General features: G+C 38.9%; 2 protein-coding genes and 1 pseudogene across 3 annotated transcripts; 1 reads left to right on the top strand and 2 right to left on the bottom strand.

The window, feature by feature from the left end:
- Positions 1 to 56,588: 56,588 nt before the first annotated feature.
- DLGAP5 (DLG associated protein 5) lies at positions 56,589 to 99,478 on the top strand. 2 transcript variants are annotated; one of them, XM_010588649.3, is made up of 19 exons: positions 56,592 to 56,879; positions 63,533 to 63,771; positions 66,346 to 66,545; positions 68,918 to 68,983; positions 70,258 to 70,339; positions 70,446 to 70,553; positions 71,363 to 71,433; positions 74,811 to 75,085; positions 75,812 to 75,939; positions 76,329 to 76,455; positions 79,076 to 79,161; positions 80,103 to 80,263; positions 85,052 to 85,144; positions 89,353 to 89,572; positions 91,987 to 92,179; positions 94,699 to 94,759; positions 95,354 to 95,600; positions 96,777 to 96,826; positions 99,018 to 99,478. In XM_010588649.3, the coding sequence occupies exons 2-19, from the start codon at positions 63,534 to 63,536 to the stop codon at positions 99,156 to 99,158; spliced, it is 2,547 nt and encodes an 848-aa protein (XP_010586951.2). In that variant the 5' UTR covers positions 56,592 to 56,879; position 63,533; the 3' UTR covers positions 99,159 to 99,478. The 2 variants fall into 2 exon arrangements, with proteins under 2 accessions (XP_064148577.1, XP_010586951.2); XM_064292507.1 differs by lacking the exon at positions 99,018 to 99,478 and having other exon boundaries at positions 56,589 to 56,879; positions 96,777 to 97,356.
- On the bottom strand, positions 57,296 to 61,888 carry LOC100653638 (rRNA N6-adenosine-methyltransferase METTL5-like; annotated as a pseudogene).
- Positions 99,479 to 100,390: 912 nt separating the features above from the next.
- On the bottom strand, positions 100,391 to 121,406 carry LGALS3 (galectin 3). Its single transcript, XM_003408661.4, has 6 exons — positions 121,305 to 121,406; positions 114,599 to 114,620; positions 113,484 to 113,807; positions 111,592 to 111,680; positions 109,338 to 109,503; positions 100,391 to 102,842 (listed from the first exon to the last, which is right to left on the bottom strand). Exons 2-6 carry the CDS (start codon positions 114,614 to 114,616, stop codon positions 102,687 to 102,689), a joined length of 753 nt encoding a protein of 250 aa, XP_003408709.2. The 5' UTR covers positions 114,617 to 114,620; positions 121,305 to 121,406; the 3' UTR covers positions 100,391 to 102,686.
- Between the last annotated feature and the right edge of the window lie 22,773 nt (positions 121,407 to 144,179).

Below are 144,179 nucleotides of genomic sequence, written 5' to 3'. Positions count from 1 at the left end.
GAGAAAAGATTGAAGTTGTCAGGGATTTCATTGTACTTGGATTGGCAATCAACACCCATGGAAGCAGCAGTTAAGAAATCAAAAGACGCATTGCATTGGGCAAATCTGCAGCAGAAGACCTCTTTAAAGTGTTGAAAAGCGAAAATGCCATATTGAAGGCTAAGGTGCACACCTGACCCAAGCCATGGTGTTTTCAGTTGCTTCATATACATGCAAAAGCTGGACAATGAATAAGGAAGAGGGAAGAATTGATGCCTTTGAATTGTGGTGTTGGTGAAGAATATTGAATATACCATGGACTGCCTGAAGAACGAACAAACCTGTCTTGGAAGAAGTAAAACCAGAATGCTCCTTAGAAGCAAGGATAGCAAGACCACGTCTTACATACTTGGGACATGTTATCAGGAGGGACCAGTCCTTGGAGAGGGACATAATGCTTGGTAAGGTAGAGGGCCATCAAAAAATAGGAAGACCCTCAACAAGATGATTGACACCATGGCTGCAACAGTGGGCTCCAGCATGACAATGATTGTGAGGATAGCACAAGACTGGGCAGTGTTTCATTCCATTGTACATGGGGTCGCCATGAGTTGACAATGACTCAACAGCACCTAACAACAACAAGCCAGCCTATCCTCATTTTACTTAAGCCCTATACGCCTTATTAACTGGCACCTGCTACATAGCCTGGCTGAAACAACCAAGGTACATCAGCTTACTAAAATGGTCCGTGGGATAGATTTTGCTCAGAATTGAGTTCTTTGAAAAAGCCACCAAATTATTCTGCAGTTTCATGGCTTGCTGACATTTTCTACCATGTATAACTATGCTTTTAATGCCAAGTCTTGCTTTAAAATATCAGAGATACTTTTCAAAAAGTACTGAACTCTGTCATCAGCCATTTCTTTGCAAAAATCATTTATTTTGTTGGTTAACACTGAAGTAGAGTTGCTTTCAGATATTTTCCTTGAAAAAGGTTATGATGGTTTGTTTGGCTTCTCTTGAATGCACGACCAAATAGACTCTATCATGCCATGGTATTATAGTTCAATGTGTTACTTTAACACAGAATCCCACTGATCTTTCATCATACCTTATTTCTTCTTGCCCCTTCCTAAGACTTATGAGCTGTATGAACTTTTTTTGTGTGCCTTCAGCAATCCATCATATGAATAGAAATACAGGAAAAAAAAGTTGCTATCAAGTCAATTCCAACTCATGATGACCCCATGTGTGTCAGAGGAGAACTGTGCTCCATAGCGTTTTCAATGGCTGATCTTCTGCAAGCAGATTGCCAGGCCTTTCTTCTGGGGAGCCTCAGGGTACAGGAGAACCACCAGCCTTTCGGTTAGCAGCCAGACACTTAACCATTTGCACCACCCAGGAACTTTCAAATGGCAATACATATGCGTATTATTAAAGTAAATAGAGCCTGTTTGGTCCTTTCTCTAGATGCTTCTTCCCTCAAAAAAGCCGAGGTGTGCCTTTAGAAACACTATGAAGCATCATGGAGACCTTATAAAATTACTGAGGGTGTTGGCATCTGATTGTTCCCCCTTCTTCAGGGATGTTATGGTTTCTCATCTCAGAGCTGGCGTTTTCACACTCAGATTATATGCTTCTTAACATCCCACTGCTCCTGTGGCTTCTGCCATCTGTTACTTTTACAGTTGCTGCACTTTCCTAGCTTTCTGTATGTTTTTCTTCTCTTCTGCCTCCATGCCTGCTGTATCTCCCATATTTCTTGGCTTTCTCACCAATAGCCAAGGAAAAAATTCCCATTGGTCCTTCTATGATATCATTGCGGTCAGCATATTGCATGTAGGCGTTGAACCCTCCCCCTCTCTCAGTTACTTCCTTCATTGCCTGTTACTCAGGGGCTGCTTTTGCATGGCTGCACACAGTTTTTTTCTTTACATTTCCAGTATTGGCAAAGCTCTGGAGTCCTGCCCTCTGAATAAAACCAATGTGTGATTAACGCATGTGTTGACGGTCCCATTCTTAAGTTCATTAAATACTTCACAACAAAGCCTTAAATATGTTTTCACATACATTATTCTGTACATTGGCATGCCTGATTCTCAATTTCTTGCTTTGAGGAGAGCTTGTACTCTGATAACACAAGCCCTGTTGAAAACATCACAGAAAAAAAGGAAGGTTTTTTTCAAGATCTAAAATTACTGGCTAAGCCACCCTTCCCTCAAGAGGCAATAAAAACTATAAAATGAATAAAATTGGTATTCTTTATCTTTTCAGTTTTAGCCATTGCTCTTACATTTGGGTGTCCGCCATGATAGCTCATACAAACATGTTTTTATCTACCTGCTAGGCTATCTCCTCCCCTATGATGCCTTCCCTGACTTCCCTAAACAAAATTAGTCATTCCCAACATCAACAGCCTCCTGGTGCTTTGTTTCCACTTTTGCTATTTCACTTAAAACGTTTTGATGTAATTTAAATGGTATAGAACCACCACTCCCGTTCTATGAGCCCTTGAAGGACATAAACTACTGATTTGTTGAATCAGTGATTAGAGGAATGACCAATGAGTACAATTTCACTGATACATCAAAATATTCAGAGATAGAAATATCTTTTCATTAAGTGCAATGATATATAAATTGCCCAATTTATCAATTTTATATGAACAAGGCCCAAATTAAAGAGTAGCCTATCTCTGAGGGCCATAGCTTTGTGATTCTTCCCCAAATAGTCAATTATTCATTTACCTGAATGTTGCTGGCAGTGAATATTGTTGGCTTTTCCAAAGGCTCATGTTTTCCTCAGTGCCTTTTGTAAGGTAAGATGGCTTACAGGTTCTCTCTAGAGAGTTTAATGCCATATGTTAACAGACTGGGTCTCTTATCCTGGATGGGATTGTAATTTGTACCTACATACTCTTGTCAAAGATAAATTATGTGGCTCTTTTTAAAAATTATTGAATTACATTTTAGTGAGTTTGTGACAAGGCCTGTTTTCTTATTTGTTTTAAACCACAGTTTAATTTTTATTTAGATGGTAATTTAACCTGTCAGTTTTAATTTTTCCCCCCAGCCTGAGTGTCACCCCAGCATTTTTTTTTCTTCTGTCATTCTCATAAAACTGTCAGTCAAGTCTGACTCCAGAACAGGAATAACAAGTACCTGAATAAAAAAAGAAAACAAAAATAAAATTGTTTGCAAATACTAAAAGAAACAAAAACAAAAACTATTTTCCCTCTCTATAATATTCTTTTTTTTTTTTTTTAATAATATTACTTGCCCTTACTTATTTTAGTCAGAAAAAAAAAAAAAAAGGAATCTGGACCAATAGGGGCTAGATGACTACATGGGGTTATAGTCATACAATGGAATAAGAAACATCAGTAAAAATAAATGTCAACCCACATGTATCAACATGGATAATGCTCAAAAACATTCGGTTCAGTGATAAAGGCAAATTGCAGAAGGATACACACTATATGTTACCATTTATACAAACCTTAAAAACACAAGCTGATAGACAGCACAATTGCAATAAAAGTATAAAGACATGGGTGAGAATGACTCAAAACAACTTTAGAATAACGGATACCTCTGGGAAGAAAGGGAAGGGAAAGGATTGGAAAGGGATGCAAAGGGGACGGCCATTGCATCTACAACATTTTTTTTTTAATTTTTATTGTGCTTTAAGTGAAAGTTTACAAATCAAGTCAGTCTCTCACACAAAAACTTATGCACACCCTGCTACATACTCACAATTGCTCTCCCCCTAATGAGATAGCCCGCTCCCTCCCTCCGCTCTCTCTTGTCCATTCTGCCAGCTTCTAACCCCCTCCACCCTCTCATCTCCCCTCCAGGCAGGAGATGCCAACATAGCCTCAAGTGTCCACCTGATCCAAGAAGCTCACTCCTCACCAGCATCCCTCTCCAACCCATTGTCTAGTCCAATCCCTGTCTGAAGAGCTGGGCCAACAGAAGGTCTCCTGGGGGCCGTGGCCACTGGGGTCTTTCTAGTCTCAGTCAGACCATTAAGTCTGGTCTTTTTATGAGAATTTGGGGTCTGCATTCCACTGCTTTCCTGCTCCCTCAGGGCTTCTCTGTTGTGTTCCCTGTCAGGGCAGTAATTGGTTGTAGCCAGGCACCATCTAGTTCTTCTGGTCTCAGGCTGATGTAGTCTCTGGTTTATGTGGCCCTTTCTGTCTCTTGGGCTGGTAATTACCCTGTGTCTTTGGTGTTTGTCATTCTCCTTTGGTCCAGGTGGGTTGAGACCAATTGATGCATCTTAGATGGCCACTTGCTAGTGTTTAAGACCCCAGACGCCACTCTCCAAAGTGAGTGCATCTCTAACGTTTTAAGAAAGAAAATTTCTGAAGCAAATATGGCTGGTTAACTGTTAACACACTTAAAACTTTAAGTGGTGAGTACTTGCGTACTTGTAAAATTATTCTCTGAATTTTTTTTTTTTTTTGCATATTAGATATACAGGTAGTTCTCCACTTATCTTTTCAAGTTGCCATGAACCACACTTTCACCCTCCTTTTTTTTTTTTGTACAGCTTATCCTTAGTAATATGTACTACATACAGTGTTGCAGTGCGTGATTTGCCGTTATCATTCTCATACCAATTCCCAAAGACAAAGATCAGATTTTTAAAGATACTGATAATAAAGGACAGAAAAAAAAAAATGACTTATCTCTTATCAACTTATCTCTGAACCGACTTATGAGGAATTCATTAGAATGGAACCCTGTGGTAAGTTGGGGACTACCTGTACTGTGTTTTATAAATGCAACAAAAGTAAATGTAAAATTTTCACTTCAAAATTTTAGAAGAGGTTGTGATGTGAAGAATACCTTCAGGAAGAAAACCAATCAACTTCTTATTGCCTGTAGGTAATTTTCCACAGAGCAAAAAGTCTTAGGTTCATTCCTATTTTATCCTCTTATCCCAAAGCATTTATGAAACATAGAAATTATTAGCTCAACATGTAAAAATCTTGCTTACAAAATCGAGAACCTTTTTTCAAGTAGGGAACTGAAGCTAAGATTTTTGTCTTCTTACCCTGGCATTCCCGCTCTATTTTTACCCTGTCATTCCTGCTATATTTTTCCAGTAATAGTACAATACCAAATCCCAGGCTTTTATAAGCCACCTGGATTTTTAACTCTGGAGGCAAATGCTTTAGCAATGCTGCTAAAAGCTGTCTCCAAACTGGTAGTGAGACAGAATATCAAAGTTCTCTTCTCACCCCTAAATCATCCTCTTATCAACATCCTTTCTGGTTGATTCCATAGCCTCATATCTGCACACAAATAAAGAGCAGAAATATGTAGCTGATCTTTTACAAAGACAGTAGCTACCATGCAAGAAATAAGCATGATGGAGGACCCAGGGAGCCAAGAAATATGTAAGAAATTTACGTAAGGAGAAACCACATCTTTTACGGAGCTATGGCAGAGGCATTGTCTCTGATCACTCCACCAAGTGTCCAAATCCTTGACCCTTACATTTCATGCAAAGTAAATTTCACATGTATCTTTAGGGCTAACGAAATATCAGCAAGCTCTAAACAAAATAGTAAATAATCCTTAAATCATTTTACTTCTGCCAAAAAGTTTTAAAATTCATATGAAACAAAAGAAAAGGCATCACTTATTTGAAAACAGTTGGTGCCAGAGACCTATGCCAAAAGCAGCATCAAAAATAAAGAAACCGTTCTGTGATAATATTAGATACCTGATGGGAAAGAGAGCTAGTAACACGCAAGTATACTCAGGAGGGATTTCCAGCTAAGAAATGCCTGTGGCTCTGTACCAGGCATTTTTTCACAGGTTGTTCTTTACTTGCCCCTGGGGAGAAAGGGCCCAGTGAATGGGCACTCAGAACTCGATAAGGTAGATTTGTTTTTCCTTCAGGAAATGTCCAAAGGTCTTTTCACAATAAAGAGATCAAAGTCTTGTTGAAAGTATTTATAGGTAGTGCTTCTCAGCCTTGGCAGTACTTTAGAATCACCTAGAGAGCTTTGAAAAGTAGAATGCCTGGGCACTATCCCTGACCAGTTGGGACAGAATCTGTGGGAGGAGGAGCCCAGGCATCTGTGATTTGATGCACAAAGAAGATTAGAACTACTGCACAGGGGCAGGGGTGTGCTGGTAAACTGGCTCTCAGGTGGGCAGTGGAGCAGCTCTGATTTATAGCATTTCCTGATTTCATGGTGTATATGCTCTGCAGTATGGCCAATTTCAAGCTGCTAACGGGAAGACACTGAACATGGAGTTGGGAAGAGATGTGAATCATTGGTTCTTTCTTGTCCCTGGGAACTAACTCCAGCACACCGTTGTTAAGAGCTTTTGATGATGAAGTTATAATAAGGGGCTAGAAAGCAATATATGGGTCCTTGAGAGGGGCTTTTCTACATACCACAGATTTCAAGTCTTCTCATTTAAACAGTAAAGAAAAAACTAACATTAAACTGTTATTGTTGTGTGCTGTCTAGTCAATTCCGATTGATAGCAACCCTATGAACGTTAAATTAGGCAATGATTAATCCACTGATAGGAGTACTTGAGTGGTGAAATGGTTAAGTGCTCAACTGCTAGACGAATGGTTGGTGGTTCAAACCCACCTAAAGGCACCTCAGAAGACAGGCCTGGTGGTCTGTTTCTGAAAGGTCACAGCCCTGAAAACTCAATAGAGCAGTTCTACTCTGCACGCATGTGGTCACCATGAGTCAGAATCGACTCAATGGCAACTAACAACAACCACAGTCAACTGTTTCATTGGATCGTTTTTGCTTACTCTACTTTATTAGTAATTAGCATTTGAAAATAGCTAATTTTTACAACCCAAATTTATTTAAACGTATCAGTCCCATAACTACAGTAAATTCAGCCTTTGGAATATAGACATAAACTTTGGGCTTCAAATGTCTCTAAATCTGAGTCTTCTCACGTAAAACTGGTACAGCAGTTGGCAGACTTCTTAAACAGAAATATTATCCCTGCACCATCTCAAAGAACAAAAGGAATCAATTCACTCGTGAAAGCCCCTTTTAAATAAACTACACTTGAAAAACATTATCCTGTGAATTATAATTCCATCAAATTTGGGTGTGAGTGATTGTATAATCACTTGACTACAGCAGCAAAACCAAATGAGAGAAAATACAAAATTTATAAGAGACAGAAAATGTTGTTTCTGGATCAATAGGAGAGACTCGTTAAATAGCAATACAAAAATATGATACTCACACTATCTAGAAATCAAATAAGATGGAGAAATTTACTAAAAAGATTCACATTTGTATGGTATACATTTATAAAACCTATCCTAAGAATTACAATACTATTAAGTTTCCATTTGAGCTATTGTATAATCACTTAAACAAAAGCCATAATGCCAAAAGAGAAAAAAAAATCAAAATTATTTTGGGAGACAAAAAAATTCTCCATGAGTTTCTGAATTATTTTAATGAACTTATTAGCAATAAAAAAATTCTACCAGCTACAAATAAGAAAAGGGGAAGCAATTAGCTTATAAGATTCAGATGTAAATAACATAGTTATAAAACACTATACTAAGAATTTATAATCCTATCAAGCTTCCATTTGAGCCATTTTATAGTCACTTGAGAGCAATAAAACTAAAAGATTTTAAAATTACTTCTACAGAGAGAAAAAAGAGCATCTTGCGTGGTTTTGGATCTTCAGAAGTAGACTCACTGAAAAGCAGGAACAACTTGGAATGTGTTAACTTTTTTTTCCAGCTACGTGGACAAAAGATGAAATCCAGGTAGGGACAGAGGAACCAATGCGCTTACTTGTGCTTACTTATCAATCTGTAGTGCACTATTTCACCTGTTTTTCACATCGCTGATGTGGTGAAACCCATGTGAAATTGTGTACTACAGATTACTAAGTAAATACAAGTAAGCCCATGCATACCTTGCTTACTGGTTAACGAACCCCTGAAGCCAGGTCTTGGTGTAAAAACAATTCTTGTTGTCATTGGAGGATGTGCTTGGTCAGAATACGCTTAAATGGAGGGTGGAAAGAGTTCCAGGGGAGCTTCACTCTCATTTCTCAGAACAAGGGGAAGAACTGAGGGACATTTTCTCAGGAACTGCCCCCAGGCTCGTCTGTAATATCTGACGCCTGACAGGTGGATGAGACAGAGAAACAAACTGGGCCAGCACGAGGTTGACTAAAAGGGCCCAACCATGTCAGTGTGAGGAACATCAGGACAAGTTCTGTCTGCTTTTGTGGAGGACCTTTTGCATCAGGTTAAAGTTGGCTTGATAGAAGTATGATTTTTGAGGAGTCCTAATTCCATGGGGATCCATCTGGTCCACACAGGTCACTGGAACCTGCATTCTCAAGCCATCACTTAGATGTTCCTTCTTCTTTGAGGACCTGGTCATCCAGAGGATTACCTGGTGGTCTCCTCACTCCTCTGTTCTGGATCGGGAACCTAAGGAGCCTTTTTGGAACATTTAAACATATGCACTTTCTCTTCTTAAGTTATGGAGGTTTCTCTGGGTCAACAGAGTTCTTAACCCATTATCAGGAGCTTTTCTCTCGGCAATAAACTAGCTTTTATACTAGCTAATGATTTCTTTTGAAGTTTTCTGAAAGAAATTTGGCTTCTATTTTATAGGTGTACAGCTCTTCACACGCATAAAGGATCTTTTTTTTTCTTTTTAAATTTTGTCATGCTCTTTTTTAGGTGGAAGTATCCAACTCAAGTTATTCTCTCATTCAAAATTTATACACATATTATTAAGTGACACCGGTTGCAATTCCTACAATGTGACAGCACTCTTTGCCTTTCCACCTTAAGTTCCCCACGTCCATTAGTCCAGTTTTCCTGTCCCTTCTTGCCTTCTCATTTTGCTTTTGGGCAGGAGTTGCCCATTTGGTCTTCTATATTTGATTGAACTAAGAAGCACGTTCCTCCTGTGTATCATTGTGTTATAGACCCGTCTAATCTTCGTCTGAAAAGTGGGCTTCAAGAAGGGCTTCAGTTCTGAGTTAGCAGAGTGCCTGGGGGCCACAGTTTCAGCGGTTCCTCCAGTCTCTGTCAGACCAGTGAGTCTGGTCTTTTTTGGGGGAATTTGAATTTTGTTCTACATTTTTCCCCTGTTCTGTCTCGGACTCTCTATTGTGGTCCCTGTCAGAGTGGTGCATAAATGATCTTGATAACTAACCGCTTTAGAGTCTTCTCCGTCTTCACATGGTACATTTCTCTAAATTGGTTATCTGGTGAAAATTCTTTCCTTTTTCTTGATGCAATTCAGAAAGAACTTGAAGTTCCCACCAGAGCTTTGGTCTTTCCATTTCTGTGTCTTTTCCCCAACTGCAATGACATTTACTCAGTTGTAGATTTTTAATACGATCTTTAAGTGTATTAACTATCTTCTTCAGTTAATTTAGTGTACTTTTTTAAAAGAGATTTTAAATAAATAATTCAGTTGCTTCAATCTATGTCTTCAACACTCCTTTTGATTCACCTTCTAGGAGGTCACCATTGTCTGCTGCGTTTATTATTCAAGTTCCAAGTTCTCACCATCTATGTTGTCTTCTCCAAGAACAGTAGTCTAATCTCATCTTTAGCACATGTTGGCCCAGGGTCTTGCTCTGACTTTATCAGTTAGAGCTTGTTCCATGTGCACTTTAGAGTTTTCTAACCTTTTTTTTTTTTTTTGTCAGATAAGTTCATTCACTCCTCTATTCTTTGGCTTCTTGTGAAAACAGTTTTATGTTTCCATGAAAATCAGAATTTTCATCCAAAACATCTTTCAGTGCTTCTGAAGTTGTTTTTCATTCTTCTCATGTATTTTGAAGGCTGTGTTGGTTGCAGCTTGAAATTGGATGTGTTTTGATGCATCTTCTAAAGACTAAATTTTTCATATGTCAACTATCAGTTCAACTTTCCTAAAGGTTAGGATTTCTCTTCTTTCAGTACTTTAAGGAAATGCTTTATTTTAATCCCAAGTAAAGAGCTGAAACTTTCCAATTCCTTATTAATGACCTCAAGTTTTTATATTTGTGATTATTTGTCCTTGAATCTGGCTTCCATTAAAGTTGACTCAAGGTCTCCAAATTCTTTTTGAATGAGGCTAAGCTCGTCAGAAGGGCACAAACTCCAGTGGCCAGTTCTTTGTCTCTATTTGCATAAAGTAGGCTTTTAATAATTAAAAATACAACTATAAATATGAATAAATATGACCATCTCCCATAGCAATCCGTGAGGATTTAGGCCCGCTACCACCTGGCAGGTCTCCAGGATCAGCAGGATGCAGACCATAACAGCCATCCCTCTGAACCCCTCAGGTTGCCAGCACCCTGACAGCCCCATTATCCTGCAGAGAACACTGGTGAGCATTCTGATCAGAATGGAACCAGTACCTGCAAAGCAGTGCAGATGTCAGTGGGGGAGGGAGAGCTCAGTAAAACACGAGAAAACAGGTCTCCTTCTCTTGAAGAAACATTTTATTCTGAGGGCCTGGAGACCTCATCCTGCCCACAAAGGTCACAGAAAACTCCCTAATTTCAGTTTCCTTCCTTGGTTTGTGTCTGGCCTGCCTTTGAATGTGAGTGCGGAGGAGTATAAGAGAGGTTATGGAGGGACCCACAAAGGATTTCAACTTACTTCCGTAATCTAAAAACTTACTTTAAAAACTAAGGAATAAATAAGTGGTATTTTCCAAAGTTTCCACATTTCAAGAATGTGCAGTCCAATGGTGAGCAAGGAAAACATGATTTTCAAGCTATTCTGAATGTGTTGGTGAAATGTTGGATGACACAGGAGCCCTTCAGGGTTCTGTTTTCAGAATAATAATCTTAGGAGAAATCAGGTGCTAGATAGGGCTCTCCTTACAATGGCAGGAGTATTGAACCACTTGAGCTCCTCAGTCAATGTGGAGCCTGGGCCCTGGGCCATGGGTCACCCAGGCCTTGTCCATTTCAATGAGCAGCTGGATCTCATTGAAAATGAGACTGTGGCTCAGCTAGGAATTGGCTGACTTTGTTAAGCTGTGCTGAGTAGATCTGCTGGCCTCAGCTGGCCTCACTCATATGTCTCAGGAGTGGCTGGTGGTTAGCTGATCTGAGCTGGGCTGGGCTGCTCTACTGAGCTTGGCTAGACTCACTCATGTGTCTTAGAGTCAGCTGGGTATCAGCTGATACCCCATTGGCTGGACCCGACTGTGCACATGGCTCTGCCCTGCCTGTCTCTCATCTTCTTCCTCTAAAGGCAGGAAAACCTAGTCATGTCTCCCCACAGCAATGGTGGAGGCACACGAGAGCCTTTGGAGGAAATCATCTAATTTGCCTTTTGACAAGTTTCCCCTGGCTGCCAGATGTCAACAACTGTTTTGATGGCCTTTCCTTTTCTCTTCATGAAGTCATCATCCTCAGGGAAACTAAAAGATTTCTGCATCTGGGATATAGAGTAAGAGTGGAGATGGAAGCCCACTTTTTCTTTTGTTGCCATGGTTCACTTCACCAATGAATTTTTTGACCTATCGTAGTGTTTTCCTGGGAGGGTAAATTAACGTCTATGTCAAAGTTGTAAGTATTGATGTACCAAGTTATTTCATTTCTCCTACTCTCTTGTCAGAATCCACTTGACAGCAATGGGTTTGGTTTTGGTTTTACTCTCTTGTCAGGCCAAAGGTGGAAAGAGGAAGGGAGGGGGGAGGCCTTTTTCGTGGTCTGCCCTCAGGTTGTAGCTATCTGTAAAATAATCAGACCTTTCACAAGTAAGATAAAAAATGGAAAGAGAAGGAGAAAAAAAAATCTTCTTAGCGGGCTGCCCTCAGGTTGTGGTTATCTATAAAATTATCAAACCTTTCATAAGCAAGGTTAAAAATCCTATAAGTGTTTCCTATATTGTATCTTTGCTAACAGGATGGGTGTATTCTACAAAGGCTGGCCTGATGTGTATCTGACTCTAGGAGAAAGGGAGAAAGTAGAGAAGGGACCCCATCCTTCACCTTAGAAACTACTTTGAGGAAGGGGGACTTGAGCTCAATTTTGAAGGAGAGATAACATTAAACAATGGCTAAAAAGGAAGAAAATTTTGGGCATGCACAGACTGGGAGAAAATATCGCAAAATCCATGTCTGGTAAAGGACTTGGAATCGAAATATACAAAGAACTCTTAATACTGAACAGTAAGAAAACGAAGAGTCCATTTACAAAATGGGCAAAAGATCTAAGCGGGCACCTCACCATAGAAGATGTACAGTTGACAAATAAACATATTTTAAAAAATGTTCAACATCATACGTCATTGTTTTTGTGTGCCATCAAGTCAGTTCTGACTCATAGCAACCCTATAGGACAGAGTAGAGCTGCCCGATAGGGTTTCCTAGGCTGTAAATTTTTTTAGGAGCAGATTGCTAGGTCTTTTCTCCCACAGAGCAGCTGGTGGGTTCAAATCACCAACCTTTCAGTTAGCAGCTTAGTGCTTAACTATTGTCCACCAGGGCTCCTTCATACATCATTACAGAATTGTAAATTAAAACTACACTGAGATGCCATTACACACACATTTGAATGCCTAAATTCCAAAACGCTGGCCACAACAGATGCTGAAGAGGATGTGGAGCAATGGGAACTCTCACTCATTACTGGTGGGAACACAAAATGGTATATACATAGTCACTTTGGAAGATAGTCTGGCATTTTCTCACAAAGCTAGACATAGTCTTACCATACAATCCAGCAATCTCACTACTAGGTATTTATCTAAATGAGTTGAAAACATGTACACAAAAAAAACTTGCAAATGAATGTTCATAGCAACTTTACTCATAATTGCCAAATATTGGAAGGAAGGAAGATATCCTTCCATAAGGTGAGTGATAAACAACTTGTGGTACATTCACACAATTTTATATAGATAAATGAATACCACTTTATTCAGTGATAAAAAGAAATGAGCTATTAAGCTACTAAAAGATACATATTGTTAAATGAAAGAAGTTAGTCTGAAAAAGCTACTTACTTTATGATCCCAACTATATGACGTTCTGGAAAAGGCAAAACTGTAGAGTCAGTAAAAAGATCAGTGGTTGCCGGGGGCTAAGGGGAGTGGGGGAGGGATGAATATGTGAGGCTCAGGGCATTTTTAAGGCAGTCAAACAGTCCTGTATGACACTATAATGGTGAACATATGACTTTATGCATCTGTCAAAACCCACAGGATTGTACCAAACAAACAGTGAAACCTAATGTAAATTATGGTCTTAGTTAATAATAATGTATCAATATTTCTGAGATAATCTTTAAACCTTAAACCAGAAATATTCCCTGAAGTCTCCTTAAAACCAAATACTAATTTAGCTTAACTAGTAAAAAAAATTTTTTTTTTTTAGTAAAAAATGTCTGTCTTGAGCATTATGCTCTTTTAAGAACTACCTGTATGGGGTCACACTGACAAGAGCAACTCTAAAGTTTAGATAAGAACTTTAGGGGGCAGGGAGTTTATGTTAATGAGGGGCAAACAACTCAGAAAAGGAAGGTGAGAATGATTGCACAACTCAGAGAATATAATCAATGCCACTGAACTGTACATTTGGAAACTGTTCAATTGGGGTATGTTTTGCTGTGTGTATTTTCAACAACAACAAAATAAAGGTGTTTTTAAATGCGTCAATATTAATTCACCAGTTGTAACAAATACAGCACAAGAGTGCAAGGAGTTATTAATAGAAGAAACCGTGTGCAGGGGATGGGGTATATGGGCAACCCCTGTGCTTTCTGCACAATTTTTCTCTAAACCTAAAACTGCTCTAAAAAAATGAAGTCTATTAAAGAAAAAATTTGGTAAGTGAATGAATGAATGAATTCTCAACATAGAAAGCAGATATGGTTAAAGAACTTTTGGTAGAAAATCAAAATCAATTAGTTTGTAGATTTTGTAGAAAATCCAACAGTAAAGGCCTCATTAACAGAGAGCCAAGTCTATAAAACCGTTCCAGTTGTCACGAATGGGGCCTCATCTGTATCTTTCCTATTATGGTGCTCCCACCAATAAAACTGTGGGGATGATTATACTTAAAAACCTGTACTGGCCAAGTGCTAAATCCTATTACCTTTTTAGTAATTTAGTTAAATTCTATTTTTTTAAAAAGCAAATTCTACTCCTTTATCAGTATCATATAAATTAATGCTTCTAGAACTTTGCCTAAGCTGTCATTTTACTGTCTAAAAATTTGCATTTTGCATCTTACATATCTAACCGAAAAAAAAAAACCCCGTTGCCATCCAGCCGATTCTGACTCATAGCAACCCTATAGGACAGAATAGAACTGTCCCATAGAATTTCCAAGGACCACCTGATGGATTCAAACTGCCAACCTCTTGGTTAGCAGCCACAGCACTTAACCACTGTGTCACCAGTGTTTCCTTTACATATCTAGGGAGGCAGTAAACATCATGGCTAATTAAGATCACAGACTTGGGAGTTAGGCAGGGACACCAATTCTACTTATTTCCTTCTATTCTTACAGAGGAAATGTTGATACCACAGCATACTGTGATATCACACTGGAAAAGGAACCAGAGATTGTCAGTTGAATTAACACTCATAGGCAGACTTTGACACAGCCACTGTCCCACTCTTCTGTGTATTTCAATTGGCATTTTGACAAAAAAATGATCTCACCCCTACAGCCTTGGACTAAAATTAGAGTACTACATTTCATTTCCAGTGCTACCTCTGATAAGTCCTATGCCATGGGAAAAATGATTTAATCTTAGGGCATTTATTTCTTCATCTACAGCAATGACAAAATCCTGATCTTTAGGGAAGCAGATGAGAAAAAATAGCATTTAATATGCTATTTTTTATCTCACCATATTATTGAAGCAGTAGGGTGTGGTGGAAAGTGCAGTGGGCTGAGAGAAATTTGGAGTCTAGTTCTGATACGTGACTAGATGGCTGGGTAACCTTGGACCCATTACTTAACCTTGGTGGCCCTTAGTGGGTTGGGTTAGAATCTAGCTGCTAGATGATCTCTAGTGACATTCCACTCTTAAAAAAAAACTAAGATTCTAATCATTACTCTGGGCGTTATTATTGTGCATGTTCAAAACTTTTCTGTAAATAGCTCTTTCTATTGCTTCATTCTGGAGTCTCTGAGAGGGGTCCAATAACTACTACCTCATCCTTAACAAAATCCTGAATCAATTGAGAAATAAGATGAAGTAATGAGGCATTAGGGATTGGGAAGAGGCAAAACATAACCTTTTTACTAATAAAGACTTAAGCAAATTATATGGTATATACCTGTGAGCAAATGAACTTCTTAAAACTGAACCCCACACTTAGAAGACAGTCTTTCTCATCCTGGCACAGGCATTTCTGAACTACCCAGGCCTCTCCACATGAAGTCAACCAAAAAAAACGAAGCCTGTTGCCGTGGAGTTGATTCTGACTCACAGTGACCCTATAAGACAGAGTAGGACTACCCCATAGGGTTTCCAAGGCTGCAAATTTTTACAGACTGCCACATTTCTCTCCTGTGGAGCTGATGGTAGTTTCGAACCACCAGCCTTCTGATTAGCGGCCAAAGAATTAACCACTACACCACCAGGGCTCCAAACATGGAGTCAAGCAAATATAAAATTTATGGAAGATCGAAGGAAACTGTGAACTCCCTGGTGAATGCTCAGTTCTCAGAAAAAGAAAGAGGATGTGTTCAGGCTATGCATGCCCACTTTCTCCTTCAAACTTACTAATCAATTAAGTTGTTTGTGAGCAATGGGTGAGGACATAGATATAGACCAAGAGTGTTTAGCTTAATGGATGCTTCTCCACATCAGGTCGGGGAATAAATGCACCATCCTCCAATATTTCCCAAGTTTTTTTTTTTACCCATTGGGCTTAAAAATTAAGTCCTTGGTCAAGAAAAGAGAGAGTATGCTTCTGTGTGGAGGAGGAAATCATCAGTATGGTTTGTTCCTTCACGAAGCTGCTCTTCCAAACTCAACCACTGCTGTACCCTGCTGACCAAAGCCTAGCCAACCATCATTCCAAAAGCAAGCAGTGTTGAATTGATATTTGGCAGATCTAGAATCCCATATGGGCAAAATATTGAACAATACAGGAAGCATCAAAAGAAGATGGAAAGAATACACGAGTAACTGTACCAAAAAGAATTGGTCCATGTTCAACCATTTCAGGAGGTACCATATGATGAAGCACTAGTAACACCAAAGGAAGAAGTCCGAGCTGCACTGGAGGCATTGGCGAAAAATGAGGCTCCAGGAATTGACGAAATACCAATTGGGATGTTTCAACAAATGGATGCGGTCCTAGAGGTGCTCACTCATCTATGCCAAGAAATTTGGAAGACACTACCTGGCCAACTGACTGGAAGAGATCCATATTTGTGTCCATTCCAAAGAAAGGTGATACAACAGAATGTGGAAATTATCGAACAATATCATTATTGTCATATGCAAGTAAAATTTTGCTGAACATCATTCAAAAGTGATTGCAGCAGTACATCAATAGGAAACTGTCAGAAATTCAAGCCAGATTCAGAAAAGGACGCGGAACCAGAGATATCATTGCTGATGTCAGATGGATCTTGGCTGAAAGCAAAGGATACCAGAAAGATGTTTACCTGTGTTTTATTGACTATGCAAAGGCATTCGATTGTGTGGATCATAACAAATTATGAATAGCATTGCCAAGAATGGGAATTCCAGAACGCTTAACTGTGCTTATGAGGAACCTGTACATAGACCAAGAGGCAGTCATTAGAACACAACCGGGGGATACTGCATGGTTTCAAATCAAGGAAGGTATGAATTGGAGTTGTATCCTTTCTCCATACTTATTCAATCTGTGTGTTAAGCAAGTAATCTGAAAAACTGGACTATATGAAGAACAATGCAGCACCAGGGTTGGTGGAAGATTCATTAACAACCTGTGATATGCAGATGACACAACCTTACTTACTGGAAGCCAAGAGGATTTGAAGCATTACTGATGAGCATCAAAGACTACAGGCTTCAGTATGGATTGCACATGAACATAAAGAAAAAAGAATCCTCACAACCGGATCAATAAGCAATATCATGATAAATGGAGAAAAGGTTGAAGTTGTCAATGGTTTCATTTTACTTGGATCCACAATCAACGTCTATGGAAGCAGCAGTCAAGAGATCAAATGACATACTGTATCGGGCAAATCTGCTGCAAAAGACCTCTTTGAAGTATTAAAAAGCAAAGATGTCACTTTGAGGACTAAGGTGTTCCTGACCCAAGCCATGATATTTTCAATTGCCTCATAGGCATGTGAAAACTGCACGATGAATAAGGAAGACCAAAGAAGAATTGTTGTCTTTGAATTCGTTGTGGTGTTGATGAAGAATATTGAATATACCATGGACTGCCAGAAGAACAAACAAACCTGTTTTAGAAGAAATACAGCCAGGGTGCTCCTTGGAAGCAAGGGTGGTGAGGCTTCAAGTCACATACTTTGGATGTGTTTTGGGGGCTGGGGAGACCTGGCCCTGGAGAAGGACACCATGCTTCAACGGTTGCTAAGGTAGTGAGTCAGCAAAAAAGAGGAAGTCCCTCAATGAGACAGATTGATAGAGTAGCTGCAAGAATGGGCTCAATCATAGCAACAATTGTGAGGATGGCACAGGACCTGGCGGTGTTGTATTCTGTTGTACATAGGGTCACTATGAGTTGGAACAAACTTGAAGGCACATAACAACAAAAGAGTCCCTTAATCCTCAACTAGTTACATACTCCAAATTTTTGAGATAAATATTTAGATGAAACCTTTTGGCCACTGATTTCTTTAACAGTCAGGTTTCAAACAGAGAAGCAGAGCTGGTTAGTTAGTTGGCTAGTTAATTTATTACTAATTGATACAATTATGGGGACTAGTTAAACAAACCCGAAGTCCATAGATCAGGCAGCTCAGAAAGGGAAGATTACAAGCAAGCTGGAACCACACAGGCACAAGGTAAAGCTTATTGTCCACAAGCAGACAGGAATAAAGATCCAGGAGGAAAGGAGAGCAATAGTAAACCCAGCTGCGCTTCTGAGCTCAGAGAAGACATAAACCCTCCATTTAAAAAAAAAAAAAATGAACAGCTTTATTGATATAAAATTCACATACCATACAATTCATCAATTTGATATGTACAATTCAATAGCTTTTAATATGTTAACAGAGTTGTACAACCATCACAATCAATTTTAGAACATTTTCATCACTCCAAAAAGAAACCCAGTACCCATTAGCAGTCACTCCCCACTTCTTCTCAACTTCCCTTTGACACTCCCTTCCCCAGCCTTAAATAACCTCTTTGATCTACTTTGTGTCTCTATATATTTGCCTACTTTGGGCATTTCATATAAATGGAATTATACAGTACGTGGTCTTTTGTGAAAAGTACTTTTGTGAAAGCATTTTGCATAAGTTTCATCCATGTTGTAGCATGTATCAGTACTGCATTCCTTTTTATCATCAAATAATATTCCATTGTATGTACATCCATATTTTTTTAAATCCATTTATCAGTTGATGGACATTTGTGTTGTTTCCACTTTTGGGTTATTAAGAATAGTGCTGCTATGAACATTTGTGTACAGGTTTTGTGGTAGATGTATGTTTTTATTTCTCTTGGGTATATACCTTTTTTTTTTATACCTAGATGTGCGATAAAGATGTGGCAGTCTGCTTCCCAATGGCTAATAATGTTGAGCATCTTTTACTGGCCATTTGTCCATCTTCTTTGGGGAAATGTCTATTTAGATCTTTTACCCATTTTTTAATTGGGTTATTTTTCTTTTTATTAATGAGTTGTAAATGTTCCTTACATATTGTAAATACATATATATTTTCAGGTAAATCAGTTGCAAATATTTTCTCCCACCCCATGGGGTGCCTTTTTACTTTCTTGATGGTGCAAATATAAGCACAAAAGTTTTTAATTTTGATGTTCAATTTATCTATTTTTTTCTTTTGTTTCTTGTGCTTTGGTGTCATATCTAAGAAGCTGCTGCTTAATCCAAGGTCATGAACATTTACACCTGGGTTTTCTTCTAAGAGTTGTAGCTTTTACATTTAGATGTTTGATGCATTTTGAGTTAGTTTTTATATATGACTTGAGGTAGAAGTTCAACTTCATTCTTTTCTATTTGGCTATCCAGTTGTCTCAGCCCCATTTGTTTAAGGGACAGCAGAATCCCCACCCCCCACCCCAACACACACACACACTGAACTGTCTTGGCACCCTTGTCAAAACCCATTGACTATAAATGTGAAGATTTATTTCTCACATTTCTTTTCCATTGATCTATATGAGTATGCTTATACCAGTACCACACTGTCTTGATTAGTATAGTTTTGTAGTAAGTTTTTAAATCAGGAAGTGTGAGACCTTAACGTTATTCTTTTTCAAGATTATTTTGGCTATTCTGGGTCCCTTGAATTTCCGTATGAATTTAGGATTAGCTTGTCGTTTTCTGCAAAGAAGCTAGCTGGAATTTTGATAGGGATTGCAATTTGGAAAGTATTGTCATGTTAACAGTTTAAATTTTCCAATCCATGAACATCATATCTTTCCATTCATATATGTCTTTTTTAATTTGTTTCAACAATGTTTTACAGTTTTCAGGGCATTTTTTTGAGCACTTATTTTGTTAAACTTATTCCTAAGTGTTTTATTATTTTTCAGGCAATTGTAGATGGAATTGTTTTCTTAATTCCTCTGTTGGATTGTTCATTGAAACTACATAGGAAATCAATTGAATTTGGATATGATCTTATATCCTGCAACCTTGCTGAACTCATTTATTAGTTCTAATAGCTTTTTAGTGGATTCCTTAGGACTTTTTACACACAAGATCATGCCATCTTCAGATAGCTATAGTTTTACCAATCTAGATGCCTTTTATTTCTCTTTCTTGCCTAATTTCCCTGTCTAGAACATCCAGTACAATGTTGAATAGAAGTGGCTAGAGTGGACATCCTTGTCTTGTTCCTTAGGGGCAAAGCATCAGTCTTTACCACTAACTGTGAAGTTAGCTGTGGATTTTTCATAGACACCCTTTATCAGATTGAGAAAGTTTTTCCTGTTCCTAGTTTGTTGAGTGCTGTTCCTGTATCTATTGAATTATAGTGTAATTTTTGTTTTTTAGTCTATGGATATAGTGTATTGCATTAATTGATTTCAGATGTTAAACAAATCTTGCTCATAGGATAAATCCCACTTGGTCATGGTGTATAATCCTTTTTATATGTAATTGTATTCAGTTTACTAGTATTTTGTTGAGAATTTTTGTGTCTACATTAGTAAGAGATATTGGCCTTTATTTTTTTTGTGATGTCTTTGTCTAACTTTGGTATCAGGGTAATAATAGTCTCATAGAACGAGCTGGGGAATGTTTATTCCTCTTCTACTTTTTGGCAGAGTTTGTGAAAAATCAGTATCAATTCTTGTTTAAATATTTCGTAGCATTCCTCATTTAAATCATTGAGACTGGGGCTAAGTCCTCTTTTAAAGACATTCCAATTGATTAACCCAGGGCCATCCAGGATAATTTCTCTTGAAGTTAACTGATTAGGGACTTCAAGGACAATTGCAAAATCCCTACACAACAGCATCTAGATTATTTTTTGACTGAATAACTGGGAGAAGGTGTTTGTATGTTAAAAATGGCTTCTGACTCCCTCTGTCCTTCAGCTCTGTGAGAGAAAATCTCTTTTCACGCACCCTAGCAGAAAACATGCTAGAAAGGAAATTCTGGAGACTATAGTTCAGCCTAGTCAAACTGACACATTACAAAACCATCGCAGTTTCCAAACTTACATATGCATCAGAATAATTTAAAAACATTACAAATACAGATTTTTGAACCATATTATAACCTACTGAATTAGAATCTCCATAGTTTTTTTTTTTAAGTCCCAGAGGATTTTGATGCAGCCAATCCACGGACTGGAATTTGAGAATTGCTCCCTAATGACAACTGTAATGATGCAAATCATAACTTATATTTACTGGATCCATACTATATGCCATGCGTTATGTTAAGCACTTTAAATCAATTATCTCATATACTCCTCACAACAGTCCTATGGTATAAAAATAGGTACTGATATTATTCAATCTGCATTCTGAGCAAAAAATCTGAGAAGCTGGACTATATGAAGAAGAACGTGGCATCAGGATTGGAGGAAGACTCATTAACAACCTGTGATATGCAGATGACACAACCTTGCTTGCTGAAAGTGAAGAGGACTTAAAGCACTTACTGTTGAAGATCAAAGACCACAGCCTTCAGTATGGATTGCGGATTGCACCTCAACATAAAGAAAACAAAAATCCTCACAACTGGACCAATAAGCAACATCACGATAAACAGAGAAAAGATTGAAGTTGTCAAGGATTTCATTTTACTTGGATCCACAATCAACATTTATGGAAGCAGTGGTCAAGAAATCAAACAATGAATTGCATTAGGTAAATCTGCTGCTTTAAAAGACCTCTTTCAAATATTCAAAAGCAAAGATGTCACTATGAGGATAAAGGTGCACCTGATCCAAGCCATGGTATTTTCAATTACCCCCATGCATATGAAAGCTGGACAATGAATAAGGAAGACCAAAGAAAAATTAATAACTTTGAATTATGGTGTGGGCAAAGAATATTGAATATACCATGAACTGCCAAAAGAACAAATCTGTCTTCAAAGAAGTACAACCAGAATGCTCATTAGAAGTGAGGATGGTGAGACTTGGTCTCATGTACTTTGGACATGTTATCAGGAGGGACCATTCCCTACAGAAGGACATTGTCATGGATTGAATTGTGTCCCCCCAAAATATGTGTCAACTTGGTTAGGCCATGATTCCCAGTATTGTGTGGCTGTCCTCCATTTTGTGACTGATATAATTTTCCTATATGTTGTAAATCCTAATTTCTGCCTGTAGTTAATGAGGCAAGATTGGATTATGTTGAAGAGGATTAGGGTGGGATGTAACACACTTACTAAGGTCTCATCCCTGATCCAATGTAAAGGGAATTTCCTTGTGGTGTGGCCTGCACCACCTTTTGTCTTACAAGATATAAAAGGGAAGTGAGCAGAGAGTAGGGAACCTCTTACCACCAAGAAAGCAGCGCTGGGAGCAGAGCGCGTCGTTTGGACCCAGGGTTCCTGCTTAGAGAAGCTCCTAGTCCAGGGGAAGATTGGTGAGAAGCAGAAGGACCTTCCTTCAGAGCTGACAGAGAGAGAAAGCCTTGTCCTAGAGCTGATGCCGTGAATTTGGACTTGTAGCCTACTAAACTGTGAGAAAATAAATTTCTGTTTGTTAAAGCCATCCACTTGTGGTATTTCTGTTATAGCAGTACTAGATAACTAAGATAGACATCATGCTTGGTAAAGTAGAGGGTCAGAGAAACAGAGGAAGACCCTCAATGAGATGGATTAACATAGTGGTTGCAACAATGGGCTCAAGCATAACAACGATTGTGAGGATGGCACAGGCCTGGGCAGTGTTTCATTTTGTTGTATGTAGGGTTACTATGAGTCAGAACTGACTCAACAGCACCTAACAACAGCAACATATATGAGGGAACTGATAGATAGTTCAATTACTTGCTCAAAGTCACATAGTGGAACTTCAGCTCACAAAAAGAGTGAATCACTTTCCAGCTTCTAGTTATAACCACCATTTTAAATATAGGGGACGGAGGAACATGTTAAGTTATACCATGGGGATTCAATAAGAAAGATCCTGAATGTGGGAAATTCTATGAGACAAATGACCTAGTTTCTTCAACAATTAAATTATAAGAAATAAAATAGAGACGGAAGAAAAACTTGTACATCAACACTGCCCCATAGAACCTTCTGCAATGATGGAAATGTTCTATAGCTGCACTATTCATGTGACTATTTGGCACTTGAAATATGCCTATTGCAATTGAGGAACTGAATTATTTTTAATTTTATTTAATTTCCACTTAGATTTTAATAGTCACATGTGGCTAGTGGCTACCATATTAGACAGTACAGTTGTAGATTAAATTAAAGAGATAAATCGGCCCAATACTACATATAGACCTTATTTAGATCCTGAGTCAAACAAAATAACTGAAAAGAAATTACAAGACAATGGGGAAATGAAAACTGGATATTTGTTAAATTTTAAATTATGTTAATAGTTTTTTAAGGAGCTCTGATGGCGCAATGGTTAAGTGCTTGGCTGCTAACTGAAAGGTTGGTGGTTTGAATCCACCAGTGGTTCTGCAGGAGAAAAGACCTGGCCATCTGCTCCCTTAAAGATCACAGCCCAGGAAACACTATGAAGTGTTCTACTCTGTCCTATAGGGCTGTAGTGAGTTGAAATCGACTCGATGATTTTACAACAACAACAATGGTTTTATATGTTATGCTTAAAAAAAAAAATCTTACCAAATTTGGGGTTGGCTATGGGTGAGAGCTGCACAACATGATCTATGTAACTGATATCACTAAATCGTATACCTGAAAAACATTGAATTGGAAAATGTGTTACATACATTTTTATAATAATTTTCAAAAATGTTACCTTTTAGAGACATATGCTAAAATATTTAAGTATGGAAATGACATGATATCTGGAATTTGTTTTATAATATTCCTTTTATGGGAGGAGGAGGAAGTGAATGAAGTATAGATACAACGTCATTGGTCATGAGCGGATGTTTGCTGAAGTTGGGTAACGGGCTCAGGGGTTTCAACATGCTCTGCTCTTAATTTTAGAATATTTTTTAAATTTTCAATTATTAAAAGTTTCTAAAGGGTATTTGTGTGGTGCTTTTCCCATGTATGATCTCATGTAATCATCACAACCATCCTGTGAGGAAACTGGAATGACTGTTTGCAGATGAAGAATCTGTGGCTCAGAGAGATTAAATTACATGCCCAACAACACAGCTAATAAGAGGCCTGGATTCAAATCCAGACACTCTGACACCAAAGCCTATGTTCTTCTACCAAGACAGCAGTGTAATCATTATGGGGCACTTAATGGGGAAACAAGTGAAAAGGATCAGAGAAACAGAGTAAACATCATTTGCTCTCGTTTATATTGATGAATTTGTACCATGTGTTTCTCTAATCGGGAAAAGATTAATACCAAGCACCAGCTGCTATAAGTTTATTAATGAATACAGAGAGACACATGCTACTAAACAGGATTGCTTTATAAATACCAGATGTGAGAGAAAGAATCGATTAACTTTTTTTTAATATACCACAAAAGACAATAAAAGCAATTTAAGACATTAAATTCATAGACTAAATTTGCTCTTTTCAGGACTCAAAGGTTATATTATACTCCTTTTTTGTCAAAATATAGTCAATATATGCTGAGGACAAAAATTCTTAGGGTAGTATCTGAAACAAGGATGAGTAGTTAACTCATATTTGGATCTCGTTAATATTGCATCATCAATCGATTTTTATCTTTGATATCCTGACTTCCTAAGAGGGCTATAGCACTGTAGCTTTTATGTTTACACTTCATACGTAAGAGAGTTCATAGCAGGAACACAACTCAGCCAGTACTTTCACTATCTGGTAATTATAACACAAAGCCTCTTTCTTATGCTAATAAATTAAGCACTTACTAAAGCAAAAAAAAAAAAAACAACTAAACCGGTTGCTGTTGAGCTGATTCTAACTCATAGCAACCCAACAGGACGGAGTAGAACTGCTCCATAGGGTTTCCAAGGGGGTGGCTGGTAGATTCAAACTGCCGACTTTTTGGTTAGCAGCTGGGCTCTTTACCCACTGCTCCATAAGGGCCTATCTAGCAGGAAATAGAAACAAGAGATATTAATATACTAATTATTCCTTTTTATATCTAGCTTCTTGGCCTGCTGCTCAGCAACTAAATGAATAATTACATGCAGCTTCATGACCTCTAAAAAGATCTGAAAATCTTTGGTTAATTCTATATCAAAATGTAAAAAAAAAGGGACAAAAAACAATGGGCTAGTAGTAATAGGATTTATACACTAAGAAAAAAGGGTTGTACATCGAATGCAGTTGAAGTGCACAGAGCTTAACCAAGGTAAATGATGTCACTAAGAAATGCACAAGAGAAAAGGACACTTTTGGCAAAGGTATGTGTATGGTTACACAAATATGCATATAGGCATATGGAATGACTATATTGGTATATATGCATGCACAGATAGATGTATCCATAGGCATATATACATACAGGTGTATGTGCATGCATGTATATCCACATATCTAATAAACCACACAGGAGACCCAGTTACGGATACTTGTTAGACACAACCAAACATCTTGCAAGACTGGCTTTCTGGGTTTGAAGGCTTTGGACTGTAGTCTCATGGGGCAACTCAGTTAATTGGCATAACATAGTTCATAAAGTGAATGTTCTACAATCCAATGTGGTAAGCAGTACCTGGGGTCTTAAAATCTTGTGAGCAGCAGTCTAAGATACAGCTATTGGTCCCTACTTGCCCCGAATGAAAGAGAAAAAAGAAAACCAAAGACTCAGAGAACAAAGTAGTCTACACAAACCATCCGTAAGAACTAAAAAAAAAAAAAAAAAAAGAACTAGAGTACTAGAAATGGTACAACTGAAAAAAAAAAAAAAATGAGAATGATGACCCATTGTGAAAAATGTAACCAATAACACTGAATAATTTGTGTAGAAATTATTAAATGGGAACCGAATTTGCTGTGTAAACTTTGACCTTAAACACAATAAAATATTATTTAAAAAAAGAAAAGAATAAAGAATTGTGAAGTCAGTCTTTTCACAATTAAACTACATACTTGTTATGGATTAAATTGTTTCCCCCCAGAATGTGTTAGAATCCTAACCGCTATACCTATGGATGTAATCTGTTTGGAAATAGGGTTTTCTTTGTTATGTTAATTAGGTCATACTGAGAGAATGATCTAATCCCTAATCACTTCTTGGTTATAAACAAAAACAGATTAGACATAGGCATGCGTACACCCACAGGGGAAGGCAGACACTATGTGATGGTCATCTATAAGCCAAGGAGCCCCAAGGAATGAAGGAACCCCTGGGGCTACCAACAAGGCAGAAATCTACATGGTCTAGACCTTGATTTGAACTTTTAGCCTCCAGAATTGTTCTGTTCTTTAAAGCCACCCACTTGTGGTATTTGTGTTACAGCAGCACTAGGTGACTAAGACAGCATCCTATAGAATTTATTTCTAGACTGAGGTAATACTGACCTTGACAAACTTTAGCCTACTTTCCCAGAACAAATGCTTGTTTTCCAAGCAGCTGCTCTAAATTTAACATCTCCATCACTGAAATCAGTAGTTATTTTCCGCTTCAGAGCTGAGTTTACCTACTCAGATAAAAGCTGAAGTGGAAAGAAGGGAGGAGTCAGAGATCAGGAAGCCAGACAGAGAGGAACTGACAGGCAAAGATTTATAAAACAGAGAGTTCCAAAAACTAAGTAATCAAAGGATAGTACGTAAATGAGACATGTTGCCACACAAATTGTAACCCAGAGTGCCTTGGGGTTTGCTTTGGGGAGAATAGGATCGTGGATTCTTCGTAAAGGTTGAGGAGGTTTTGTAAAGTAGGGGCACCTTTCCACGTGTCTTGAGTGAAGACTTACTTGTTTTCTTCAAGTTCATCTTATTAAAAACTCAGGGGAAGTATCTGGCGAAATGGGTTAAAAGCCTTTGCCATCTTCTAAAAAGCATGAAATACTGAGAAACAAAATGGCTATTTCTGTGCGGATTTAAAGTCTTCTAAAGCGGATGGGCTCTATTCAAAGGAAATTTCACATACAACCAACAAATTTGTGGGAATTCTTATCTCTAGGCAAAATTTCTTCTTTTAAGTTTCCTGAATACGACCAAATGCTTTGAAGGCCAGAGTAGCAGGGAAGGGGGCCTGGGGACCATGGTTTCAGGGGACATCTAGGTCAATTGTCATAACAAAATGTATTAAGAAAACACTCTGCATCCCACTTTGGTGAGTGGCATCTGGGGTCTTAAATACTAGCAAGCAGCTATCTGAGATGCATCAATTGGTCTCAGCCTACCTGGAGCAAAGGAGAATGAAGAACACCAAAGACACAAGGTAAATATGAGCCCAAGAGCCAGAAAGGGCCACATAAATCAGAGACTACATCAGCCTGAGACCAGAAGAACCAGATGGTGCCTGGCTACAACTGATGACTCTCCTGACAGAGAACACAACAGAGAATTCCTGATGGAGCAGGAGAAGAGTGGGTTGCAGACTTCAAATTCTTGTAAAAGGACCAGATTTAATGGTCTGACTGAGACTGGAGGGACACCAGAGGTCATGGTCCCTGGGCCCTCTGTTAGCCCAAGACTGGAGCCATTCCTAAAGCCAATTCTTCAGATAGGGATTGGACTACAAGGCAGAAAATGATACTGGTGAGGAATGAGCTTCTAGGCTCAAGTAGACACACGAGACTATGTGGGCAGCTCCTGCCTGGAGGCGAGATGAGAAGGCAGAAGAGGGACAGGAGCTGGTTGAATGGGCACAGGGAATACAGGGTGGAGAGGAGGAATGTGCTGTCATATCGGGGAGAGCAGCTAGGGTTACATAGCAAGATGTGTATACGTTTTTGTATGAGAGAATGACTTGAATTGTAAACTTTCACTTAAAACACAATAAAAAAATTTTTTTTAATTATTCTTTTAGGCACATTCATTGTTGTTTATAGTTGCCTTTGAGTTGGTTCCCACTCATGGCAGTCTCATACATAACAGAAAGAAACGTTACCTGGTCCTGCACCATCTTTATGATCTTTGATAGCTTTGAGCCCATTGTTGTGGCTGTTGTGTCAATCTATCTCACTGAGCGTTTCCCCAGTTTTCACTGACTCTTTACCAAACACGACGACCTAAGGCAACATTTAGAGACATCTAGATGGTGAAAGGAAACCCTGGTGGCATAGTGGCTAAGTGCTATGGCTGCTAACCAAGGGGTTGGCAGTTCGAATCCCCCAGGTGCTCCTTGGAAACTCTATGGGGCAGTTCTGCTCTGTCCTATAGGGTCGCTATGAGTCGGAATCGACTCGATGGCACTGGGTTTTTTGGTTTAGATGGTGAAAAAAAGCAATCCTCACCACTGCCTCCAGAGATGTTCTTAGATCTTATACTTTATAAAATATGTTTTATAAAAGGGCTGAATGTGTAAAATAAGAAAACTCCCCTCTATTGTTTCAGAAGGAGTAAAAATATCATCAGTTCGTGTCAAAAAGCCATTCCTGATTCACCACACCTGCTGCATTTTTTGTTCCCTCTGTAATTTATTGCTTATTTATATAGGACAGCTCAGCAGATGTCACATCTGGTTATCCTACAAGTTTGGAGTCTTAGTTTATTTTTAGCTGGAATGGCATGAGTTTTAACACTTTGGATAAACTTACACTGCAAAAATTTTTGCCCTGACTTATGTTACATCTGAGACCTTCCTGAAACTTTAAGATTGACCAGTTAAGGAAAAGAAACATTATTTTCAAAAGAAGGAGGAGGAAGATGGGGGAAAGAAACATCAATGCTCAGACCCAACAGATTAATAACCGTGTACCCTGAACCTGATACAGTTATCAATGCTGCATTAGATAACCCAGTTCTGTGCAGCGAGCAAAAACCTTTTAATAAAAAACATATGGTTCTTACATACAATATTTAGTATATATTCCCTATGTAGTTCACTGAATTTAATCTGAGTTTACTTTCGGTCCCTCTTGTTATTTGGCAGGCCAAGTACTGTACAGTTTGCAGTACAATCCTGCTGTAGGATTACCAAATTTCTAGATTTGTAGCACTACTCCAAGGAGCCTGGTGGAGCAGTGGTTAAGTGCTGGGCTGCTAACAAAAAGGTAGGTGGTTAGAACCCACTAGCTGCCCCGCAGGAGAAATATATGGCAGTCAGCTTCCATAAAGATTATAGTCTTGGAAACCCTGTAAAGATTACAGCCTTGGAAGTTTGGGCTGGGCCTAATTAGGGTTCTCTAAAAAATAAGCAATGAGGTAGAAGTTTCAGAATATCAAAATACTAGAGATCATTCAAAAGGCTGTTTTTGTTTTTTTTTTAAGCAGTGGGTCTTTTTTGTTGGGTTATCTTTTAATTCTTTCTTCAAAAATGTTCACCCACGATCACACTGGTTCTGTGACTCTGCTTGTAAGAGTTCGTCTTGCTTCATATGTCCAGACAGCTCTGCATACCACAGCTCCCATAACCATTACAGTTTGCAAAGGCTTTGTGCATGTGTGTGTGCGCGCGCGTGTGCATTAGGTGAAAGTTTACAGAGCAAATTAGTTTCCCATTTGATAATTTGTACGTAAAATGTTCAATGACATTGATTGCATTCCCCTCAATGTGTCAGCGCTTTCCCCATTTCCACCCTGGGTTCCCTGTTTCCTTCTGTCCTGATTTTCTATGCCTTCCTGCCTTCTTGTCTTTGCTTTTGGGACAATGTTGCCCTTTTGATCTCATATAATTGATTGTTCTAAGCAACACATTCCTCTTGGGTGTTATTGTTTATCTTATGGACCTATCTATGGTTTGGGTGAAAGGTGATGTCTTAGTCATCTAGTGCTGCTATAACAGAAATACCACAAGTGTATGGCTTTAACAAAGAGAAATGTATTCTCTCACAGTCTAGTAAGTTACAAGTCCAAATTCAGGGTGTCAACTCCACGGGATGGCTTTCTCTCTCAGTCGGCTCTGGAATAAGATTGCTTGTCATCAATCTTCCTCTGATTGAGGAGCTTCTCAGGCTCAGGGACCCAGGTTCAAAGCATGCGCTCTGCTCCCAGTGGTGCTTTCTTGGTGGTATGAGGTCCCCAACTCTCTGTTCATTTCCCTTCCCTTTTTATCCCTTGAGAGATAAAAGGTGGTGCAGGCCACACCCCAGGAAAACTCCCTTTACATTGAATCAGGGATGTGACCTAGGGTAACGGTGGTGTTACAATCCCACCCTAATCCTCTTTAACAGAAAATTATAATCACAAAATGGAGGACAATTACACAATACTGGGAGTCATGGCCCAGCCAAATTGATACATACATTTTTGGGGGACATAATTCAATCCATGACAGGTGGTCTCTGTGAATGGCTTTAGTTTCTGTTCAGAAGGGTGTCTTAGGGCCACAGTCTGCATAGTCTCTGGGGTTCCTTCAGTCTCTGTCAGATGAGTTAGTCTGGTTTTTTTGTGAATTTTATTTTTTGTTCTCCAGTTTTTCTCCCGCTCTGTCCAGGACCCTCTGTTGTGAGTCCAGTCAGAGAGGTCGGTAGTGGTAGTCCTTTGGACTAATTGCTCCCTTGAGTCCTTGGCTTTCTTCACTCCCTTTTGCTCCGGACAGTAAGAGACCAAAAGATGTATCTTAGATGGTTGCTTTGCAAAGGCTTTTGCAGAGGGCTTTGACCCCAACTAATTCAAGTGTTTCAAAGTGGGAAGAAAGAGGTATTATGGTCTTTTTTTCCATAGCTTCTCTTGGGGCTGAAATAAATTATAGCAATACCTTCCAATTATAACTCAATGGCCTCATTTGAAGCAAGTTTGATGGGCAAATCCTTCTTTGTTCTTTATTAGCAACATTAATCAGAAGGCTGGCACAGTTTGTGAACAGCTTCTCACAGAAAATTTGTAAGCCTTATTATTGCAATAATGTGAAATTAATCTCTTAGAAAAATGCATGCAGATTCTGGTGTGCCTTGCTTGAGAACAACTGTTAACAGTCAGTTGTTATTTCTTTTTTTTTCTTTTCTGAAAAAGAGGGGGAAATATTTAAATCTTTGGTGTGAATGAGGGGGATTTCAGGCCTATAAAGCTTCCCAAGTCAGGTACACATCGGCTTCAAGGTAGTGGTTACCTCGGGGAGTGACAGAGCAGGATGGAATCAGAGAGGGTATAAAAGATGCTTCAGTTGTAACATCCCACTCAAGGCTAAAGCAAATACTGCAAAATGAGGACATGTTAAAACTGGATGACTGGGTGTCCATTATATAATTCTCCCATTTTCTGTATGCTTGAAATGTTAAACAGTACTTTAAAGAAGAAGAAGAAATAAAGCAAAGGCAAAGGATAAACGACAAACTTGGAAAAGGTTAAAAATAAATCTTTCATAATATGTAAAGGATTTTTCACAATTCAGTAATAAAAAGACAAACCAGTAGAAAAATGGGCAAAGAGTATAATGGATAATTCATAATAGCTAATGAATATATAAAATAGCCTATATATGTATGTGTGTCTATGTCTATGTGTGAGTGTATACACTCATTTAAGAAATGCAAATCAAAATGACAATACCGTTTTTTCACCTATCATATTGGCAAAATTTCTTAAATTTGATAAAACAGTGTTAGCAATGGGGAGGGGAAGCATACTCGCATGAGTTTCTGTTAAGAGTATAAATTGGTTGTAAACATTCTGGAGGGCAAAATTTTAAATGCACATTCCCCTTTGAGCAATCCCAGTTCTAGGATTTTTATTATTTGGATATAGCTGCACAAGTGCACAAAGATATATGTACAAAGGTGTTTGCCATAGTAAAAATTTGAGGGAAAAAAACAAAGTCATGTTGCTGTTCATTGCCATCTAGTTGATTCTGAAGCATGGTGACCCCATGTGTGCCAAAGTAGAACTGTGCTCCATAGGGTTTGCAAGGCTGTGACCTTTTGGAAGCAGACTGCCAGGCATGAAGATGTCCAGAGTATAACAAATTTTAAAAGAGCGAGTGATAGAACCATATGTAAAATATACCCTACTTGCACTGAAAGGCATATATTATGCGTATGTTTGCATTGTAAATAAAATGTCTTTAAGAATCTTAACAGTGATTATCTCTACTGGATGAAACTAGGGGTTGGGAATAGGAAAGAAAACTTTATATTGTATGAGTTAGGACTCTTTTGTGCTGCAAATGATAGAAAATTGGAACTCAAATCGCCCTAAAAAATGAGTAAATTGATTGCCTCCATTTAACGGAAAAATCTGTGGGCCGTTTTGGAGTCATCTTGAATTAGGGCTCCATAATGAGTGAGACTCCACTCGACTGCAATGGGTTTGGTTTTCGTTTTGGTTTGATGTCACCAGGATCTATTTCTTGACACTTTATCTGGTTGTTGACTTCATCCTTCGCCTATGTGGAAGGTGCCCCCTGGTGGTGACAACCATGACAGCCCTGATTGTCTGGATGGCTCCTTCAAGTTAGCAAAATGGTGACCATTACTAAAAAAAAAAAAATTTTTTTTTCATTACTAAACCCTCATAATTTTACACAGTCAGATCAAAGACAAGAGCGAATGATTCTGTTTCTCAGAGGCCCCAATTTCCTGGGGCTTGTTAGTTCTAAGTGGATTATATGCCTGCTCCTGAACCAATCACTGTAGTCAATCGTGGCAGTGAGTTTGGGGTCAATTCTGCCCAAACCAAATAACCAAGAATGGGAGCTGCCTACTTTCCTAAAGCAAGGAAGATCCTGGGTAGCAAACAGCAGACATCCACTGTGTTAGATAGAGTTTGAATGTTTTACCAAGTGCACGTATTAATTCTATAAATTAAATATATATATCTCTTAAGGAGCCCTGGTGGCTCAGCTGCTAACTGAAAGGTTGGTGGTTCAAACCCACCAGTCACTCTTAGGGAGAAAGATGTGGCAATCTGCTTCCATAAGGATTACCCATTCCCATCCAGTCCACTGGGACTCATAACGACCCTACAGGACGGAATAGAACTGCCCCCAGGGTTTCTAAGGTCCTTAAAGATCAGGGCTTCAAACCGGTTGGCTCTGGTTTTCATCCCTGCTGATAATTTGCATGTTTAACAAGTTCCCAGGCAAGGCTAATACTGCTGTTCAGTGACTAGTTCTGAGAACCACTAGTTAAAAAAAAAAACAACCAAACGCATTGCTGTGAAGTCGATTCCAAATCATAGCGACCCTATAGGACAGAGTAGAACCGCCCCATAGAGCTTCCAAGGAGGGCCTGGAGGGTTCGAACTGCTAACCCTTTGGCTCGCAGCCGTAGCACTTAACCACTATGCCAGCAGGGTTTCCGAGAACCACTATTAGAGCAGTGATTCTCAAAATGTATTATACATGAGAATCACCTGGGGATCTTGTTAAAATGCAGATTCCGATTCAGTATCAGAATGGTGGAAAGGCAAATTCTCAGCAGGGGTTCAAGCTGGACCGAACCGGTTCAAATCCCTGGTAAAGATTGCAATCTAGGAAAGGGAACCCTATGGGGCAACCCTACTCTGTCCTATAGGGGTTGCTATGATTGGAATCCACACAACAACAATGGGTTTTATTGCAATGATGGTTGAACTCAAGAAATTCAATTACTCTGTTGTTCAAATAGGAGTTTATGGTCAGGCCAATTTATTTCAAAGCTTTTATTCTTCCTCCTCTTCCCTTTCCTTGAGGCTCCTCTGGGTACTCCACTCCCTGGCCTGCAGAGAGGTGCTTCTGCCTGTGCAAACTGCCCCATAATTAGGGAAGCCAGATAAAATACGTGATGCCCAGTTACATATGAATTTCACATAAATAACAAATAACTTTTCAGTATATGTATGTCCCAAGTATTGCATGGGATTAGATATTGCACGGCACTTGCTAAAAAATTACTGGTTGTTTATCTGGAATTTAAATTTAACTGGGCCCTTTGTATTTTTATTTGCTAAATCTGGCAACCTTACACGTAATACCAGGTGCCTGGGACAACTTTCAGTTTGCGAAAGGGTAAACTGCTTCTGGACTTCTGGACTATAAAATGTCTGATTATTAGATTTTACTTTTTAAAATGACTACCTTGAAAAAAAAAAGCTCTGTTTATTTCCTGTCGCTGCTTACTAGATGGTTGCCTACATTTTTGGACAGGGCTGTGTGATGTTGATTTCTGTGCTTTCTGGTGCCACCTCATGGTGAGTCTGCTGTACTGCTACTTGGTTCCTTTAAAGATATTCCTACTTCACAAAACCAAAAAAAAAAAAACAAACCCAGTGCCGTCGAGTCGATTCCGACTCATAGTGACCCTATAGGACAGAGTAGAACGGCCCCATAGAGTTTCCAAGGAGTACCTGATGGATTCGAACTGCCGGCCCTTTGGTTAGCATCCGTAGCACTTAACCACTACGCCATAAAAAAAAAAAATTTTTTGTTTTTGTTGTTCCACAGTCCATGTAAACAGCCTTGGATTCGCAGGCTCCTGAGGGAAACCCTGGTGGTGTAGTGGTTAAGCGCCAAGCCTGCTAAGTAAAAGGTGCGCAGTTCTTATCCACCAAGTGCTTTTTGGAAACTCTATGGGGGCAGTTCTACTCTGTCCTATAGGGTCACTATGAGTTGGAATCGATGCAAGGCGTTTAGTTTTTTAGTATAGATAGCATGGAGAATGTGAACTTTAGCATTACAAACTTGGGTTAAAAGCTCAACTCTGCCACTTTTTATTTATATGGCCTTGGGCAAGTGACTTAATTTTTCTTGAGCTTCAGTTTTCTCATCTGTAAAATGGGAATAACAATATCTTCCTCACTGAATTTTTATTAAGATAAAGATAAATTTTTTAAGAGTATCTGGCCAATAATAGATTTTCCATAAATGGTACTTTAAAATTCTAACAACAATAATGTCCTTGAATCTACCAAAAAAAAAAAAAAAAACCCTGCATGTTTTTATTTAAAACATTGAGAAAGGGCAAGAAGTTTTGCTATCAAAAATTAGTAAGAATCACAAAACTTAATGCTGAGTGGTCACAACTATGAACTGGTGGAGTCTTTCTAGAAAACAAACATAAAAGATGTTTCACAATAAGTTCTACTTGTTTAAAGGGCAGGTGAGATCTCACCTAATTCACAGCACTGTGGACCATTGCTCTGAATCAGCATTACCTTCCCTGGGGTCCATTTGGGGATTTCTAGAAAGTAGGACTCATTCAGACTTCTTTTTTCATCCACTTAGTACTGCTTTCTTCCCACCCATCATTCAAGTCTGTGGTTGATTCTTCCCTGGGAACTGTCGGGGAAAACGTGGGAGAAATCCAATCAATATGTTGATTGACACTTTTATTACACAGATGTTTTATATAAAGTGACAAATATTTCAATTTTTATGGTGCTGTGAACTCATAAAATATGATTGAAAACACTTCTTAAAAATCTCTATAAAATGTAAGCACACACCTCCACAAATATCTCTGGAAATGTGTAAATAAAAGTTGGCTGATTACAATTACTTAAAAATTATGTGGGCATATTGACAAAAGCTAGAAAAACCCATGTGGCAAGATTGTATAAACTTTTCTTGTGTTTTAATTTTTACTAGTGTCGTAATAATGGTTTTTATACCAATTAAATGATGCACTACATTGGGCAAGTCTGCTGCAAAAGACCTCTTTAAAGTGTTAAAGGGCAAAGACGTCACTTTGAGGACTAAGGTGTGCCTGACCCAAGCCGTGGTATTTTCAATTGTCACAAGTGTACTGAAAAGAAGAAGAAGGGGAGGATAATTAATGCATTTGAATTACGGTGTTGGGGATTATTAAATATACCATGCACTGCCAGAAGAATGAAAAAATCTGTCTTAGAAGAAGTACAACTAGAATGCTTCTTAGAAGTGAGGATGGTGAGACTTGTCTTGCTTAGTTTGGACATGTTATCAGGAGGGACAAGTCCCTGGAAAAGGACATCATGCCTGTCAAATTAGAGGGTCAGTGAAAAAAGGAAGACCCGCAATGAGATGGATTGACACAGTGGCTACAACAATGGCCTCAAACATAGCTACTATGGTGCAGGACAGGCCAAGGTTTCTTTCTGTTATACATAGGGTCACTACGAACCATAGCCAACTCAACGGCACCTACCAACAACAACAACATCCAATAAAATGTAGTTTAAAAATTTCTCCAAATAGCTGAGTCTAAGTATATGTCTCTGAGAATCTAAGGAAATGTTAAAAATTTTCACTTATTAAAAAAACACATCTTTGTTTTAAAGAAAATAGCTGTACAATTTATTACATTATATGTATTATATACAGTACTACAAATCAATTATGCTCTTCTTAATAGCTATTTAAGCTACCGTTCACAATTTTCCTATTATGAGTGACTCTTTCATGTCCTTTAAAGTGTCAGTTTTTATTAAACCTTGTTTTCTATATCAAAAAATACTTCCTTATATCCCTAATCTTTATAATAGGGGAGGAAGAGTGGTGTAACTTTCAAAAACTTTTTTTAAAAATAATTTTTATTATGCTTTAAGTGAAAGTTTACAAATCAAGTCAGTCTCTCACACAAAAACCCATGTACACCTTGCTACACACTCCCAATTACTCTCCCCCTAATGAGACACCTTGCTCTCTCCCTCCACTCTCTCTTTTTGTGTCCTTTTCACCAGCTTCTAACCCCCTCCACCCTCTCATCTCCCCTCCAGGCAGGAGATGCCAACATAGTCTCAAGTGTCCACCTGATCCAAGAAGCTCACTCCTCACCAGCATCCCTCTCCAACCCATTGTCCAGTCCAATCCATGTCTGAAGAGTTGGCTTCGGGAATGGTTCCTGTCCTGGGGCAACAGAAGGTCTGGGGTCCATGACCGCCGGGATTCCTCTAGTCTCAGTCAGACCATTAAGTCTGGTCTTATGAGAATTTGGGGTCTGCATCCCACTGCTCTCCTGTTCCCTCAGGGGTTCTCTGTTGTGTTCCCTGTCAGGGCAGTCATTGGTTGTAGCCGGGCACCATCTAGTTCTTCTGGTTTCAGGATGATGTAGTCTCTGGTTCATGTGGCCCTTTCTGTCTCCTGGGCTCGTAATCACCTTGTGTCCTTGGTGTTCTTCATTCTTCTTTGATCCAGGTGGGTTGAGACCAATTGATGCATCTTAGATGGCTGCTTGCTAGCGTTTAAGACCCCAGACGCCACTCTGCAAAGTGGGATGCAGAATGTTTTCTTTTTTAATAATTTTTATTGAGCTTTAAGTGAACGTTTACAAATCAAGTCAGTCTGTCACATATAAGCTTATATACACCTTACTCCATACTCCCACTTACTCTCCCCCTAATGAGTCAGCCCTTCCAGTCTCTCCTTTTGTGACAATTTTGCCAGTTTCTAACCTTCTCTATCCTCCTATCTCCCCTCCAGACAAGAGATGCCAACACAGTCTCAAGTGTCCACCTGATACAAGTAGCTCACTCTTGATCAGCATCTCTTTCCAACCCATTGTCCAGTCCCTTCCAGGTCTGATGAGTTGTCTTCGGGAATGGTTCCTGTCCTGGGCCAACAGAAGGTTTGTGGACCATGACCGCCGGGATTCCTCTAGTCTCAGTCAGACCATTAAGTCTGGTCTTTTTATGAGAATTTGGGGTCTGTATCCCACTGATCTCCTGCTCCCTCAGGGGTTCTCTGTTGTGCTCCCTGTCAGGGCAGTCATCGGTTGTGGCTGGGCACCATCTAGTTCTTTTGGTCTCAGGATGACGTAAGTCTCTGGTTCATGTGGCCCTTTCTGTCTCTTGGGCTCATAGTTTTCGTGTGACCTTGGTGTTCTTCATTCTCCTTTGCTCCAGGTGGGTTGAGACCAATTGATGCATCTTAGATGGCTGCTTGCTAGCGTTTAAGACCTCAGACGCCACTCTTCAAAGTGGTATACAGAATGTTTTCTTAATAGATTTTATTATGCCAATTGACTTAGATGTCCGCTGAAACCATGGTCCCCAGACCCCTGCCCCTGCTATGCCAGCCTTCAAAGCATTCAGTTTATTCAGGAAATTCTTTGCTTTTGGTTTATTCCAATTGTGCTGACCTCCCCTGTATTGTGTGCTGTCTTTCCCTTCACCTAAAGTAGTTCTTATCTACTATCTAATTAGTGAATACCCCTCTCCCACCCTCTCTCCCTCTCCCCTCTCGTAACCACGAAAGAATGTCTTCTTCTCCATTTAAACTATTTCTCAAGTTCTTATAATAGTGGTCTTATACAATATTTGTCCTTTTGCAACTGACTAATTTCACTCAGCATAATGCCTTCCAGGTTCCTCCATGTTATGAAATGTTTCACAGATTCCTCACTGTTCCTTTTCTATGCATAGTATTCCATTGTGTGAATATACCATAATTTATTTATCCATTCATCCGTTGATGGGCACCTTGGTTGCTTCCATGTTTTTGCTATTGTAAACAGTGGTGCAATAAACATGGGTCTGCATATATCTGTTTGTGTAAAGGCTCTTATTTCTCCAGGATATTTTCCAAGGAGTGGGATTGCTGGATCGTATGTATGGTAGTTCTATTTCTAACTTTTTAAGGAAGCGCCAAATCGATTTCCAAAGTGGTACCATTTGACATTCCCACCAGCAGTGTAGAAGTGTTCCAATCTCTCCACAGCCTCCCCAACATTCATTATTTTGTGTGCTTTGGATTAATGCCAGCCTTGTTGGAGTGAGATGAAATCTCATTGTAGTTTTGATCTGCATTTCTCTAATGGCTCATGATCGTGAACATTTCCTCATATATCTGCTAGCTGCCTGAATGTCTTCTTTAGTGAAGTGTCTATTCACACCTTTTGCCCATTTTTTAATTGGGTTGTCTTCTTGCAGTTGAGTTTTTGCAGTATCATGTACATTTTAGGGATCAGGCGCTGATCAGAAATGTCATAGCTAAAAACTTTTTCCCAGTCTGTAGGTAGTCTTTTTACTCTTTTGCTGAAGTCTTTGGATGAGCATAAGTGTTTGATTTTTAGGAGCTCCCAGTTATCTAGTTTTTCTTCTACATTCTTTATAATGTTTTCTATACTGTTTATGCCATGTATTAGGGCTGCTAATAAAAACTCTTTTTAAAAGCTGAAAGAAGTGAAATTTTTTGTCAAAACAAATATGCATAAGTTAGAAATCAAAAGCTACCCACCACTGTCATCTCCAGCTAGGTGGGGCCTCTTTCAGTGTGCCCAAGTTTCTAATCATATCTTGGGAGAGAATCCCAGATGAGAAATACTGAGTAATAAGAGACCCAGTGATTTAAAAATTACAAAAACATTAAAGGGAATTATTAGTGACCAGTTAGAAAGATTCAGATACTATATATAAAAATAGGGAAACACTGGCACAATAGAAAAACACAAGAAAACAAAGATCAAAGAAAACCCATGGAGTTCGGAAATGCTTGCAATTAATATGTTAGATGGATTTGGCATCTAAAAGATAAAGAGAACTAATTAAAAGTGTCTTCAGGCAATAACCAGTATCCAGTGGATGAGGAATCACTTTACGGAGGGTAAAAAAAAGGGGGGGGAGGTGCTAGAGATGAAGGAATGTGCTCAGCTCCTGAAGAAATTTACCCTGCATGAGTATTCTAACCTGTGTAATTAACGACTATACTATCTCATAATTTCTCTAATGAGAGATGTATATTTTTTAGTAAAGTTTAGATTTCATGAAAATTACATAGTGTGTTGCTCATTGATAGAAAATACATATAGGAACTGTGATTTAACAAAGTGTTGGGATATATTCTTAAAAATGATTTTCCTAGATCAAAGGACATGACTGTTTTTATGACTCTGATAATATTTTAAGCGATTTCTTCTGAAAGACAGCATTCTCATTAACATTACTTTATCATTCTTGTTAATTTTTGCTGGTGTTTCCTTTCTAGTTGTTTCCCAAGCACTTCTCCTTGGGTATGTTTTCATTCATCTGCATAAAGCTAAGGAGATTTTATTTTTAGCAAGGGGTTATAATATGGGAAGAGATTTAACAGTGAATTTTTGAAGTAAAGACCTAGTGCCCATGAGTATATTTTAATGCATGAGTTCTTTATTACATATATCTTATAAATAATAATGAGGCAGTGTGTTAAAAATAGTCTTATTTATTCTTAATTAATCTACTTTTTATTAGAAAAGTATTACATGCACATAATTAAAAATAGAACAAAACAAATTTTTAATGAAAAATAAGTCTTCCCTTGCCCAACCCTCTCCACTTCTCCCCAGCCACTAATTCATTTCCCAGAAATCAATACTTTAGGATACGGTCATGTCTCATCTAGTTCCCAGAGACCAGGCATGTTTGCGCCCTATGGTGACCAAGTAGAGGAAAAGGACACTCACATTCATGTTTCAGTTCTGCCATTGATTACTGGGTAAAAAAATTTAATCAGCATGTCCCCTTAGGTCTACATGGATGTTATGGATTTAATTGTGTCCCCCCAAAATGTGTGTCAACTTGGCTAGGCCATGATTTAGAATATTGTGTGATTGTCCACCAGTTAGTCACCTGATGTGATTTTCCTGTGGGTTGTAAATCCTTCTTCTGTGATGTTAATGAGGTGGGATTAGAGGCAGTTACGTTAATGATGCATGATTCAGTCTACAAGATTTGAGATATAAGAAAAAGAAGCGAGCAGAGAGACATGGGGACCTCATACCACCAAGAAACAAGAGACAGGAGAATAGTGCATCCTTTGAACCCAGGATCCCTGCTCTGAGAAGCACCTTGACCAGGGGAAGATTAATGACAAGGATCTTCCTCCAGGGCCGACAGAGAGAGAAAGCATTCCCCTGGAGCTGGCACCCTGAATTTGGACTTCTAGCCTCCTAGATTGTGAAAGAATAAATCTTTGTCAAAGTCATTCATTTGTGGTATTTCTGTTATAGCAGCACTAGATAACTAAGACAACTGATAAACTTGCTTCGGTATTGCGTAAACATCTTTAATCTTCAAAATAAAAGCAGCCATGCAGAAGTGGTATGATTATTTTGAGAGGCAGCCTGGTGTTCTAGAAAGAGCATAAACATTGAAGTCAGGGAGATGGGGGTTCACATCAGAGGCCAAATAGTGGAGGCACCAAGAAGCGCTAACCCTTTAAGCTGAACCAGCAGTGCTGCTTTTAAGTGAGGACTTGAGTCAAAAACCAGGCACTGTAGCAGTCCTGCTGACTCTGCAATGTTCTCTTTCTTTAGATTAAGATTGGATTAATATTTATGGATTAGATTCATTCAGAAGAAGCTTTGTATAAAGTTGCACTCTCTGTTGCACATATTTCCATGGTAGAAAATAGGTTCCAAATACAAGCCTAAGTAAGGATTTTCCAATTCACCGAAAGGAGCATTCTAACTTTATCAACGCATTTCCTAAGTCATTTCGTTTTCCCATTCAAAGCTGCAAGAAAATGTCATCCCATAGTCAATACAAACGCTTTTTGCATGCTCATGTTGAAATATATTGGTATATGGTACTCCATTTACTCTTTATTGAGCAATCTTATTGACTGTAAAACTTGAATACTTTGTTTTCAAACAATTTTAGAATTACAAAACAGTTTAGGTTTATTATTTAAAAATTGGTAAAATATATAACCTTATAAAGCAGAAAAGAAGTATCCATTATTATACCCTCGATCTAAGCATTATTAAAATATTGATATTTCCTTCAAATATTTTTTCTTCATCTACTTTTCTCTGTGTGATCTTGGGTAAGTTACTTTAAGGCAAATTATTTAATCCCTCTGTATCTCAGTTTCCTAACCTTAACTACCATGTAGGGGTCTAAAACCAAAAAAACCAAACGTATTGCCATCAAGTGGATTCTGACTCATAGTGACACTATAGGACAGGGTAGGACTGCCCCATAGGGTTTTCAAGGAGCAGTTGGTAGATTCGAACTGCCAACCTTTTGGTTAACAGCTGTAGCTCTTAACCACTGTGTCACCAGGCTCTTAGGTAGGGTTCTAGTACAGATTAAATGAGTAAAGCACTTTGAAAGCAGTGCCTGGCATATAGCAAGAACTTAATATCTATTAACAATTATAATTATATATAAATAAATATTTTTTCCAAAACTATATTAAAAATGTACTACTGTTGTATTCTGCTTTTTTAGTGTTGCAAAAATCTTTATATCGCATTTGCCAATTCGACATTTTTCACATGTACAATTTAGTGATCCAGTTACATTAAGCGTACTGTGCAACAACGACCAATAACAACGACCAATAACCATTGCCAAATTTTCCATCACCGTGAACAGAAACTTACTGCTTCCCAAACAATGACTTCCCTTTTCGCCCTCCCTTTCACCCCTGGTAACCACTAATACATTTGCCTATTCTAGATATTTCATATAAGTGACATCATACAATATTTGCCCTTTTATGATCGACTTATTTCACTCATACTGTGTGTGTGTGTGTTTTTTGCTCTAACTTATCATTACTTTGACAACACTTTCCCTTATAAAAGAGCCGATTAACATTGAATGAGGTCATCTCAGCTCCTCTGGATTTAACACAAGGTGTTTGCTTACGGTTTGCATAAGGAGAACGAACTCTTTGAGGGCAAGGATTGTATCTCACTCCTTTGTAGTGTCCCCAGTACTTATATATAGTACTTAGTAGAAGTCACTGGGTGGAGCAAACAGTTAAGTGTTCGACTACTAACCGAAAGGTTGGCTGTTCAAATCCACCAAGAGGCATCTTAGAAGAAAGTCCGGTAATGTTTTCCAAAATATCACAGCCATTGAAAACCCTACGGAGCATTATTTTCCTCAGAAACACTCGGAATCAACTCAAAGACAACTGGTTTTATGGTTAGTACTTACCACAGGCTCAATGAATGTTGAATTAAGTCCCACAAAAAGACGTAAGTATTAAATAATCAGTTATCTAAATTAGATAAATTCTCTAACTGATCAAAAAAACACGATAGGTAAATGCTACAATTTAGCTACTTGTGGGTTATTGCCCAACCCTCGCCACTTGTTTACCATTTGTTTAATACCTTAAAAAATTTTTTTAATTTTATTGTGCTTTAGGTGAAAGTTTACAGAGCAAATTAGTTTCTCATCCAAAAGTTTATGCATAAATTGTTTCATGACACTGGTTGCAATCCCCACAATGTGTCAGCACTCTGGCCTTTTCCACCGCAGGTTCCCCGTTTCCATTTATCCAGCTTTCCTGTCCCTTCCTGCCTTTTCCTCTTTGCTTTTGGGCAGGTGTTGCCCATTTGATCTCGTATGCTTGATTGAACTAAAAAGTACATTTCTCACACGTGTTATTGTTTATTTTATAGGCCTGTCTAATCTTTGGAAACCCTGGTGGCATAGTGATTAAGTGCTACGGCTCTTAACTAAGAGGTGGGCATGTTCGAATCTGCCAGGCGCTCCTTGGAAACTCTAGGGGGCAGTTCTACTTTGTTCTATAGGGTCGCTATGAGTCAGAATGGACTCGACGGCAGTGGGTTTCGTTTGTTGGGTCTAATCTTTGGCTGAGAGGTGGACTTTAGGAGCGGCTTCAGTTCAGAGTTAGCAGTGTGTCAGTATTCTTAGGGGTTCCTCTAATATTTGTCAGAACAGTAAGTCTGGTCTTTTCTGTGGATTTGAATTTTGTTCTACATTTTTCTCCCACTCTTTCCAGGGCTTTCTCTTGTGATCTCTCTAAGGGCGGTTGGTGGTGGTAGCTGGGCACCATCTACTTCTTCTGGGCTCAGGCTAGTGGAGGCTCTGGTTCACGTGGTCCATTAGTCCTTTGGAGTAATATTTCCCTTGTGCGCCCAATAAGTGTATCTTAGATGGCCACTTGCAAGCTTTTAAAAACCCAGATGCTACCCACTCAAGTAGTATGCAGAACATTTTCTTTATGAACTATGTTACACCAGTTGATGTAGCTGTCCCCTGAGACCGTTGTCCCCAGCCCTCAGCCCCAGTAACTCAGTCCCTTAAGGTATTTAGATGTGTCTAGGAAGCTTCTGGAAACCCTGGTGGTGTAGTGGTTAAGTGCTACAGCCGCTAACCTAAAGGTCGGCAGTTCAAATCCTCCAGGCGCTCCTTGGAAATTCTATGGGGCGGTTTCACTCTGTCCTATAGGGTCGCTATGAGTCGGAATCAGCTGGACAGCAACGGATTTGGTTTGGTTTTTTTTTTCAGGAAGCTTCTATGACTGCGCTCCCTTTGTGCTCTATTTGATTAATACCTTTTTAGAGTACTAAAAATGACCACAGCAATTACAGTAACGGAATGCTTTGCCCCACTTTCCAAACTTTGTAAATGTCCTGAGATCTTATAATCTCCAAGCTTCCAAATACTCATTGAATAAGTGCCTGTCCAAATGTACAATGTCATTGTGATATTTAAGACTGACATTGTGATAATAATTTAACAAATGTGTAATTATGAAGTAACCAATTAAAAAAAAAAAACAAAAACGGTTGCCTTAGAGTTAATTCCAACTGGTAATAACCCTCCCATATGTCAGAGTAGAACTCTGCTTCATAGTGTTTTCAATGGCTGATTTTTCAGAAGGAGATTGCCAGCCCTTTTTTCTAAGGTGCTTGGCACTTCTGGGTGGACTCGAACCACTAATTTTTCATTTGGCAGCAAGTACATCAAACATCTGTACCACTTAAGAAGAGAGGAAACAAAAAAATCTTCTCTATCTCCATTTTAACGTGGCTATTATAATCTCAAATCCACCAGGCGCTCCGTGGAAACTCTATGGGGCAGTTCCACTCTGTCCTATAGGGTTGCTATGAGTCGGAATGGACTTGACAGCAACAGGTTTGGGGTTTTTTTTTTTGTGTGTATTATAATCTTGGTATATTCCTGTTCACTTTTTTCAAATTTACTTTAACTACATATTTTACATATTTATGTTGTTGTTGTTAGTTGCTATGGAGTTGATTCTGACTCATAGGGATGCTGTGTGTGCAGGGTGGAACTGCTCCATAAAATTTTCAATGCTGTGACCTGGGTGGGTTTGAACCGTCAACCTTTTGGCTCGTAGTGGAGTGCTTAACAGTTTGCACCGCACAGGGACTCCACTAAATTGTACTTTTCATTTAATGTCAACGTGTTTGCACACACATTTTTCTGTCATTATTTGGCTTTCACAGCTACAATTTTTAGCGATTGTATAATACAGCATCAAATGGGTTAGACCCTTTACTAAGCTGTTTCTCCACAGATGACATCTAACTTGTTTCTAGTTTTTTTATTGTCAGGAAGTTGGTGAACATCCTTAGGCATATGATTTTATGATAAATCATTAAAAATGGCATTTTGGGGCCAAAAAGGCTCTGAATATTTTATGGCTCTTGGCACATACTGCCAAATTGCTTTCCAAGAGGATAAATTTATAGGGTCACCAACTATATAAAAATAACTCACCATACATGTACCAGAATTCAATGTTATGAATTTGATCTTGGCATAATTTCTCTGCCACATAGAAAATCACCAACTTATTTATAGCATTCTTTCTTCTCTACATGCTATTCATTTTCCCTAAAATTCATAATAATGGAATTTTGATACCTATTTTTAAGTGGTACTATTATTACCTTTTTTCCACAGCCTCTTGACAGCTTTTTATTTCAAGTTTTCTACAATTACAAAAACTGCTGATTCCTCAATTTTCAATGCTGAGATACAATCCTGATTTTAGGTCACCGTTATTTTAAGTTAGAATGTATCATAAATGGTATATAGTTAAAGTTTATAGAAAAGACTGAATACTTTTACAGACCTGCACTGATTAACTTAAAAATGTCTCTTTAATTGGGAAGAATTTGTTTTTTGATGGTAAAATCTCAACTAAATTAACTTGTTAGATGCCATCGAGCTGGCTTCGACTCATAGCTACAGAGAACAACAGAATGAAACGTTGCCTAGTCCTTTGACATCCTCACAATCATCATTACGTTTGAGCCCGTTGTTACAGATGCTGTGTCAATCCGTCTTGTTGAGGGTCTTCCTCTTTTTCACTGCCCTCCACTTTACAAAGCATGATGTCCTTCTCCAAGGACTGGTCCCTCCTGATAACATGTCCAAAGTACGTGAGACAAAGTCTCGCCATCCAAACTTCCAAGAAGCTCTCTGGCTGTATTTCTTCGAAGACAGACTTGTTCATTCTTCTGGCAGTCCATAGTATATTCAATATTTTTTGCCAACACCATAATTCAAAGGCATCAATTCTTTGGTCTTCCTTTTTTATTCACTGTCTAGCTTTCAAATGCATATGAGGCGATTGAAAATATCATGGCTTGGGTCAGGCACATTTTAGTCCTCAAAATGATATCTTTGATTTTTAACACTTAAAGAGATCTTTTGCAGCAGATTTGCCCAGTGCAGTACATCATTTGATTTCCTGTCTGTTGCTTCCATGGGTGTTGATGTGGATCCAAGTAAAATGAAATCCTTGACAACTTCAATCTTTTCTTTGTCTATCATGATGTTGGTTATTGGGCCAATTGTGAGGATTTTTGTTTTTTGTATGTTGTGGTGTAATCCATTATGAAGGTGGTAGTCTTTGATCTTTATGAGTAAGTGCTTCAAGTCCTCTTCACTTTCAGCAAGCAAGGTTGTATCATCTGCATATTGTAGGTTGTTGATTCTGTCTTCCTCCAATCCTGATACCACATTCTTCATATAGTCTAGCTTTTCAGATTATTTGCTCAGCATACAGATGGAATACATATGGTGAAAGGATACAACCCTGACGCACACTTTCTTGATTTTGAACCATGCAGTATCCCCTTACTCTGTTCAATCAACTGCCTCTTGGTTCCGCATGACCACGATTAAGTTTTCTGGAATTCTCATTCATTGCAATGTTACCCGTAATTTCTTATGATCCACACAGTTGAATGCCTTTACAAAATTGGCCAGTGAAAACCTTATAAATGGCAAATTAACTGTTTATCTTTGTCGATTTCATAGCGCCTGGTGAATTCGAACTGCCAACCTTTTGGTTAGCAGCTGTAGCACTTAACCACTGTGCCGCCATGGTTTTCTAGCTTAATGTAGAAGTGCAAAAAGATAACTTAAACAAAACCTGTTGCCTTCAAGGTGATATGGATTCCTAGTGACTGTATAGAATAGAGTGGAACTGCCCCATAGGGTTTCCACCAACCTTTAGGTTAGCAGCCAAGAGCTTAACCACCATGGCAGCAGGATTCCTTAACAAAGATAAATAAAATTTCATACAAATTAAATAACTCCTTTTGTTTCAAAGATTCAGCCACTCTATTTCCTTTTGTCCCTATCTTGTCTGTTGAAACTACTAGTTTGGTTTATGAATCTGTTAAAAGCAAGGATTATCTCCAGACAGTCACTGTTAAGAAATCTGTTTTTTTTTTTTTAAACCTTGTTGTTCTTTATTTTTTAGTTTGGGTTTATTGTTATTTAGGTGAAAGTTTACAGCAGAGATTAGTTTCTCGTTCAAAAATTTATACACATATTGTTTTTGAAGAAATCTGTATTTTCTGTTATTTTTCAAATTTCTTAAAAGGAACAAATATATTATTTTCAATATTTTCTTCTTTTCTTTTGGTCTCGTTAATTCTTTCACTTGTTTTTCTGTTTTCTATTTCATTTAGTTCTGTTCTAATTTTTATTATTTGTTTTCTTCTGGTGCCTGAGGGTTTCTTTTGTTGTTCTCTTTCTATTTGTTCAAGTTGTAGGGATAATTCTTTGATTTTGGCCCTTTCTTCTTTTTGGATGTGTGCATTCATTGACATAAATTGACCTCTGAGCACTGCTTTTGCTGTGGTCCAAAGGTTCTGATAGGAAGTGTTTTCACTCTCATTGGATTCTATGAATGTCTTTATTTCATCCTTAATGTCTTCTATAATCCAGTCTTTTTTGAGCAGGGTATTGTTCAGTTTCCAAGTGTTTGATTTCTTTTCTCTGCTTTTTCTGTTATTGATTTCCACTTTTATGGCCTTATGGTCAGAGAAGATCCTTTGTAATATTTCAGTGTTTTGGATTCTGCTAAGGCTTGCTTTATGACCTAATATGTGGTCTATTCTAGAAGATGTTCCATGTGCACTAGAAAAGAAAGTATACTTGGCTGCTGTTGGGTGGAGTGTTCTGTGTAGGTCTATGAGGTCAAATTGGTTTATTGTGGCATTTAGATCTTCCGTGTCTTTATTGAGCTTCTTTCTTGATGTCCTGTCCTTCACCAAAAGTGTGTTGAAGTCACCTACTATTATTGTGGAGTTGTCTATCTCACTCTTCAATGCTGATAAGAGTTTATGTGTCTTGCAGCCCTGTCATTGGGTGCATAAATATTTAGTATGGTTATATCTTCTTGGTATATTGTCCCTTTAATCATTATATAATGTCCTTCCTTATCCTTTATGTTGGATTTAACTTTAAAGTCTATTTTGGCAGAAATTAATATTGCCACTCCTGCTCTTTTTTGATTGTTGTTTGCTTGATATATTTTTTTCCATCCTTTGAGTTTTAGTTTGTTTGTGTCTCTAAGTCTAAGGTGTATCTCTTGTAGGCAGCATACAGACAGATCGTGTTTTTTAATCCATTCTGCCACTCTCTTGTCTCTTTATTGGTGCATTTAGTCCATTTACATTCAGCATAATTATGGGTAGGTATGAATTTAGTGCAATCATTTTGATGTCTTTTTTTGTATGTTGTTGACAGTTTCTTTTTCCCACTTAATTTTATGTGCTGAATAGATTATCTTTATATATTGTCCATTCCTCATATTCGTTGTTGATTTTGTTTCTGCTGAGTCTCTATTTTTTTCTTGTATTGTATTTTGATGTGTAGGATAGTTTGTCTCCTTTGTGGTTACCTTATTATTTACCTCTAGTTTTCTAAATTTAAACCTAACTTTTATTTCTTTGTATTGTCTTATCTTCCTCTCCATATGGAAGATCTATGACTACATTTCTTAGTCCCTCTTTATTATTTCAATATTGTCTTCTTTTACATAATAACCTTGCTGTTACCCTGTTTTGAGCATTTTTTTTTTTATCTTGCTTTGTTTTTTTTATTTCCCTTTCTGGGTTGACTTCTGGTTGCTCTGCCCAGTGTTCTAGTCTTGGGTTGATACCTGATATTATTGATTTTCGAACTTCTTTTCTAATATAATCATTTAAGGTTCAAAACTTTCCTCAAAGCATCACTTTTGCTGTATACCACAGATTTTGATTTGTACTTTTAGGTATTTTTAAATTTCCATTGTAACTTTTTGTCAAACCCAAGAATTATTTAACAGGGATTTTTAATTTATCTTTTTGCTCTTAATTTCTTACTTAATTGGACATGTATTCTCTGAAGTTTGTTGAAGCTTTTTTGTGGACTAGTATGTGATTATTTACAACTGTTCTATATGTGCTTGAGAAAAACGTATTTTTTAACTGTCGAATATTTCTTTGGTCAAGCTTGTTAATTGTTTTGTTCAGATCTTCTGTATATCTTTGTTAAATCCTTGTCTGTTTGCCCTATAAACAATGAGAGAGGTATGTCAAATTTCCCACTATGATGGCGGATTCATCAATTTTCTTTTTTCTGTAGTTCTATAAATGTTTGCTTCATCAATTGTGAGGCTATTTTATCAGATACATAACCCCCCCCCCAAAAAAAAAAACCCAAACCCTTTGTGGACAAGTCGATTACAACTCATAGCAACCCTACAGGACAGAGAAGAACTGCCCCACAGGGTTTCCAAGGAGTGATTGGTGGATTCGAACTATCACCTTTCGGTTAATAGCCAAGCTCTTAACCACTGTGCCACCAGGGCTCCTATTAGATATATATATTCCAAATTGCTTTATCTTGGTGAATTGGAACTTTCATCATTTTAGTGTGACCCTCTTCACTCCTACTAGCTTTCTTTAGATTAGTATTTGCCTGATTTGCTATATACCATCCTTCTACTTTTCACTTTTTACGTCCTTGGCTTTGGGCAATACCTCTTACAAATAGCATATATCTGGATTTTTAAAATCCAATCTATTTATCTTTTGACTGGCGAGCTCATTCCATTATACTTACTGTAATTGATTTACTTGTAACTATTATCTTAATTTATAATTTCAGTTTGTCCCATTTTTTGTTTCCTAGTTTCAAAAAATTATGTATGTATAAAAAACCAAACCTGCTTCCACCAATTCTGACCCATAGCGACCCTAGAGGACAGAGCAGAACTGCCCCATAAGGCTTCCAAGGAGCAGTTGATGGATTTGAACTGCCGACCTTTTGGTTAGCAGGCTATCTTAACCAATGCGCCACCAGGGCTCCATGTATGTATAAGCCCCTAAAAAGAAGCACTGGCAGTGCAATGGTTAAGTGCTTGGCTGCTAATCAAAAAGTCAGCAGTTCAGACTTTGAACTCATCAGTCACTCTGTGGGAGGAAAAACCTGGCATGGTAATCTCCTATAAGATTACAGCCTAGGAAACTCTATGGGGCACTTCTGTCAAAAAGGGTCACATGAGTCGGAATCGACTCAATAGCACACAACAATAAGCCCCTAATAAAACAAGAATTTTAGTCATTGACTAAACCTTTGTCTTCCCCTCACTCTCACCATCCATAGGTTGATATTATCTAGAGACTTCTAATTCTGGGTTTTTTAAAAAATGTATTGCCTTCTTTTTCCTTTGGTCTGAGCATTTATTAAATGACAACAAATATCCCTCAAATATCTATTTTTCTTTTTCTTTCTGCATTTCCCAGGGATTTTAGCTATTGCTATATAGGAACAGACACAGTTTATCCCAGGGAATGACAGGGAAGAAGTAAAAACCAAACTCTTACATTTTTTTTCTTATTTTAAGCTCCCATTGCCTCCTGCCCAAGCCATACCCATGATTTCATAAATACCAATTCAAAACAGTTGCATTGTCCCAGAATTTTCTCTGCTTTCTCCCTATTTGGTGTTTACCCAGTAACTAACTTGGCATTTTCACCTCTACAGCACCTCTAAAAATGTTCTTATGAGAGGGAATTAGTAATTTTACTATTTCAGCATCTTAATAGGAAGCAGAACTGGGACTAATTATCTTATTTAATCCTCCCAAAAACCCTAAGAGGTAGATAAGGAGATGGAGATTCAAAGAAGAACAGAAAACTTGCTAAATGTGAAATGGCAATTTTAAACCAAATCTATTTGACTCCAAACCCAATGCTCTTTTCCCATCTGAAAAAAAATGCTGAAACAAGCCGTAGTTTCAGCTAGGAAGATTAGAACACCTGGGTTTGAATCCTGGCTTAATTAGCTACGGGATCTTGCATGAGTCATTAATCCAAGTCCTTTCTATCACCAAAAACTCTGATTCCTTGCTTATACTCTTTGCTTGTGTTTTAGTAATTCCCAGTGAAGCTTTAATACATTGTAGTATGGTTCCTGCCACCATCATTCAGCCAGAACTGTTCTCACCAAGGCAGCCAATCTCATCCTTATTGCTAAATTGACTGAATATGTAATGCTCTAGTCTTCCATGTTATACTTTATGTCTTTTAATGCAATCAAATACTATAGCTAATTCAGAAAACCACCTGAGTTTACAGGTGAACTTTATTTACAAGCAGCGACACAGATTTCATTTATATGTGATGCTGAACATTTTTTTTTTTAAGTGAGAAAAGATGGGCGATACCATACTGAAATTAATTTGATATGGATCACAGACCTAAACATAAGAGCTAAAACTAAAATGTTTCTAGAAGACAACATAGGCTAATAACTACGACCTTGGGGCAAAGATTTCTTAGAGAGAAAATAAAGCATTAAAAACATGAAAGAAAAAAACTGGTAAATTGGATTTCATCAGTCTTAAAACCCTCAACTCACCAATGACGCTATTAAGAAAATGAAAAGGCAACCAACCCACAGACCCAGGTTTCCCACTGTTAAATTGGGAGGTTACAGATAAGGGGAGCAGGCTAGACGATCCATGTTGTAATGGACCAGAGTTGGAGATACCAGCATGAATTTGTGTTTAGCTTAACCCTTTGCCATCAAGTGGATTCTGACTCACAGCAACTCTATAGCACAGAGCAGAACTGCCCCACAGGGTTTCCAAGGCAGTGACCTTTATGGAAATTAGATGTGAGGCATATGGGAATTCACTGTACTATCTTAACCATTTTTCTGTAAATCTAAGCCTATCCTAAAATAAAAAGTTTACTAAAAAAAAGACAACCCACACCCTGGGAGAATATATTCATAGTACACATGTCTGACAAAGTACTCGTACTCAGAATATATAAAGAGCTCCAACAAACGAATAATAAAGACAACCAAATTAAAAAAAAAAGATAAACATTTCCCAATTTAAAGAAAACAGACAAAAGACTTAAACAGACATTTCCACAAAATAAAAAATAAAAATTTTCAATAAGCATACGAAAAGATGCTTATCATCATTAGCCACTGGGGAACTGCAAAATTAAAACAAGACACCATTTCACACTCACTAGAAGCACTAAGATTAAAGATAACAACTTCAAATAGTGACAGGGTTGTGGAACAAATTGAACACCTACATATCACTGATGGGAAAATGCTTGGAAACTCCTTATAAAGTTAAGCATACCCAGAATGACCCAGAAATTCTACACCTATACTCTCCTAAGAAAAATATGTCAACAAAAAGACTTGTACAAGACTGTTTATAGCAACTTTATTCATAACAGTCCCAAGCTGGAAACAACCCAACTGTCCATCAACAGGTGAATGGATAAACAGTATTCAATGGAATACTTCCCAGCAATAAAAATGAACTGTTGGTTCACACAACAGCATGGATGAATCTAGAAAACATGCTGAAAGTAGGCAGACACAAAATAGTACCTACCCATTTAATATTTATGGTGATAGAAATCATAAAGAGTGATTGCCCAAAGGCTGGGGGATTGACTTTGAAGTAGGGCCAGATTAAGGCATGTGAGACCCTAAACACTGATAATCTGTGGCACCTCCTCCTCTGCTTACTCACACATTTGAACAGCATATGTTAGATATATATATATATATATATGTCTTAGCTAGCCATGACATAACTTTTTTCTAAATGAGACTATAATATTAGCACTGAAGGCAAAAGTGGCATATGCCATTTTAGTGGAATGAGATGAACTGGGTTATAAAATTTTTAGTGGATGCAGAATACTAAGATTTTTACTACATGCACATTTTCTACAAAAAGAATATACCACATATTCTACAACAAAGAAAATGAGTCAGTGAACTTAGTTTTCAATTAATGTGAAATTCTGTTGACCTCCCATAATAAAAACTGGACATTCAGCAAATTTGCTTTAAACAGCTTATACTTCAATTTTGATGCTTGTTTCATAGCATTTTCATAATAAATACTATAATTATAAATGGGCAAATGAAAAGATGTCAGAAAAGAAATCTTAATGATCAGAAAACAAACATTACAACAAACCACTATCATGGATTGAACTGTGTACCCCCAAAATAGGTGTCTACTTGGTTAGGCCATGATTCCCAGTACTGTGTGGCTGTCCTCCATTTTGTGATTGTAATGTTATGTTAAAGGGAATTAGGGTGGGATTGTAACATCCTTACTAAGGTCACATCCCTGATCCAATGAAAAGGGAGTTTCCCTTTTTGTATCTGATCTTCAGCAATATTTTCTGAGGCATCTAGAATCTGAGTGTACGATTCTAGGATTACACTCTGTCATGGATTGAATTGTGTCCCTCCAAAAATACGTGTCAACTTGGTTAGGCCATGATTTCCAGCATTGTGTGGTTGTCCTCCATTTTGCAACTGTAATTTCACGTTAAAAGGGTTAGGGTGGGATTGTAACACCACCCTTACTCAGGTCACCTCCCTATCCAAGGTAAAGGGAGATTCCCTAGGGTGTGGCCTGCACCACCTTTTATCTCTCAAGAGATAAAAGGAACGGGAAGGAAGCAGAGAGTTGGGGACCTCATACCACCAAGAAAGCAGCACCAGGAGCAGTGCGTGTCCTTCGGACCTGAGGTCCCTGCATCTGAGAAGCTCCTTGACCATGGGAAGACTGAAGACAAAGACCTTCCTCCAGAGCCAACAGAGAAAGAAAGCCTTCCCCTGGAGCCGATGCCCTGAATTTGGACTTTTAGCCTACTCTACCGTCAGGAAATAAATTTCTCTTTGTTAAAGCCATTCACTTGTAATTCTGTTATAGGAGCACTAGATAACAAAGATACACTCCTTGCTACAGCATGCACTTCCTAACGTGTATTAGAAAAACGTTTTATCACTTATTAAGTTTACTAAGTCTTCCCGTGTTGTTCTAGATACTTACGGTGAGTTGCCCTTTCCTGTATTAACGTATTTTGAGATGTGACCTGCTAAAAATGGATCAAACTGAGCAATAAGTAAACCTCCAAAACTTCCATTTTGTGGGAACCCAAACACTTCATTTCTTCCTCAGAAAGATAGTCAATGTTCAGTGACTGTTAAAATGACAGCAACAAAGCACTGCAAAATGGCTTTCCAATAAGGATGTTCTTCATTAATTTGTTTCCAGTTCATGAGTTAAGCCAAAACAATGTCTTTGGTTTAAATGTGACAACATACAATCTCTATGAATTGATCTATTTTTATGTTCATCAATCATATTCAAGTTGCACCAGTCGCTACATCCATCCCTAGCAAATCGAGAATTAAATGATTTATGACTGAACAGTTTGCAAATAAAATAATATACAGAGCCGACTGATGGAGAATACAGTAGCCACTCCCTCTTTTAATTTTCACCACTAGATTTGCACCATAGAAATATATTCTGGCTACCATCCAGAAATTTTCAAATGGTCCACATGATGCTGATGATCTATTGGCCCTCTTTTGATCCAATAATTTACATCATTAGAAGACAATTATTCTACAAAGCAGGATCTGTATTACTGTTATTTATGGGGTCTGCAGATGTGACAATTTCAGATTCTGAAACAATTTCACTTTCTACACCATTATTAATTTTTTTACTACAGCAAGGAATGCTGTATATTCGTATCGCTATCAGTAATTGCAGCACTAGCGTACTAGTACAACCATTTGCATCCATTAAACTTCAGTGTTCAATGGAAGAAGTGTTTTCTGATTCATCACGTTTTAAAAAGGAAATTGATTTTAGAATTGTCTTCAGTAAAAAAAAAAAAAATCAAATCCTTTTCTTTTTATCTTCTGTGAGCTTTCATTTTTGTCCTCCACTTACTTGTTGCCGTTTCATTTCACCTGGATATAAAATTATATCACTTTTTAAATTTAGTTCTACTGTAGCAAATAAATTTGGATAATGGAAAATAAATAAAATTTATAAAATGAAATTTACATTCAAATTTGGACATTAACACAAAAAATTATATTTGAAAATTAGTAAGTAAAAAAAATTGATTTGGAACATGTACTTTTGTTTTTCAGGTCTGAGACAGTCAAAAGAAATAGCACTTATAAGGCAGTCATAAATAATCTCATTTGTTTGTCTTAGGATGTTTGTTGGTGGGCCCTTCACAGATCCCCACAAGTGTTTTTCGCCTTGAAATAATACTTAAAAACTTGCCCACTTACCTTCCGTCATTCGATGCTGCATCTTCACAGTTCATTCCACTACTGCTGATACCCAACTGTGGGGGGCGAGAGGTATCACAAAGACCGTGATACAAATACACCGGTATGCTCAAGCTGAAGGCGTTTTGGTTCACTTGTCACAGGACCAGACACATGAAGAGTCACAGGATTATAGCACTGCTGGGGCCTTCTTAAGTGAGCCCTGATGGCACAGCAGTTAAAGCATGGACTGCTAACGGAAAGGTTGGTGCTTCGAAACCACCAACCTTTCCGTTAGCTCTGTGGGAGAACGATGTGGCAGTCTGCTTCTGTGAAGCTTTACAGCCTTGGAAACCCTATGGGGTCGCTATGATCGGAATCAGGTCCACGGTAGTGGGTTTGGTTTTTGGTTTGGTGCGTTCTTATGCGGACAAGAGAGAGAAATGAATGTGACGTTATACCCGATCAGTCCGAAATGAAAAAGAAAATGTAACTGTGTACAAAATTTATAGAATGGTACCAATTTAATTTAGGGCCCTGCCAGCTCCCTCCCACTCCTTCGCTTGCTTTTCCTTGTGTCCTGACCGCTTGTCATCTACGGGTCTTTGCTTTGGACAACTGGTGCCCCTGTTTTGTTGATGCTACGAGCACATGCTTACCTTGCTTATAGGGAAATCTGTCCCTGCTTTGAAGGGAGCGTGAGAGAACTGTTTTGGGTGATGGAAATGCTCTTTATCTTGATGAGTGGTGGTTACCCAGCTGTTTAATTTATAAAGGACATTGATCTTCACACTAAAAAACAACGGTTAGAAAACTTTATTTCAATTTTTAAAAATGGACTAGAAAAAGACTGGAGACGTTGAAAAGTGACACTAAACGAGGTAAAGAAAAATCTGTTGTGGTTGGCCCTTCCTTTAAAACATTAACCAAAGCCTTCTAATAACCTCTGCTGGATTTACGTAACTAAACAGGGATATTAAAAAGCCCTACAAACTCTGAGTTCCTGGCCAAGTCTCGGAGGACCCCGCCGGTTCTTCCATCTTTCAACGGGTATCCGAGAAGGTCTGAGAGCTCAAGGGCGGAGACAGGCCAGCCCTCCGCCGCGGGCCTAGCAACCTTGCCGCTCTTCCCTTGGCCACTCCCGCCCCGTCCCCGGCCCCGGCGCCGCCCGTCCTCAGGGTCCCCACAGCTCCTGTCAGGGTCCCAGTCCCAGCTGGAGCGCTCCCACCGCTACGCCCCGTATCTCCGGTCGCCACTCGCCTTTTTCTTCCTCTCAAGCCCATGCTGTGAACCGCCCCCTCACCTTTCAATCAATTCAAATATCGCACGGAGCAAACCAATCGCAAGCCTTGTCGAAGGGAAAAGGCGGCACCTTGCCCGGAAGTGCTGGTTAAAGTCCCTCCAATCAGAGGCTAGGTGCGGGAAGTTTGAATTTGGCGGACTCTCCGGGTGTTTGCGTTCCTGCTCCCTGGCGGCGGTGGTCTCCCAGGCCGAGTTGTTATTGTTAGGGTGCCTTTACTTTTCGTTTTGCTGAGGTTTCACGCTAGAAGGTGCTTCAGGTAGGTGGGTGCTGGGGAGCTGGAGGGAGGGCGTTAGTCCGCTTCCGGTGAAGGTTTTGGCCGTCTGAGAACCCGGCAGCGAGCGGGACGCCCTTCGGGGCAAAGCGCCTCTAGGACCGTGTTACCTGTCCTAATTGAAGCTGTTGACACGATCCTTCAGAAAAGTAAATATTTGTTGCTATGGTCTGTGTAGCAATCTGTTTTTCTGCCGGGGCGCAATTGGCCTTTGGGGTGATAAAATTCTTCACGATGCTGGACGTTTGACATCTCTGACCCTGACGTTAAGTTCCAATATCTCCTCTCAGATCTTGTGACAACTAAAAACGTCCAGATGGGGAACTTCCAGGCAAGGGTTCGAGACTAACGAACCCTCTCTATAGACCTTGAAGCTAAAAGAAACTCCAGTCAGCTAAAGAAGAAAACTTAGATGTGTGGCTTGGAAGCCCAGCTCCACCACCGATTAGTTGTGCTAATGTGGGCTGTTAATTTACCTCATCTGTATTATGGCCAATAATAGTAACTATCTTTTAGGGTTATTATGATGATGAAATATGCGATTTCTTGATGAAAAGCACAGTCCATTGTCACTCGGGTTTGTGAAGGAATGTGTTAATATCCAGGTCAAATGGATTCTAAATTTTTATACTCTGTTGGTTGCTTAAAATCATTTAACATTTTAATTTGTTGTATGACTTCTGCAGATTTTTCCTTTAGGAGTAAAGTCCAGTTTTCTAGTGGGCTTTATTAGCTATTGTTGAAAAGAGAATAGTGTGCCTATAACTTTTTTGTGTGTGTGTGTTTAGGTGAAAGTTTACAGAACAAATTAGTTTCTCATTCAAAAATTTATACACAGATTGTTTAGTGACATTGATGCAATTCCGACAATGTGTCAGCGCTCCTCTCCTTTTCACCCCTGGCTCTCTATTAGTCCAATTTTCTTGTCCTTCCTGCCTTACCTTTGGTTTTGGGCAGGTGTTGCCAACTTGGCCTTGTATGCTTGATTGAACTAAGAAGCACCTTCTCCACCTGCGTTTTTTGTTTTATAGGCCTGTCTGATCTTTGGCTGAAAGGTGGAATTCAGGAGTGGCTTCAGTTCTGAGTTAGCAGGGTGTCCAGGGGCCATAGTCTTGGGGGTTCCTCTGGCTTCTGTCAAACTAGTAAGTCTGGTCTTTTTTGTGAATTGAATTTTGTTCTACATTTTTCTCTCACTGTGTCTGGGGCCCTCTATTGTGATTCTGTCAGAGCCGTCCGTCATGGTAGCCGGGCACCATCTAGTTCTCCTGGGCTCAGGCTGGTGGAGGCTGTGGTAGTTGTGGTCCATTAGTCCTTTGGACTAATGTTTTCCTTGTGTCTTTGGTTTTCTGCATTCTCCTTTACTCCTGTCAAGATGGAACTAATAGATGTATCTTAGATGGCCCCTCAAAAGCTTTTAAGACCCCAGCCGCTACTCACCAAAGTAGGATGTAAAACATTTTCTTTATGAACTATGTTATGCCAATTGACCTAGATGTCACCCAGGAGCATGGTACCTAGCCTTCAGCCCCAGTAACTCGGTTCCTCAAGGATGTGTCTAGGCAGCTTCTATGACTTTGCCTTGGTCAAGTTGTGCTGACTTTCCCTATGTTGTGTTTTTTTTTCCCTTCACTAAAGTTAACTCTCTTTTGTTATCTAGTTAGTGATTTCCCTCCCCATGCTTCCCCTCCTTACCCACTCCTTCCCTCTCTTGTAAGCATCAAACATTGTTTTTCCTGTGTGTAAACCTTTTCTTGAGTTTTTATAGTAGTGGTCTTATACAATATTTTGTCTTTTTGTGATTGACTTATTTCCCTCAGCGTAATGCCCTCCAGATTCATCCATGTTGTGAGATGTTTCAGGGATTCATCATTTTTCTTTATCATTGGGTAGTATTCCATTGTGTATGTACCATAATTTATCCATTCATGTTTTGATGGGCACTTAGGTTGTTTTCATCTTTTTGCTATTGTGAATAATGCTGCAATGGACATGGGTATGCATATGTCTATTAGTGTGATGGCTCTTATTTCTCTAGGATATATTCTTACTAGTGGGATTGCTGGATCATATGGTATTTCTATTTCTAGCTTTTTATTGAGGCACCATATTTTCCATGGAGCCCTGGTGGTACAGTTGTTAAGCATTCAGCTGATAACCAAAAGATCAGCAGTTCGAATCGACCAGTTGCTCCTTGGAAACCCTACGGAGCAGTTCTACTCTGTCCTTTAGGGTCTCTATGAGTTGGAATTGACTAGATGGCAATGGGTTTGGTTTTTGTTTGTTTGTTTGTCTTTATATCATTTTCCATAGTGATTGTGCCTTTTTATATTCCCATCAGCGATGCATAAGGATTCTAATCTCCCTGCAACCTTTCAGACATTTGTTATTTTCTGTTTTTTTAATCAGTGCCAGCAATGTCAGGGTGAGATAACATCTCATTGTAGTTTTGATTTGCATTTCTCTAATGATTGCAAGCATTTTCTCATGTACCTGTTAGCCACCTGAATGTCTTCTTTAGTGAAATATCTGTTCATATCCTTTGCCCACTTTTTAATTAAGTTGTTGTTGAGGTGTTAAAGTATTTTATAGATTTTAGAGATTAGACCCATGTCAGATAAGTTATAGCCAAAATTTTTTTCCCAGTCTGTGGATTCTCTTTGGATGAGTATATTTAATTTTTAAGAGCTCCCAGTTATCTAGTTTATCTTCTGGTGTTTGTGCGTTGTTAGTTATGGTTTGTATGCTATTTGTACCATATGTTAGGGCCCCTAGTGTTGTCCCTATTTTTTCTTCCATGATCTGTATCATTTTAGGTTTTACATTTAGGTCTTTGATCCATTTTGAGTTAGTTTTGGTGTATGGTGTGAGGTCCTGTTTCTTTTTTTTTTTTTCTTACAGATAGACATCCAGTTTTGCCAGCACCGTTTGTTAAAGAGGCTGCCTTTTCCCCATTTAAAGAATTTGGTCCTTTGTCAAAGATCAGCTGCTTATAGATGGATGAATTTATGTCTGGGTTCTCAAATTCTGTTCCATTGATCCATGTGTCTGTTGTTGGACCAGTACCAGACTGTTTTGGCTACCACGGTCATGTAGTCGTGTTTTTCTTCTTCAATAATGCTTTGCTTATCCAGGATCTTTCTTTTCCATATAAAGCTGGTGATTAGTTTTTCCATCTCATTAAAGAATGCTGTTGGTATTTGAATTAGGATTGCATTATATCTGTAGATCACTTTGGGTAGGATTGACATTTTCACAATGTTGAGTCTTGCCATCTATTAGCATGGTATGTTTTTCCATTTATGTCAGTCTGTCTTGGTTTCTTGCAATAGTGTTTTGTAGTTTTCTTTGTAGTGGGTCTTTTACATCCCTGGTTAGATTTATTCCTAAGTATTTTGTCTTTTTAGGGGCTATTATAAATGGTGTTGTTTTCCTGATTTTCAAAGTTCTCTTTGTTGTAGAGGAATCCAACTGATTTTTGTATGTTGGTCTTGTATTCTGCTACTTTGCTGAATCTTTCTATTATTTCCAGTAGTTTTCTTGTGGAATCTTTGAGATTCTCTGTGTATAGTATCATTAAAAAAAAAAGTATCACATCATCTGCAAATAGGGATAGTTTTACTTCTTCCTTACCAATTTGGATGCTCTTTATTTCTTTGTCTTGCCTTATTGCTCTAGCTAGGACTTTAGCGGAAACCCTGGTGGCATAGTGGTTAAGTGCTATCGTTGCTAACCAAAAGGTCCACAGTTCAAATCCACCAGGCACTCCTTAGAAACTCTATGGGGCGGTTCTACTCTGTTCTATAGGGTTTCTGTGAGTCGGAATTGACTCCATGGTAATGAGTTTGGTTTATTATTATTATTATTATTTTGAGGACTTTAGCATGATGTTGAAGAAGAGTAGCAATAAAGGGCATCCTACCTTGTTCTTTTTCTTAGGGGAACTGCTTTCAGTGCCTATAACTTTTTTTCTTTAGTAAACAGTTTTAAAATTCATTTTAATTAGGTTTCAATCTACTTTTGTATTTGGAGAATTTTAAAAAGAAAACTGACTTAGGTCCACTTCAATGTCCACTGATTTCTTTTTATGACATTTGTGTGATGCTGGCAGGTCATATTTCAGCTCTGCAATAATACCTATCTTGATTTTCTTTCTACAGCTTTCTTTTGAATGAATATGTTCTCTAGTTGAGGATTTGTGTAAAAAATATACTCCTGCTCTTTCCATTTCCAAAGCAGTCTTCAGAAAAGCCATATCTGTCTCTTTATTATTCTTGGTCCAAAAGGGAGGATTCATAATTACTGTATCAAATGGCTTGGACATTCTGTTAGATAATGAGCACACGTTGAACCACGTCAACATTTGTTAACTCAAACTCTTCCACATACCTATTAAATATTTCCAGTGCATCTTCATCTATGTCAAATCCAACATACAACCCTGCTGCTAACATTGCATTTCCCATGCTAGGCACTCCACAACCACATCCTAAATCTGCAACCACTTTATTTTCACCATCATATGTGTTATGGATTGTATAGCGCATACATGCTGCAATGTGCGACCTGGTCAGGTACTGTTCTAGAAGTAGTTTGGGCTTTTTGAATCCATCTACTTGTTGCAGGCAACTCTCTAGTTCCTTAAACTTTAATTTCTTCTCTGCTTTTTAAAAAGTGTGGGGTGGCAGTGTTTAACAGCACTGGATCAGCAGTGGCTTGGCCTGGAGCTGATGCAAGGTCCCTTGCGCCATGTTCCACACCTCAAGAAGTGACCTGAGCCTTGGCTTATAATTTTTTTAAACTTCCAATCACAGAGCCTCCTTTCCCTCCTCCCCCACCCACTTTTTTTTTTTTTTAACACCAAGACTTCTGAATAACCAGTCCTTTTCTCCAGTTTGGGTTGGTTGTTCTCTACACCAGCTGCATAGATGACACCCTTAGACTTTCCTTTATTCTTTTCCTCAGTTGGACCTACTGTTTCTTGAAATTCTTGTCATTCTTTTTCTCGCCTTTCTGCCCTTTTTTGCTTGAGTACGTTCTCAAGGATCTTTCTAAGAAAAAGGTATCTGCCAGGTACACTATATGATTCCGTGCATGACTGAAAATATTACCTTAGGAGGGTAATTCTTCCTAAAAACCCTTCGTTTTTCATTCTCGTAGGTCCAACTATCTATTAGTCATTCCCCCCTTACATGTCTAATAGGCATCTCCTGTTTCAAGTTCTGGGAGGAGTTCCCTGCAGGGAGCTTTATGCCCCTAGAGATATCCTGGTCCTCCCATACATATCATGAATCCAGAAGCTCCGAGGCGGAGGGTCCTTTATTGGAGCCTCAATGACTGGGGCCTTAATACATAGTCAATGACTGATTGAACCACTAAATATGTATAGCTCATTCCCTCCTGCCTATTCCCATTCCTCCCCTCCCTTTTTTTCCCCTGAGGTTAGTTCACCAGGTGTGGTCCTTGGGCTCCCATTTCATTTGCAAATGTTTAAGTATTGTCTGGCAGTTAAAAAAAAAAAAACAAAAACAGGCACCTTGGATTGCTGGTGACTGCCAAGGGTTATTTTCAGAAGCCAGACACAAAAGGCCAAATCTAGTGTTTTACAGGGCTTGAAACTGGTTCAAATCCCTGCTGAGAATTTCCATTTCCACCCCTGATACAGTGAATCAGTACCTCCATCTTAACAAGATCCTCAGGTGGCTCTTAACCCAAAACCAAACCCACTGCCGTGTAGTAGATTCTGACTCATAGTGACCCTATAGGACAGGGTAGAACCGCCCCATAGAGTTTCCAAGGAGCGCGTGGCGGATTTGAACTGCTGACCTCTTGGTTAGCAGCCGTAGCACTTAGCCAGTATGCCACCAAAGTTTCCTAGGTATAATAAATTTTGAGGACCACTGCGCTAGTAGTGGTTCTCAGAATTGGTCTCTAAACAGCAGCATTAGTATGCCTGGGAAAAACCCCAGTTAGAAGCCCTGGTTTCTTGTCCCATACACAGTGTTTTTAGTTTGTTATGTCATGCTCCTTCTCTTCCTGCTCTCAAACCTCCACCCTAGAGGAAATGCCAGGCTGTCTGCATTTATTTCCAGGGGAAGGTGGCTAAGGAAACTAAAGTACACAGTCCTTCACTTAATTCCCATTTTCTCTTTTACTTCACACTCTTCTTTCTCCAGTGTCCTCTGTGGTAAGCCCAGGGGCCCTAGTGGCGCAGTGGTTAAGACTCAGCTGCTAAACAAATATCAGCAGTTTGAATCCACCAGTTGCTCCTTGGAAACCCCATGGGGCGGTTCTACTCTGTTCTGCAGGGTTGCTGGGAGTCAGAATCGACTCAGTGGCAACGGATTTGGTTTTTGGTTTTCAACGATAAGCCCAGAACCTCTTTAGCTTCCTAGGCTTCATGTCATCTGTCAAGCAAATTCCTATTTAAAAAGCACCCTAAAATAAGTTGTAGTTTCTTGTCTTCTGATAATAACAACCTTTCCCCTTTTCAGTGTCACATATTTATCCAATTTTATATTTGTGTTTTTATTTCAAAAGTCTCAGGTGGGATAGGAGGTAAAAATATTGAACTGGAACCTTAATTTTTTAAATAATGAAAACCCGCGTAAGTTGACCTCCATCTCTCCTTTCCCTGACAGGATGTCTTCGTCACACTTTGCCAGTCGACACAGAAAAGATTTAAGTACTGACATGATTAGAGCCAAAATTGCTCGTAGGAAATCACTGTCTCAGAAAGAAAACAGACATAAGGAATACGAACGAAATAGACATTTTGGTTTGAAAGACAGCAACATTCCAATCTTGGAACATAGAGTTCTTGCTTCATTAGATGAGACATCTCAAGAGCTTGTTCCAGAAAAGGCCAATGTCAAGCCAAGTAAGTAAAGGTCTATTGTAGTTTTTACGTTCTTTGAAGAGTGACCAAAGGTTTAATACTTGAGTGTAAAAAAACTCTGACAAGAAGAATGGAGCTTCGAAGTACCATTCTAATCACTTGGTATTTTTCTACTAATAAATACTGTCTGTTTAAACTAAAGGCTATGAAAATCCCAAGGTAGACTAAATCCATTCATTTATGGAGTGTTATAGCAATTTATAAGGAGCCGTTGTGGTGCAGTGGTTAAGTGCTTGGCTCTAACCAGAGGTCAGCAATGCGAACTTATCACTTCTGCAGAAGAAAGATATGGCAGTCTCCATAAAGATTCATAGCCTTGGAAACCTTATGGGGCAGTTCTACTCTGTCCTATGGGGTCACTACGAGTCGAAATTGACTCGATGGTAACAGGCATAACACTTCATTGTCTATATTGCCTTTGAGGAATCCTAAAGTTCTTCTGGAGCTTGGGGAAAATAAGTGCTGATAAGATAAATCAATAAGAAACATAAAAATCAAAGAATCCATGAAATCAGAATACTTTGCTCATCAAAATATCATTAGAGAGAAGAGCAAAGGATTCATCCTTGTACTTTGCCCAAAAAGATTTGGGGCCATTAGGGAGGAAAGAACTAGAATAAAGAATAACCTTTAAAGAATATTGGAATAATCTCAGAAAAAGTTAAAAAATAGAGTATCTTAGAAAACAAGCAGTGTTACAGGGAAGGGGGAAGAAAATTGGGCTATGGCTTTTGCACTTAACTAGAAGTCACTGGACTCCTATTTAGTTGTGTGTATATAGCAGGCAGTTTTAAGAGCTAGCTCGCGGTGAAATAAAGCAGGGATCAATGGTGATGAAATGGTAGAAAGAAAGTCTTCTTAGAAGTTTTATAGAAAAATGAGATGTCAAGTTGTTTAACTTCATTGCTTTGATTTTATTATTTATTTTACAGTATCACTATAGTTTGTAGCACTTAGAAGCCATTCCATGTGTTCTGATTTAATTGATTCTGTAAAATAGGGGATTGGGCTAAAGGATTTCCTCCAAATTGAAAGTTTTTATGATTCTTAAGGAAAATGAAAGAAAATAGTTGAGCGAAAGTATTGTAGGATTCTTTTTTGTTTTTGTTTTTGAGATGAGATGATCAATGCATGTTTGAAAGTCAAAGGAAATGAGCTGGTCGTCCAGGGGGAGAGAGTACAAGGAATTGGGAATTAGGAGGAAATGAAATTGAGGGGTAGAATGATATGGGATGGCTTTTAGAGGAAGAACCAAGCATCATTTGTCTGGGAAGAGGTGATATTATTGCCTCTAAGTGTTTTTTTTTTTTTTTTATTAACTTTTACTGAGCTTCAAGTGAACGTTTACAAATCAAGTCAGACTGTCACATATAAGTTTATATACACCTTACTCCGTACTCCCACTTGCTCTCCTCCTAATGAGTCAGCCCTTCCATTCTCTCCTTTTGTGACAATTTTGCCAGCTTCCCACTCTCTCTATCCTCCCATCCGCCCTCCAGACAGGAGATGCCAACACAGTCTCAAGTGTCCACCTGATATAATTAGCTCACTCTTCATCAGCATCTCTCTCCTACCCACTGTCCAGTCCCTTTCATGTCTGATGAGTTGTCTTCGGGAATGGTTCCTGTCCTGTGCCAACAGAAGGTTTGTGGACCATGACCGCCGGGATTCCTCTAGTCTCAGTCAGACCATTAAGTCTGGTCTTTTTATGAGAATTTGGGGTCTGCATCCCACTGCTCTCCTGCTCCCTCAGGGGTTCTCTGTTGTGCTCCCTGTCAAGGCAGTCATCCATTGTGGCCGGGCACCAACTAGTTCTTCTGGTCACACTCTAAGTGTTTTTTAAGTGTTCTCCTTATCTCTACTCTTTGCCTCTCAAATGCTCCATTCCCTCAATGAAAATCTCTCAAATATAAGTCTAAATATGTCAATCACTATTACAAAAACATTTGTTTATTCTCTATTTGCAAAGGCCCACAGGTGGGGGTGGGCCTGATATGTTCCAGAGAAAGCAAGTAGGCAACCATGGGCTCTAAAGGCCATCGTTATAAGGACTTTGGCTTTTACTCTGAGTGAAATGGGAAGACATTAATAGGTTAATGGGTCTCTACATAATCTGATTTCTGTTCTAAAAGGACCACTTTGACTGTGGAGTTGACGATAGTAGAGTGGCAAACATGACATCAGGGGAAACCAATTAGAATTCTGACTATTGTGATAATTTAGGTGAGAGTTGATGGTTGATCCTAGTGGTAGCAGCAAAGATAAATGGTTGCATCCTGAATGTATTTTGAATATTGAACCAATGATTTTCTGATGGATTGGATGTGGATTGAGAAAGAGGAGTCAGGATGCTTAAAAATAATAGAGGTTGAAATAAAAAGTGAAAGTTGAAGTAAAAGATTTGAAATAAAAAGTGGTTACAGTGCTAAGGAATTAACAAGAATTGAGTAAAAGCATTTCTTAGCAGCAGTTAAAGTTAGACAAAATGATTTTTGAAATTTTGCAAAACTTTATCTGAAATGTTTTATATACTGTGTTTTGTTTTGTTTTGCTTAGGGTCAGCTAAAGCTGTTCTAGGTGATCAACGAAAACAAATGCTACAAAAATACAAAGAAGAAAAGCAGCTTCAAAAATTGAAAGAGCAGAGAGAGAAAGCCAAACGAGGAGTATTTAAAGTGGGTCTTTATAGACCTGATAAGCCTGGTTTTCTTTTGTCTCTTTCAAAATCAAATGCTGTGAAAGCTGAGCCCAAAAAGGTAAATTTAGTGTCTTAACGTCCTATAGGGGAATAGTACCATGGAATTTTCTCTCAGAGATTAAACGTCTAAAGTAACTCTTTCCCCTTGTCCCTTTTTTTCACTTAACCAGTTGGTAGGAGGCGGGAATGACATAATAGCTCAGGAGAATGCAAATCAGGTCTCTTGATGTAGCTATAGGTAAGTTGGGATAGGATAAAGCTGGTAAAGAAGGTACAGCCAGTTTAAACAATGCCTAAGAATTTGGAGTTTATTTTGTAGCGTATTGAGATCCAAGGGAAGCTAAATGAGGTAGTGTCATTATCAAGTTAGTAATTCAAGACTACCCTGACCTTGAAGATTATAGTCTGGAAAGGGAAGCATTTATAGATAATAAGGCCAATTGTGAGACTCGTTATAGAATAGGTGAGATGGTATAGGTGGACTGGGGCAGTTGGTTTAAAAAGAAGATATAGATATAAGGCATTTTGAGAGGTAACTTCAATAGCCTTGATGACCAAGTAGATGGTGAGGGGTAAAGGAAATTGAAGAGTCAGAGATGATTCTGAAGCTAATAGTTTGAGTACCTGTAAACAATGCTGCTACTAACAGAAGTAAGGCAAGAAGAAAAGGAACAGATTTATGTGGGTTGTATATTGAGAACCGTTTTTATTTGTTTGTTTTTAACCTATTTCAATCACCTAGATATTGGGAAGTTAGAAATAAAAATTGAAAACCAAGATGTAGATCTGTACTAAGATGTGAATTTGGGATATATTGGGAGTATGTATGGACTATCGGACCAAATGAGGCTACCCCCAAAAAAGATACATAAAATTATTGGAAAGTCTAAGAATGGGGTCTAGAAAATACCATTAGGTAGGCACAAGTTAGGTACCAGTGATAGGCTGAGAAAGAATGATCGGAGTATCAAGAGAACTAAAACAGAATAGAACCTAAAAGGTGGTCTAAGGGAGAAGAAAATGGTCGGTCAAGAAGGATATGTTTGAAAAAAGGCAGTTGAATTTGTGAAGTAAGTAGCCACTGTTGATTTGCTATTTTAAAGATCTGTTTAAAATAGCTACTCATGTTAAAGAATATGTGTAGAAGATCTCATTAACTGTATATTCATTCTTGATTTAAATTAGAATTGAATAAAGGCTGAAGATATTGCCTGTTTTTCTGGGTCTCATGAGTCTCATTGATTCATTCAGCAAATCTTGGAGTGTTTATGTATGACCTCAGGAGAGTATGGAGGAGACAAAATTTAATATAGTTCAAGTTAGAAAGATATAAATATATCCTATATATGTTAGAGAAGGAAGAGATTATTTCTGTTTGGAAAAATGTCGAAGTAAATCTCTTGGAAGAGGTAAGATTAAAGCTGGGTTTTCATGAATATGTAGGATGCCACTCATTGGTCTAACTGTAAATAAATCCCTTAAAAAGTAGTATATTTAGGAGGAAAAGAGGTACATCATTATGTAAACTAATAAAATTGACCAATTGTTTTTTTATTATACTTACACCTGAAGCCATTGCTGAATTTTGGCTTACTTATGCATTATGCATTAGAGAGAAGCCTAGTTTCTACCTCATTATAATTAGCTGTCGTCAAGCTGGCCCCCGACTCATGACAGCCTCATATACAATGGAACTAAACACTGCCTGGTTTTGGGCCATCCCCCTGATCAGTTACAGATTGGACCATTGTGATCAATAGGGTTTTCATTGCTGATTTTAGGAAGCAGATTGCCAGGCCCTTCTTCCTAGTACGTTTTAGTCCATTCAAACCTGTTCAGCACCATAGCAACACACGAACCTCCACTGACAGACAGGTGGTAGCTCTGCATGAGGTGCATTAGCCAGGAATTGAACTTGGGCCTCCAGAATGAAAGGCTAGAACTCTGCCACTGAACCGGTAGTGCCTCGCCCTAGTTTCTATAGCACAAGGATTTCACTGAGATTTTGCCTCCATTTTCTTAGTGACAGTAGACTAGTGCATAATCATGACATGGAAACCAAATTGTCAACACTAGGAAACGATACCATAAAATATCACTTTATAAGAAGAAAATAAAAGATCCTAATACTCTAGTCTGTTTAACCCACCTCTCCCCAATATGTCCAGCTAATAATAATAAGGATTCTAATAGCTTGAAAATACCTGAGAAACAAGAGTAAATTTTGAACCTATTTATCTTAAACTTAGTTTAAATCAGGCCAGAATCAGGAAAAACAGGAATTTAAGTTAGCAAGTATCTTTATTGCTATACATGATTAAGGAGAAAATTGAACTTTAAGATGGGAAACTTTTTTTCAGTAGACAGGGAATGAAACTTGCCAGTTCTACTTTTTTTTTTTTTTAAACTTTGTATTTTGATTATTTTAAGGCCGTTCCATCATCTTCCATACGGATTACAAGGTCAAAGGCCAAGGAGCAAATGGAGCAGATTAAGGTATAGTTTAATAATTAGTAGACAGTTTATTACTAAAATGACTAATTGTACCTTTTTCTCAAATTAAGTAAAATTTTTAATCTTGTCTCAAGAGTAGTGATTAATTTACTAGAGTTAATAGGTACCAAAATTACTGGTATTGGTATAGTGAAATAGTGTAGTTTTTTGACTAGATGCTAAGGAAATATTAATTTAAAATATTCTTCGTCCTAACATCCTTTATGAGATGTATACCAAACTTTGTATCAGTGCTCTTTTTCATTTACTGGGTTCCTATTGTGTGTTCCAAGTCAACATGGAATGCGGATAGGGATGTGAAGCACATAGAGTGCATGCTATAAACTTATGGGTTTTCAAAACACCATTATGGACAGAGGTGGATTAGGAGGGTTACTGAAGCAAAGTGGGCAAGGAGGGAAGTAATATCCCTCTTTATCATATGAGGAAGCTAAGTTTCACATTTTCAACAGATTCTGAGTCACTGCCATGGACCTGGTACTGTTCTAATTTCTGGTTTACAGCAGTGAACAAAGCCAACAAAATTCTCTGTTGTCATGAGGCTTACCGATACGGTGAGACAGGCAATAAAAAATATGTAGTATGTCAGATGGTCATACATGTTATGGAGGGGAAAAAAGAAAAGGGAGATGAGGAGTGTTGGAAGTAGGGGTAGGGTGGAATTTCGATTGGGGAAGTCAGAGAGGATCTCACTGAGATGGTGGCATTTTAAATCACGTCTTTATGCCTTAGCAGAGCCATAGGGAAGAGCTTTCTATCCAGGATAAGAATTTTCTAGGGAAAATTCAAAGATCTTGAAGTGGCAACATGCCTGGAGTGTTTAAGGACCCTCAAGATTATTTAAAAAAAAAACAAAAAACACTGCTGTTGAGTGGATTCCAACTCATAGTGACCCTATAGGACAGAGTAGAACTACTCCATGGGGTTTCCAGGGAGCGCCTGGTGGATTCAAACTGCCAACCATTTGGTTAGCAGCCATAACTCTTAACCACCATGCCACCAGTTTCCAAAGTTATAGTCCGCTATTTTTAACAGCTTGGGATATTAGCATTTTCTAAATTCTGGGATTCTAATAAGGATATAAAGAAATTTTTAGGATGGAAAATTTTTTCTTGACCTCATTTTATGTGGAGTAGGGGATTTTTTTGCTAGATCACTTACAATTGGGAGATTTCAGATGGAGGGCACTTACAGATCAAAAATGTGATTTGATTCATTATGCAGTTAAATCACATCGTACTTAATGTTTTAAATAGATTGATAATGGGAGCATTCAAGCAATCCAGTCTGGTCAAAGAGTAACTTCTGAAAAGAAAGTGTTGGACAAAGAGAAAAAAGGTAGGAATAGCAGCAATTATAATAATTGTAAGCTCTGGTGCTGCCACAGAAAAAAATTAATAATTATAAATACCATTTGATTTTTTTTTTTCTATACAACTTGTAGTCCCTGCATCGGTGAGAATGACTCGATCAGCTACTCAAGCAGCAAACCAAATTGCCAGAATAGTCTCATCTACCACAATAAGAAAGCCAGCCTCAAGAGTTACTAACGGTACGGACTATTTCTTGATCAGCAACTAAAGTAGAGTGTTTTGGTTCTTCAGGTTTTTGTGTTCAGTTGTTAAAATCAGCAAGTACTTCCTTAAGTAGGAGAGGAGGAACTAAACCAAAACCAAACCCGTTGCCATCAAGCCCATTCCGAATCATAAAGACCCCATAGGACAGAGTAGAACTGCCCCATAGAGTTTCCAAGGAGCACCTGGTAGATCTGAGCTATCGACGTTTTAGTTAGCAGCCATAGCTCTTAACCACTATGCCGTCAGGGTTTCCAAATTAGTTTACCCATTTGGTGGAATGCTATGCAGCTTTTAAGAACAGTGTTGTAAAAGAATGCTTAAGGACATGGTTTATGACATGTTCAGTGGGAAAAGTTTAAACTCTGAGCGGTATGATAACAATTCTAATAAATAGTACCCGGATATGTGAACATAAGAAAAAAATGGAAAAACGTACCCTAAATGCCAACAGTGATTATTGCTGAGTAATGGAACATTGGTCTTTTGTGTGTGTGTGTGTGTTGGTGGTTGGTTATTTGTGCTTTTCTGTATTTTCCCTAATAAATATATATTTAGTATTCAGAGAAAAAAGGTAAACTTTTGTTTTATTTTTAAACAGGTGGCCTATTCTAGACAGCAGTTTCACCTGTCTTTATCCTATTTTATAATATGGCTTTTAATCATGAAAATTCTTCAAGACATACATTCCTACTGTTGTTTTTTTCCTTTCCCAAATTATTCAGTACTTTTAATGCAGCATTTTTTATCAAGTCAAAATGGATATCTTACTTCATTTTTATTTTAGGTAATGAACTAGAAGGAAAGGCACCAACTAAAGGAAGACCTATCAAAAAGGTAGAAGCAAAACCTGACAAGGTAGAGTATAAACATCTATGTAATCCTAGAAACTTTGAAAATCTCATTGCTAATTTTATGAAGTTGAAATTAAGCATAAAGAACTGCTTCAAGAGGTTAACCTATATGGTGTTAAAAACTCTTGACTCGTAAGGAAGCATCAAAATGATTTACTGTTGTTGTTTTTCAGATAATCTTATCCTCAGAGCTTAGAGGTAGAGGAAGCATGATTTGGTTAACGGAAGATGGAGAAAAATAATAAAAGCGCAGCTGAGAGAAACATTGTTGTTAGAAATTAACCAAGAGACAGTAGGGAGTAGAGTGGATACATTGACTTAGGATTCAGTTAGGCCTGAGTTTGAATATTCTCTTAGCTTCCAATTAGCTGCATAACCTTGAGCAAGTTATATAATCTATCTCTAACACAGGATACCTCCATAGAGGAGGTACAGAATACCTACATTTAACAGCAGCAACAAAAAAACCCTTTGCCGTTAAGTCAATTCCGACTCACAGCAACCCTATAGGACAGAGCAGAACTGCCCCATAGGGTTTCCAAGGAGCAACTGGTGGATTTGAACTGCTGACCTTTTGGTTAGCAGCCAAACTCTTAACCACTACACCACCAGGGCTCCACCTACATATAGTTTTAAGAATTAAATAAGCTAATGCTTCTGTAACATCTAGCATAGTATCTAATAGTGTTCTCAAAAATTAGCCACCATTTTGAGGACCCAGTTCCTTGGCATATCCTTAACCTTAAAAAAAAAAAGTTTTGCCAAAGAGTAAGAAATCTGGCTAGATTCTTATTAAAAATCAAAGCTCCTCTTTGGAAGGCAATATAGGGCAAACCTTCATAGATGAACAGCTAGATCTCCCTTGAGATTCATTCCCTCCTGAAGGATTATTACTAATTTTTACTTTCACCGGCACACTGGCTTCAGGGACAGTGTTACCACTTTTGCTCTGAATTCCCTGTAGGAACTTGTAATTAAAATTCAGATAATAAAATGTAGATAGCCCCAAACTAGATAATTTACCTTAGGAAAGATAATAGTTTATTCATCTTTAACTGGTAGTTCTCACCCGTGCTTACCCTCTACCAAGCTCCCCACCTACAACCAAGAGATAGAGGTTTTCTGGAACCCCTAATGCTTGGATATATCTTTGAGTGTGCTATAGCTTTGTAAGCTTTCATTTTCTACCTCAGGGCCTACCCAAGGATTGGCTCTGGTAAGGTACAAGGTGTGTTCTTAGCCCCATGGCCACAATAGGATCACAAGAAAACGCAGTGTAAAATACACAAATAGAATAGGAAGAAGACTAATTTTATTTTTGAGTTTTGACCTTTTTTCTTGCCTGTTGGGTAAGTGGAGAAGGTAAATTGGAGTCACTGTAATGGACAATATGTCAGTGCCCATCTCTAGATGCCTTGGGTGCCAAATGTTCACTTCAACCCCCTTGTTTCTAAGTAGAAGTATAAACTAACCAGTTTCCAATCAAGTCAGTTCTGACTCATGCAACCCCATGTGTGTGACAGTAGAGCTGTCCTCCAAGGAGTTTTCAATAGCTGAGTTTTTGGAAGTAGATTGCCAGGCCTTTTCTTTCAAGGTACCACTGGGAGGACTCAAACCACTAACTTTTCAGTTAGCAGCTGAGCTAACTGTTTGCACCACCCAGTAACAAGTAGAAATATACCAACCAAAACCAAACCTGTTGCCATTAAGTTGATTTCAACTCACAGCAACCCTATAGGACAGAGCAGAACTGCCTCCTGGGGTTTCCAAGGAGCACCTGGTAGATTCGAACTGCCAACCTTTTGGTTAGCAGCCAAGCTCTTAACCACTACGCTGCCAGGGTTTCCAGTAGAATTATAGTAAGAGTATATTTTGTCGTAGTGGTTCTATGGCTTGTCAGTCATTATTAGAAATCACTTTGCTCTGTGGTAGCCAGGGAAGTTTAGAAAGTTGGTTTGTTAAATGTGTCGTAACAGAATCCTCGGAGTGTATTGATAACATAACTTAATGACATTTTCTGTATGTGCAGCTATGTTTGGGTGGGAGTGAAGTCTACTGGTTGAAGTTTATCCCATCAAATCCCACTCCCTGAAATGCCTTGGTGCCTGTGTGCTATGGGTTATTGAAACAGGCTTTTGCTAACTTTTTACAGAGATGCTATTTGAGGAGTAAATCTTTAAAAAAAAGAAAGAGAAACCTATATGAGACATCTGTTGCCTTTCTTATCTTTTCCCCTAACCTTTCACCTCTTTTCTTTCCCTCTCCATTTTGCTTGTAACATACAGGCAAAAAGTTTTGTACCTTTGGATGCACACACACACAAAAAAACCAAACCCATAGCTGTCAACTCAATTCTGACTCATAGTGACCCTACAGGACAGAGTAGAACTGCCCATGGGGCTTCCAAGAAGTGGCTGATAGAATTGACCTGCTAACCTTTTGGTTAATAGCTGATCTCTTAACCACTGTGCCACCAGGGCTCCTTGAACACAATAGTGAAGTTAAATTCTTAAGTGCACATTTAGTACTAATTCAGGGAAATAGTGTACATGTTAGCAAGATGTTTTATTAAAAAAGGGATGTATTCTTCTGTTATATCGTACCCTTTCCCCTTTAAAGAATGTTCAGAAAAAAACAAATGAAGTTCTTAAAATAAACTAAATTCAATTCCTTGTAAGAACTTGACTCCTTTTGTAAGCAACCGAATTGCTATCTGTCCCGTACCTTAAATGTATTACGTCTATATACAAACTGGTCAAAGGAGGTCTGTAAGCTATTTTTCTGTAAAACAATTTTTCTATGAAGTCATGTTACTTAAAAGAACAAAGCTGTATTAGGTTTTGAGTCCATTCGTCATTAAAAATCAGAAACTTAGAACCCTCTAAAAATTATGTTTAAATAACAAATTAACTTGAAAAAGAAAGTATACTTCATATTTTATCTGATTAATCATATTGTGTGACATTGGTTACATATTAAGTATTTTAAAAAAGGATTTGGTCCTTGACATTATAATCATTCAATAAGCATTGAATTTCTGATCCTCAAACCACTGTAATTATCAATACAATTTAAGTAAAAAGATACATATTTGTTATTTGAGTAAAATTTTCTACCTTAGCTTTCATGCATTTTAATTTGTTTTAACCCTTTAAACCTATTCTTTAGTACTTTAATAAAGATTAGTTCTTTCTTCCTGTGTCATAGCAATGGTTTAATGTAGCTGGTCTTCTGATTCCATGTATCTCTGTTTTTGCCTCTCAAGTTAGGTACATGGGACATATATCTCAATTCAGGCCTATAAAAATTGGTTAAATGTATCCCTAGAACATTCTACATATCCATAGAAATTCTTACTCTATTCTGTTTTCTCACATCTAGGACATTTCTTTTAAAGTTGGTAATAAAGAAAACATGTTGGATTCACAAACCAGTGCAACAAATGAAATGGATCCAGGTGGAACTTTATCAAAAGTGGAAAATTTACCTAAGACAAATACTACAAAAATGAAAGGGAAGAATTCCTTTGCACCCAAAGATTTTATGTTTCAGCCACTGGATGGTCTGAAGACCTATCAAGCAACAACCGTGATTCCCACAACAACCAATGCTTTCTTGACACCTAGTTACACCTGGACTCCTTTAAAAGCAGACGTGTAAGAATGTCATCTTAATAAATTCCTTGCTAAGACGGTTAACAAAATGTTAATGGCCTATCTTAGATTTGGTCTGTGCTTTTTAAAAGTTACTTAATGAGCTATGTTGACTATAAATAATTAAAATTTGGTCTTTTTTAATAATTCTTCAGAAGGCTATCATAATGGACTTGACAGTTTTGCTATTTTCTATGCATTATCATTATTTTCAGCATATGATTGTGGGTTTTTTTTGTTTGTTTGTTTGCATTTAATAAATGACTTTAACACTTGGAAATAAAATTTTAGAAAGGAGAAAATTGCTATAATACCATAGTTCAGACTTTTTTTTTCTGAGTATCACTTTAGAAGAGCTACCTCTAAAGACAGAAATGATTAACTTGCGAAGTGGAAAGCAAATCAGTTGGTGGGATCTTTAAAAGAAGAGGCAAGGTTACTTTGCAAAGGCTGCCCAGCAGCACGTTTATTAGGAGCTGCTCAGCAGTGTCCAAAATTGCTTCTATGTTCCATTAAGAGATCTTCAAAATCTCTGAACCTCATATATACTTAGTAAACACAGCTATTCTCACTTCAAGTATTTATAATTTTAACACAAACATATTTTTAAAAAGTAAATAGAAATATATTGCTATTCCAGGTTTTAAAAACGCAACGCAATTTCAAAAGCCCTCAATTAGGTATATGGGGTTCTATGTTTCATGAAGCATTTTTTGCTGTTGTTTTTAGTGATGAGACTGAAGAAGCAACAAATGAGATTTTGGCACAAAAATGTAAAACTCACTTTGCTGAGACAATAGAGCAAGATGCAAATACAGCACAGTGTCCTTTGGGTTCTCCAACAGTTTGGAATAAAGGTAGAGTATTTTAACTAGAGTTCCATATACTTTTCTGGATTATGATTTATCAGAGATGTTTAGAGCTGTTTTTCACTGTATAGTTCAAGGAGGTCTCATCGGGGTCAGAAAAGATGTGAAAACACAGGTAATGACATTTAGAGAGAGAAAGTTGGAATGAAGGATACAGACTGAGAAGAGAAGGGGAAATAAATGTAAATTAAAGACGTGAAGAACATTGAGAAAGACTTAGGGGAAATGTGGTGAATGAAATCACTGAGGCAGAGATAAAATTTTAAAAATCATCATTTAAAAAATGGGCAGATTATAAATTTTTTCTGTTTTTAGGGTATTCCATTTTAGGAATTACTGCTTTGAAATTCATCTGTAATATTTTCTTTAATCTACAGAGCAAGTCTTAAACAAAAACGAAGCTGCTACTAAAAATTCAAACGGCCTCCCAATTAAAGAAGCCTCATCACTTGAGATAAACGAAGGTCAGATATCTCAGCCACAACATGATGTGCCTTATTTTAGGTTCGTCTGCTTGTTTCTACTTGAACAATTTTGTATTAATGTTTAGCTATTTAAAAACAAAATTAAGGAAAACATTTTTAACCTTAATATAGTAGACTTCTTAGGGAGGAACAAATTGTGGGTGATTTTCATTTATCTTTTAAATTTTTTTTTTTTTTTTTAGTACATTCATGGGAAACCCTGGTGGCGTAGTGGTTACGTGCTACAGCTGCCAACCAAAGGGTCGGCAGTTCATATCCCCCAGGCTCTCCTTGGAAACTCTATGGGTCAGTTCTACTCTGTCCTACAGGGTCGCTATGAGTCGGAATCAACTCGATGGCACTGGGTTTGGAAGTACATTCATGTAGTTCCCAATTTAAAGGGTTTGGAAAAGGCATACAAGTGAAAATTCTCCTTCCCAACTTTGTCTCCCAACCCCATAGTTTGAACCTTCCACAGAGGCTACCAGTGTTATTCATTTCCTGTGGATCTTTCTAGAGATAGGTAATGCATGTGTAGGCAAATAGAAACATAGTATATGTTTTTTAATATAAAAAGTAGTATACTATACACCCTATTTTTATTTAGTAGTTAAATGTTGGAGACATCCCGTCTTAGTACAGAACTTTCTCATGTGCTGTGTGTTGTTTTTTTAATGGCCACGTAGTAACCAACTATACGGATGTACCACAACTGATTTAACTACGTCCTGATTGCCATGCATTTGCACTGAATTCAGTCTATTGCTATTATAATCAATACTGTAAAGACGAATCTCTTACACTTTCAATTCTCTCATGTACAAATATATAAAAAAACAAAGAAGAAACTCGTTACTGTCAAGTCAGTTCTGACTCACAGTGACCTACAGGAGCAGCTGGTGGATTCGGAACCACTGACCTTTTGACTAGCAGCCAAGCTCTTTAACCACTGCACCACCAGGGCTCCTTGGCAAATATATAATGACCTCGATTTATACTTCTCCAGCAAGGTATAAGAGTTCTTGTTTTCTCATACCTTTTCCAGTGCTGTATTAATAGTTTTTTTGAGCTTTGCCAATCAAGTGACGAGAAGTATTATCTCACTATAGTTTTAAAATTCATTTGTCCTATTATGAATATCTTTTTAAATGTTTAAGAGCCACTTCAATTATTGGAATCTACTCGATGGCAACAGATTTTTTTTTCCCCATTATTTTTAGAAACATAAAAGGTTTTAGAGTTGTAAGGGATATTAGAGATTGATAACCCCTTGTGTTGTTCAGCTGAGACATTGAAAGTATTAAGCAACTTACCCAACTAGGTAATTCAGTGGTAACCCATATCTCATTTCTCATTAACTCAATTGTTCTGCCATGCCACTGGATGTAAACAACTAAATTTTTCTATTTAGAAACAAAAATTATCCTTGGTTTCTTCTATTAGGATGCTTTTAATATACAAACAGATTAAACACATTAGGCCAGGGTTTCTCAGTGTGGCAATATTGACATTTTGGACTGGATAATTCTTTGTTGTATAGGGTCATCCTTTGGGTTGTAGGATGTTTAGCAGCATCCATGGCCTGTACCCACTAGATGCCAGTAATACCTTTCTAGTCTTGACAACCGTAAATGTCTTTAGACATTGCCAAATTTTCTTTGGGGGACAAAATAGCCTCACTTTAGAACCACTGCCGTAGGCCAAGCAAAGCCTAGTGATTAGAATCTGTAGGGCTCTATCACTGTAATCTCAGACTTACAGTTTTTAGCTTCACCTTACTCTTGGCAGGTGGATTGATCTTAGCTCTATGGGCAGTAATAGAGAATTTGATGTGCACGAAGGAATTTATAACTGCTGTACATAACTCTCCTCAGCCTCTGAAAAATGAGAACAAAACAGACTACAAGTGTTAGCTTGAAAAATGGGCTCCTGATAATCTCTAAACCTTAAACCAAAAATATTCCTTGAAGTCTTCTTTAAACCAAACAATAGTTCTGCTTAGTTAGTAAAGAATGTCTGCCTTGAGTATTGTGCTCTTATAAGAACTACCTATATGGGATCAAATTGACAACAGCAACTCAAAAGATCAGATAGGAAACTTAGGAGGCAGTAAGTTTGTGTTAATGGTGGAGGAACAACTTGAAGAATGTAATCAATGTTACTGAATTGTACTTGTAGAAATTGTTGAATTAATGTATGTTCTGCTGTGTATATTCACAACAACAAAGGGAGCCTCTAGTATTATCCAGTTACCTAAGTTTTAGGTGTAGACGGATGGACATATATAGGGTATTAACTTGTACTTACTGATTTTAGTAAATCAAAGTTCATGAAATATTTCAGCATCAACTCTGAAAAATGAATAATGTGCCTACCTTTTATACCTTCCTAATATTATGTGTGAAAACCCTGGTGGCATAGTAGTTAAGTGCTACAGCTGCTAACCAAAAGGTTAGGCAGTTTGAATCCACCAGGTGCTCCTTGAAAGCTCTATGGGGCAGTTCTTCTCTGTTCTATAGGGTCGCTATGAGTTGGAATCAGCTTGATGGCAATGGGTTTGGTTTTTTTTTTTTAGTATTATGTATAAGTGTCATAATACTAATACTTAGATTTTAGCGTGAGAAATGTTTGTGAAGTTGAAATGTATGTCATAATTTTAGAAGTATTCTTCAGTCGGAAACTGAAAAATTAACTTCACGCTGCCTTGAGTGGGACAAGCAGCTTGAATTGGACATTCCAGATGATGGTGAGGGAATATTTATATTTTTTGATGTCTAAGCTTTATTTCTGTTAATATCGTTACATTTAATGTTTTTCGACTTGATAGTTTTATTATTATTCAAAATAGCGGTAATTTTTCATATCTCAATATATTTTATTGAAACATTCCCTAATATTTCCGTGCTAAAATGCATATGACTTAAAAAATATAACTAATTAGAATATTGAATATCATTCCTAGAGTTAGACATTTGTCCATTTTCATTGTTAATTTTTTTATTAAATGTGACTTTATGGATGGCACCAATATCTTGTATTATTTAATTATACAAAAGTATTTTCTGAATGAAAATTACCTGCTTAATTTGGGAAAGATTTTCTGAAAACTTTCCTAATCTCACTTATTTGGAGAAGCTATTTAAAAAAACATCCTTTGTGTGCTGCTAGTGCGAACACCTTAGATACCAATGTGCAGTCAGTTGTTTAAGGCTGAATTCTTGTAACAGGTAAAATGTAAAGAGAAATAGAATGCTGTTTACTATGCAGCAATGGAAACCCTGGTAACATAGTGGTTAAGTGCTACAGCTGCTAACCAAAAGGTCAGTAGTTCAAATCCACCAGGCGCTCCTTGGAAACTGTATGTGGCAGTTCTACTCTGTCCTACAGGGTTGCTATGAGTCAGAATCAGCTCAACAGCAATGGGTTTGGTTTGGTTTTCGTTTATGTAGCAATATGTATGAGAAGAATGAATATTGCTGATTTTTAGCAGGAATTGAAGCAGATAGTTAATGCTCAATATCTGTATGGCAAAGTTTTGTTGTAGGGGTCTTTTTTTTTTTTTTTTTTGCTTTTAGGTAAGAATTTGCCCTTGGATATTTGGAATAAGGTCTTCTTATCAGTTGTTCAATTTGAAATAAAGATCGTGTTTTTGTCATTTAACTTTTAAAAACCTCATATTTCCTTTAGCTAAAGATCTTATTCGCACAACAGTTGGTCAAACAAGACTTCTTATGAAGGAAAGATTCAAACAGTTTGAAGGACTGGTGAATGACTGTGAATATAAACGAGGTGAAAAGGAGACCACCTGTACAGATCTGGATGGATTTTGGGATATGGTTAGTTTTCAGGTAGGTGTATGTTAACTTATGAGCTTTTCCTTTTTTTTTTTTTTTTTTTTTTGGTAAAATAGAGTAACAATAAAGTGAGGTAAGAGTAGTTCTTCAGATACTATAATATTAAGTGAGATATTGGAAAGTACCTTTATAAACTGTAAAGTACTGTCTAAATTTTATGGCCGATGTTCCCTCCCTCCCTGTTGTCAGTATAGTTTCTATAAGGGTGAGAAATTGAGATTACATTCAGTTGTTGAATAGTTGATAATGATTCTACATGTGAGAAGATGAGTATATCTAGTCTTTAGTAGTTCAGTTCAACCAACAGTTACTGAGTTCCTACTGTGTGCCAGGCATTATACTAGGAGTTGATAAATAGGACATATTCTGCATCTCAGAGGAGTTTGTAGTTTGACTGCAAAGTCAGACACTATGTGAAAATCCAGTTTCATGCAGAAAATGCTAAGATAGAGGGAAATCACTAGGAGGGTCAGTAAAGGTATGGGAGGAGATGACATTTTTTTAGCTTTTCAAACTTATTCTAGAAATCAGCATATGAATACCATTTCAAGAACCAATTGAAATTGGTTAGACATTTAAAGAAAGCCTCAAACCTAAAGGAAAGAGACCAAAGGAAACATACAAGAAAAAAGCTATTTGCATGAAGGAAATGGGGATAATACAAGAAGAAAAGAACTTTTAAAAGCAAGTATCTCACAATAGCCACCAGGTGGCAATAACCCAAGTGTCTGTCAAGAGATGAATGGTTAAAAAAAATGTGGCATATGAATATAATGGAATATTATTTGGTCATAAAGAGAAATGGAGTTCTGATACTTGCAATGACTTGGAAGAACCTTAAAAACATGCTGAGGTGAAGTAAGTCAGACATAAAAGGATAGCTGTTCCATGATCCCACTTAGACGAAATGTCTAGAATAGGTAAATGCGTAGAGACCGAAGTTTATTGGTGGTTACCAGGGGCTGGGAGGAGCAGGAAGAAATGGGAGTTATTGATGAAGGGGTACTGAGTTTCTATTTGGGGTGATGTCAAACTTTTGGAAATGGGTAGTAGTTGATAGTAGCACAACATGTAGAAAGGAATTAATGTCACTGAACTGTACATTTACAAATGGTTAATCAGCCAAAAATTGAACAGACCCATGGAACAAAATAAGACTAAAGGGGTATACCAGCCCTGGGCAGGGACTGGAGGGCAGGAGGGAACAGGAAAACTGGTAATAGGGAACCCAGGGTTGAGAAGGGAGAGTGTCGACATTTCGTGCAGTTGTTAACCAATGTCATACAATAATGTGTGTACTGTTTGATGAGAAACTAGCTTGTTTTGTAAACCTTCATCTAAAGTTCAGTTTAAAAAAGGGAAAAAAATGGTTAAAACGGCAAACTTTCTGGTATACATTTTACCACAGTAAAATTAAAAAATAAAGTATCAGCACTCTCATCTGTTAAGTAAGAATAATTATTAAAAAGAGCATTCTGAGGACAACAAAAAAAGGTCTTGGAAATTAAAAAATATTACAGCAGAAATGTAATATTCAACAGAAAGGTAGAAGATGAAGTTAAGGAAATTTCCCATAAAGCAAAGCAAAAAGGGAGAAGGAGAGAGATAAAACAGGAGAGACTAGATAAGAAAATTTAAGTGGGCCAGTCCAGGGAGTGTAATATCCAAATAATAGGAATTCCAGAAGAAGAGAAGAGATAAAATAGCAGGGAGGAAATGATCAATGAAATGGTGTAAAATTTTTCCCCAGAACTGGAAGACATGAATTCTATATTGTGGGCCCATTGAGTGGACCCACACCAAAGGGTGGGTCATAAAATTCAGTTGCACAAATCTTGGCATGGAGAGATCTAGAACCTTCCAGAGAGAAAAGTAGCTTCATACAAAGGGTCAAGAATCAGAATAGCCTTGAACTTCTCAACAGCAGCATTGAAAGTTGGGAGAACAATGTCCTCAAAATTCTGAGGGGAAATGACTGCCAGCCTCAAATTCTATACCCAACGAATCAAGTATGACAGTAGAAAGACATTTTTCAGATATACGAGGTCTCAAAATTTGCCTCCTATGCTGCTTTTCTCAGGCAACTGAGAATGTGCCTCCCCAAAACGAGGGAATAAGCCAAGAAAGAGAGAAGGTGGGATCCATCCCAGAAAGGGGCCAAGGGAATCGTGGCCAGTGGTGAGAAAAGGAGGAGTCTAAGATGTGTCCTAGGGAGCAGTATCAGATTGGAACAAGAGGATCTCGAGGGCCCTGGGAGATAGGTCTCTGTGAAACAACTGGATATAACACTTGGTATGTTTTATTATTACAGTATTAGGAGATTTATACTACTATACAGATTTTGGGGGATGAATTGATGATAGATACACAAAAAGCTAAACAAAGCAAAAACAGTTACTAAATCTAGGGAAAAAAATGTGAGAAAGGAAAAATAATCTCAGTAACCATATGGCTCAGAAGTGAATAGTGTTTCTTTAGTCATAATAATGCAGGCATCACACTATGACGAGTTTTTATATATTTACCAGTTTTCATGATAATGAGCTAATTCACTAGCATCCTTCAATGGTGATCAATTAAATCTGTGCTTTTTACTATCATTAATTTATAAATTTAAGGGTGTTTGATGTGTTTAAATTGTTTATAGTTACTATCTTCGTTGATGTTCATTTCCCAGCTTTGGCCAATGGAAACCTCTTTAAGTTGGCTCCTGAGGCCTTTTTTTTTTTTAAGAAATTTATTGAGGTATAATTTATATGTTTATATATTTTTTTATAATTTATGTTATAAAATTCACCCATTTTAAGTGTACAATTCAGTGTTTTTAGTAAACTTACAGAGTTGTGCAACTATCATCACAATCCAATTTTAGAACATTTTTATGACCCCACAAAGATCCCTTGTGTCTGTTTGTGAATCCCCATTCCCACCCCTAGCCCCAGATAACCACGAATCTACTTACTGCCTCTATAGATTTGCCTTTTCTGGACATATCATATAAATAGATTGTACAATATGTAGTCTTTTCCTCTGGCTTCCTTCACTTAGCATGATGTTTTTGAGGTTCATAGTGTAGCATGTATCCATATTTCTTCCCTTTTTATTGCTGCATAGAGTTCCATTCATCAGTTAATGCATATTCGGGTAGTTTCCACTCTTGTATCCTGACTCGACATTTACATTTTTTTAAGAGAAAGTTTTAAGAGTCTGTGTGTGTATAAAGGCATAGTGTTGTTGTGTGCCATTGAGTCGATTCTGACCAATAGCAACCCTGAAGGACAGAGTAGAACTGCCCCATAGGGTTTCCTAGGTTGAAATCTTTACGGGAGCGGGTAGCCAGGTCTTTTTTTCCACAGAGCCACTGGTGGATTCGAACCACTGATCTTTTGGTTAGCAGCCGAGTGCTTAACCATTCATTGCACCACCAGGCTCAGAAACATGCTTACCAAACTGTTGACAGTGGTTACATCACCTCTTTGGATGAGACTAAAAATGGTGGAAGAGAGATTGAGAGAAATTAGACATTCCTATCCTGAAATGTGTATAGTAAGAGTATTATCTGAATCTCTTTAAATAAGATTGTGTTTACATTGTGTGATTTGTGGGGAAAAACATTTAAGATATCTCTCATGCCATTTTAGGAATCAAAAATAATTTTGAGAGAGTTGTCCATATGTGACACCTTTATGTAAATTTTAGAGGTTTGTCACTTAATAGACAAAAGATAACCGGTAACTTTGGTGAAGGGTAAGACAGTACACAGCATTAGGAAAGCCAGCACAACCTGTACAAGGCAAGGCCATGGTAGTGCCACAGACAGATCCAGACTCCCTGAGGGACCGAATTGCTGGGCTGAGGGCTGTGGGAACCATAGTCTCAGGGAACATCTAGCTCTATTGGCATAACAGAGTTTGTAAAGAAAACGGTCTGCATTCTAGTTTGGTGAGTAGCGTCTGGGGTCTTAAAAGCCTGTGAATGGCCATCTAGGATACTCCACTGGTCTCAGCTCTTCGGGAGCAAGGAATAATGAAGAAAACTAAAGACACAAGGGAAAGATTAGTCCAAAGAATTAATGGATCACATCTATCATGGCCTGACTCCACCAGACTGAGTCCAGTACAACTAGATGGAACCCAGCTACCACCACTGACTGCTCTGACAGGGATCACAGTAGAGGGTCCCAGACAGAGCTGGAGAAAAATACAGAACAAAATTCTAATGCAAAAAGAAAGACCAGACTTGCTGGCCTGATGGAGACTGGAGAAATCCTGAGAATATGGCCCCCGGGCACCCTTTCAGCTCAGTAATGAGGCCGTTCCTGAGGTTTACCCTTCAGCCAAAGATTGAACAGGCCCATGGAACAAAAGAAGACTAAAGGGACACACCAGCCCTGGGGCAGGGACTGGAAGGCAGGAGGGACCAGGAAAGCTGGTAATGTTGAGAAGGGAGAGTGTTAACATGTCGTGGGGTTGTTAACCAATGTCATAGAACAATGTGTGTACTGTTTGATGAGAAACTAGTTTGTTCTGTAAAACTTCATCTAAAATTCAATTAAAAAAAGGAAAAAAAATTTTTGAGGTTTGTAAGACCAAAAATAACAATGAACAATTTTACCATACAAATTCTTGATTTGAATACTAAATTGAGAATGACTGAGTCTAATTTTATCTGTCACCAGTTCTGAGTCGCCGTCCTTAATTTTTTTGAGGCTTCAGTTCAATAATTTGTAACTTTAATATGGTTAGCATTAATCTGATAAGTTTTTGTGTTATTCATTAATAGATAGATGATGTAAACAAAAAATTCAACAATTTGAGCAAGCTTGAGGAATCTGGGTGGCAACACAATAATAGTACAAGCAAAAAAGTTGTTCGGGTAAGTCTGGGTTTTATATCCAAATTTCTGTTACGTAATCTACTTTAATTACTTTTTGTTATTAAATTAAAAAAACATTTAGCTTCATATTTTTCAGTTTCAATTTAAACTGTACTTTTACATTTCACTGAGATGGTAGTAACAGATAGTTTATATAGTGCACATTATTATTCCAAGTACTTTACGTGTACTATCTCATTGAATCCTTCCAACAATACTATTATCCCCATTTTACAGTTGAGGAATCTGAGGCCCAGAAAGATTAAATCACTTGCTCACAGTGGAGCTGGGATTCAGGCCAGGCTTTTTCTTTTCAGAATCCATTTTCTTTACCAATGTGCTATACTGCCTCTCTGTTTTATATACTGTATGGTATGATCCACCAGGTGCTCCTTGGAAACTTCGTGGAGCAGTTCTACCCGTCCTATAGGGTCACTATGAGTCGGAATTGACTTAACAATGGTTGTTTTTTTTTTTTTTTTTTTAATGGTATGCTGTATTTCAAAATGAAAGAATTTTTTAAATAGAAAAGGGGAACAAGGGCTCTTTAGAATATCTGTCTTCTTTCCTGTACTTTATCTCATAAAATTCCCTACTACTATTCCCCTATAAAATTTGCTTTGTTAACATGATAGATTCCATTTCTAATTTTTTTGCTGTTGTTTTTTTCTTCTAGTAATGTTTTCAACCCAGATTTTGGTTCAGGTGGACACTTCTCAAACTACCTTAGAGCATTGCCAGTTTTTCTATATGATTTTAGAAGTACGCTTGTTATAAAATCAGGTTTTCTAGATTGGTATTTTATTATGTTCTACAATCCAAATAAAACCCCCCCAAAATTATTTTACTAATGAAGAAGTCTCATGAAAGTTCCCTGAAGACAGCAACTAAATTGATTGAATGGATTTCACATCTATTAAACAGTAAAGGATGCTTGAACATTTTAAAGCTACTGGGGTATTTCTTTTTGAGTGCTTATCCTGGGAACATTAATATTGTTGTTGACTCAAATAATGGTGGTACCAGTACAGCATTATATCAGAGCCTTGTAATTCTGCCTCCTATCACCAGATGTCTCTCTCCTACGTTATTTTATAGGCTACTGGTAAGATTATCAAAAAAATAAAGCTATCTTTTTTCACCTATGTTTTGATATCACTGCCTCCTATCTCTCTTCATCGACCCCATTCTATTAATTTCCTTGTTTTCTCAATTCTACCCTTTTCATCAATTTTTTAAACATGCTTAATTCAGTGTCTTATCTTTGTTTCCAGTAAAGAAAACACACACATCTCCTTCCAATTATCTGTACCCTCTTGTTCCCAGCTCTTTATTCCTAGTCACAAACAAGCTCCCCGAAAAAGTTGTCTGTGCTCCATCTTTACTATTTTTAACTCTCCCATCTACCTCGCCAACTCATTGCATTTCAACTTTACCCCTCTTCATGCCTCTGGAACAATTATCATGAAGGTTTTTGATCCACTAGTTGCTTAAGTCAGATACTTATTTGTAAAATCTGACCCTTCTGCAGCATTTAGTAAGGGTCCACTCCCTCCTTGAAATTTATATTCTACTGATTTTCCTCCTACTTCTGCCCATTTTTCAGTCATGTTCGCAGGTTTCCGTTTTTCCATTTGTCCCTTAAATGTTTGTGACATTCATAATTCCTATCTAAACTCTTCTTCTCTCCTTCAGTATCCTTCCTGTGCAGCCTTACCCCTCTACCTGTGGTGGTGAATCCCAATTCTCTATTTCAAACCGCACTTGTTAATGAGCTCTAACTAAAACCAAACCAAACTCATTTGTAGAGTTGATTCTGATTCATAGTGACCCTATGGGACAGAATAGAACTGCCCCATAGTGGATGGATCTGAACTGCCGACCTTTTTTTTAGCGGCTGAGCTCTTAACCACTACGCCACCAGGGCTCTTTAATAAGCTCTAGTTCTATATATCTTAATTTGTCGTTGTTAGGTGCCGTCGAGTTGGTTCCAACTCTGGCAACCCTATGTACAACAGAACAAAACACTGCCTGATCCTGCACCATCCTCACAGCTATGCTTGAGCCCATTGTTGCAGCCACTGTGTCAGTCCATCTCTTTGAGGATCTTCCTCTTTTTTGCTGATCCTCTACCAAGCATGATGTCCTTCTTCAGGGACTGGTCCCTCCTGATAACATGCCCAAATTACGTGAGACAAAGTCTTGCCATCCTTGCTTCCAAGGAGCATTCTGGCTGTACTTCTTTCAAGACAGGATTGTTCATTCTTCTGGCAATCCATGGTATATTCAATATTCTTTGCCAACACCATAATTCAAAGACATCACTTCTTTTTCAGTCTTCCTTATTTGTTGTCTAGCTTTTGTATGCATATGAGGCAATTGAAAATACCTTGGCTTGGGTCAGGTGCACCTTAGTCCTCAAAGTGGTATCTTTGCTTTTGAATGCTTGAAAGAGGTCTTTTGCAGTAGATTTGCCCGATGCAACACATCATTTGATTTCTTGACTGCTGTTTCCATGGGTATTGATTGTGGGTGCAAGTAAAATGAAATTCTTGACAACGTTAATATTTTCTCTGTTTATCATGATGTTGCTTATTAGTCCAGTTGTGAGGATTTTTGTTTATGTTGAAGTGCAATCCGTACTGAAGGCTGTGGTCTTTGATTTTCTTTAGTAAGTGCTTCAAGTCCTCTTCACTTTCAGCAAGAAAGGTTGTGTCATCTGCATATCGCAGGTCGTTAATTAGTCTTCCTCCAATTCTGATGCCCTGTTCTTCTTCATGTAGTCCAGCTTCTCGGATTATTTGCTCAGCATACAGATTGAATGAGTATGGTGAAAGGATACAACCCTGACGCATACCTTTCTTGACTTTAAATTATGCAGTATCCCCTTGTTCTGTTTGAACAACTGCCTCTTGGTCTACGTACAGGTTCCTCATGAGCACAATTAAGTGTTCTGGAATTCCCATTCTTCGCAATGTTATCCATAATTTGTTATGATCCACAGTTGAATGCCTCTGATGGTCAATAAAACACAGGTAAACATCTTTCTGGTATTCTCTGCTTTCAGTCAACATCTACCTGACATCAGCAATGATATACCTCATTCCCAATTTTGTATATCTTAAAATCAGTATATCCTAAACTGAAATCATCTCTGCACCAACACTTCCTTTGTCAATGAATGGTATTACCATGCCACCAGGTGTCCAAGCTAGAAACCTTGGCTATCTTTTTGGTCCTTTCCTTTCTATTCTGCCACCTCTGCGCTGCACACATCCAATAGATCACCAAGTCCTATTAACTCCACTTCTTAAAACATCTCTTGAATTTGTTCACTTTTTTTTTCTATTTCTTCCTCCTTAGCCTATCACCTTTTCCCAGTATCATTGCAGTAGTCTCCTTCCTAACTGGTTTATAACCCTCCAGCCCATCCTCCAGTCTGTGGCCTGTGTACCTTTCCAAAACACAAATCTAATGTTAATGTTCTGCTTAAAAATTATCAATGATGCTCTCTTCCTTTGTCCTCTGTATAAATAAATGTAGCTCCTTAAAACAGTTATATTCAAGGGTTTTTATGATCCACCTGTTGCTTCTCTCTGCCAACTCCTCTATGATTTCTTTCACTTCTGAGTGTTCAAACTTGCTATTCTCTCTGCCTAGCCCAGCGACCTGCCCCTTTCCTCACCCCATCTTTTAATCTGGCTAGCTGTGATTTCGGAAACTCTGGTGGTGTAGTGGTTAAGACACATGGCTGCTAACCAAAAGGTTGGTGGTTCAAAACCACCAGGCATTCCTTGGGAACCCTATGGGGCAGGCAGTTCTACTCTGTCCTATCAGGTCACTATGAGTCAGAATTGACTCGACAGCAGCAGGTTTGGTTTTTTTAGTTTTTAGCTGTGATTTTAGCATAGATGGTACTTCCTATAAGCCTCTCTTGATGCCTCTGAGGATTGAGTTAGATGCCATCATTGTGTTCTCCCACAGCCCTCTGCATTTATCTCTGACATGACATTTATCCTACTTGCTGTCCTTATCTGGCTCCTCCCTAAGCTGTAAACTCCTCAAGGACAGGAACTTCGTCTTTTTACCTTTTTAGGAACTTAATAAATATTTGGTGCATGTGTGAAATATTTTATGTATGCCTTATTTGTTTTTCTTTCAAGGTAGTAGTGAGCAGCCTTAATAAATGTCATAATTTCTCTTTGCAGAAAAAAGTTGTGTCAAGTATAGCGAGTAAACCAAAACAGGATGATGGTGGAAGAATTGCAGCTAGAAATCGCCTAGCTGCCATAAAAAATGCAATGAGAGAGAGAATTAAGCAGGAAGAACATGGTGACACTGCAGTCTCTGTAATACCAAAGGAAGTTGATAAAATAGTGTTTGATGCCGGATTTTTCAGAATTGAAAGTCCAGTTAAATCATTCTCAGGTTAGTTTTCTTGAGGAGACTATTTAAAAGAAATATCTGGAGTGTCTGGGGGCATGTATAAGAGGTGAGAAATAGCTTTACATGAAAGGATATCAGCTTTCTGTGATTTCTGTAAAATGGACTCTGTGCCCACTCACAAATCACATTTTGATGGGTATGATCAGATTGCTTTAAGTGTGATGTATCTTCTAAAATTGCTTTTGTATTTTCTAAGTGATATTACATCTTTTATTACCACCTAACCCCACAATCCTGTGACGTAGGTCACAGAGCCCCAAAAGGTAAGGAAAATGGCAGCAATATGAGAAGTGAAGTAATTTTATACAGGTCACACAGTTAGAAGTTGGGTTAGGATTTAGAATGAAAAGGAAACGGGTATCAAACCATCACACTTTTCTAACCCTGCTTTAGAATGAAGCTTAATGGAAGTGGGGTTTGGTTTAATTTTCATTTGTATTAAAGTCTTTGCTCAAATCTTTTGGAAAGGTAGTGAATGTACTAATTTTCTCATTTTAAAATATTCCAGTGAAACCAATTTTTAAGACTTTGGGAAACAATTCTTATGATTTTGTACTTCATTCTGATTATATTTTTTAGTGACTCACAGACTACCTTTATATCTAGATTCAAATTATCTGCTTATAAACCATAGAACAGGAAGCCATAGTTGAAGTAGTCTGTGCCTTAAATCTTGGTAGAATTTCTATTAGTGCTTCAAGCACTAAATGTTTATTTTCAAGGATAATGGGGCCAAGACCTCTTCAAGTACCAATCAGCTGAAGGGCTGTTTTCGCCTTCATTATTTGTGTCCATTAGAGATTTTTCTGAAAATAAACTGAGCACCTATCTAATAATTTACATTTAAATATAAATTTATCACCTCAAGTATATTCTGACTTTTCTGTCAGTTTAGGTATTGCACCTGGTATGATTTTGGTTTGTTTCTTTTAGCAGCTGGGCCCTTTGGATACCCAGGAACTACTAATAATATGGCCCTTGCCACGTACTTCCCAGGGATCCTAGTGGTTTCCACAACTGTGACCTCATCATTGTCTCTACTTTCATGTACCCAACTCAGCACTATGGATGGGAAGATTGCCGTTTATGGCAAAACTTAATCTTTTAATATTGAGTATTAGTTATGGAGCACATACTTTATTTGAGGCTTGTTACAAAATGATAGTTGTCTAGGAAGCTCCCTCATTCCGTTTCCCACTCCCTAGAGGCAACCACTTTCAGGTCTTAATGTTGTTTACTGACATATCTCTAAATAGGTGCAGCATTTTTCTTGAATTATTCCTTTGTTTACTCTCCTTGATTTTCTCCAATCTTTCTTTCAGAAACATATTTTTCTCCTGGTAAACTGACTATTTTTAGCATTTTTTTCTGTATTTGTTGTTATCTTCTACTTTCTAGGAGATTTTCACACCTTTTCTGTTGGCTATCATGTTTTTAATTTCTCAGAGCTTTTTCTCATTCTCTGAATGTTCCATTTTACAGCAATCAGTACTTGTTTCATAAGTACACTCACTGTCTTATCTTCCTGAGCATATTAATGATAGTTTTTGTTTTCTTCCCCTTGTATAGTCAATATTTTGTTCTAAGATGCTTTCATTCAATTGTTTTTGGTGTCTGTCTCTCATATTAGAGGCTTTCCTTGGTGATTCTTTTTTTTTTTTTATGACCCTTCACTGCCTGCTTATGGTTAAGAGTGAATCACTAAAAAGCTGACTGGAAGCTCTGTGCACATGAGTAGGGTCTTTGCTGTAGGCTGGGCCGTTATAATGGGAACCTACATATCACTGTATTTAAGTATTTTTCATGGACTAATCAGATTCCCCAGAGAAGATTCTTCCAATCTGCTGCCTGAAGGGTATAATTCTGGCTGCCAGCCTTTCAGGAGGCATGCAGGGAAAGAAAGCTAAGTGTTTCAACAATTTGTAAATGTTTACTTAATCCTCTTATTTTCCATATAATACTCCTTCTATCAACTGTAGCTGGTATCACCAGAGACCCTGTATTGTACCTTTTTTAGGAAATAAAAATCTAATTATTGGTAGTGGTGGACAGGTGTTGACAGTTGCCCTGCTATGTGGAATGAGGAAGGGACTCAGGGGCTCTAATTTCTAATGGCTCTTTAAACTGACTTTGAAACAATCCTACTGTTTTTAGCCCCACTTTTAGAGACACCTGGGGCTCCCAATTCCTTTTGGAGTTCTCTGATATAATTGGATTTATCCTCATCTTTCTTTGCTAGTGGCTTAGGATTCATTCCCTTGGATCTGCTAAGTATTATACCACTCACTCATCTACATTACAGCTTCCAAATTTTTCTTTGTATTGTTTCTCTAGCTCAAATAAAAATTGAATGAAAGAACCATTTTGATGTTGAGGTGATTTCTCTCATCTTCTAGGACTTTCTATCTCTTCTGAGCATCTTTCTCAAAGACTTAGAACACCTAAGTCTGTCAGCAAAGCTGTGTCTCAGAGCACTGCTGAGATGAACCATCTAAGACAAACTATGACACCAGAGAATCCTGATCTTCAGAGCACCAAAAGTGAACACATTGTTGATAAGACTTTGCTTTCAAATATTCCTGAAAACAGGTATTTATTTAACATGTTAAGAGTTTAACTGTATGCTGACCTTAAATACCATTTCAGATTGTTAAGCTGGTAAAAAGTGCCAGGTATATATATGTATTCGTAATTTTTTTTATATAGTAAAATATATATAACAAAACATTTGCCATTTCAACCATTTTTACATGTACAGTTCATTGACATTAATGACATTTGTCATGTTGTATAACCATCACCACTATCCATTTCCAAATTATTTTTATTACCTTTAACAGAAATTCATGTGCCTTAAGCAATTAACTCCCCATTTCCTCCTCCCACCTGCCCCTGGCATCCACTAATAAACTTTGGTTTCTATGTATTTGCCCATTGTAGATATTTTATGTAAGTGGGATCATACGATACAGGCATATATTTTTAATTAAATTTCACAATGACTGTAATGTATAGGCAACACTTCCATTTTATAAATAAGGAAACTGAGAATATTTCAGGTTGGTAAATGGTTATATTTAGATGGGCAAAGTAAATTCTGCAGAACTAAGAGGAAAAGAAGCAATATGGTGTTCTTTGGTGTTAACTAGACAGTAGCTTTGGTGCTTGACAGATCTGAGCTAAAAACCAGCCCTATGACTTACTAGCTATGAATCTTTGGGGCAAGTTAATTCTCTTAGCTCTGTCTTAGTTACCTGGTGCAGCTATACAGGAATATCACAAGTGGGTGGCTTTAACAAAAAGAAATATATTTTCTCACAGTTTAGGAAGCTAGAAGTCCAGATTCAGGGTGTCAGCTCTAGGGGAAGGGTTTCTCTTTTAGCTTTGGGGGAAGGTCCTTGTTCTTGGCTCCTTGATGATGTTCATGTGGCGTGTTATCTATCTTCCCCATCTCTGCTTCCTCACTTGCTTTTTTAATCTCTTTTATACCTCAAAAGAGATTGACTCAAGACACACCCTGTACTAGTCCTGCCTCATTAATATAACAAAGATAACCCATTCCCAAATGGGATTATAGCCACAGGCATAGCGGTTAGGATTTATAACAATATTTTGAGGGGACACAATTCAATCCAGAACAAATTCTTTAGTTTCATCATCTATAAGACAGCAATGCTGATTCCTCCCTTACTGGGTCATTGAGAGGTAAACACTCTTGGACCAGCCTTTATAGATAGTACCTTGAGAATGGGGTCTTGACAGATGGCAGAGCACAGAGAAGGGAAACCTAATGTACACTGAATGACTCTCATGGGCTAGACATGGTTATGGGTCCTTAATGTGTCATTTCATTTAATCCATGCAATAACTCTGTGGGGTAGGTACTAGTTCCCCATTTTTCAAGTGAGAAAACTGAGGTTTAAATTTAGTCTTACCCCAAGCCAAAAAAAAAAAATCTGTTGCCATCAAGTCAGTTCCAGTTCGTGGTGACTCCATGTGTTACAGAGTAGAACTGAGCTCCATGGAGTTTTTTTGGCTGTGATTTTTACAGAAACAGAGCTGGTAATTGGTGAAACTGGATACTGCCTACATTCTTTCTACTACACAGTACTGCCTCCACACAAACACATCAAAATTATCTATATAGCCTCTGTTCATGGAAAATAATGTACTGAAAATATGATAAGAGGTATAAAGTAAGTGGGAAGCAAAAGTATAGTCTAGAGCCCAGAGAGGCCTGTTAGACCTATTATAAATCTAGAGATGGGACCGAATTGAATACTCAACCATAGTACAAATGAGGCTGTCAAAAAAAAGTAAAGAATACCCTATTTTTAATAATTACCAAGGTATATTTAGCCACAAGGGGCTAAAATTTTTTAGGTGTTCTAGAAACTCATGGATTATAAAAAACCAATTTATTGTCATAAAGTACAAGTTGCTTTACTTTGTTCTTTAGTTTATTATCATGTACTTGCAAGATCCATAATTGGATTTGAGTGATAATATTAAAAGTACTCTGTAAAGAAATTTTAACCAAATTCCCAAAAGTAATCATGAAAGAGAACCATCTTACAAATAAACAACTTTGTGCAATGAAGGCAAAGCTGAAAATAAGCTAGAAAAATAGACTTAAAAAAAAAAAAACAAACTTGGATGAGGTTGAGACAGATATTTCCAGTAAAATGCAAGTTCAGAACCTCAGGATTAGAATATATTGTGCTGGAACCAGCAAATGATTGTAACCAAGCTCCAGTTAAAAAGTAATTGAGTTGTCGCTTATACCTCCCACAGAAGACAACTTCATTCTGACCTTTCCCCTAGTGTGTGACTTTGAATTTGGCCAAGAGTCAAAGTATTGCTGGTGGATCTATATTAGTCTGGCTAATCAGCGTGGTAACAGGCTTATGAGCTTCCCGTAGAAGAATGTATTTAGTTTTTGAGGCCATAGTCCAAAACCATTCTTTTTGGATCAGGTCTTATCTTGAACCAGATTCTACCTTTGACCCATTCCCTAAACTAATTGCATAAAGGATTGACTCAAAACACAAGTGAAAGATAGGAGTATGTTCAATATGTGAGTATAATGCTATGTTTTTCTTGTTAAGGAACAGCATGGTAGAAGATGCCCAGTGTCCTGGATTACAGGATTTAACTGAAGTAAACCATGTAAGTCCTACTCCAGTGCAGTTGATAACCCTCTATGTTATCTATTTATATCATTATATATAGTAACTCCATAAACAACCCCCAGCATTTCCATCGGAGATCTAAATTAGTCATACAGGATGACAGTTCTTATTACGAAGGCCTTTGGCTTATTTAAAACCATAGCATCATCTTTTATTCTTTGCCTCTCATCAAGATGAATACGGATCCAGTGAACTAGAGCAGAGATAGACAAGCTATGGCCCCTATTTTTGTAAATAAAGTTTTATTGGAACACAGACATGCTTATTTGTTTACATATTGTCTCTGGCTGCTTTCAAGATACAGTGGCAGAGTTGAGTAGTGATGACAAAGATCCTATCGCTCAGAAAGCCTAAAATACTTATTATATATGACCTTTCTCAGAAAATGTTTGACAACCTCTGAACTGGAGTATAGATACTGACTGAGAAACTTTCTTTCAATCATACTATTTCTTTCACATTATTTGGACTAATTGTTCAGGAAACATGATAGGATTTACAGTATTCTTTAGCCTGCGTTCAGTTTGTTCCAATTTTGGTAATTAAATGTAATACTAATCTTTACTTCTAGGATGCAAATAAGATAAACTTTGAGATGGATTGTTTACCCAGTGAAAGAATGAATTTGCTCCTACTTGCTGGTGAAGTAGCAGATAATTCTAAAAAAATGGAAGGCATGTCGGATGTTGTGGAAGGAATGGAACTGAACTCTCCCATCATAGCACAAGATGTTTTGATGAGTAGCCTTGAAAAATATGTACCATCACAAAGTAACATTTCACAGGAGGAAGAAACTAAAATTTCTTTGTGTCAATCAGGTGAGGTCTTTGTAATATATTTAAATGCAGCTTTGTTTAATAAATGAATTTAAACTAAAGCATAAAAAAAAATAGATCATTCTAAATATTCAGAGTACCAGTTTTTAGGGATGAAGATTGAAGAATTTGGACACCCACGGTTAAATACCTTTAAGAATTAGTTTGTGTTTTAGCATTCCACACTCTGCCCTAATCACCTTGAGGGAGGAATCCACACAGATACTAATCCAAGTGGGATGTAAGGAGCAGTTTACATTTGTCGTTGTTAGTTGCCGTCAAGTCGTTTCCCGCTCATGGCTACCCCATGTGTGCAGCTGAAACATCGCCAAGCCTGTCTTCCGAGGCTTTTCTGGGTGGGTTCAAACCTCCAATCTTTTGGTTAGTAGTTGAGCACTTAACTGTTTTGCACCACCCAGGAACCCATTTTACATTAGGCATAAGTATTTGGGATCCCTCACTGTTTGCCAAGACTCAGAATTAGAAAAATTCCCCAGAAGTTATTTAGCTTTTTTCAATATACACCCCCAAAATGCCCTGTTTTTCTTCCTTAGTGCCTATTCCTACTGTCTGTGTTGTGATTGTTCTGCAGTAGGAAACAGCTCTTGTGTTTTTGTGGACAGTTTCACCTGCTATTTTATCTGGTATTCTGTGGTGCTGGTCTCTGGGGCCTAAGGCAAAAGAAAACAGTATAACCTTGGCCAGACATTTAATGCCTGTGCTTCAATGGTGTTTTTCATCTAACCTTTTTTAGGTACCTAATATAAGTATGAGATTGGTTTACAGAATACTCTTTATACTGAGATTAAAGATAAGAATTAGTAAAAAAAATTTAACTGCATTTAGAAAATATATTATAGCATAAAAAAGAAAAAAAAATTGCCATCAAGTCTATTCTGACTCATAGCGACCCTATACAACAGAGTAGAACTGCCCCATAGGGTGTTGAAGGCTGTAAATCTTAAAGGAAGCTGATTGTCACATCTTTCTCTTGAGGAGCAGCTGGTGGCTTTAAACCGCTGATCTTTCAGTTAGTAGCCGAGCACTTAACCACTGTGCCACCAGAGCTCCTTTATATGTGGAAGCTTTCCATTGTTTAAGGCTATATCCATTTCTAGGAACCTTTAATTGTAAAAATATTCTTTAAAAAGTTAAAAATTATTTTTTATTGTTTTTCAGGACTATTTGATAATAAAATTCTCACTACTGAATGCCGTCTTCTTGATTCAGTAAGTTTCCAAATAAGTTTCTTTATTCTAGATTTCTTTTATAAAATGGCTACTACTCGCTTTTACATTTATGTGCAAAGTTTAAAATTTATATCATGTCATTATTTTGCTTGCTTTGAAATCTATTCTTTTTCTCAAGAGGCAAACATTTCCCATGTTTATGTACTTTAAAATATCCTGGTTTAGTATTAAATCCTGAAGATTCATTTCCATGTATGATTTATATATCAAATTTTTTATGACAAGTTGCTTGACTAAAATATCTAATGTGTGGCTTGGATTATGCTGGGTGTTTGTAAGTGATGCAAGAAAAATATATGGCAAGGTTTTTGCTCTTCTAAACCTACAATTGGGGAGATAATGTCTATCCCACCTGCAGTCACCACTGGTTATTTTAGTTTAATTCTTTTAGATTATTTATGTCCTGCCCTTTTATTTGGAAGCTTTCCCCAGCCTTAACTCTTGGTAGCCTTTACCTCTAAATCTAGTTCAAACATTAGCCTTCTTGCCAAGGCTTCCTGGTTCTCACTTCTCCCATGTTAATGTATATATATATATACACATGTGTAGTGCAGGCAGTGCACACATGTAATCTCTTATTAAAGAGTGTAATATGAATACATTATAATTTCAGGAATCTATTTCCCTTTTTAACTATAAATTCTTTATTAAGCAGAGCTGCCTGATTCAAATGCATGGAAGCGGGCTGTATGCCTGGCCTAAGTGAAACAGTCCTCACTTGCCTAGTCAGTGTCTACAGCATTAGTGTTCAGCGTCACCCCAGAGGTTTCTGTTTCGGAGATTTGGAATAGGACCCTAGCATTGTTTTTTTCATCCAGAGATTCTAATATGCATCCACGATTGACAACTCTGGTCTAAAGCCTCACTTTACCATTTTCCAGGGGCCGCTGCTAAAGTGGCTCAGAAGATGGCTTTGGTTTGCTAACTTTTGACCCCAGAATATAAGATTTTCATTAAGGCAAGTGTAGGTTCAAATAGCAACAATTTTTGTCAACCTCAGAAGCCCTGGCAAATGTGTGGCTTCCTTAAGCTACTAATTCTCTCAGCACCCCTGTATATCTTGGCTTTCATTAATATGTTTCCGAGCTGGCCTCTTTGTAATCAGGCTCCTGGGCTGCCCTGTGTCTCAGGAGCAGAATGAAGTAGGTTACTGTGACCTGCCTACTGTTCTTTCTTTGGTCTTAGCCTGCCTTAATTATAACCTGAGACCTAGAGGGCCAGGGACTTCAGTTTAAGGCCAGTCTATGTTACCTGATTTAATCCTGGTCCCAGATCTGTACTCTTAATGATCGGTTCTGGTAATATATAACATTATAAGTAACTCTGGAAATTAATTCATTATAATATTCTGGTTTTGATATATTAATAATATAATTAAAAGCACTTCACAGTTATATATTATCTCATTGATGAATCTTTGTTGTTGTTATTGTTGGTCACTGTTGAGTCAGCTCTGACTCATGGCGACCCCATGTGTGCAGAGTACAAGTATTCCATAGGGTTTTCAAGGCTGTGACCCTGTGGAAGCAATCTCCAGGCTTGTCTTCTGAGGTACCTCTGGGTGGATTGCAGCCACCAGCCTTCCAGCTAATAGTCCAGTGCTTAACCATTTGGGCCACTCTGGGACCTCATAAATCTTAGTACCCATATAATTTTGTCTCCCTGTGATTTCCTCCCCACGTCTATAAATATTTAGATATTTTTGATATATACCTTTATATAGGTCCACTTGTCAATTTTAGGCCCAAATTATTACTTGCCCAGTAGCATCATTTGAACCTGAAGTAGGGCTTGAGGGGGGAAAAAGAAAAGGACCCCAGCAGGATCACACTCTAGTAAAATGACTATTAAGTGCTGTTATATGGATTACAGTTTGTGGAATCTGCATATGCTGCTTAAGTCCACTTACTTATTACTAATCATCTCTTTTTAAGCATGTGTTCCTAATATGCCTTTTCAATTAAAAAAAAAACTGTATATTTAAAATTAGATCTCTTGCAAAGTAGAATAATCATGTTTTTAATGGCTCCATTAATAATTTGTTGTATTTTATTATTATATAGAAAAAATTTTTATTTATGTTTTTAATGAATCCACTAGCAATTAGCAGTGCTAAAGACTTAATTGTTAAAACTCTTAGTGGTTACTTTAATGATTTCTCTTACTTTAGCCACGCTTAAATGGCAGTAATCCATTTGCTCAGATGGAGAGGAGACATCAAGATCATGCCAGACACATTTCCTTTGGTGGTAACCTGATTGCCTTTTCACCTCTAAGGCCCCTCAGTGGAGAACAACCAGAAGAATTTTGAATTTAAAAGTGAATGCAGATTTTTTCCTTCATATTATCAATGCTGTGATATAGTCTTAGAAATACTGAAAATTTGAGGACTATGGATTTGTGTTCACTTCTATTCCACCCATTTATATATTGTTATGTAACGTTTTAATATTCCTGTTCATCAAAGTGTTTTAGATATGATACCATTTCTCAAGGGAAGTTGGGATATTCTGTACATTACTAACCACACAGGATATATAAACTTGAAGCTAAGTGTACTTACTTAGAACTAATGTAGCATTCGTCAGTTTAATCAAAATGTAAAATTAAACTTTGGTAGAAATATTTGAATCCTTTTGTATTTTATTCTTAGTTTGAACACTTAAATCTGTTAATGGTGAACAACTTCGCACATTGCATTTTCCAGTGTATATTGAATTTCTTTAGTTGAGCTTTCCATATTCTGAAGTCAGTTTATATGCTGCCATTTCAAATGATTAGATTATTAGAGGTGGCTGCTAAATTCTTGCCTTTTTCTTTCTTTTTGCTTAATATACCTTCTTTTTTAGAGCAGTTTTACGTTTATAGGAATATTGCTTAGAAAGTAGAGTTCTCATATAATCCCTTACCCTGCTCGCAGTTTCTCTGATTAACATCTTGATATCAGCCACTTAATGTGCTCAAAATATTTTCTCTTTCAAAACTCTTAGCTATAGGATTGTAGAAGACCCAGCCATCTCAACGACAGCACCAAAGAAGACTCAGAGTAGCTAAAGTTCATACCTAGACCTGGGTCCAGTTATTTGTCTGCAAATGAGTTGAGGGTTGGAGGCACTCACCAAGTAAGCAGCAACTTTGTGGACAGCCCCCATAATATTAGTGATTTTCCAACAAAAGAAAACACCTCTACTTTTCTTGTCAGGGGAAGATGTGTTAGGCTTGTGGGAAGGATGGTATTTATCATAAGTCCACATGGGCTATGCAGAAGCTAAATGAGGTGCTGACTTAGAAGAATGTGCTCAGAAGGCCTAGTTTTACCAAAAGGTAAAAGTAGCTTTAACAGCCCATTAATAAATAATTTAAACAGGCCATATTGAACAAAGAACAACATATAAAAGCTAGGGTTTTCTAAGGGCCATGAACACCTAAAAGAGGCTGGTACAAAATAACCCAAGACTCACTATATATATAGCAATATGCAACATAATAATATTTGACCTCACAGATAAAGCAGATGAAAATCGGTGTCAGAAAACAGGTCTATTTTTTTTTTTTTTTTGGTAGCTTTAATAAGATATACTGTTGAAAGCTTTTAGCTAGTAAGTAATAGTAGACTCAAACTGGTTTAACAATGAGGAAATTGTTTCACAAATCCTCAGAGTGATTCCAGGCACTTTATAATTAACAGCTCAATGATGACATCAAGGTTCAACCTGTGTCCATAGTTCATTCTGCTATCCTCGGCACTGGCTTCTCCTTTAAGGCTGAGTGGTTGTGGGGCCATAGATGGCTGCCAGTGGCAATCAGAGCTATATCCTCCCCTTTGATCTAGTTGGGCCAACTAATGCCACATCCCACATCCTCCCAGATCAATAAGTCAGCAGGGAAATTGCATGTATTGATTGGCTTAAGCTAATCAGGATTCCATTTCGGATCTGGGATCATACCTGAATAAAAACATGACTGTCAGGAAAGGAGAAATGTATATTGGGTGGGCAACCGTCAATGTCCCCTACAACTAGATAAGGGTGTTCTTGGCCTTGGGCTATTGGACTCTAGGGTTATGCGGTATCAGGAAAATCTTGAGAGATAAAATGAAAGAAAACTGCTTGGGTAGAACAAGAGCCCTTCCAAAATAGGAAGAAAAGGAATTTCCATTTATCGAAGACCTACTATTTGGTGGGCAAACACTAGAGCCCTGGTGGCACATGGTTAACAGCTCGGCTGCGAACCAAAAGGTTGGCAGTTCAAATCCACCAGCCACTCCTTGGAAGCCCTGTGGGGCAGTTCTACTCTGTCCTATAGAGTCGCTATGAGTTGGAATTGACTCGATGGCAATGGGGATTTTTTTGGTTTGCAAATGATATATCACTTAATAATCACAGATACCCTACAAGAGATGTACTATACTACCCATTTTATAGACAAAGGAACCAAGACTCGTAATATTTAAGTTGTTTTGTGCAAAGTCACATAGCTAGAAACTAGACTGTAAGCCAAGTTCTCTCTTGTCTCCAAAGCTTGTGTTTTTCCATTTGATTATACAAGTAGAACAGTTAAGAGACTAGAATGTTAGGGTAAGGAATTTACATATTTTTGAAACATGCTGTGATGTGCTGCCCAGATTCTTTAGGACTGAAGGACTTAATATATTCCCTCAGTTGCTGATATCCCATAACGAGTACTGCCTCAGGCCAAGAGACCCACTTCACCCAAGGTTACACCTTGTTCCCCAGGGGAACAGTATTCAATGACTAATTTGAGGCCTGACTCCCTTACCCCATCTCAGGACAACTCTGAAGGGTCCTCCCATCTTCATCTCTGTAGGGGAGGCTGAGGCATTACTGCTCAACTTCCCCCTCTGCCCAATCCTATACCTTCTCACCCCACAGGTGTTGATCACAAGAGCACTCCCTCATAAACCTCTTGCCTGCTAATCTCTTTGCTTCCGGGGAAACCCAATTTGTGACAAATACCATTTAAAGTATTTGAGAAGATGGTATAATGGAAACAATAACTTTTAAAAATAATATCTTGGTATTTTATAAAATGAAGTGGTGTGACCACATTCTAAGTTTTGAAATTTTGTTAAACTTTGGGCTTGTTTGTAATAAGGGCAGAAAGGTGGGATAAGAATTTTGACAACGGAACAATTAAATGTTTGAAGCTGACTATGTATCTAAAAAAGAAACTACTTGGGTTTTATCTGTACTAATCTAGAGATTTCACAAAAACCAGGAGAACCTATGGGGAGATAGTCTCATATTAGTATCAAATACTGATTTGAAACCAGTGAACTGTAGTTTGGAGAGAGAAAATAGAATTAAAAAGCAGTCAAAAGAAATATACCAAAATGCTAACAAAGATTGTCTATTGGTCATGGGTCATCTATGGATAAACTTTTTTTTCTACTTTTCTCATTTTCTGACAATGTAACATTTCTTTAAATAAGAAAATGAGAGTGATTTCCTGGTAGCATCTCCTGGTTTTTATAAAACTCTAGAAGAGAGAAGATAATTTGGGGTAGTTTTACTCCTAACTCCTTCTTTCTTAAAAAATATTTTAGCAAGCATAGAAAAAATTGGGAGACCCTAATACAGTATTAATATTGCTACATAGTTCTTTCTTCCATTGAGTCCACTGTGCATAATCTAGAATAAATTCCTTGACTTAAATGACATATAAAGACAGATAACTCAGAATAAGAATGTTAAATGATTTACAAGAAGGATACTGATGGATAAACTTAAAATTTTTACTCAGTGAACATGAAGCTCTTAGATGTATAAGGTTTACATTAAAATTTCATTTTTTTAAAAAAGTATCTGCCCCTTAAAGATTACATCATAGCATGTGAAGCACTGGTCAGGATTATGTCACCAGAAATTCCCAGTTTGTTGATCTCTCTGAGATTTCTCATCCGATGATTATACTGCAACAAGTGGGCATCATTGACTGCAACCTTGAAGTGGTCAGATTCAGCCAGTACTTGTATCTGCAAAGGCACATACATGGAACTTTTAGACATGCCTGTTCATTTCAAAGCTGGTCTGGTCTGAGCTCCAGATAGCCACCATTTCACCTTAATGATCATTTATGGAACTGAATCAAGCCTAGACAAAAGTACTTTATAAAAAAAGTAAACTTGAAACTAATCGAAGATTTAAACAAAAGAGATGAATTAGTAAAGTTATCAGGAGGCTTCACACAGGCAAAGCCATAAAGGAAAAGTTTTTTATGTCACTGAATTGTACGTATTAACTTGAATTGGTACATGTTTTGCTGTGTGTATTCTTAACAACAATAAATTTTTTAAAAATCCTTGTTTTTTTTTAATGTGCTTTAGATGAAGGTTTACAGAGCAAATTAGTTTCTCATTAAACAATTAATACACATATTGTTTTGTGACATTGGTTGCCAACCCCACGACATGTCAACACTCTCCTTCTCGACTTTGAGTTCCCCATTACCAGCTTTCTTGTCCCCTCCTGCCTTCTAGTCATTGCTCCTGGGCTGGTGTGCCCCTTTAGTCTCATTTTGTTTTATGGGCGTGTCTAATCTTCAGCTGAAGGGTGAACCTCAGTAGTGACTTCATTAGTGAGTTAAAAAGGTGTCCAGGAGCCATACTCTCGGGGTTTCTCCAGTCTCTGTCAGACCAGTAAGTCTGGGTTTTTTGTGTGTGTGAGTTAGAATTTTGTTCTACAGTTTTCTCCAGCTCTGTCTGGGACTCTCTATTGTGGTCCCTATCAGAACAGTCAGTGGTGGTAGCCGGGCACCATCTAGTTGTACTGGACTCAGTCTGGTGGAGGCTGTGGTAGTTGTGGTCCATTAGTTCTTTGGACTAATCTTTCCCTTGCGTCACTGGTTGTCGTCATTCTCCCTTGCTCCAGGCAGGGTGGGACCAGTGGAGTATTTTAGATGGCCGCTCAAGCTTTTAAGACCCCAGACGCTACTCACCAAAGTAGGATGTAGGTCATTTTCTTTATAAACTCTGTTATGCCAGTTGAGCTAGATGTTCCCGAGACCATGGTTCCCAACCCTCAGCCCAGCAATTCAGACCCTCAGGGAGTTTGGATGTGTCTGTGGAGCTTCCTTGACCTTGCCTTGATCAAGTTGTACTGGCTTCCCTAGTATTGTATACTGTCTTACCCTTCACCAAAGTTACCACTTATCGATTGTCTATTTAGTATTTTTTTTCTCCCCATCCAGATTGTTTTATTTTTGTTTGTAAACCTTTTCATGAGTTTTTATGATAGTGGTCTCATACAATATTTGTCCTTTTGTGACTGACATATTTCACTCACCATAATGCTCTCCAGATTCATCCATGTTGTGAGATGTTTCACAGATTCATCATCATTCTTTATCATCGCATAGTACTCCATTGTGTGTATGTACCATAGTTTACCCATTCATCTGTTGATGAGCACTTAGGTTTTTTCCATTTTTTTGCTATTGTGAATAATGCTGCAGTGAACAAGGAAGGGCATATGTCTATTCGTGTGATGGCTCTTATTTCTCTAGGATATATTCCTAGGAGCAGGATTGCTTTTTCTAGCTTTTTAAGGAAGCACCATATCATTTTTCAAAATGGTTGTACCATTTTGCATTCCTACCAGCAGTGCACAAGAGTTCCAATCTCTCCACAGCCTCTCCAACATTTGTTTTCTGTTTTTTTTGATTCGTGCATGTAATGTCAGGGTGAGTTGGAATCTCATTGTGGTTCTGATTTGCATTTCTCTAATGTCTGTCTAGTGATCACGAACATTTCCTCATGTGTCTGTTAGCCACCTGAATGTCTTCTTTGGTGAAGTGTCTGTTCATATCCTTTCCCATTTTTTAATTGGATTATTTATTTTTGTTGTAGAGGTGTTGGATTTTCCTATAGATTTTAGAGATTAGAACTTTGTCGGATTTATCACAGCCAAAATTTTTTTTCCCAGTCTGTAGGTTCTCTTTTTACTTTTTTGGTGAAATCTTTGATAAATGTAAGTGTTTAATTTTTAGAAGATCCCAGTTATCTAGTTCGCTTCTGGTGTTTGTGTATTGTTATTTATGGTTTGTATCCTGTTTATGCCATGTATTAGGTCCTCTAGCATTGACCCTATGTTTTCTATGATCTTTATACTTCTTGGTTTTATATTTAGGTCTTTGATCCATTTTGAGTTAGTTTTTGTGTATGGTGTGAGATATGGGTCTTGTTTCATTTTTTTGCAGATTGATATCCAATTTTGCCTGTACTGTTTGTTAAAAAGATTGTCTTTTCCTCATTTGATGGACTTTGAGCCTTTGTCGAAGATCAGGAGACTGTAGGTGGATGGATTTACATCTGGGTTCTGAATTCTTTTCCTTTGGTCTATGTGTCTGTTGTACCAGTACCAGGCCATTTTGACTATTGTAGCTGTGTAGTAGGTTCTGAGGTCAGGTGGTACAAGTCTTCCTACTTTATTCTTCTTTTTCAATAGGGTTTTACTTATCTGGGGCCTCTCCCTTTCCATATAAAGTTAATGATTAGTTTTTCCATCTCTTTAAAGAATGCTGTTGGTATCGGTATCGGGATTGCATTGTATTTGTTGATTGCTTTGGGTAGAATTGACATTTTCACAATGTTGAGTCTACATATCCATGAGCATAGTTATGTTTTTCCATTTATGTAGGTTTCTTGGTTTCTTGCAGCAGCGTTTTGTAGTTTTCTTTGTATAGGTCTTTTACATCCCTGGTTAAATTTATTCTTAAGCATTTTATTTTTTTAGGGTTATTATAAATGGTATTGTTTTCCTGGTTTCCTTTTTGTAGTTCTCTTTATTAGTGTATAGAAATCCAACTGATTTTTGTATGTTTATCTTATATCTTGCCACTCTGCTGAATCTTTCTATTAGTTCCAGTAGATTTCTCATGGAGTCTTTTGGGTTTTCTGTGTATAGTATCATATCATCCACAAATAGAGACAGTTTTACTTCTTCCTTACCAATTTGGATGCCCTTTATTTCTTTTTCTTGCCTTATTGCTCTAGCTAGAACTTTCAGCACAATGTTAGGAATGGTGATAAAGGGCATCCTTGTCTCGTTCCTGTTCTCAAGGGGAATGTTTTCAGCTGCTCTCTGTTAAGAATGATGTTGGCTGTTGGTTTTGTATAGATGCCCTTTATTATGTTGAGGAATTTCCCTTCTATACCTATTTTATTGAGAATGTTTATCAGGGATAGGTGTTGGACTTGGTCGAATGCCTTTCTGCGTTGATTTGAGATGATCATGTGATTCTTTTATGTGGTAGATTATATTGATTGATTTTCTAATGCCAAACCATCTAATCCCACTTGGCCGTGGTGTATTATTTTTTTTATATGATGATGAATCCTATTGGCTAAAATTTTGTTAAGAATTTTTACATCTATATTCATGAGAGATATTGGCCTGTAATTTTTTCTGTTATTTTTTTTATGGTCTTTTTTGCCTGGTTTTAGTATTAGGGTTATGCTGGCTTGGTAGAATGAATTCTGAAGTATCTCTTCCTTTTCTATGTTCTGAAGTAGTTTGAGTAGACTGGTGTAAGCTCTTCTCTAAATGTTTAGTAGAATTCTCCAGTGAAGCCATCTGGGCCAGGGCTTTTTTTTGTTGGGAGTTTTTTTAATTACCGTTTCAATCTCTTCTCTTATTATGGGTCTGTTCAGATTTTCAACTTCACTTTGTGTTAGTTTGGGTAGATAGTGTGTTTCTAGCGATTTGTCCATTTCCTCTTGGCCTTCAAATTTGTGGAGTATAGTTCTTTATACTACTCTGTTATGATCCTTTTTATTTCAGTTGAGTCTGTTGTAATGTCCCCTATTTCATTTTTTATTTGGGTTACTTGCGTTCTTTCCTGTACTTCATTTGTCAGCTTGGCCAGTGGTTTGTCAATTTTGCTGATCTTTTCAAAGAGCCAACTTCTGGTTTTGTTGATTCTTTCTATTGTTCTTCTATTTCATTTATTTCTGCTCTGATCTTTATTTATTTCCTTTCTTCTGGTGGCTATGGGCTTCTTTTGCTGTTCTTTTTATTTGTTCGAGTTGTGTAGCTAATGTTTTGATTTTGACCCTTTTTTGATGTGTGCATCTATTTCTATAAATTGACTTATGAGCACTGCCTTTGCTATGTCCCAAAGGTTTTGGTATGATGTGTTTTCATTCTCGTTTGAGTCTAGGAATTTTTTTATTCTATCTTTCATCTCTTCTGTTACCTAATGGTTTTTTAATAGGGTGTTAGTTCAGTTTCCATGTATTTGATTTTTTTGTTTTCCTTGCTCTTCCTGTTATTAATTTCTACTCTTATCAGAGAAGATACTTTGTATTATCTCAGTATTTTGGATTTTGTTGAAGGTTGCTTCGTGGCCTAAGATGTGGCCTATTCTGGAAAACATTCCACATGGGTTTGAAAAGAATGTGTACTTTGCAGCTGTTGGGTGAGTGTTCTATATGTCTGTGAAGTCGAGCTGGCTGATTGTGGCCTTTAGATCTTCTGTATCTTTGCTGAGTTTCTTTCTAGATGTTCTGTCCTTTACTGAGAGTGATGTGTTGAAGTCTCCTACTATTATTGTGGAATTGTCAATTTCTCTTTTCAGTGGTATTAGAGTTTGTTTTATGTAATTTGGAGCCCTGTCATTGGGTGCATAGATATTTATTATGGTTATATCTTCATGGTGGATTTTCCCTTTAATCATTAATATAATGTCCTTCTTTGTCTTTTATGGTGGATTTTGTTTTAAAGTCTATTTTGTCTGGGATTAGTTTTGCCACTTCTGCTCTTTTTTGGTTGCTGTTTTTTGGATATATTTTTTTCCATCCTTTGATTTTTAATATATTTATGTCTTTGTTTCTGAGGTGTGTCTCTTGTAGACAGCATATTGATGGGTCTGTGTTTTATCCGTTCTGTCACTCTCTGTCTCTTTATGGGTGTGTTTAAGCCATTTACATTCAGCGTGATTTTTGATAGGTGTGAGTTTATTGCTGTAATTTTGTAGCACTTTTGTGGTGATGATGTTTTCTTTGTTCCTCTTACTCTCTGTGATGAATTCTTTTTGCTTGTGGATTTTTTTTTTTCATAGGTTTTGTGTTTACTGAGACTTTATGCTTTTCTTCTTTATTTTGATGAGTAGGTTTGTTAACTTTCTTTGTGGTTACCTTGAAATTTACCCCTCTCTTCCTAAGTTTGAACCAGCCTTTACTACTTGATGTTGCCTTGACTTCCTCTCCGTTTGAAAGTTCTGTACCTACACTGTTTATTTCCTCTCTTGTTGTTCTGACATTGTCATTTACAGATTGACCTCGCTGGTTCCCTGTTGTAAATCTTTTCCCTTCATTTGATACTTAGGGTTCCAGGACTGATATTTGTATCTGTTTTGCTTAGTTTTTCAGGTCTTTGCTGCAGAGGGAAGGCATGGTGCTTCTGTCTATGGTGCCATGTTGGCTCTACCCCAAAACCTTAATTTTTTTATGGCCTAAAACACCTAAATGTAAAAATAAGAACACTAAGGTAGGAATTCCCCAATGGAGTGGCAAATGTTAAAATAATTAGTAACCAGTTCTGGCAAGGGTAGGGAAAACATACTCTTCAAATAGATAGCCCTTGTATCATTTAGAAACAGTAATTTGGCAACATCTTATCTAAATTTTACTCTGTGTATACTCTTTGAATGAAATTACACTTCTAGGAAGCAAAGATTTATGTATAAGGATAGTTACTACAGTATTTTAGTAAAATAAATCTGGAAATAATCATCATTAACAGGGACTGAAATTATCACAAATCTAAACAATGAAATACTATTAAGTAACTATGATCTGATATGGAAGGATGGCCACCAAGTGAAGAATATGGTCCCAGCAGCCCTGCCCTTGTGAGCTTATAGTCCAGTTGTTTTATTGACCACTGTATTCAACCCTAGCCCAGTGCTGTTGACCCATTAGTATTTGTTGAAGCAGGAAACCTTATTTGTGCTTAAAAATGAAAAGTATGTTGAATGTCAGAAAGTACTGAAAAGATACCAAATTGCAACTTTTGTTAGGAGGGGAAGGAGTAAAGGATAGAGGACTTTTTACTTAATAAAAATTATAAATTATTCTCATAATAAAACAAGTATTAATTTTAGGATTAAAAAAATTGGTTATGATTGTTGTGCCAATTACATTGCTTTGAGGAACTAAGTCAGTCCAACTATACCAGAAAACTTCTTGCTTTTTTTAATTAAAGATGCATTTTTTCTTTTTCCCCCAAAAAGACTTAAACTCATAGGGGCTGGTAATGGCAATGATGGTGAGGGCTTCAATGGAGTTGGCAAGTATGCCACTTCTGGCCATGTTCCCAGCCTACTGAACCTGGTCCCCTGGGATAGGGAGGAGATATACTGGTTAGGTGCCGCAGGACAGGTGATAATTCATTTCAAGTGCATTGTGATTTTAGAGTGATTCCCCATGAGAAATAGACATTATCGATATATAATAGTAGCAATAACTTACTTTGAATGGTTTACCACTTTCAAATGGGAAAACATTCTGTCTTTCTTCTCTTCCCCAGACATTATCATGCTTTGTATTACAAACAATGACTCTCCTGTTGTTCTCATTGAAGCGTGGGTTAAAGTGGAAGGCAACATCATTCCCTCTCTTGAAATCTAAAGCAATTCTGTTTTAAACCAAAATTATTAAAATGATTAAAGTTGTACAATATTTGCATCAAATGAAGAACCTAATTTTCTAAAGAGTGAATCATTTTGTAATATACAAGAAAATTTTCTGAACAGAAAGCAAATAAACCAGAGAACAGATTCAAATTAGAAAGTATACCAGGCCATGTATTCTATATATTACCATACCTAAAGATAAGCAAGGCAATATGTGATGACTTTTCTTGCCTCTTTGTCTTTGTCACATTCTTCTCATTCAGCTATAATACTCTCTTTACTACCTCTGCTCATGAAAATCCTTCAAAGTTTCTTAGTAGAGGTTTAGAGTAATGTCGAGGGCACTTTATGCCTTAAATTATAGATCATAATGCTTACCTCTTTTCTTCCCTGCCAGGTTCTTTTAACACCTGACGGTACAGCAGTTAAGGTACAGCAGTTAAGAGCTCGGCTGCTAACCAAAAGGTCAGCAATTCAAATCCACCAGCCACTCCTTAGAAACCCTATGGGGCAGCTCTACTCTGCCCTATAGGGTCAATATAAGTCAGAATCAACTTCACAGCAACAAGTTTGGTTTGTGGTTTTTTTTAAAGGCAAGTCAGTTATATACTTAAGAGTTAACAACCTGACTTCCTTATAGTTAACCAGAAACCTAGTTCTCATAAAACAGCAAGAAAGGTTAACATAGTTAATGTTCAGCATCCTGATACTAGGTTGTAAAGTCGTGACAATAAATGTTTTAAACATTCCATGATGTTAAGTGGAATTAATGAAAGTGCTAGCTTAACTTTTTGATACTATTCCTTCTCCTTAAATGTTAATACAAACTTAAGTTCCCCTTTGATTGCTAAAGGACTAACCCTATCCCTGAGAGTACTAACAACAGAATTAGTGGGTGTTCTTGTTAAAGCAATGTCTGAACTCTAGATCTAACATTGTTAGTCTAACAATGATTTTCTAGGTATTCTGGCTGACCGGGCAGGGGAGGAGGGGCACCCTGCCGCTGTGCAGGGCCCAGTGCCCTGCTGTTTGGCCCCACCCCTCTTAACCCCCCTCCAAGCCCAATGGTGGGCTCTGTGACTCAGCTGCCCATGCCCTAACCGTGGAGTGATGGGGAGAGGCTGGTGGTGATGAGTTGCCACTGCCTTGGCGACCCCTCCCTCAGCAGCGCCAGCCTGCCTGCCTCTTCCAGGGACCCTGGGGGTTATTTTGGTGTCACCCCGGTCATATTCAACCACAAATGTATCTCCCAATGATTAAATTCACACGGAAGGGACCAAGATAGTCAAATGGCAATAGGATTTGTATTTGACTAAATATCTAATAGCTCTTTTTTTCATTCACTCAGCTGTAATAGTCTCTTTACTACCTCTACTTATGAAAACCCTTCAAAGATTGTGAAGCCAGAGCTCACAGAAGTGAAAATGCTGTACCCTGAGCTGCCTCAAAAGCTTTTAAGAGGAAAAGTAACAATCCTAAAATACCAAGTTCTTTTGCAATAGGCATGTTACTATCCAAAGTGAGATGGCACTGCCACTGAAACCAGGCCGACACCTTAAGGATATGTGACCCTGCTGTCCTGCCCAATGTGAAGAGGGAAATGGCAACAGAGCTTGAGAGATTTGGGACCTGCCCAAATGCGGGGAGATTCTTATCAATATGAGTACAGACTGGAAGAACAGTCAAGCTCCAAGATCAACTCAGAACTATGTCCAATAGGATCTTTTTTGGTGTTGACCCTAATTTTGGTAGGCATCGAGATATAGAATGCATGCTTTGTTCTTTTAGACATGGCCCAGAGGCAGTGGGATGGACAAACACTACATTACAAAGGCTCTACTTTTCCTTATTCTAAGGCTTTGACCACCAGGAAGATCAAGAGAATCTTCTGTTCTTCCTCTTTGCCCTCACAAAGTAGAACTCCAAGGGGGAACAAGTACTAATTTATGGGATAATCCCTTACTATGGTATAACCAAGATTCTAAATATGTAATTTTAAAAATCCTATTAAAATTCAAAATATATTATTCTCCTTATTCAAAAACCAATTAATGAATGCATTAATTAGGCTTGTTAATTTTTCTCTTTACCTGTTTGCATTGGGCTTCACTGTGCCCAGAATTGTTATAAGCATGCGAGGCATGATTCCTCCTGGAAAGGGAAGGTCATAAGGCACAGGCTGGGAATACAAAAATATACATGTCAGTAAAGAAAGAGTCATGTTTTCATGGGGAAAAAAAGAAAAGATGTTGCTAAAGTTCAATCACTATTAAAGTATACTGAAATTTAAGCCCATTGTCCAGACTCTCAGGCCACCTTGTCCAGGACCTGAAGACGTAAGACTCCCTCTGTGCACAAATAATAACTGAGAATAAAACCATCAGTTAATTGGTGGCAAAAGCAGAGCATATTCCCTTTCTGAGCACTATGGCTCATACAACCAGTGACTATACCAATCTAACTTATTTACTAAGCTTGTTTTTTGAAATGGCTTGAAATAGCCCTTACAATCAAAGTACATTTTTGTGCCACTCTTAAGACCCTTGTCACATAATATATTGCATTGTGGCTATTTCTAAACATGCAGTTGCCCCTCGGGTTATTCTCCCTAAGGCATGCATTGTATCGTGTTCAGGATTCACACGGTACTAGCACAGTGCTTTGTACACAGCAAGTGCCCAATGAATATCTTTGGAATAAACACTTTCTAGTTAATACACTGCCTAGTTCACTCCACAGATATTTTTGAACAGCTATGAGTCGAAATCGACTTGATGGCATTGGGTTTTGGGGGGGTTCTGTTTAAGGTACTGTTTATGTCCCAAAGCTCTTTGGCCTCTCCGATTTGTTTTTTTTTTTCCCCCTATGAATTTCTTTTAGTCCCATAGGTTCAGCCATCACCCAAATTTTTTATCTCTAGCTGCATTCTTTCACCTTAACAGTCTTGTATCTCCTATCTGGATTTGCTGCCAGTGCCTCGAATCCAACAGATGAGAACTGGAATTGTCTCCCCTGCTCCGCCTCACCATCAGTTCCCCTTCCTAAGTTCTCAATTTAGGCTAATACTTTCTGATGCTCTAGTTGTCCAGCCTTGAAAAGTCAGAGTCATCTCTGACCTGTAAGACTAATCACTAGATCCTGGGGAGGGGGGGTGTTCTTCCTCGACAATCTCTCTCACATCTGCCTTTTCCTCTCCTCAGCCTCCATATCCCCCTCTGCCTGCAAGAGACTTACTCGTCCCTAGTGTTCGCCCAGCTCAATGCCACCCACTTTCCCCATACTTCCTCTGAGGTCTCCTCTAAGCTGACAAAACAAGGGATCAGATATTACCTTGTGCTGTTTTCTACATAGTCCTAAATGGTCTAATCCCATACTGTTATTTAACTCTTTCCTCATATTTGTATCCTATCTCCCAGCTAGACTATAATAAGCCTGGAAGGACAGGATCTGAGATGTGTCTGGATCCCCCACAGAGTTAAATTTTCCACTTAGAATTCACTTTGAATGAAAATGCAATTCAATCGTTCAATCACAAAAAATTTTCAAAACCAGATTACCTCCACATTTCCCCTCTATGGCGCTGGACACGTTATATAACTTCTCATGTGTAAAATGGAGATGATAAGAGTACCTTGAGGGTTGTTGTAGGGTTAAATGAGACAGTCCATGTAGAAGCATACACTGGCATGAGTTGACTACTCAGCATTAATTAAGAATAATAACCAAAACTTTCCCCTTACTGCTGTGATCTTAATTTACATTAAAGCAACCTTACAGAATTCTTCAAAAGATTCATTAGCCTCTTTATACTAACAGTATACATGCTAAATTCAATATGAACAATCATATTTCTCCTGGACCAACATACACTATGACTAGTCCCTGAAAAGTGATGGCTCCACTGTCCCAGACGATAAGTACATTATTCATTAGCTTTGTCATGATCACAGTCAAGTATGTGGAATAACTAACTCCATCTCACCAGTGGTCCAGCCGAGCTGCCAAAGGGATTAGCAGCAGGGTAGGCTCCAGGAGCAGGTGGCTGTCCAGGAGGCGGGTAGGGACCGGGTCCGCTTGGGTAGGCTCCAGGAGCAGGTGGGCCAGGGTAGGCAGCCCCAGGAGGTCCCTGCCCAGGGTAGGCACCAGGAGGTCCCTGTCCAGGGTAGGCACCAGGAGGTCCCTGTCCAGGGTAGGCCCCAGGATAGGAGGCCCCTGGGTAACCCCCTGGCCCAGCAGGCTGGTTTCCCCATGAGCCAGGCCATCCTTGAGGGTTGGGGTTTCTAGGCCCAGACAAGGCATCATTAAGCTGGAAAGAAAGAAATAATTACAAGATGGAAAACATTCACAAAAACAATGCTTATGAAAACAGGAATATGTGATCTAAGAAGTACAGGGATATAGTGAAGATAAGAAATTCATATTGATAAATATTTGTCACCAATTAATAGTTTTGATAGTTTAAGTTCCTAAAACTAAAACTAAACTGTGGTATTATATATACTCTGACTTCATTTTTGCCTACCATCATCTGAGATCACAAAGGGCTACATTTTTGTGATTTGCTGAAATCAGGAGCTAGTCATCCTTTATCTAAAAGCCCTGGTGGCATTGTGGTTAAGAGCTTGGGTGCTAACCAAAAGATCCGTAGATTGAATCCTCCAGGCGCTCCTTGGAAACCCTGTGGGGCAGTTCTCTCCCATCCTATAGGGCCGCTATGAGTCAGAATTGACTCATTGGCAATGGGTAAACATATACTTTCTAATGAACACGAGACAAACAATCACAAAAATCAGGCTGCTTGACTACACCGCACTTCCTTTTGCCTAGAGTATTTCTCTGCTCCAGTCAGTGGAATCCACTCCTAAACTTTTCCCATAACTGTTTATGAGTCACAAGCATCTTTCTGCCTGGCTTTCTTCCCAAATCTATTGTTGGGAAAACAAGACTGCAGCTCACAAGCCCTTCTAAGACAGGCAAAGCCAGAGGAAGCCACATGGTTTGAGAGAGTAAAAGCAGGAAAGTCTGGTGGTTAAAAACAAAACCCTCAACCTCCGTGAAATGCATACTTGGGTAAGAAAACATCCATAAAGCACTTACCGAAAAACTGTCTGCCATTTTCCTGAAAGGCAAAGTTTTTAAAAAGATAGGTTACCATGTGATCCTAAAAGATGTCACCAATTCCCATTAAATTTAAGAAGATAGTTCATCGCGCTGTTCTGGCCAGTCTATAGGTATTCTATGCACAAACCATTCATTCCCAAAATACGCATAAGTCAGTAGTGTTGAACCATAAAAATGCTTTCATCGAGGGTGGGATGTTCCCCAGCTAAATGACTAAACCCCATTTAACTCATAACTTTAGTTGAACTCTAATCACACTAGCCTGTGTTCTGAATTCTGGAAGTAAGAGACCATATGATGCAGGAAGGGGAAGAACAAAGAAAATGTTCTCCCTCTTTCCTAGGTAAAAAAAAATGTAGTCATGGTTTATCCTTGGTCCTCCTTCACCTTCCTGCTCTCTCCCACCCCCATCCTTACATTGAGTTCAGTGTTTGTATCACCTGCCTCCCTTTTCATTCCCTCTATAGCCCTATGCCCTTTTCTGGGTTTTAGGACGAAAACAGTGTTGGTGATTCCTACTAAGATATGAAAGAAAAACCACCAGACATAGTCGCTGCCCGATGATTTAGTTCTTCTTTTGCACACATTTGTGCCTGCTCTGGGCTCCAGCCTGGGTGTGAACACGAACAAGATCTGTATGGTCAAAGGGTTTGCAGCTACCACATCAAGATGCAAAATGAAAAGCAATGGATGCATTGTGCCATGGGAATTCAAAATAGGAAAGGTTACTTCTAAGGGGGAAGGAAATACTTTCATGGAAATGTCATTTCAGCTATGCCTTGAAGGAGAGATGAGATTTGGAGGTGGAGCAATGAAGAAAAAGGCAAGCCAAGATGCTTGATACTTTTTTTTTAAAAAAATATGCTTGGTATTCCAAATGAAATCTCTGACAATATTTAACAAAGTAAGGTGAAAAAGTCAGGCGATGTGAAGGAAAACACTTTTGGGTAGGATAACACCAAGGTGGGTTTGCCTTGTCCAGAGATGCCTCAAGGGGTAGCCCTGAGACATCATTCCTGCTTTCTCCTGTTTCTTCCCATTGCCCAAGGCTCCAAAGCACAAGATGTTTTACACCTGCTTCAGGCTTTTGCAGTGAGGGCTGGGAGGCAGCTTTGATCTCCTGAGGCTGGGGTGAGATCTTTCTAAACTCTGCATTGCCTTTGCTATGGCCAAAAGTACCTGTAACTTGAAATAGTCAGAATTCCTTTCTCCTTGACCTGCCCACTCCCAATTTACTCAATTGTTTTACGAAGTAACATTGCCTTCAATGGATCCAATGAATGATGTGGTGTCTACTTGATAGGTCCAAAAAATATAAAATACTAAATTTTTCTATAAAAACTCAAACAGGCAGAGCACCTGCTAGGACACACACCAGAAATATTTTACTATCCACTATTATTTTTATCACAGTTAAATACTACCTTTGACTAATTTTTTTTTTTTTGCATATATCGTTAATCTGGCGTTCTCAAACATATTTTGAAGCAGTTAGGTTATTATCATGTCCGTCTCACAAAAACCTGTTGCAGTCAATTCCGACTGATAGCATCCCTAAAGGAGAGAGTAGGACTACCCCACAGGGTTTCCAAGGCTGTAATCTTTATGGGAGCAGACTGCCACATCTTTCTCCTGAGGAGCAGCTGGTAAGTTCGAACCACTGACCTTTGGGTTATCAGCTGAGCACTTAACCACTGTGCCACTAGGGCCCCATGCATCTTACAAGGTGGGACAATGCTGACCGTTTTACAAGGAAATCACAGAGCCTGACTCTCCCAGAGCCAACTACAAATTCCATTCACAGTATTTCTCACAGTGCTTGAACTCTAACAGCAAAAGTTAAGGGCTTCTACACTTGTGCCTCCTTCTCCCAAAACGCTGCCACTCCCTAGAAGGCTGTGTTGCCACTACAGGGGGAACTCCAGGGAAGAGCTGGCACAGAAAAGAAGGGGAATGTCTTAGGTAAAGAAAAGAAAGCTTTTTTCATTTTGGGTGCTAGTAGGAAACAATCTTGAACTTCAAGATGCGCAGAGAACTTCATTCCTTGGACGGCACAAAGTCTTCCACCCTTGAGTAACACAAAAAAGACCCAGCAATAACTTTATAAGTGTTTTTACCTCATTTAAATGTCTTCATTGCATTAGGGCTCTTTCATTTTGGACTGGACAGTTTGTTGTGCAGGGCTGTTCTGCGCATTGTAGGATATTTGGCAGTAGCACCCACCAACGAGTTGTGACAACCCAAATGTCTCCAGACAGTGCCAAATGTCCCTGTGGGACAAAACTACGCCTGGTTGAGAACTAGTGGTCTGGGCTGATTAGCATGTATATCTTTAGATAAATGTACACACACAGTTGAGTAAATAACAAAAACCAAAAAAACCAAACCCACTGCTGTCAAGTTGATTCTGATTCATAGCAACCCTATAGGACAGAGTAGAACTGCCCCATTGAGTTTCCAAGGAGCGCCTGGGGGATTCGAACTGCCAACCTCACAGTTAGCAGCCGTAGTACTTAACCACAATGCCACCAGGGTACCCAAATAACAAAAAGGTAGTTTCAATTGTTAAAACTAGCTAAATTTGTGTCATTGTCCTCGTAAAGGCCCATAAGCGCAATGGACTTAAGACCAAAATTCCAGTCAAACTAATAGTGTTTAAGGGCCAATTACAATCAGAAACTCACATAAAGAGGAAACTTCCAAATTTAACTTATGTTTGCAAAGCCTTTGCTCAAACATCTTCAGTTTGTTTTTCAACTCAGCCAAATACTATTTGAGCAACAAAGCAGATTTCACTTTATTTCCACTGTGTTTCACATATGCCTTGGATGACAGTTTGGATTGTGTTGTGACACATTAGACAAGCCCATTAGAATAATAACACCCTGCGTTTGTGTAGTACTTTTCCGTTTACAAAGCACTTTCACATAGCTTACCTATTCTGATAACAATCTTATGAGACTGACGGGAAAATTAATACAGTATTCCCAGTTTAGAATTGAGGAAGCTGAGGCTCAGAGAGCTCACCTGTTGGCCCAAAGTAATACTGTCATTGGCAGGCCAAGGACCAGGACCCAAGCCTCCTGACCCCTGGTTCTGGCTCCTTCTATACAAATATAACACCTCACGCTTTGAGATTTGAAAGCACAGTCTTTTGAAAGTGTTAATTATTTCATTTAGAAATTAATTCTATGGCTTATTCATCCAGAACTACCTAACATGGTGAAATTGTAAACAAATTAAAAAACAAGATTATGTTTTTGTCAGAAAACTAACTGGCTGACTCATTCAGTGATGTTGAATATCAGGATGCCATTTGGCACAGTCACTTTGCTAATTATAACCACATTTTAACCAATAAAGTGTACTTTTCCAAAAATTGAGTACACACTGTTTTTGATTATGTCAACCTCCAAACTTCAGATCCTTTTTTGAGAGGGTTATACCAATACTCTTTTGAAGTCAACGTGGGCAACCTCAGAACTTCTATTTTTTAAAGTAGATACCTATTTGAATAAATACCTTCCTTACTTGCCTAGAAAATTTCTCCCTTTCCTCTTCTTTTTTTTTTTTTTAACTTTATGAGTGGTTTATAGAAAGAGAGACAATCAAATGTAAAAAAAAAAAAAAAGTTCCCACTCCACGGATATATGAATTCCATCCTGGCATTCCCAGAATCAGGGAATTTTAAAGAATCAGAAAAGAAACAATGACAGACAAGCAAAAAGAGAGAGAGAGAGATACTATTTAGGTCTCCACATTTGGGAAAACTACACATTATAGCTCCGTGTAGCTTTAGAACGAGGAATTTAAACACGAGTCAGAATGTAGACCATTTTAATCGGCTGTTAATTAGTAGCTTTTCCCTTTAATAACTAGTAGCTACCCACTGCATTAGGCTATTCTAGGCCCACCTAGCAATTAATCCAGTTATGTCTGGGTTCCCAGGAACACTTGTGAAGCTTCTGCTCAGTTTTAGAGCAGACCTTTACACAAGCTGTAGTGGAAGATCATAAACATATTTCCTCAGAACCCCAGGGCACTGCACCACCCTACTCCCTAAAGAACACAGGAGAGGCAGTCTACTTCCTGCTCTTGCAGAAACTCAGAGTGGGGCTTGAGGAAAGTCTATTTTCCAAAGCTGAATTCCATGATACTGAGTTGGGATAAAGGAGACCATCCTCTCCTTGGATTTCGTCCTCATCATAGTTTCTCAGCATCAAGGGAGGTAAAGTTACTTTGTGCTTCCCAGTTACTGATTTTTTCCCCTATGGAAAAGCTGAACAGCAATCAAGACAGAACATATGATACTTAGTCAACAGCAAACTTTAAGTATACAGCAAGCACTGTTCTGGCAGTCTCTTCAGTTACCCAGTTGGAGTTTTATAAGAAGAACCAGTTTAGGCAACAGACACAAAGAGCTACCCAGCTGCCCTCTGCAGAAGCTGTGTCCCAAGCCATCTCAGGAAAGAAAGGCTATGTTTTAGATCAGTCACCAAGAGGCTCAGATACATAAATTTACAAGCCTCTTGATACTAGGGTCAACACAAGATTGTCAAGTTATACTATATGAATACACTTCTCTGTAGCAGTTAAGATTCAGAGTCTGGCTAATAAGGGTTCTAGGTTAAGAGTTCAGGCTACTAACCAAAAGGTCAGCAGTTCAAATACACCAGCTGCTCTTTGGAAACCCTATGGGGCAGTTCTACTCTGTCCTATAGGGTCTCTATGAGTCGGAATCGACTCGACGACAATGGGTTTGGATTTGGCTTTTAAGTAAACCTAAACTATAGGTAAGACCAACATGAGTCACTTGACCTCGCTAGCAATAGATCAAAAGTTTTTATGAAGCACCTATGCGTATGTGGAAACCCTGGTGGCGTAGTGGTTAAGTGCTACGGCTGCTAACCAAGAGGTCGGCAGTTCAAATCCTCCAGGCGCTCCTTGGAAACTCTATGGGGCAGTTCTACTCTGTCCTATAGGGTCGCTATGAGTCAGAATCGACTCGACGGCAGTGGGTGTGTTAGGTGTATGTGTGGCACAGCAAGCTACCCCTCAACAAACAGATTCATCTATTCTGCTTGAAAATGACTAGCTTTAGGGGTCAATCAGTCAGGCCAAACTTCCCTCTTCTGCTACTTACGTAACTTAGTGAGGCAACCTTCTAACACTTCTGAGCTATAAACATGCAAGGACCACCATCAAACTTCCCTGTAAATGTAAACTCTAAACTCTAAATTTAGGAAGCAGCTCCAACCCTCCCCCAAAGAACACAAATGAGGCCCAACCATCAAAGAAATCAAAGACCCCACTCTAAGGAATCAAAATTCATGTCTGAAAAGAACACAGTTTTTGTGGGAAATTAAATTATTAGTAAGCTGTAACTTTCATGGGAACAAACCATTTCCTAATACAGAGAGATAAACTTTATAATCTTGAGGCAAACAAATCAGAATATGGGAAGTTGGTGAAGATTTTCTCTGATGCTCTGTGGCTAATTTTTATCTCTATCATTTTCTAAAAATTAAGTGACTCTGCCTTCCATTTCTTTCCCAGAATTCTAGAAACAGACCAGATCACTGAGGCCCAACTGTCCTCATTGTCCAGCAATCCAACTTCCAAGAGTCACTTTACAAATATTCCACAGTATCTGGAATAGGAATCTTTAAAGGGCTGGGCTGAAGCCTAAGACACAGCCTCAATCTATGTGTGCCTGACCCCCTGGCATTTAATTCCTACTCCCAGAGTGGAAGCATTTTAGTGTGAGCAACTGATAATTCAGAATAAACCCTCAAACCTATTTTAAAAGTCCCCTAGCTAGGGCTCTGCGCACTCAGACCAACATGTTGCCACACCCCACATATCCTCAGCACAGATCTGAATTCTTACAGCCCAAATTAACCCATCTGGGTAGGAATGAGTCACTTGATTTGCAAAAGTTTAGGCCTCCCGGACTTTGCCAAACTGGACACATGCGCTCTCAGGCCTTGGGACAGCATCGTTTTCTGTGGGGTCAGCATTCTGACAGCAAGCTGCAGCCCCTGCCTCCACGTTGCTGGGCCCGTTAAAAGAACTCATTTCGCGCCCACAGCAAGATCTGCAGATGAAAGTTCGGCAGACACACAGAAGTAGCCCGGGGCAGGCAAGTCATGAGTCCCAAGAGTCGCCCTATAGAGTCCTCGGGGTGCCGGGAAAAGGGGACCTGGCTCCTAATGCCAAGCTAGCGAGGGTTGCTTGGTTTGATAACCCCTCGCAGTTCGACCTAGCCGATTGACCTGTGTCTTATCAAGCACTAGGATTTACTCCACGTCCATAAAGCAATGCTGGCAGAGGCAGCGGAGGGAGGGCAGGGTGGTTAAATCCTCCGAGGAGCCACAGAGAGTGCTCCGTGCCGCCCGCCGGACGTCTGCAGACACACCTGCCCGCTGCGTAGTGGATCTTTGTAAGTCGTTGCTAACTTTCCCCGAGTCTCAGACCCTGGAAAATCTAAGGCCATGGACCCCTCGCCAAAGGCGGTGCCCACCGGACCGCACAGGCTGGCAGAGCAAGGTGCGTCCCGCCGTCCGTGCCCAGGCCGCCGCGGTCGCCCAGGCTTGGGCCGAGCGCTCCAGAGAGGGGCCGCGCCCCTGCCCGGCCCGAGCCGGCCTGACAGGCACCCGCACCCCGCGCCCCCTCCGCTCACCCCGCCTCGGAGTCCGCTGTCTGCCTCGCTCGCTCCCGGGGCTCCTGGCCGGGCTGCGGCTCCACGCCTCAAATAGGCCGACCCTGCCCCGCCTCGCCCGGGGCGGGGCGCCGGCCCTGCGCGCCCTGCCTCTCCCTGGGCACCAGGCTGGGCGAGGCCCGAACCCCTTCCGGGACCCGGGCGGCCGCCCCGCCGGTGCAAAAGACTCAGTCCTGTGAGGAGGGGGGGGGGAGCCGGCCAGTGGGACCCTGAAGGGCGGCGTCCCCTCGTCCCCCGCCCCAGCAGTCCCGAGATGTGAGTGTGACCACGTTCATTTTCCTCTCTCCAGACTCACTCCCACAGCTTCAAAGAGGATTGGGAGAGCTTACTGAGCTTTTAGTGTGAGCTTGTTGCTTGCTTTATTTAACCTTGTGCATTTTCTGCCTGAATAGCAAGCAGTCTCATCCCTTCTCCACTTCACTTTACTGAAACCACCTGTCAGCATCAAAGCACACTGATTTGAGTTCGATACGGAAATCCCTGTCAGAAAGTTCCTGCCGCGCAAGGTGAACCTGTCCCGCGTTCTAGGCCTTGCGTTCATTCTCCTTTCTGACCTCAGACCCCGTAAAACTGTGATGTGGGCACACATGGTCCAGACTGAGCTCCCCGAATTGTTTTTGCTCTTTGCTCCCCAGTACATTCTCAGCGTCTAGTTCAGCCTCTGGGGCTAGAAGGATTTCAGTAAATTTTTGCTTAATGAATGAATGAACAAGCGAATGGATGAATCACTTCTTAGGAAGGCTGAATATCTGTTTTCTCAAAGATTGGAGAGAGTTCTGCTGGAAGACATAACAGTTAAATACAAAAATTACCTTTGGTAAAGGCGGAGATAGGACATTGCTATGGTTATATGAAAGGAGCCCTGGTGGCGCAGTGGTTAAAGCGCTGAGCTGCTTACCAGATCGGTGGTTGGAACCCACCAGCTGCTCCCACAGGAGAAAGATGTGGCAGTCTGCTTCCACTAAGATTTACAGCCTTGGAAACCCGTGGGGTCGTTCTGCTCTGTCCTGTAGGGTGGCTATGACTTGTATCCTACTCAATGGTAACCAGTTTAGTTTTGGTCTTTTCCTATGGCTGGCTGTATGAAAGGTTGTTAGAGCAAATGGCTATGCTTGCAAAGAGAGGTGGTATTTGTTTAGTATCATTTAACTGGGTAATAACCAAGTAAAATGGTTAAGGATGTCAAGGTGGATTTTTTAAAAGTTCAGATAATAATAGCTAATATTCATTGAGCACTTATGTGCCTTGCATTACACTTAGTAGTGCTTTACGTACACATATGAAAAAAAAATTGCATTACACTTAGTAGTGCTTTACGTACACATATGAGGTAGGTATTATTTTCATACCCATTTTACAGATGACGCAACTGAGGCACAGAGTATTAGGTAAGACCAAGATCACAACATACATCAAGTTGAAAGTATATCAGACAAAAACCAAACCAAACCTGCTGCCATCCAGTTGATTCCAACTCATGCCAACTCCAATGTGTTCCAGAGTAGAACCGCTCCATAGGGTTTTCTTGACTATAATCTTTATGGAAGCATATTGCCAGGCCTTTCTTGCACTGATTAGCAGCTGATCATAAACCACTTATACCACCCAGGCTCCTTGAAAGTGTGTCAGAGTCTAAGAAATAAGCCTTTGGAAATGGAATATTCGCTACTCAACAGACTGAGGTAAAAAAAAAAAAAAAGAAAATACCCATCATCACTACAACAAAAAATGCCAACAACAATCCACCAAAAGTTAATAGATTTAGTAGGAGCTGAGAGAGTCATTCAGCAATGGAAAGAATATTTGACCACAAGGTAGAATTATCTTTGAGATGAGGAAGGAGCAGGGTTGCCCTTTTGACCCCTTTGTCTCTCGTACTTTCTGTGTGATGTTTCAATTCCAGATAACACAGTCTCCTATCTCACACTGGGATTCCGAGTCCGGCTGATAGCATATGTGAGAAAGCCTCTGGATCTGTTTGATCTGACATGTCTGGGAGCTTTTGGATCTTTGGCTAGACAAGGAAGGGCTTTTGGTGCAACGGAATGGAGTAAGGACAAAGAATCAAGAGGAGATGACATAACAATCTCAGTCCTACATGCCTCGTTTGCTGGGTTGGTGTCCCAGGGAGAAAGGATGGGGCCAGAAACTGATGGTGCTGTCTTTATAGAAGCTTTTTTTTTTTTTGAGAGAAGCTGCATCAGGGCCCAGGTGACAAAATACAGCCCTCAGGTGTGGGGCAGCTGTTCTTCCCCTTCTCCACATAGCCCAGGACTGCACTGGCTGTCAACAAATTTCTAGAGCTGCCTCCTGGGGCAGACATTTGTGTTCTTGCTCTGGAAGGCCTCTGGAAGTGCCAATGTGAAACTCCTTCATGTAGGTAGTGGACATTACCCAAGGGGCAGGAGAGCAGGAGAGCAGGGACACAGCAGATGTCCCTGGTTTGTTAGCACTAGCGAGAGTGCTCTTAGGCCAGTGGGGTGGGGGCTGCACTGAGCAGGAGAGGAGCTATGGGAGGGGTCCTGCTCATGCAAAAACAAGACTATGGGAAGCTTACAGCCTCTGGCCTGGCTAGAACTGGCCTACTGGTGGTTGTGATGTAACTTTGTGCTGTAGCTATGCATGTCCTGCTTTGGGCAATGGATTCACTCAGTAAACCAAAATGGAAGTGTAATACAATCTCACTGATAGAACGTGATTGAAGGGTAGAGATTAATGAAAAGTCTGACTTAAAATGTACAAAACATAATCATTTTGTTACTCTAAAAATAATAAGGTAAATTAATATTTTTAAAAAGTGATTCACAGTGGGCTGCAATGTTCCTATGAACTTAGAAATTATGCTAGCTGACCTGAGTAACCTGGTTACTTGGGATCTTATGATGTTAGAGAACAAAGTATACATGATATATAAAGCTGTATTGCAAATGGTTAACATGCTCAGCTGCTAACCAAAAGGTTGGAGGTTCGAGTCCACTCAGAGACACCTTGGATTTCTTCCTGGTGATCTACTTCTGAAAAATCCGTCATCAAAAATGCTATGGAGTACAGTTCTACTCTGAAACACATGGAGCTTCCATGAGTCAGAATTGACTAGACAGCAACTGGTTTTGTTTTTTCGGCACTAAGGGAAAATTAGAGAAGGAAGCAAACATTTTAATTTAGAGTTTAACTCTGACCTTCCTTCCTGTTGCTGTCCCCCTTACTCACTCCACCTTGGCCACACCAGCCCTCTAGGCTGTTTATCTAGTACACCAGGCACAAGGCACACTCCTGTCTTAGCATCTTGCACTGGCTGTCCCCTTTATCAGGAACTCTCTTCTCCTGTTGTTTCCTAACTCTCTCACCTACTTCAAGTCTTTGCTCACAAATATCACGTTCTCCATGAGGTCTACTCTTCCCACCCCTTATAAAACTGCAGCAGGCACCTCTACCCAGTTGGACTTTACCCCTCCCTGTGGCTGAACAGTACTTCACTGTACTTACTTAGGATGTTTATTGTTTTTTTTTATTGGTTTCCCACCTGCCTCTGCTTTTACTTCCCCTCCTGAGGGCAAAACTCTTTGCTGAATTGTTTACTGATGAATCCAAGGTACATACAGCAGGCTCGCGATAAATATTTGTTAGGACATTTATGATGTGAGCACTGGAGGAAAATCCTGTGGGTTGTTCACTTTTATTATTTTCAATACTCTTCCCTCTACTTATCTATTTGATGCCCTTTAAAAATGATCAAAATTTGAAAGAGTGAAAAATTCAATTAATAGGTGGTTTTGTTGGGAGCCCTGGTGGAACAGTGGTTAAGAGCTTGGCTGCTAACCAAAATGTTGATGGTTCTAATCCATCAGCCACTCCCTGGAAGCCCTGTGGGGCACTTCTGCTGTGTCCTATATGGTTGCTTGCTATGAGTCAGAATTGACTTGACGCCAACGGGTTTTGGGTTTTTTTTGTTTGCAAAAAAAAAAAAAAAAAATCCTACCTTCTCAATATCCATTTCCTGAAGAATTGACTAAAAATTTACCACTTTTTTTAGATAAATAGACCTAGTCTCAAAGCAATTCCATTAGGAAGCAATTATTAATCAACTCTTTAATATATTTTACACAGGACATTCAAGTTACTCCATATATACTCTGCTTTTAACCTCACCGTATCATTTTGTACGAGGAAATAGATAAGTTTTTTTTTTACTGTCAGGGAAAGTTATTTACTTATCAAAGTTAATCAATGCCTAGGGAGACAGCCCAGAGGTCCAAAGTTTCACAACTGGTCCAGGAAAACACTGAGCAAAAAATTCTGGTAGGGATTGGTTTATGTCACCCACGGAGAAAACCAGGTATAACCTGATTGCTAGATAATGCATGTGCTACCTAAAGCAACCAAATAATTCATACATTGTGTACAAATAGTTTCATCCTGTTGTCCACCATAGGAGAGAAATGTCTACGTGAAGGACTCACTCGGTGGAATTGTGAAGATGTCTTGGCACCCTCTAGGATAAATTTGCAAGTGCCTTAATGGCCGGTACTTTATTTTTCATCAATGTCCTCTCCGTAGCTTACTTGGTTTAGAGGCTTGCACAGAAATCACTGTGTGCATTGAGGATTAATTATGAAAATACAACATCTTCTCTGAACAGGTTGCCTGGCAACCAATTTACTTGAATGGATCAGCAGCCGTAGTAAAAGACTAACGTATGGGTATTAAAAAGGAATTGCCCACAGGAATGCCCTTTGTCTCTTAGGAAAATGCTGTAAACCTTAAGACTTTGAGTCATGAGGTCACATGGCCAGTCGTGGCACCACTACCATTAGAGGGTTAGCCACAAGTAATAGGAAAAAAGGGACAGTAAATGGGTTGCTAGGGAGACAAGGGATGAGTCACCCTCTTGCCTTTCCTTTTTGGTAATCTGTAGCCATTTCAGGGATAGATAAAGCCTGTGTCCTGTGTGATCAAACTTTCTTTTTGCTTCACTTCCACCCTTGCACATCCCCATGCACTTTTTGGTACCAAATTCATGCCCTTTAAAGCTAAATAAAAGGATGTTGCTGTGATCAGGGTTGCCTGGGAATTTATAATTTGTACACAAGCAGTAAATTACTCATTAGTACCTAACCCCAAGCCTATATAAGCTCTTCCAAGATAAGTGTAAATGCAATCTAAGAGAATTGATAAAAATATTATTGAGCAACTTCTATGCACACATCACTGTGCTACTTGAAATAAGGGACAAGCTCCGCCTTAGCCTTCAAGCAAGAGAATGACTTGTTTTTTTTTTTTTTTTATAATAACTTTTATTAAGCTTCAAGTGAACGTTTACAAATCCAATCAGTCTGTCACATATAAGTTTACATACATCTCACTCCCTACTCCCACTTACTCTCCCCATCTTGAGTCAGCCCTTTCAGTCTCTCCTTTCTTGACAATTTTGCCGGCTTCCCTCTCTCTCTATCCTCCCATCCCCCCTCCAGGCAAGAGTTGCCAACACAATCTCAAGTGTCCACCTGATATAATTAGCTCACTCTTCATCAGCATCTCTCTCCCACCCGCTGACCAGTCCCTTTCATTTCTGATGAGTTGTCTTCGGGGATGGTTCCTGTCCTGTGTCAACTGAAGGTCTGGGGAGCATGGCCGCCGGGATTCCTCCAGTCTCAGTCAGACCATTAAGTTTGGTCTTCTTATGAGAATTTGGGGTCTGCATCCCACTGATCTCCTGCTCCCTCAGGGGTCCTCTGCTGAGCTCCCTGTCAGGGCAGTCATCGATTGTGGCCGGGCACCAACTAGTTCTTCTGGTCTCAGGATGATGTAGGTCTCTGGTTCATGTGGCCCTTTCTGTCTCTTGGGCTCTTAGTTGTCATGTGGGCTTGGTGTTCTTCATTTTCCTTTGCTCCAGGTGGGTTGAGACCAATTGCTGCATCTTAGATGGCTGCTTGTTAGCATTTAAGACCCCAGACGCCACATTTCAAAGTGGGATGCAGAATGATTTCATAATAGAATTATTTTGCCAATTGACTTAGAAGTCCCCGCAAACCTTGTTCCCCAGACCCCTGCGCTTGCTCCGCTGACCTTTGAAGCATTCATTTTATCCCGGAAACTTCTTTGCTTTTGGTCCAGTCCAATTGAGCTGACCTTCCATGTATTGAGTGTTGTCTTTCCCTTCACCTAAAGCAGTTCTTATCTACTGATTAATCAATAAAAAACTCTCTCCCACCCTCCCTCCCTCCCCCCCTCGTAACCACAAAAGTATGTGTTCTTCTCAGGTTTACTATTTCTCAAGATCTTATAATAGTGGTCTTATACAATATTTGTCCTTTTGCCTCTGACTCATTTCGCTCAGCATAATGCCTTCCAGGTTCCTCCATGTTATGAAATGTTTCAGAGATTCGTCACTGTTCTTTATCGATGCGTAGTATTCCATTGTGTGAATATACCACAATTTATTTACCCATTCATCCATTGATGGACACCTTGGTTGCTTCCAACTTTTTGCTATTGTAAACAGAGCTGCAATAAACATGGGTGTGCATATTTCTGTTTGTATGAAGGCTCTTGTATCTCTAGGGTATATTCCTAGGAGTGGGATTTCTGGGTTGTATGGTAGTTCTATTTCTAACTGTTTAAGATAACGCCAGATAGATTTCCAAAGTGGTTGTACCATTTTACATTCCCACCAGCAGTGTATGAGAGTTCCAATCTCTCCGCAGCCTCTCCAACATTTATTATTTTGTGTTTTTTGGATTAATGCCAGCCTTGCTGGTGTGAGATGGAATCTCATCGTAGTTTTAATTTGCATTTCTCTAATGGCTAATGATCGAGAGCATTTTCTCATGTATCTGTTGGCTGCCTGAATATCTTCTTTAGAGAAATGTGTGTTCATATCCTTTGCCCACTTCTTGATTGGGTTGTTTGTCTTTTTGTGGTTGAGTTTTGACAGAATCATGTAGATTTTAGAGATCAGGCGCTGGTCGGAGATGTCATAGCTGAAAATTCTTTCCCAGTCTGTAGGTGGTCTTTTTACTCTTTTGGTGAAGTCTTTAGATGAGCATAGGTGTTTGATTTTTAGGAGCTCCGAGTTATCGGGTTTCTCTTCTTCATTTTTGGTAATGTTTTGTATTCTGTTTATGCCTTGTATTAGGGCTCCTAGGGTTGTCCCAATTTTTTCTTCCATGATCTTTATCGTTTTAGTCTTTATGTTTAGGTCTTTGATCCACTTGGAGTTAGTTTTTGTGCATGGTGTGAGGTATGGGTCCTGTTTCATTTTTTTGCAAATGGATATCCAGTTATGCCAGCACCATTTGTTAAAAAGGCTATCTTTTCCCCAGTTAATTGACACTGGTCCTTTGTCAAATATCAGCTGCTCATACGTGGATGGATCTATGTCTGGGTTCTCAATTCTGTTCCATTGGTCTATGTGTCTGTTGTTGTACCAATACCAGGCTGTTTTGACTACTGTGGCTGTATAATAGGTTCTGAAGTCAGGTAAGGTGAGGCCTCCCACTTTCTTCTTCTTTTTCAGTAGTGCTTTGCTTATCCGGGGCTTCTTTCCCTTCCATATGAAATTGGTGATGAGAATGACTTGTTTTTATAGGAGACTGATAAATAAGCAAGAACCCTAGAAGAGACCTCTCATCAGAAGGGGAAAGAAGAATTTAGGGGAAGCTGTGGCAGGTGGAAAAAGGTCCAGCAGGTGTCCAAGTGAGGGAGACTTCAGATAGAGAAAGCCAGGAAGGAGGAGGAGATGAAGATGGCAGCAAAAAGGGAAAGTCTCCAAGGGTGAGTGTCTTAGCCATCTAATGCTGCTGTAACAGAAACACCTCAAGTGAATGGCTTCAACAAACAGAAGTTTATTCTCTCACAATCTGCTGTTGTTGTTAGTTGCCATCGAGTCGGTTCCAACTCATAGTGACCCTATGTACAACAGAATGAAACACCAACAATCCTGTGCCGTCTCAACAATTTTTGCTATGCTTAAGCTCATTGTTGCAGTCACTGTGTCAATCCACCTTGTTGAGGGTCTTCCTCTTTTCCACTGACTCTGTACTTTGCCAAGTGTGATGTCCTTCTCCAGGGACTGATCTCTTCTGACAACATGTCCAAAGTATATAAGACACAGTCTTGACATCCCTGGTTGTACCTCTTTCAAGACAGATAACCAAAAAAACCAAAACCAAACCCAGTGCTGTCGAGTTGATTCCGACTCATAGCGAGATATGTTCATTCTTTTGGCAGTCTATGGCATATTCAATATTCTTCTCCAACACCACAATTCAAAGGTGTCAATTCTTCTTTGGTCTTCCTTATTCCTTGTCCCGCTTTCACATGCATATGATGTGATTGAAAATACCGTGGCTTGGGTCAGGCGTACCTTAGCCTTCAAGGTAACATCTCTGCTTTTCAACATTTTAAAGAGGTCCTTTGCTACAGATTTACCCAATGCAAGAAATTGTTTGATTTCTTGACTGCTGCTTCCGTGGCTGTTGATTGTGGATCCAAGTAAAATGAAATCCTTGACAACTTCAATTCTTTTCTCCATTTATCATGATGTTGCTCATTGGTCCAATTGTGAGGATTTTTGTTTTCTTTATGTTGAGGTGCAATCCATACTGAAGGCTATGGTCTTTGATCTTCATTAGTAAATGCTTCAAGTCCTTTTCACTTTCAGCAAGCAAGGTTGTGTCATATGCATAACGCAGGTTGTTGATGAGTCTTCCTCCAATCCTGATGCCCCGTTCTTCTTCATATAGTACATCTTCTCGGATTATTTGCTTAGCATACATATTGAATAGGTATGGTGGAAGGACACACCCAGACACCCACCTTTCCTGACTTTAAACCAGTCAGTATTCCCTTGTTCTGTCCAAACAACTGCCTCTTGATCTATGTAAAGGTTTTTCATGAGCACAATTAAGTGTTCTGGAATTCCCATTCTTCGCAATGTTATCCATAATTTGTTATGATCCACACAGTCGAATGCCTTTGCATAGTCAATAAAACACAGGTAAACATCATTCTGGTATTCTCTGCTTTCAGCCAGGATCCATCTGACATCAGCAATGATATCCCTGGTTCCACATCCTCTTCTGAATCTAGCCTGAATTTCTGGCGGTTCCCTCTCAATATACTGCTGCAGCCGTTTTTGAATAATCTTCAGCAAAATTTTGCTTGCGTGTGATATTAATGATATTGTTCTACAGTTTCTGCATTGGTTAGATCACCTTTCTTGGGAATAGGCATAAATATGGATCCCTTCCAGTCAGTTGGCCAGGAAGCTGTCTTTCATATTTCTTGGCATAGACGAGTGAGCACCTCCAGTGCTGCATCTGTTTGTTGAAACATCTCAACTGATATTCCATCAGTTCCTGGAGCCTTGTTTTTCGCCAGTGCCTTCAGAGCAGCTCGGACTTCTTCCTTCAGTACCATCGGTTCCTGATCATATGCCACCTCTTGAAATGGTTGAACATCAACTAATTCTTTTTAGTATAATGACTCTGTGTATTCCTTCCATCTTCTTTTGATGCTTCCTGCATCATTTAATATCTCCCTCATAGAATCCTTCACTATGGCAACTCGGGGCTTGAATTTTTTCTTCAGTTCTTTCAGCTTGAGAAACGCCAAGTGTGTTCTTCCCTTTTGGTTTTCCATCTCCAGCTCTTTGCACATGTGATTATAATACTTTGTCTTCTCAAGCTGCCCTTTGAAATCTTCTGCTCAGTTCTTTTACTTCATCATTTCTTCCTTTTGCTTTAGCTGCTCGACATTCGTGAGCAAGTTTCAGAGTCTCCTCTGACGTCCATCTTTTCCTTTTCTCTCTTTCCTGTCTTTTCAATGACCTCTTGCTTTCTTCATGGATAATGTCCTTGATGTCATTCCACGACTCATCTGGTCTTCAGTCACTAGTGTTCAACGCATCAAATCTATTCTTGAGATGGTCTCTAAATTCAGGTGGGATGTACTCAAGGTCATATTTTGGCTCTCATGGACTTGCTCTGATTTTCTTCAGTTTCAGCTTGAACTTGCATATGAGCAATTGATGGTCTGTTCCACAGTCGGCCCTTTGCCTTGTTCTCACTGATGATATTGAGCTTTTCCATTGTCTCTTTCCACAGATGTAGTCAATTTGATTCCCTTGTGTTCCATCTGGTGAGGTCCATGTGTATAGTCGCCGTTTATGTTGGTGAAAGAAGGTATTTGCAATGAAGAAGTCATTGGTTTTGCAAAATTCTATCATTTGATCTCTGGCATCAGTTCTATCACCAAGGCCATATTTTCCAACTACCAATCCTTCTTCTTTGTTTCCAACTTTCACATTCCAATCACCAGTAATTATCAATGCATCCTGATTGCATGTTTGATCAACTTCAGACTGCAGAAGCTGATGCAAATCTTCTATTCATCTTTGGCCTTAGTGGTTGGTGCATAAATTTGAATAATAGTTGTATTAACTGGTCTTCCTTGTAGGCATATGGATATTATCCTATCACTGACAGCATTGTACTTCAGGATAGATCTTGAAATGTTCTTTTTGACGATGAATGCAACACCATTACTCTTCAAGTTGTAGACTATATGATTGTTGGATTCAAAATGGCCAATACCAGTCCATTTCAGCTCACTAATAATGCCTAGGATACCAATGTTTATGCATTCCATTTAATTTTTGATGATTTATAATTTTCCTAGATTCATAATTCATACATTCCAGGTTCCAATTATTAATGGATGTTTGCAGCTGTTTCTTCTCACAGTCTAGTAGGCTACAAATCCAAATTCAGGGCATCAGCTCCAGGGGAAGGCTTTTTCTACTCTGTAGGCTTTGGTGGAAGATCCTTGTCGTCAATCTTTCCCTGATCTCCAGAAGATCTAGATGGTGCCCAGCTACCACCAATGACTGCCCTGACAGGGAATACAACAGAGAGTCCCTGATGGAGCAGGAGAAAAGTGGGGTGCAGAATTCAAATTCTAGTAAAAAGACCAGACTGAATGATCTGACTGAGACTGCAAGAACCCCAGAAGACATGGCCCCCAGCCTCTCCGTTAACTCAGAACTAAAACCATTCTTGAGGCCAACTCTTCAGACAAAGAATAGACTGGACTATAAGACATAAAATGATACTCATGAAGAGTGGGCTTCTTAGTTCAAGTAGGTACACGAGACTAAATGGGCAGCTCCTGTCTGGAGGTGAGATGAGAATGCAGAAAGGATAGGAGCTGGTTGAATGGACATGGGAAATTCAGGGTGGAAAGGAGGACTATGCAATCATATTATAGGGATAGCAGCTAGGGTCACATAACAATGTGTGTATAAATTTTTGTATGAGAAACTAACTTGAGCTGTAAACTTTCACCTAAAGCACAATAAAAAAAAGAATTGTCCCCTGATCTAGGAGCTTGGTGCAGGGACCATGGGTCCACAGGACATGTTCTGCTCCCGGCGCAGCTTTCTTGGTGGTATGAGGTCCCCCTATCTCTCTGCTCACTTCTTTTTTATATCTCCAAAGAGATTGGCTTAAACTGTGGATTAATCTTGTAGATTGAGTCTACATAACTGCCACTAATCCCATCTCGTTAACATCATAGAGATAGGATTTATAACACATAGGAAAATCCCATCAGATGACAAAATGGTAGACAATCACACAATACTGAGAATCATGACCTAGCCAAGTTGACAGATATTTTTGGGGGACACAATTCAATGCATGACAGTGAGTAAACAAGAGAAAGAAAAACTAATTTCGAGGTGAAGCAGAGCCAATTCTTTTTTTTTTTTTTCAGAACAAATTTTTAAAAAAGAAAATAGAATTGAAAAGGGAAGATAGAGGGAGGAGAATAGGACTATGAAAATATAAAAAGTGTGAGTGAACCTGGAGCAACCCAGAAAAGAGAAATTACCCAGAAACGAGCCCCACAGTAGACCAAATAGGGAAAGAAAGTCTTAACAAAAGATGAAGTTCTTATGAGATATGAACAAAAAGATATTGGTATTAAGTCTTATAGACAGCAGAATATAGAAACAGCCAGAAAAAGGAAACATAGAGAGGGTTCTAGTTTCATGTTTGGACCGTAGGGAACACATGACAAGTTTGGAGGTTGTCTTTATCCACATTGTGTCAACACGTTCAGATGAAAAGTGAGAAGTTGAACCAGGCATCTAGTCATTTGGTCTGTCGGCTGACAACAACTGGATTCTGAATTGGGAAATATGTGGAACATGTGGCTGGCAGACCAAGGGACCGAAGGGCTTTTCATCTAGTTTCTGGGTGTCATGGGGACAGAATTTAAAAGAGCAATTTGTAATTCCAGAACAAAATGATCTTGGCTGCCTGCTGTTTCTATTCCAAGTTGTCTGCACAAACTCCCTTCATTTCAGAGGCATTTATGCTCAGCTGCTAACCAGAAAGGTTGGCAGTTTGAACCCACCCTGTGGCTCTGCAGGAGAAAGACCTAGAGATCTGCTTTCTTAAGATTACAGCTGAGAAAACCCTATGGTACAGTTCTGCTCTGTCACATGAGATTGTTATGAGTTAGAATCAACTCAACAGCACCCAACAACAACAATATATGCTTTAACCATTTGACAAATCCATTTTCCAGCTCACCAAATGAATAGACTTATCAAAACCTGGTCAGGTGCCAAAGCAGGTGGAAAGCCTCTTCTCCAGTCTAGCCTCAGTCCTGGTCACCTTGATCCGCCTTGTCTGTCCCTCAAGCCTGACCTCAGACCTACTTTCAGTACCAGCTACCACCAAAACCCACATTCTATCATAGTCACAGCACTATGTCCACAAAACTTCTGGTCTACCCACCAGGCCATCACAGTTGCTGCCCTTGACACCAGAGCTGAATCCCTGACCGGCCCAGATCCAGAGTAAGATATACTTAAACACCATAGAAACTGCCTCTTTGAGGAAACATAATATAAGGGGAAGTGAGAGAGAGGGACAAGGTTGGAGTCGGGAGGACGTGAGTGTCATTTTAGCTAGTCTGGTCAGGGAAGACCTCTCTAAAGAAGTGATATATATACATATTTTTTTCCTTCTAAATTTTTTATTTTGTTGTTGTTGTTGAGAATATACACATCAAAACACACACCAATTCAACAGTTTCTACGTGTACAATTCAGTGACATTGATTACATTCTTTGAGTTGTACAACCATTCTCACCTTCCTTTTCTGTGTTGTTCCTCCCCCATTAACATAAACTTACTGCTTCCTAAGGTTCCTATCTAATCTTTTGAGTTGCTATTGTCAATTTGATCCCGAATAGATAGTTCTTAAAAGAGCATAATGTTCAGACATTTTTTACTATTTAAGATAAATTTTTGGAAACCCTGGTGGCGTAGTGGTTAAGTGCTACGGCTGCTACCCAAAAGGTCAGCAGTTCGAGTCCCCCAGGCACCCCTTGGAAACTCTATGGGGCAGTACTACTCTGTTCTATAGGGTCGCTATGAGTTGGAATCAACTTGACAGCAATGGTTTTTTTTTTTTTTTTTTTGTATTGTTTGGTTTTAAGATGAATTCAGAGGATATTTTTGGTTTCAGGTTTAGAAGATTATCTCAGAGCAATAATTTCAGGGGTTCATCCACCCTCCATGGCTCCAGAAAGTCTAGAGTCCATGAACATTTGTAATTCTGTTCTGCATTTTCCCCCTTTTGATCAAGATTCTTCTGTGGAATCTTTGATCAAAATGTTCAGTAATGGTAGCCAGGCACCATCCAGTTTTTCTGGTATCATGGCAAAGGAGGCAGTCATTCATGGAGGCAGTTGGCCACACATTCCATATCCTCCTCCTATTCCTGACTCTCCTTTCTTCTGTTGCTCCAGGTGAATAGAGACCATTTGTTGTGCTTTGGCTCATCACTTGAAAGCTTTTAAGACCGCAGGCACTATGCACCAAACTAGAAGGTAGAACAGAAGCACTAAATGTGTAATTAGGCCAGTGAAAGGAGATTTCCCTTTAAACCATGACCATAAACCGAAAGAGGCGATATTTGAGCTGAAACCTAAATAATGAGAAGGAGGCATCCATGTAAAGATCTGAGGAAAGAGAGTTCCAGGCAGAGGGAACACAAGAACAATATTTAGAGTGGCAACAGGGATAGGTCACAGAGTAAACACCTATTGAATCTCCTCTCCTGCCCGCTTTTCTTAGAAGTCTCTGCTCCTGCCATCCTCTTGGAGTGGCCCCCAACAGCCATATTGGCATTTCATGACCTCTCACCCCAGCTGGAGTTGATAGAATCAAGAGTGAAGTCCTGAAACAAGCTGGACTGTTTGAATTCTCTTTCCTGGGAGTTTGGATTTGGGCCTGAGAGACTATCAGTGCTTTGGTATGTGGGGTTGCATCTACACCCTGTATACTCGGGAGCTGTAGGTGGCCATATTTTGCCACACAAAATCAGAAGCAGAGAAAGCTGGTCTAGAGAGACAGGGAGTGTTGAGTCAAGAAGCTTCATGGAGAGGAAAGAAGAAAAGATGAGACACAGAGACTCCTGAAGTATTTAAATTCCTGATTCCAGACTCTTTCAGAGGCCTAGTCTCATTTATGTGTTTGGATTTTGTATGTCACCCTTGTATATCCTTATTTTTTTTTAAATCCTTTTCCCACTTAGGCTTGCTAAAGCTGGTTTCTGTCACTTGCCACCAAGGACCCCTAACATGAAACGTAAGTCCTCAATTGGCCTAAGTGGAGACCACATGACTCTTAGAAGGCTGGGTTCCAATTCTGTGTTGGTTAAGACTTACCCCAGAGAGAACTGGCTTCCAGTGTTGTCATTATAGCTGCTGCCCTTTAACTTGTGTTCCAGGGTTCCCCCACTGAGTCCCACACTACCCACCCACGATTCAGGGGCCTGGGAAACACTTCTGCTCTCAGTGAAGTCTTTTTCTAGGAACTTCGGGTTGGGCTGTACCTTCCATGCTAAGCAGCCTGCCCCTGCCCACTGTTAGCTCAGGCTTGCTTAGGTCCAACATTTCCAGGTGACCTTCCCAAAGCAATTCTCATGAGTTCTGGCCTCCACCTTATTGTGCTTTTTCGGGACTGTTTTTCTGCTTCCCACCTGTCTCTCAGAAGATTCTATTCTCCTCTTTTCCTCTCAAAAAGTCATACTTTTTTTCAAGACCACATAAGCTACTTTATATGGGTTTCCCCAGCCTTTTGCTAAAGGCAGAACAGTGAAAACACTTTCGAGGTACATCTTCTCCAACCTGCAGGCCTGTAACATGTTGGGGAAGGCAAAGGGGAGGAGGTTAGCTGGAAAGTGTGTCTGCCCACTGTTGATAAGCATCGCTTTCATGGAGCATAATGTTCACAGTACAAACAGAATTATGGGGCTTGGCCAAGGCCGTGCAGGGTGGGGTAGAACAGGACTGACAGGATCCTGCTCAGCGATCCTTCCAGGTCAGCACAATGGCAATGTGCTGTGAATAGGTTCAATGCGTTTGTTAGCCAGCAACCACAAACCACAGAATGACCCTGGAAGATCTGTTTATGCAGAAAATAAGAGAACATGGAGGAGGATTTCCCCCTCTGTGCAGTTTTGAAGGACATGCCATGTGCTCTGCACCAACAAGGGCAGAACCAAGATTGTAAACTTGCAGAGAAGCTAAGAAGCCTGTAGTTACATCTGGCTGTTTACTATATACTGTGGAAACATACTGACTTACAGAAGTGCATTCTAAATCACACCCAAATCTTTTGTGTCAGGCAGCAAAAAATGACACATACGTCTCAGAAGAGAGCTGATTCTAACTGAAGTTGTAAGTCAAGCTCTCCAAATGCCTTTTTTTTTTTTAATAATTTTTATTGAGCTTTAAGTGAACATTTACAAATCAAGTCAGTCTGTCACATATAAGCTTATATACACCTTTCTCCACACTCCCACTTACTCTCCCCCTAATGAGTCAGCCCTTCCAGTCTCTCCTTTCGTGACAATTTTGCCAGTTTCTAATTTTTTTTAACCCTCTCTACCCTCCTATCTCACCTCCAGACAGGAGATGCCAACACAGTCTCAAGTGTCCACCTGATATAAGTAGCTCACTCTTCATCAGCATCTCTCTCCTACCCATTGTCCAGTCCCTTCCATGTCTAATGAGTTGTCTTCGGGAATGGTTCCTGTCCTGGGCCAACAGAAGGTTTGTGGACCATGACCGCCGGGATTCCTCTAGTCTCAGTCAGACCATTAAGTCTGGTCTTTTTATGAGAATTTGGGGTCTGTATCCCAATGATCTCCTGCTCCCTCAGGGGTTCTCTGTTGTGCTCCCTGTCAGGGCAGTCATCGGTTGTGGCCGGGCACCAACTAGTTCTTCTGGTCTCAGGATGATGTAGGTCTCTGGTTCATGTGGCCCTTTCTGTCTCTTGGGCTCGTAGTTGTCGTGTGACCTTGGTGTTCTTCATTCTCCTTTGATCCAGGTGGGTTGAGACCAATTGATGCATCTTAGATGGCCACTTGTTAGCATTTAAGACCCCAGATGCCACATTTCTAAGTGGGATGCAGAATGTTTTCATAATAGAATTATTTTGCCAATTGACTTAGAAGTCCCCTTAAGCCATAGTCCCCAAACCCCCGCCCTTGCTCCGCTGACCTTTGAAGCTTTCAGTTTATTCCAGCAACTGCTTTTGGTCCAGTCCAGTTGAGCTGACCTTCCGTGTATTGAATATTGTCCTTCCCTTCGCCTAGAGTAGTTCTTATCTACCAGCTAATCAGTAAATAACCCTCTGCCTCGTAACCACAAAAGTATGGGTTCTTCTCAGTTTATACTATTTCTCAAGATCTTATAACAGTGGTCTTATACAATATTTGTCCTTTTGCCTCTAATTTCACTCAGCGTAATGCCTTCCAGGTTCCTCCATGTTATGAAATGTTTCATAGATTCGTCACTGTTCTTTATCGATGCGTAGTATTCCATTGTGTGAATATACCACAATTTATTTAACCATTCATCTGTTGATGGGCACCTTGGTTGCTTCCAGCTTTTTGTTATTGTAAACAGAGATGCAATAAACATGGGTGTGCATATATCTGTTCGTGTGAAGGCTCTTATTTCTCTAGGGTATATTTTGAGGAGTGGGATTTCTGGGTTGTATGGTAGTTCTAACTTTTTAAGAAAATGCCAGATAGATTTCCAAAGTGGTTGTACCATTTTACATTCCCACCAGCACTGTATAAGAGTTCCAATCTCTCCACAGCCTCTCCAACATTTATTATTTTGTGTTTTTTGGATTAATGCCAGCCTTGTTGGAGTGAGGTAGAATCTCATCGTGGTTTTAATTTGCATTTCTCTAATGGCTAATGATCAAGAGCATTTTTCTCATGTATCTGTTAGCTACCTGAATATCTTCTTTAGTGAAGTGCATGTTCATATCCTTTGCCCACTTTTTGATTGGGTTGTTTGTCTTTTTGTGGTTGAGTTTTAACAGAATCATATAGATTTTAGAGATCAGGCACTGGTTGGAGATGTCATAGCTGAAAATTCTTTCCCAGTCTGTAGGTGGTCTTTTTACTCTTTTGGTGAAGTCTTTAGATGAGCATAGGTGTTTGATTTTTAGGAGCTCCCAGTTATCTGGTTTCTCTTCGTCATTTTTGGTAATGTTTTGTATTCTGTTTATGCCTTGTATTAGGGCTCCTAATGTTGTCCCTATTTTTTCTTCCATGATCTTTATCATTTTAGTCTTTATGTTTAGGTCTTTGATCCACTTGGAGTTAGTTTTTGTGCATGGTGTGAGGTATGGGTCCTGTTTCATTTTTTTGCAAATGGATATCCAGTTATGCCAGCACCATTTGTTAAAAAGACTACCTTTTCCCCAATTAACTGACACTGGGCCTTTGTCAAATATCAGCTGCTCATATGTGGATGGATTTATATCTGGGTTCTCAATTCTGTTCCATTGGTCTATGTGCCTGTTGTTGTACCAGTACCAGGCTGTTTTGACTACTGTGGCTGTATAATAGGTTCTAAAATCAGGTCGAGTGAGGACTCCCACTTTCTTCTTCTTTTTCAGTAATGCTTTACTTATCCAGGGCTTCTTTCCCTTCCATATGAAGTTGGTGATTTGTTTCTGCATCACATTAAAAAATGTCATTGGAATTTGGATTGGAAGTGCATTTGGTAGAATAGACATTTTTACTATGTTAAGTCTTCCTATCCATGAGCAAGGTATGTTTTTCCATTTAAGTAGGTCCTTTTTAGTTTCTTGTAGTAGTACTTTGTAGTTTTCTTTATATAGGTCTTTTACATCTTTGGTAATATTTATTCCTAAGTATTTTATCTTCTCAAGTCCAAATGCCTTTTTATCATTAGCAGCAATGATATTCATAATCATGGAAATTTCAGAGCTATTTGCAAATAGTCCCATTCAAGAGTAAAGGTCAAGGGTCTTACAACCTAATAGGAAGCTGTTATTGTTGTTAGGTGCTTTTTGTTTATTCTGTATCTGGCATAAAACTGGAGGTGGGGGAGGAATTGGGAATGAGCACCACAACATTTAAATTAATAAAAGTCCTTCTGAGTAACAAAGAAAACATCAGAGTTAGATAACTGATTCCTAGTGATAAAAGATCAAGAAAATATTTACCTGCTACTGGCATAGTATCCAGACAGTATATAACCATAACTACTTATTAACCTTGGGGTACCATCAACTATAACCATTACTACCCAGTGGTCATTCTGTCTCTGCTGTCAATTCATTCATTCATTCATGAGATGAGTCTACTACTTTATACACACCTTGGTAGAAGTAGAGGACACAAAAGCAAAGCACACTCCCTGCCCTTGAGGAGCCCCCAACTACTGGGTCACACACACACATAAACAACTAATTACAGTATAATGTAATAGCTTCTTGACTATTTGGCATGTTACGGGAGGACAGAGCAAGGAATAAGTTATTCACCTCGGAATGAGAGAGGTGGGGTAGGGCCAATGGAAACAGCCAGAGCAAAGCCATAGGGAGTAAGGGTATCAGGCGTGGCAGCAATGATAAGAGTGAACATTTACATTGGGTTTATTATATGCCAGGTGCCAGTCTACGCATTTTATGTCCTTGAACTCATTTAATCCTCACAATAACCCTATGAGGAAGGTATGATTATTCTTCTCTTGCTGATAAGGAAACCAAGCCACAGAAAGGTCGAACAATTGGCTCTGGGTCATACAACTAGTAAGTGGGAGAGCTGGAGTTTGGAAGCAGGCAGGAAGCTCTTGAATCCATGCTGTGAACCACAATGGTATACGGCCTGATTAGGGAGCACTCCAGGTGTACACAGGTAGGTAGGTGTTCTGTGACCAGATTCTGAATGGCCTGTAATGCCTATGCTTTATCCTATTAATGAGGAAGTCTTTTAAAACACACATGAGACAGATTTTTGCCTTAGAAGGATAATGCAGGGGATGGATGAATGATAAATTGGAGGAGAAGAGAGATGGGAAAGAGAAGACCAATTAGAAGCCATTGCGTTACTCTGAATATCCAAGGCAGTGGCAATGGAAACAGGAAGGGGTTATGTCCATTTGCTTACTTGAGAAAGTTTAGAGCTGGAGAGCAAATACCTGGCGTGCCTGCCACCCCCCAAGGCGGAGCTGATAACTGATCTCAGTACTTTTTCTTGCTGAGGCTAGATGCTGCCTCAGAATTCTTCTCCACAAAGTGCTCCATGCAGCTATTACGAATCAGTCAGAATTGGTACATAAGATGAAACCTATTTGCCATTCCTCATTGGGGTAGACATTTCAGAGGTGGACTTTACAGGACTCAATGCAGATATAATGTATGAATCAGGGGAGAATGTGGTCACAGGCAATTTGGAGGCTCCTGACTTGAGTGCCTGAATGGAAAGTAATGGTATTGATTGTGATAGAGAAATAAGAGAAGGAGTGGGCTCGGAGGGGAATCGTGCATTTTGTTTCACATATTCTCAGATCTGAAGTCCAACGGATCATTTGCAAGTAAAGGTAGAGATGAAAATATGGGTCTGCGCTCAGAAGACATCCAAACTAAAGCTATGGTAAAGGAGAGTGTTGCTGAAGCGTTGGAGAACACCATCTCCCAGAGAGGATAGACACAGAAGAGGGCCATGGATGGAACCCTGGAGAACACCAGCCCCTAAGCGGAGTGAGGAGAAAGAAGAGAGCACTGTGTGGTGGGGCGAGAATATTTCCAGATGGAGGCAGTCTGGGGCTTTAAATACTTTGTAGAGGTCAAAAGCAATGATGAGGGCTGCAAAGAGGATTTGGTAATGGAGACATCTTTGAGGTCAATCTTAAGAGGGCATTCCAGTAGTGTGATGTGAGCAGAAACCAACCTACATGGTTTGGTGGCTAAAAAGCAGGTGAGTGGTATAAAACTATTCTTTCAAGAAGTTTGGAGGCAGTAGGTTAAGGGAGAAACCAGAGCACATTGCTGACTGGGAGGAAGGATCAGACGGACAGGATGAGATAGATGTTGGGGGGTGGGAGTGGAAGCAGCTGTCTTTAATGGTTCAAGGTATCCCAAAGAGGCAAGAAGAATAAATTAAGAACAAGGAGGACTTCTTCTTGCAAAGAATAAATCCTTATCACTGAGTATAATTTGAAATATATCAGTGTTATTCTTACCACTAGTCTAGGACTCTGTCTTTTTTTTTTTTTTAATTAATTTTTATTAAGCTTCAAGTGAACATTTACCATTCCAATCAGTCTGTCACATGTAGGTTTACATACATCTTACTCCCTTCTCCCACTTGCTCTTCCCCTATTGAGTCAGCCCTTTCAGTCTCTCGTTTCGTGCCAATTTTGCCATCTTCCCTCTCTCTCTATCTTCCCATCCCCCCTCCAGTCAAGAGTTGCCAACACACTCTCCAGTGTCCACCTGATTTAATTAGCTCACTCTTCATCAGCATCTCTGTCTTTTTTTAGTTACTGTTTTATCCCCAGTGCCTAATACTTGACAATGAATACATGAATAAATGGGTGAATGGCATCCCTTTTCCTTAGACATGAAGGAAAGAGTCACTGGGGCCAATATTCTTGATGGCAAGGGATGAAGAACATAATTTTTAGCCAGTGATGAAGAGGGTCAGGAAGATCATGGGCACAGGACCTGTAATTAATGATACACTTGGTACTTCCTTTGTAATTTTCTCTTCTCTCAGGAGCTAACACCCAAGGTAAACACAAACTAACCAGCTCTATTTTCTAGCATTTCTCTGGTGGACAGACGCTTTCTATGCTAAACGTGTTTAAAGGTGCGTTACGTTTTCAAATGTGAGTACAATCAGGTCTGGGGGAAAAAAGCATTTCTTCTACATGGTCTTCCTTTTTTTTCTCTTGGGATTTTAAAAAAATGTTTTCCCTTTGCCATAAGCCTGTGAGGAAACAAAATTACATAGCTGTTTGCCAGAGAACACAACAGTGGCAGGTACGTCATCGTATTTATGCCTCTTTATAATTAAGATGAAGTTGATATGAAAAAAATATATTTTTATTCCTTTAGCAATATTATAGATTCTATTTCTTTTTTTTTTTTTATGCTGTTCCTTCTGAATATTTCATCAGCTTTTTCTAAAGGGTAGGTGTGTTTATAAGTCAATTATTTTTAGGATACTGCATTCTTTAGATGGCTCTCTTTAACTGCAACATTCCCCATTCCTCACAACCCCTTTACATTTCCAACTGCCAGGGAACTCAGGGGCAGGAATCAAGTTCACCGCCCAGTGATAAAGAACAGGCCACAGGGCCTTAGATTTCCCGCTTCCTCAAGAGGTGGAAACCCTGCCTCTCCATTCTTCATGAGGGCTGTGAGAGTTAAATGCTAACTCCTTAACTCTCTCAGGATAGATCTGAAATTCTTAGAGGAAAAAGTCTGAATAAGGAAAACTCTGCATGGTTTTGATTCAGGAGTCAGTTGACCTTGCAGAAGCCCCCAGTTTGGATAACCCCAAAGTTACAGAAGAAGTGAGTTCCAAAGAAATGGGTCCCTCTGACAATGATTCCCCAAGGCCAAAATGTACAGAATAGAGGTGTTAATATTTCAGGTTAGGTCTCTATGACTGTTTTTAAAAAGAGGGGGTGGCAGTTCCTCAAATTAGCACTATGGAAATCAAATCATGTGCCTCTATGTTTGGACATCAAGGCACCTCCTTCCTATTCCTGACTCTGTGACTTGAGAGGTGTTGATTATGTGCTCAAGCAAAAGAGTCGCCCTGGAGAAGTCCTTTTCCTGTTGCTACAGGGGAGCGTGTACAAGCATTTAGAAATAGGGCGTTCTCACAATTTTAGTGCATGTGGGGAAACCATATAGATAGAGCTCAAAGCACATAGCAAGGTTTATGGGCTGAGTTGGCAGTAAAAGCTTACAACCCAGAAGACTTGCTTCAGGCTCCACAGAATCTTGCATCTATCTGGGTGTGAGCCCCTTGGGGCAGATCATAGTTCCAGGCTTAATTTGAAGTCAAAGGAAGCCTTTGTGGTCGATTGGTAGCAGTGCACAGCCTGGCATTAGTCAAACTCACAATGAGCTGTAGTTCAGTTCTCCGGGCACCAGGGCCTGTCAGGTGGTGGGGTGGGAAAGTAGTGGCTCAGGGTGGGATGGGGGGAACAAGAGACCCAGGCCCCACATTTACACACGTGCCAGTTGCTGTCCAGTTGATTCCAACTCATGGTGCCCCCATGTGTGTCAAAGTAGAACTATGTTCCATAGGGTTTTCAATGGCTGATTTTTCAGAAGTAGATTTCTAGGCCTTTCCTTCCACGTGCCAATGGCTGGACTTGAATTTTTAAACTTGGTTAGTAGCCAAGTGTGTTAACCATTTATTCCACCCAGGGATTCCCCCACATTTACAAAGGACCTCAAATAC

Source organism: Loxodonta africana, chromosome 10 (genome assembly GCF_030014295.1).
Source record: "Loxodonta africana isolate mLoxAfr1 chromosome 10, mLoxAfr1.hap2, whole genome shotgun sequence".
NCBI lineage: Eukaryota > Metazoa > Chordata > Mammalia > Proboscidea > Elephantidae > Loxodonta > Loxodonta africana.
This window is presented reverse-complemented; position numbering and strand designations above follow the sequence as displayed.

Coding starts and splice junctions, on each gene's coding strand:
- DLGAP5 (XM_064292507.1), top strand. CDS start 63,534: ATGTCTTCGTCACACTTTGCCAGTCGACACAGAAAAGATTTAAGTACT. Junction 70,340..70,445: donor GTTGGACAAAGAGAAAAAAG/GTAGGAATAGCA, acceptor TACAACTTGTAG/TCCCTGCATCGGTGAGAATG. Junction 85,145..89,352: donor CAAGCAAAAAAGTTGTTCGG/GTAAGTCTGGGT, acceptor TTCTCTTTGCAG/AAAAAAGTTGTGTCAAGTAT.
- LGALS3 (XM_003408661.4), bottom strand. Junction 109,504..111,591: donor GTGAAGCCCAATGCAAACAG/GTAAAGAGAAAA, acceptor GGTTTAAAACAG/AATTGCTTTAGATTTCAAGA. Junction 102,843..109,337: donor AAAGTGGTAAACCATTCAAA/GTAAGTTATTGC, acceptor GTGCCTTTGCAG/ATACAAGTACTGGCTGAATC.